The sequence below is a fragment of the Chelonoidis abingdonii genome, chromosome 14, assembly GCF_003597395.2.
Source record: "Chelonoidis abingdonii isolate Lonesome George chromosome 14, CheloAbing_2.0, whole genome shotgun sequence".
Classification (NCBI taxonomy): Eukaryota; Metazoa; Chordata; order Testudines; family Testudinidae; genus Chelonoidis; species Chelonoidis abingdonii.
This window is the reverse complement of record NC_133782.1, coordinates 41,018,230-41,160,260: the sequence shown is the minus strand read 5'-3', so window position 1 is coordinate 41,160,260 and position 142,031 is coordinate 41,018,230. Positions and strand designations below refer to the sequence as shown.

General features: G+C 48.7%; 9 protein-coding genes and 1 pseudogene across 9 annotated transcripts; 4 read left to right on the top strand and 6 right to left on the bottom strand.

The window, feature by feature from the left end:
• Nucleotides 1-870: 870 nt before the first annotated feature.
• Nucleotides 871-1,770, bottom strand: LOC116820462 (olfactory receptor 4D1-like; annotated as a pseudogene).
• Nucleotides 1,771-8,885: 7,115 nt separating this feature from the next.
• Nucleotides 8,886-9,830, top strand: LOC116820461 (olfactory receptor 5F1-like). The gene has a single exon (XM_032772934.2). It carries the CDS (start codon nt 8,886-8,888, stop codon nt 9,828-9,830), a length of 945 nt encoding a protein of 314 aa, XP_032628825.2.
• A 15,365-nt stretch (nt 9,831-25,195) lies between these two features.
• Nucleotides 25,196-26,152, top strand: LOC116820449 (olfactory receptor 14A16-like). Its single transcript, XM_032772922.1, has one exon. The coding sequence runs from the start codon at nt 25,196-25,198 to the stop codon at nt 26,150-26,152; it is 957 nt and encodes a 318-aa protein (XP_032628813.1).
• A 19,021-nt stretch (nt 26,153-45,173) lies between these two features.
• Nucleotides 45,174-46,103, top strand: LOC116820460 (olfactory receptor 14A16-like). Its single transcript, XM_032772933.1, has one exon. It carries the CDS (start codon nt 45,174-45,176, stop codon nt 46,101-46,103), a length of 930 nt encoding a protein of 309 aa, XP_032628824.1.
• Nucleotides 46,104-73,903: 27,800 nt separating this feature from the next.
• Nucleotides 73,904-74,842, top strand: LOC116820448 (olfactory receptor 4N2-like). Its single transcript, XM_032772921.1, has one exon. The coding sequence runs from the start codon at nt 73,904-73,906 to the stop codon at nt 74,840-74,842; it is 939 nt and encodes a 312-aa protein (XP_032628812.1).
• A 10,313-nt stretch (nt 74,843-85,155) lies between these two features.
• On the bottom strand, nt 85,156-86,127 carry LOC116820447 (olfactory receptor 6M1-like). Its single transcript, XM_032772920.2, has one exon. The coding sequence runs from the start codon at nt 86,125-86,127 to the stop codon at nt 85,156-85,158; it is 972 nt and encodes a 323-aa protein (XP_032628811.2).
• A 13,809-nt stretch (nt 86,128-99,936) lies between these two features.
• Nucleotides 99,937-100,894, bottom strand: LOC116819688 (olfactory receptor 5AR1-like). The gene has a single exon (XM_032771632.2). It carries the CDS (start codon nt 100,879-100,881, stop codon nt 99,937-99,939), a length of 945 nt encoding a protein of 314 aa, XP_032627523.2. The 5' UTR covers nt 100,882-100,894.
• A 6,284-nt stretch (nt 100,895-107,178) lies between these two features.
• On the bottom strand, nt 107,179-111,281 carry SLC39A2 (solute carrier family 39 member 2). Its single transcript, XM_032772912.2, has 4 exons — nt 110,674-111,281; nt 109,409-109,539; nt 109,125-109,187; nt 107,179-108,644 (listed from the first exon to the last, which is right to left on the bottom strand). The coding sequence occupies exons 1-4, from the start codon at nt 110,786-110,788 to the stop codon at nt 107,958-107,960; spliced, it is 996 nt and encodes a 331-aa protein (XP_032628803.1). The 5' UTR covers nt 110,789-111,281; the 3' UTR covers nt 107,179-107,957.
• A 3,281-nt stretch (nt 111,282-114,562) lies between these two features.
• METTL17 (methyltransferase like 17) lies at nt 114,563-123,778 on the bottom strand. The gene is made up of 13 exons (XM_075072118.1): nt 123,764-123,778; nt 120,919-121,533; nt 120,416-120,569; nt 119,986-120,135; nt 119,538-119,634; nt 118,852-118,933; nt 117,735-117,808; nt 117,557-117,651; nt 117,040-117,113; nt 116,528-116,635; nt 116,138-116,206; nt 115,359-115,409; nt 114,563-115,141 (listed from the first exon to the last, which is right to left on the bottom strand). Exons 2-13 carry the CDS (start codon nt 120,931-120,933, stop codon nt 114,563-114,565), a joined length of 1,548 nt encoding a protein of 515 aa, XP_074928219.1. The 5' UTR covers nt 120,934-121,533; nt 123,764-123,778.
• Nucleotides 123,779-129,269: 5,491 nt separating this feature from the next.
• Nucleotides 129,270-129,695, bottom strand: LOC116820445 (ribonuclease-like). Its single transcript, XM_032772917.2, has one exon. The coding sequence runs from the start codon at nt 129,693-129,695 to the stop codon at nt 129,270-129,272; it is 426 nt and encodes a 141-aa protein (XP_032628808.2).
• Between the last annotated feature and the right edge of the window lie 12,336 nt (nt 129,696-142,031).

Below are 142,031 nucleotides of genomic sequence, written 5' to 3'. Positions count from 1 at the left end.
TGTAGAAGAATAAAAAACAAAATATAGCTAGGAAAGAAACCTTTTTTCTTGAAAATAAAAAATCTGGAAAATATAAGAAACTATTTTTAAAAGTTATTTACATATTGTCAGTGAAAATGACATACTAAAAATATTTCAAGAAAAAAATGTTTCCCTTCCCTATTTATAACTACACTTTTAGATTGGAATTAGCAGAAAAAGCTAACGAAGATGAGTTAAGTTTAATTTGTGAATTTAAGGGGCAGAAATGGAAATATTATGTAACAAAAATTTAAACCAATTCCTTGTGATGATAAGATCTCAGCAGTATTCAACCACTCTGCTATGAAGTCATATGGGAAATGCAGATAAGTGGTATATATGTATAAGGGGGAAAAGAATGAGCCATAAAGCACAAAAAAGTCTGTATTCCGCTATTGGAACTATCTGTAGTGATTTCTTCGCCACAATCAGTACATTAGTTATAATACATAGTTTATTGAACAGATATTTTCTTGGAGACGATATTGATTTTCATTGATTCCTCATTACTTGAAATCATTCTTAGAAGAATTTCAGCTAGCAATTCTCAGTATCAAATTGATACCCCATCTGATGGAAGCCGGCTAGGGAAATGCCCCCATTTCCTCTAGCTGGGGATCTGTCCCATTTACCGGCATGGAGCTACGTCTTATTCACACCAACTGCTTTTTTAAACTAATATGGAGGTTCTGGGCCTCAGTCCATTATACATATGTGACAACAAATTCTCATGTGTGCGCACTCTTTGATCTCTTTTGACCTAAGACTCATTTTAAAGCCTCATATATCTGCTCTCTGATACATCACAGAGATCAGAGTTTTTAACACAAATCTACATTGTAAGACAAATTATGTCTCTATTCCCCTCCATGAGAACAGGATTCTGCTCATCAGTTTCCTTATGGCCTTCTTCGTCTCGGTGTTTCTCAGTATGTAGATCATTGGGTTCAGCATTGGGGTGATTACAGTGTAAATGACTGAGATCACCTTGTCCAGGGTGAACTGTCTGAAGGGCTGAGTGTAGATGAAGAAATTGGGTATGACTTGTAAACATAACACAATAATCTGGGTCCCACAGGTGGACAGAGCCTTGCACTTCCACTCTGTGACATTTTTACTGATCTTGACTAAGATGACAGAGTAGGAAATAGGCAGAATGATGACTAGTATTAGGATCACTACCCCATTACTGAAAATCATCTGCAGTTCGACCAGATCACTGTCAAGGCAGGTCAGTTTGATGACCTGTGGGACATCACAACAGAAACTGTCAATGAAAGAGTGGTCCACAGAGTGAGCAAATCCACCCAGCCATGCCAGCGCCACTAATCCCACACGCACACCTCGGTACATGATAGTTGAGTACCGCAGTGGTTTATAAGTGGCCATGTATCAATCAAGTGCAATGCTCAAAAGTATAATGACATTGCACTTCCAATGAAGTGGAAGAAGAAAATCTGGGGGATGCACTCATTGAAGGAGATGGTTTTATGCTGAGTGAGGAGACTTGAGAGCAATGTTGGAGTATTTACTGATGACTCACTTAAATCTAAGAAAGCCAGGTTGGCCAGCAGGAAGTACATGGTGGTGGTCGGTGATCATGGTGGTGATGATGGTGAAGTTTCCCAGCCAGGTTGTCCGGTAGACTATGAAGAAGATGATGAAGATGAATCGCTGCATCTTAGGACTTTGGGTGAGGTCCAAGAGGACAAATTCTGTCATAAGGGTGGTGGGGTTCTTTGTCTCCATTTATGAACCTCAAAATGCACCTGCAGAGGGAAGAGTATTGATAATTGTTATGATGTAATCCCAGTGAATTACTGATATTAAATGAACATTAACTCCACCTTTAAAAAATATGTTTGTCAATTTCCCTTGTTTGCTAAATTTCATGCTTTGTTCTCAGCCCTAACGGTGCGTAACTCTGCTCCAGCAGAATTTACGAGCTCCACTAGTGGTCATCTCTAACCCTGGGGTCCTTGGGAATGAAAAGGAGCAACCTACTCAGCCAGACAAGCCCTCTGCTAACCACTGTCTCCATTCACCTCCAAATAATGGCGGATGGGTAGGGGAAGTCCAAGCTCACAGCTGATCAATCTTCTCCCAACAGTATGGGGAAGGGGACCTGGTTCCAAAGAGGAGACATCCCTAGAAATCTTACCCTTATACCATATCAGCCCCACTCACTAAGACTGACGCTAACAACAAAGGCTCTCTGAAATTCCTTTGAGCTTAACAAAGAAGTTGCTATTTCAGAGCTTGGGGATGCCGTCACAAGGGAAGCATGTTGTGTCCCTCCCCTTACCCCGGTCTGCCCCACCCCCCAGGAGGTGCGGTTGGGAGCGGGACCACTGATTCTCTGTGTGACGATGGCAAGTCATCTCACTTCTCTTTGATTCAGTTCAATGATTGGCTTTGAAGATTAGGGAAAAGATGAGGGTGATGATCATTGGTTGCAGGGTAGTTTGTGTGGTGGAGGCGAACTGCTCTGTCTTCTGAGCTCTTTTGCCCACCACTAAGAACTCCAATTTCATTCAATGGCAGATGCACAAACTTAGCACTAGATCTGATCAAAGAAAAAAAAAGGTGTGAGGAAAAGTTTTCCTGTTGAAAAATACACGTTCATCAAAACTAATATTTTCCAGGGAAAAATGTCCTATTTTGGTTTTCCTACAGGAGTTAATTTCATTTTGAATCAATTTTTGAGGAGGGAAAGGACTAAAAGGTCTTTTTTTAAAAAATGAAAATAAAAAAAAGTATGCTGCATTTTCAATCAAAATGAAATTAAAATATTCACTTGGCTTTTAAATGTCAATTTTAAACAAGAATGTTCAGTTTAAATCAGTTTGAAAATTCTTGTGGGACAAATGAATTTGTTTTATTCAGAATTCCCGACCATCTCTATTGATCAATACTCAATATTTGTCTCCTATAGTTTGGGACTTGAGGGTACCACCATCAACAAAATTATGAGGCACTTCCCTGTGTCCCTTTCTCTGTTTCTCTCTCTCTCCTTTCATTGTGTTGTCTTTCTCCCTCTCCCTCTCTCTCTCCGCCCAGGTGAGCACTTCCTGCAGAGGTAACAATGAAGAACCAGAACACATCTGTGACCGAATTCATCCTCCTGGGATTCCCTAGCACCCACAGCTTACAAGGCCCCCTCTTCATAGACTTCTTTAGCTCCTATGTGGTAACCTTGATGGGCAACCTCCTCATCATGGCATTGGTCTGGGCTGACTATCACCTCTACATCTCTATGTACCTCTTCATTCCAACCTCTCCCTCCTGGACATCCTACTCACCAGTACAATCATGCCAAGATGTTGGCCAACATGGTAAGTGAGAGGAACACCATTTCCTTCACGAGCTGCATTGCCCAGGCCTACTTCTACTTCCTCGTGGGCTCTACAGAGTTTTTCTTCCTCGCTGTCATGTCCTTTGAGTGCTACTTGGCCATCTGCTACCCACTGCAATATGACACCCTCATCAGCACTCATGCCTGCGTATGGCTAGTGGCTGCCTCATGGATATGGGAGTTCCTGGCCTTGCTTCTTCCTACCATCTTGGTGACTCGACTGCCATATTGTTGCCCCAGTGTCATCAAAAGCTGCTTCTGGGACATGACGCTGCTGCTCAAGCTCTCCTGCTCTGACACATGGACCGTCAAGGTGATGAAAGTTGCTGTGACAACCTTGCTTCTGATGGTGATGTCCTACACCTTCATCATCACTACAGTGTTCAGGATCCCCTCTCCCAAAGGTCCCAAGAAGGCCTTCTCCACTTGCACCTCACACATTATTGTGGGGATGTTTCCCCCATAACTAGCTTTCAGAGCTGCGGGATTGTCTGAAGAGCTGAGCTGAATCAGACAAGCCGGGTAGGGCGTGGCTTCCTGGAGACAGTGGTTCTGAAGTTTCTGTGAGTGTCCCCTGGAAAAGGGGCTGGATACTGCAGGGGAACACTCCAGCGGGGCTCGAGTAATGGGGTGCACCTATTGCTAACCTGCCAGTCGGAGTGAGGGCTGGCAGAGCCGGAGGAGGTTGTTTGGGTGGCTTTGGGGAGCTGGCAGGTCTCCCTCTTATGGGAGGCAGGGGGAATTACCAGGAGACTCACAGCCTTAGGCACCCTGAGAACTGTCCCAGCCAGGGTAGCTATCTCCCTTTGCGAAGAGGAATGAGCTCCACCAGCATAAGGAACCTTCATACTGGGACAGGTGTCCCCAGTCTGAGTTTGTGGGATGCACACAGAGCAGATGTGAGGCTGGGTGCATCATGGGGCCCTGCTTGCCAGGTGTTTACCCTATAACTCTGCTGTGATGGATGGACAAACAAGCAGGAAGAGTGAGGGACAGTCCTGGGCAAACTCTAGAAGGCAGCAGAACCGAAGGACTGGAGGGCTTTCCAAAGGGACCCCCTACCAAACAACTGGTTTGGAGGACCCACACTGACACATGGGCACCTGCTGGGGGTATCTGAATAAGCCAGGCCTGCCTAGGTGCCCATCAAGGTATGGGAGGGATTTGGCTGAAACAGACTGTGGTTTTAAACACCTTTCTCAAAATGCTCTATTCCTACTGTTAAAATAAACCAGACTGGGCTAAGGAGGTTGCATATGAGTCACTGAATTCACTGATCCCCAACTCCATCAGGGAAGAGTAGCAGGCCCCAAACCCAAGCATGCTGGCTAAGCACAGTGAAATCATACCCCTAACAGACATTGTCACACCAGTGCAGAATCTGTATAGGGCCGAGAGACAGCAAGAGAAGTTGCTCAGTCTAGCTAGAGCAGGGCTGCTCAGAAACAATTTCTCCGTGCAAAGTTTTGCAAGGAAATGAACAAATTTGGAAAATTTTCACTCCCTGTCGCCCACAGCTCCCACTCCAAATTCAAAATGCCATTTTCTTCATTTAAAAAAAAACCAAACAGATATTGTCTTGTTTCCTTCAGAAAGACATTATTAGATTTGAAAAAATTCTTTTCAACTTTTTTCCGTCAAGTTAGAAAAAAAGAAAAAATGTGTAAAATGTTCTGACAGTAGCATTCACTCTCATTTTATTTGACATTTTTGCACTTTCAAAAAGTGAGAAAAAGTGAAGGAAACATAAAACAATTGTATTTTACTTTCTAATGTTTTCCCAATTGTTTTCAATGGGAAACAAATAGGTGAAAAAGATTTTATTTTCTTACTTTCTCCAAATTTTTACCTTTTACACTCTTATTTTCAAATAGTTTTTAATTGTCTGAATTTTCTTAATACTCGTGTTTTGAAACATCTTCAGAAAACTTTAAAAAAATCCCAAATAATCTTTTTAATGATTTTTTTCATTTTTGATGAACGCCCATATTTCAACAAAAATACATTTCCTTAAAAATAAATCAGTTTCTAGGAAAGAACATTTCTTTTCACTGGACAGGCCTTAAACAGCCCGGATGAGGTTTTTCAGAGCTACTGAGTGGCTTTAGCCACCCAGTTCCCCCTGGTTTGGGTGAAATGATCCTGATTCCCACCAGCGGACAGTTTGACCTTAGGAGTTGTGAACGGTCCTAGAGTGGGGCTAAGGCAGAGTCATTCCAGTGCTGCCTTGTGACCCTCTGCAGTGTGGAATGTGGCTAAACATCAACTTCTGAAATCTCAGTTCCCTCCAGCTGAGGATCTGCCTTTGTGAATTCGTTAGGGGCTGACATGAGCTCACTGCTAAACAGCTAATTTTTCTCAGTGCTCTAAAGTCCACATGCTGAATCATATTGCCTTGAAAATTGCCATGTTTCCTTTGTGTCTGAGCTACGGCAAGTGGGGCAAATTTGGAGTCACTTGTCCCAGAGGTTCCTGAGACAGAATGCCTGTAAACAGGGGGCCTGCGAGTGAAACACTGTGGTTCTCTCTGGCTTGGCTCTGGTTTGGTTTCAGATGGGCGTTGAACCTGTGTGTCTCTCCTCCATGGCCAAAGATGCCGGCTGTATGACACAAATTGGTCCACCCTGGGGATGGCCTGCAGTGACGTCTGTAAGGCACAAAGGATGATTCCCCAGGAGACGGCTCTGCATTATCTGCCAATCCCAGCGCACCCCAGCTGGGCTGTGCCTTTCACTGGGCACAGAGCGGGGGACGAGCTGTTGGTGGGAGAGGGGCAGGGAGGCGCTTGCTGCCCAAAGCTCTCATCAGGACAGGATGGCAGATGAGCTCTAGAGGGAGACTGTGAGGCAGGTGCCAGGTGACAAGAAGCCATTCCTGCAGCAGATGGGCTGAGGATTGCAAGCTCGTAGCTCAAAGCAATTTCCTGCTGTAGGAAGGCACGTACCAGGCTGGCTCATTGGCCCCTCTAACCTGGTATTCCTTGCCCTCCCCTATCACACTCCAAGGTCAATCAGGCCTCCTCTCCCCTCACATCAGACCTCTGGGTCATCCAGCCCACTCTCCCCGGCTAGTCCGGTAACCCTCAGCTCTCTGCTGCACCAGAACAGATCCGGGGTCCAGACACTGCAGCTACCCAGTGGGCGCCTGTCCCAGCTGGTTACACAATGTGTCCATGGAGCCAGTGTCACACCAGCTGCCAGGCCGAAGCAGCTGGGGCTGCCAGTCAGGACTGAGGGGCACCAGCAGAGCTGTGGGTGGGGGCAGCCCAGGGCTCATGGCTGGTGTTATTGCAGCCTCCCGTTCCATCCCGGTACAGCTCTTCCAGTGCCACTGAATCCTTGAAGACGAGTGAGGGAGCAACTGGTCATCGTCACACCTCCCCTCCCAGAGTGGAGAGAGAACCCAGGAGTCCTGGTTCCAATCCCCTCCCCACCCTGTATTAACCCACTAGACCCCACCCTGCTCCCCTCCCAGTATTGGGGATAGAACCTAGGAATTCTGGCTCCCAGACCCCCTGTTCTAACCACTAGAGCCCACCCCACTCCCCTCCCAGTATTGGGGATAGAACACAGGAGTTCTGGCTTCCACAACCACCCCCTAACCAATAGACTCCCCTTCCCCTCCCAGAGCTTCTCTGCATACCTCAAACTAAGACGGAGACTGCAAACCAAAAAGCTTTTGTGGATTTTTTTCCAATCTGGGGTTGCCAGCTGAGCAGCAACTCAATATTGGAGCCATAGCCAGGGCAACGAGAGGCGAAAGACCCAGGTACTGACGAGATATTTATGGGGAACGAGCAAATGGCAAAACAAAGGGAAACAACATTGGGACCATGAAGAATTGGCTTCTCTGCTGTGCCCAGTTATACCATAGCTAGCGTTCAGAGAGGAGTGGGGTCCAGTGGGATGCGGATCTAGCCCTGGCTCTGGGACAGGAGTGGGGTTTAGTGGTAGAGCAGGAGGGATGGGGAGCCAGGATGCTTGGGTTCTATCCCTGGCTCCAGGAGGGCAATGGGATCTCATAGATTAGAGTTGGGGGGCTGGGAATCAAGACCCCCAGGTTCCATCCCTAGACAAAGCAGAGACTTGTAGCCAGTTCTCCTCTGCCACAGGAAAGTGCCCAAACTCCCTGCCTGTTCTGGCATCTCCTTGTCACCCAAAACTCCTGCCCTGGAGCTGAAAATCCTTCCCAGTGACAGTTTTCACTGGAACCATTCCAATGCCAGGAAACAGTTTGGTTTGGACAAAATGACATTTATGTTCATAGAAAAAAGCTTTTCCAATTTTTTTTAACCAGTTCCAACTGAGCACAAGAGGCTTCCTTTATTACAGTGTTTCGGTGCCTGGTGAGAGTTTCTGGCACATCTAGGTGCCTAACACCCTCTGATTTCAAGGGTGTGGCATCTCGGTGGTTTGAAAATCCCCTTAGAAGCCCTAATGCCTTTGCAATCTGGCCTTTAAACATCCTTGCAGGTCTGGCCCTGAGTCACTGTGTGGCAGTCTCCTAAGGGCCCCACCAGCTCCCTGGCTGGTGAAACCTGTTGTGTGAATGTAGGTGGAGTAACTGGGTCAAGGTGCTAACAAAGCCCAGTCACCGTCCAGCACTAGCCAGCGTTAAATGAGGGACAGGGAAAGGGAGCCAGAGACCTCCCCCTGCTCAGTGCCATGGCAAAAGCCGTGAAACAGCCCTTAACCTTCTATTAATGCCACAGGAAAGGAGCAGGAAAAACCCAGACCTTTGAATGCTGAAGCATTAAATCCAGCAGTCATTTGAACAACACTTCTAATTCCCTTTCCCTGGAGCTGGGACAATCTGGGAAGGAACCCCCCCGCCGCCAGTCTCTGAGATGGTATATGAGCTGGTGATAACAAACCTCGGGGGGAGAGAAGTGAGCTGGGAAGGGATGGAGCTGCTGTTGTCAGAGCTGCTGCTGTTAAAGTCCATCCCGTTTCATCCTGGGTGGTGTTTGGGGTTCTCTGGAGCAGGGAGGGGCTGATGCTGTCATCTGGGTCCCTCTCTCTGGCTCGGGCTGGCCAGGACATGTCTCAGGATCAGAATGATGAAGACCCATGGTCCCAGGGATGGTGGGGGGCAGCCCTGATAGAGAATTTGACTCCAGTAGCCCCTATCTGCACTTCCTCATTTCCCACCAGTATCTCTGTCATGAAAGCCCCCAAAGGGAGTAGTGGGCGGAACAGGTGCTGCCCCACTGATTTGTCCCCCATTTAGGCTAGTTTCCAACACTCAGTTTTGGTTCACTGATTTTCGACCCCACATCTCTCTTGTTTCCCAGACTTGAGCTTGTCACAGGCCTTGAGGGACACCAGGAGGCCTTTTGTTGGAGCTGATTCAGTCTCCATTTCCTTTTCATACCTTTCCCATCCACCGCTGTTAGCGTAGGTTGCTGTGACAGTGCAGGGACTTTCCCTCACTCTTTACAGTTCAGCTTATAAGGAGGATAAATGTCTCAACCCAACTCACACCACTGACCTTTCTCTGCTTGTAGGGGATGGATCCCTTGGAGCCAATGGGGAGGGAGAATGAGACCTCAGTGACTGAATTCATCCTCCTCGGTCTCTCCAGCAACCCGGTGGAGCAGCTTGTACTCTTTGGGGTCTTCACAGCCATCTACCTGGTAGCCCTGATGGGCAATGTGCTCATCTTACTGCTGGTCAGCCTGGACTCCCGGCTCCACACGCCCATGTACTTCTTCCTGGGAAACCTCTCCATGGTGGACATCGGCTACACCAGCTCCACCATGCCCAAGATGCTGGCCAATTACCTGTCAGGGGACAAGTCTATCTCGTGGGCCGGTTGCCTCTCCCAGATGTTCTTCTTCATCTCCTTCGGGGGGATCGAATGCCTGATTCTGGGGGTCATGGCATATGACCGCTACGTGGCCATCTGTCACCCGCTACGCTATGGCATGTTCATGAGCCAGAGGGTGTGCACTCTGTTGGCTGCAGCTGCCTGGGCCATGGGCTTGACCAACTCGGCCGTGCACTCATCCCTGATGTCCATCCTGTCCTTCTGCCGGGGCAACGTCCTCCACCACTTCTTCTGCGACATCCCCCCGCTCTTCCAGCTCTCCTGCTCTGACACCTGGGCCAACCAGGCTGTCACTTTCACCTTGGGGGGTGCCGTGATCCTAGGCTCCTTCCTGGGGACCCTGGTGTCCTATGTGTACATCGCGCTGGCCATCCTTAGGATACACACGAGGGAAGGGCGTCTCAAGGCCTTCTCCACCTGCGCCTCCCACCTGACTGTGGTTAGTCTCTACTTTGGCACCATTATCTTCACCTACATCCGCCCCAACTCCACCTACTCACAGAAACAGGACCGGGCACTGCCCGTGTTCTATGGCATCATCACCCCCATGCTCAACCCCATCATCTATAGCCTGAGGAATAAAGATGTGAAAGGGGCGCTCCGAAATGCCCTGGCTAGGAGCTAGGTTGGTGAAGGGCAGATGCACTGGCTTGGGCGACAGGAATCCTGGCTTCTGTCTCTGATTCTGGGAGTCTAGCTGGGAGAGCAAGGGGGTGGGAGTCAGGACTCCTGGGTTCCACACCCAGTTGAAAGGAAAACTCATATCTGTGTGTGTGTGTGTGTGTGTGTGTGTGTGTGTAAGGGACTGTTTTTTCAGTTGCCAAATCAGAAAGTGTTTTTTCTAAGTTTGTCTGAATATTTTTCAGTTTTCAGCAATATTGTGTGTAACATTTTTGAGTTTGGGGCATAAAATTTTGTTTTTTTTCTTTGCTGAAAAATGTTAAAAAATGAAAAGAAGACCATTTTCAGTTTTTAGACAAATAGCCAACAGTTTCTGAGTCATTTTCCCATTAGGAGAAAGAATAGGTAACAGAGTTATGACAAACACTCCTGCTTCGCTTGCTTGAAATTTGGACCTGTGCAACATCAAATCAAGAGGCTTCCCAAGAACCCCACAGTGATATATCCATAGCTGATGTATGACATCTCTTGTTATGAAGCTGTTTTGTTAATTACAGAAATCTCAGAACAGGTTGAAAAATACCAATTATTTTCACATGAAATAAATAAAAGCTTTGTTTTGTAGAAAAAAAATTCCCACAAAAATCTTTTAGGGTTTTTTGTTTGGTTTGCTTTTTACAACAAAAATAAAACCCAAAAATATTTTTTCAAAAATAGTTATTTGTAATAATATTAAGTTATTAATTAAAACATCCAGGGTTTGATCAAAATCTTCAGTTTCAGAAAGCATTTTCGGTGAAATGTTTCAGTTTTTGGCAAAAGTGTCTACTGTTTGTTAAAAAGGTTCAGTTTCAAAAACTGCCCTGTGTCAAATGTTTCAGGGTTTGGTTAAAATGTTCAGTTTTTGGTAAAAATGATTGCTTTAAAAAACATTTATGCTAAAAAAAATATTGTTTTTGAAAACAGAGTTGTTTAAACAGGTATTTTTTCCAAAAATTGAAAAATGTTCAGCTTCTGCGTTTTCAATGGAAAACTGGAAATTGTCCACAAAAATGATATTTTCCTGAAAACATTCCTGATTTGGTCAAACACCCCTTTTGCTCCTTGGTAAAATGGTTGGGTGAAATAATTTTTGCTATCTCTATAGCTAGACCATCCAGAAAGGACTTAATGACCAATAATTATGAGTCGCTGATAATTGAGAATAGATTATTATCTCATCGTTAATTTGTAGCCCCAGTGACCAGAGTAATGGACCTGGAACCCCATTGTGCTGGGAGCTGCACAGACGGAATTAAAAGAAGGTTTCTGCCCCAAACAGCTGATTGTCTTTCCCGTCCAATGCCCGTAATGACTCTCTGGGTGGACCTACTGCAAAGTTCCTGTGACTGTAACTTTGGAGGGGTGGGTGGGGTGCCACTGGGTGAGGTGCCATTGTACATCAGTGACCCGTTAGGTGTGTGATGCGATCTCTGTGGTGATAGCAATATTCCATGGGGAGAATCCTGGCTGTGACTGCAGCATCAACTCACTTAAATGGGGTGTTTTACACCTTATGCTTGGATCCAGTACTTCTTCTCCTAGTTCCATCTCTTTGTCTCTGGTCCTTCCTTAATGTCAAACCCCGGAAATGAATGTTATTGTTTCAGCATGTGGAGCTGGGCTTAGTGCAGGAGCCAAGGGGAATGTTCTCTGACCTAGAATGTGCAGGAGGTCAGGCAACATGTGCCAGATGCTCCCTCCTGGCTTTGTAATCTATAGGCTAGACCCCAGCTGGTGGAAATAAGCCATAGCCCCTTTGGAATCAATGGGCCAGACCCCACCTGGTGTGAATCAGTCATAGCCTCATTGGGGTCAGATGTTTAGAACCAGTAGGTGGGAATTTGTTGTAGCTCCATTGAGGTCAATGGACCAATCAGTAGCTTGTGTGAATCAGCAATAGCTACACTGGAGTCAGTGGGCCAGATCCCCAGCTACTGTAAATTGGTACCACTTCATTGGATACAATGGGCCAGCATTAGGTCCCCAGGTCAATAGTGTTCCTAGCTCCTTCGTGCTCTGTTGAGACACCAAGATGTAACAAACCGCAATCATTCTCCATTTTATTCCAACTTTGTGTCGCCCGCTATGCCTGGCCAAATGGGTGCGTGCTGTCCCACATTTCAATTGTCCTCTCGATGGGAAACCTGGTGGTCAGGGACAACAGTTAGTCTTGTCTCACCAATGCCAGATTCATTTTTCTTCCCATGGTTGATGTTTTATATTGATATTCTTGTTGGTTTAATAAAACTCCAGTGACTCTTCTGGTCTATTCTTCAGGCAGCCAAGCCAGGGCAATCAGCACATGCAGACTGACTCCTGTGCCACCTGCCCTTTTTTCTCATCCCATTTGCACTTTGTAGTTTCAAGTTCATGTCAGACCCCAAGACCTGACATCCTGATGGCTCTTTCAGATGGGATAGAAAAGACAAAACCAAACAGGAGTCAAACATTAAATCCAGATTAGGAGTCACACAGCTCTGTTCCAGGACCTATGTAAACAGACTTGGAGCTTCATAGGTTTTATCGCCAGAGATGACCTATAGAGTCTCCTGTCTGACCTGTGTAGCACTGGCCATTAAATAGCCCCTGTTCCCCCTATATTGAGCCACATAACTTGTGTCTGTTTAAAACACCTTCCAAAAGCGCCTCCAGCCCAGACAGGCAGACACCAAGTGATGGAGATTTCCCTTGGGAATTGATTCCTGTGGTTAATCACCCTCAGTGTTATACAGTGATGCCTAATTTCTCACTTGACTGTCTGGCTTCAACTTCCAGCCTTTGGTTCTTGTTCTTCCAGTCTCTGCTCCATTCCAGATCCCTTTATTGTGCTGATGTTTTCACCCCAGGAAGGTGCTTTGACCCGGCATTCAAGTCACCTCTCAATCTTCTGTTTGATCCGTTGAACATCTGGAGCTCATTAAGTCTCTCCCTGGAGGCATTTTCTCCAGCCCTCTTATCTGGAGAAGGTGCAGAGAAGAGCCACGAGAATGATTACAGGATTAGAAAATATACCTTAGAGTGATAGATGCAGGAGCTCAATAAATTTATATTAAGAAAGAGAAGGGACAGGGGTGACTTGATCCCAGTCTGTAAATACTTACCTAGGGAAGCAATATTTAACAATGGGCTCCAATTAAACAGAGGGATGGGGAACAGGCTAGGTGGGACTGGCTATGATTTTGACCTAATGTTGGAATATTAGCTAACTCAAGGGGGCAAGGAATAGAATCTGGAGTCTTTCTCTTCAAGGGACTCTAGTCCAATGTTGTGTCTCTGACTCTGACCTGTACTTGCTGGATCTCTGTAGCACACACAAGGTGGGAAGAGGGGAGCACATCATGGCAGCCCCCATTAATGAGTGCCTCAATGTATAACAACACTGCAAGCCAAGCAGAGACATAGGGGCCAGGCCTGGAGGAGCTTCACTGTGGGAAAGGGAGGAGACTGAAGCCCCCACTGGGGTAATTTATGCACCAAGGGATGGACTCTGCTGTTGGGACCTGGCTGCAGCATCCATTGGATTTTCCACCTCTGGATCTGTCCCATACACACTGACACGCTGACCTCACCTGAGCTCTGCCCACTCCCACCACCTGGGGGTCTGGCCCCATTGACTCCTAAAGGACTGAGTCTCCAATATATAAATGCGGACACTGAGGTATAGAGAGCAGCAGTAACTGGTTAAAAAATAGAAAACAAAGGGTAAGAAAAAATGGTCAGTTTTCAGAATGGAGAGAGGTAAATAGCGGTGTCCACCAGGGGTCTGTACCAGAACCAGTCCTATTCAACATATTCATACACGATCTGGGGAAAGGGATAAACAGTGAGGTGTCAAAATTTGCAGATGATACAAAACAACTCAAGATATTCAAGTCCCGGGCAGACTGCGAAAACCTACAAAAGAATCTCACAAAACTCAGTGAGTGGACATCAAAATGGCAGATGAAATTCAATGTTGATAAATACGAAGTAATGCACATTGAAAAACATACAACTAGACATATAGAATGATGGGGTCTAAATGAGCTGTTACCACTCAAGAAAGAGATCTGGGAGTCATTGTTCTCTGAACACATCCACTCAATGTGCAGTGGCCATCAAAAATGCTAACAAGACATTGGGAATCATTAGGAAAGAAATAGATAATAAGATAGAAAATATGCTATTGCCTCTATATAAATCCATGGTATGCCCACACCTGGAATACGGCATGCAGATCTGGTCATCCCATTGCAAAATATGATATATTGGAATTGGAAAAATACAGAAAAGGGCAACAAAAACTATTAGGAGTATAGAACGGCTTCTGTACGAGGAGTGATCAATAAGACTGGAGCTTTTCAGTGTGGAAAAAAGATGATTAAGGGGGGATATGACAGAGGTCCAAACAGGGCTGGCGCTTCCATTATTGGGGGGTGGCATTTTGTCAGAGGGGGCGGCAGGTGGCTTCAGTGGACCTGCCGCAGTCATGCCTGCCGAGGATCCCCTGGTCCCGAGGCTCTAGTGGAGCTGCCACAGGCATTCCTGCGGATGGTCCGCTGCTCCCGCAGCTTCACTGGACCTCTCGCAGGCATGCCTGCGGCAGCTCCAATGGAGCCACGGACCAGCGGACCCTCCACAGGCACGACTGCGGCAGGTCCACCGGAGCCGCGGGACCAGTGCGCGGGGCAGCGAAATGGCTGTGCGCCTAGGGCGCTAAAAACACTAGCGCCGGTCCTGGGTCTATAAAATCACGACTGGTGTGGAGAAAGTAAATAAGTAAGTGTTATTTACTCCTTTTCATAACACAAGGACTAGGGGTCACCAAATGAAATTAATAGGCAGCAAGTTTTAAACAAACAAAAGGCTGTATTTCTTCGCACAATGCACAGTGGAACTCTTTGTCAGAGGATGTTGTGGAGCCGAAGTCTATAACAGGATTCAGAAAAGAGCTAACTTTATGGAGGATAGGTCCATCAATGGTTATTAGCCAGGATGGGGAGGGATGGTGTCCCTAGCCTGTGTTTGACAGAAGCTGGGAATGGGCTACAGGGGATGGAACACTTGATGTTTACCTGTTCTGTTCATTCCCTCTGGGGCCCCTGGCATTGGCCACTGCCAGAAGGCAGGATACTGGGCCAGATGGACCTTTGGTCTGACCCAATCTGGCCGTTTCTATGTTCTCATACTTCAGTGGTTTGCAGATGGCGACGTATCACGGATATGCCATGACAGAGAGTAAGGCAAGCTCAAATATCGCAAAGAAAACAAAGAGAAAGTCTTGGGCAATGCATCCAGAATAATACATTGATCTGCCGCTGGTTAGTAAGTTGGCCTTGGATTTGAGGACTATGACAGACATGTGGCAAAGGTCTATGAAGAACAAGCTGACCAGGAAAAAGCACATCAGAGAGTGAAGATGGTGTCCGTGGGCTACAACTGTGATGATAAGAAGATTCCCCACCAGGGCTGCCAGGTAAACAAAGTGCAAAATCTGAAGCTCCTGAACATCAGAGAATCCCCGGAGAAGGAAATCGGTCATGGGGGTTCAACTGGACCTTTTCTTCCTCAGTAACTTGTGTAATGCCTGTGGAGGGAAGGAGAAGGGTGAAGGTTGGTATTTGAGTAGCAGAGGGAATGGCCCTAGTGCAATGCTGCAGGCCCATTTTTACCCGGTTAATTCATATTGGTTGCCAATACAACAGAGAGATTGAATCAAAATGAAAGGCCGGATTCCAAGATGGTTCAAATCAGCATCATTCCCATGGGATCAACGGGTTAGATTCCCAGCTGGTGTGAATTGGCAGGGTGCTATGGAGCTGCCCTTTGACCTGAGCTGAATGTCTGTGAATCATAGAATCATACAAGTTTAGGGTTAGAAGAAACCTCAGGAGGTCATCTAGTCCAACTCCCTGCTCAAAGCAGGACCAATCCCCAACTAAATCATCCCAGCCAGGGCTTTGTCAAACCGGGTCTTAAAAAACTCTAAGGATGGAGATTCCACCACCACCATAGGTAATCCATTCCAGTGCTTCACCACTCTCCTAGTGAAATAGTTTCCTAATATCCAACCAGACCTCCCCCACTACAACTTGAGATCATTGCTCCTTGTTCTGACATCTGCCACCACTGAGAACAGCTGAGATCCATCTTCTTTCAGATACCCTTCCTTCAGATAGTTGAAGGCTGCTATCAAATCCACCCCCTCACTCTTCTCTTCTGCAGACTTAATAAGACCGGTTCCCTCAGCCTCTCCTCATAAGTCATATGCCCCAGCCCCCTAATCATTTTCATTGCCCTCTGAAGGACTCTCTCCAATTTGTCCACATCCTTTCTGTAGGGGCCCAAAACTGGACGCAATACTCCAGATGTGGCCTCAACAGTGCTGAATAGAGGGAAATGATCTTGTCCCTCGATCTGCTGGCAATGATCCAACAAATGCAGCCCACTATACCATTAGCCTTCTTGACAACAAGGGCACACTGTTGACTCTCATCCAGCTTCTCGTCCACTGTAATCCCCAGGTCCTTTTCTGCAGAACTGCAGCTTAACCAGTCGGTTCCCAGCCTGTAGCAGTGCATGAGATTCTTCCATACTAAGTGCAGGACTCTGCACTTGTCCTTGTTAAATTTCATCAGATTTCTTTTGGCCCAATCCTACGATTTGTCTAGGTCACTCTGAACCTATCTCTACCCTCCAGCATATCTACCTCTCCCGCCACCTTAGTGTCATCTGCGAACTTGCTGAGGGTGCAATTCATCCCATCATGCAGTTCATTAATAGAGATGTTGAACAAAACTGACCCCAGGACCAACCCCTTGGGCACTCCACCTGATACTGGCTGCCAACTTGACATGGAGCCATTGATCACTACCCATTGAGCCCGACAATCTACCAGCTTTCTATCCACCTTATAGTCCATACATCTAATCCATACTTTTTTAACTTGCTGGCAAGAATACTGTGAGAGACCATATCAAAAGCTTTGCTAAAGTCAAGATAAATCACGTCCACTGCTTCCCCTAAATCCACCGAACCAGCAGTCAGATTGGTCAGGCATGACTTGCCCTTGGTGAATCCATGTTGACTACTCCTGATCACCTTCCCTTCCTCTAAGTGCTTGAAAATCGTTTCCCTGAGGACCTGCTCCATGATTTCTCCAGGTACTGAGGTGAGGTTGATGGGTCTGTAGTTCCCTGGGTTCTCCTTTTTTCCTTTTTTAAAGATGGGCACTATATTTGCCTTTTTCCAATTATCTGAGACCTCTTCTGATCACCACGAGTTTTCAAAGAGAATGGCCAATGGCTCTGCGATCACATCAGCCAGCTCCCTCACACCCTCGAATGCATTAGATCTGGACTCATGGACTTGTGCATGTCCAGCTTCTGATGCCTTGTTGTATGTTTGTTCCTGTGTTGGGGCATCTCATTGCATAATCCCATCCTCCGATTTTCTTGCCCATGGAAGATTCTAGAGCTATGGTCCCTCTATCATCATTCCCAAATCCATGGCCAGCTCCTGCAGGTTGAGTTCTTATTCTGGATGGATTGCCCAAATCTTTCTCCTCTTCTTCAGCAGTATTTGCCTCACTAATTCTCACAATCAAATACAAATCTGTCTTTATGACAAAATGATATTATTGTTAAGTCAAATACTGGGTCTATCCTTTCTCAGATGTGACTAGACTAGTGATCGCCAAACTGGGGGCTTGCCCTTCTAAAGGGTGTGGAGGAACATTCAGGGGGGCACGGCAGGGCCTGGTCCAGCCCCATGGCGGGGAGAGGAGTGAGCACCACCCAACCCTTCTCTGGCCCCAGCCACAGCCCCCGCTTCCACTCCCAGCCCCAGCCTTGGCCCCTGGCCCCAGCTCCAGTCCCAGTCCCAGCACCACCTCCAGCCTCAGGACCTGGCCATGGCTCCACTCCCGGCCCCAGAATCACCTACAGCCCCTTCTCCTTTACGCCATCTGCCCCTCCGCCGAGCTGCAGCCCCATTCCCAGCCCCAGAATCGCCTCCAGCCCCTTCCCCTTTGCCCGTGTCTGCCCCCCTGCCGAGCTGCCTCCCCACTCCCGGCCCCAGCTCCCAGGGTTATGGGGGTGCATGTAATGGGCCTTTACCACCTACACCAAGGTTATTACTAGGCTTTGCAGCCATCAATTTTTGTTCTTTTATAACTGCGACAGATGATATCAGTGTTTATTTTTCAGCATTTTTTCCACTTTGTATCTATTTAAATGTTCACAGTTGTAGGTAGTTATGGGGAAGGGATCAGACAATAGCTACTTAATGACTGGAGAAGTTGAGATTCAACAAGCTGAAGTTTTATCATCATTGAAACACAAATTAGCAACCTCATATATCAAAAGGAAGTGGCTCTAAGGAGTGCTCAGGCAGTACTTTTCTTACTTTGCCTGTCTGCACATTTTGATTATTATTGATGGAAATATTTGTTGTAGGCTGGCGTGTGTGCGGTGCAACTCAAGTTTATTGATATTTAACCAACTAAAACATGATCCTTCCAAGCCCACCTATAATGCAATGACAGCAGATAAGTAACTTCCACCAATGTTTATATCACTACCGAGTTTAGCCCAGAGTCTCTGGGCCAGAAAATCATCAGCATTACACTGCTGATTGATGTGAATGGGGCTACTTTACATTGATGCTTGTCCAGCTGAGCTGAGAAATTGGACCCTCACACCTCTGCCCCACTCCAGGGGAACTTTGGCATTGTTAGGTTGATGTCGTTGGTGACTTATCACAGTGGAAACACCATTCTAGTGTAGACACTGACTGGCACTTACTAAATCGACACATGCTGCCTTGCTTACATCTGGGTGCACACACTCAGCTCATGGAAACTGGCATAGCCCTTTGCCAATTTATGCCAGCCAGGGATCAGGCCCCATTGATTCTGGTAAAATGACAGCCGATTTACACACCAGCTGGAGATCTGTCCCATTGACTGCAGCGACGTAATGGCTGATTTAGACGCCCTGGGGATCCAGCCCTTGCTATCCTTTCAATCTTTCTGACATACCCGCAACCAAAGGGAATTCAACATTTTAAAAAATAGCATGCAGCTTTGGATCTGCAGCCAAAGGAGCCTTTTATCTTAGTGTTTTCTGCAGAAAGAAAGAAAGTAAGTTGGGCCGTTCATCCCCATAGAAACTGAAGATCAGCTACAGAAAACTTCCAATACACTGAGGTTCTCCCAGTGGGAATGAATCGCTCTGTCTCCATTAGAAGTTATGCTGTAATTAATCCCCAAGGACTAAGAACTAGGAGAGAGCAGACGGGTTGGGAACTTTTGACTCCTCTTCGGTTCAGTTTCACAGGCAAAAAAAAAATATGGATTGGAACCAGTGTAATGGGCTAGATCCCCAGGTGGTGTAAATTGAGGTAGCTCCATGAATGTCAATGGGCCAAATTCCAGCTGGTGTAAATAGCCCTGGCTACTGAGAAGTCAATGGAATTGTATCAATTTACAGCAGCCCAGGACCTGGTTCTTAGTTTTCAGTTTTTGTCTCTGGGTACCTCTGAGTGATCATGTAGTGAGGCACCCTGGCTCCCAGCTGCGCCTGAGAGGGCCGAGCCCCTGCAGCCTCCAATGTGGGCGGAGCCATCGCCACACATTCCCGCCCCCCGGAAGTCAAGGGGCGGGACAGGAGGTATAAAGGCACAGCCCCTTCAGCCTCCAATGTGGGCGGAGCCACCACCACCCATTCCCGCCCCCCGGAAGTTAAGGAGCGGGGACAGAAAGTATAAAAGCACAGCCCCTGCAGCCTCCAACACAGGCGGAGCCACCGCTGCCCATTCCCACCCCCCGGAAGTCAAGGGGCAGGACAGGAAGTATAAAAGCACAGTCCTGGCGCTCACTTGGAGGCCGGCCACCGAAGAGACCAGACGCGGCTGGCCAAGCTCCCGCCCAGCCTCAGCTTCCCCATGGCTGGTATCCTGAGGATCTGCCTGAGCTTCCCTGTACCTGGTATCCTGAGGAACCCATAGTCTGGGACCCAATGGAAGACGCCAGTGAAACACAGGTACCCAGAGAGGGGGAGGTCGGAAGTGGCCCAGGGGCAGCCGACCCTGGTTTGGCTCCAGGAGAGCCTGAACCAATGTCAGTGTGTTGCAGCCAGGATCCCCACTGACAGCAGCAAGTCTTGGCCGCTGCTAGGGCCCCGGGCTGGAACGCAGACTCCACCTCTCGCTGGCCTGAGGAGGCCTTCTTTGTAAACTTACTGCCTGAACTGCTTAATGCCCCCCCGACCCAGGGCCTGGGCTTTATAGACTATTGGTTTGCTCAGCCCCCTGCTGAAGGAGCTGAGCTGTGAACTGCTAAGTGCCCCACCCTGCCCCAGGGCCTGGGCTTAGAGACTATTTCGCTGGCCCTACCCCTGCTGAGGGGTCTGAACGCTGACCTACTTTGCCATCTGTAGTGAGACGCCCTGGCTCCCAGCTGCGCCTGAGAGGGCTGAGCCCCAACGCCGGACGTTTACAGACCAACTTCAAGCAGTCCGAGCTGTGAATTCTTCTGGTGGCTGCATCCCAAAAGCTCGTGACACGATGCAGGAGAACAACATCTCTGTGCCCCTCTCCGCAGAGGTCATTAGGTGGCATTAACGAAGGAACAGGTGTTTCAGGAGACGTGAGGTTATGGAGGTTTATTTCTGCAACCTCCTTGGACTGCCTTTGAGCATCAGCCCTGCCTTGTTTTTAGCCAATTTAGCCATTTCAGGAATGCAGCCATTGTGTGAGATCCAGGGCAGGTGCTGCTCCCCAACTGGGGAGTTAGGGGTGGCTAGGGCAGGTTGTCAGGGTGTTTTGCTCAGAGGTGAGACCAAAGCTGAGCTCATGGTCCCAGATTCAGCTATGTAGCCCCAGAGCAGGGACGTCCTGAGCTATGTCCACTTCCTAAGCCTGCACAAGCCGGGATCAGCTCTAAAGTTGGGAGGGACGTCAGTCTCAGTTCATCCTTCACCTCTCAGCCAAGCCTGTCCGAGCAGGGAGCCCCTGTATGTGGAGTGGATCTCGGTCTGCTAGGAACTGCAGAGAGACCCGGCAACTCAGGACATAGAGCGATGGGCCAGGGCAATGGCAGCTGGATAATACAGTAATGGGTGCTAGCTACACAGACAGATACCATCCAAACAATTCTGATACTTGAGAATCGAATGCATTGCAAGCCGAGACAAATTGCACAAAGCCCAGCACAGTAAGTTTACTATTTCAGGTATAGATCTGGGGGGATTCATATACAGGGATATTGAAGAACATAAATGTGAAATTACAATCTCAACTCCTTTAGAGTTTTAGTGTCAATGTAATGAAGACATCTGCTGTTGGTCAGAATTGTTTTCTCTCTCTGGAATATTATGAATTTTAACCATAAACACTGAATGTGAGTTTTTTCCCCCCATAGTTTTTGGAGAATTCAGCTGAAAACTTGAAATTCTAAGCTGAAAACCAAGGATTTCTTTCTTTCCAAGAACAATTCAAATTTTCCAGGAAAGCAGACTGAGTCTTTGTTTAGCTGAACACCCAAATTTCCATCAAAAATAAACAAATTGACAGTTAGCTTAAGGAAGGGAAGGTACAGGGATGACTTGGCCACAGTCTATAAGTATCTACATGAAGAATATAAACAGCAGATCAGGTCTAAGTAAATGATTCCATGTGAATTATCTAGCCTCTCTCAGTAAGTAACCCCCATGTTACAAGTGGGAAAACGGAGGCACAGAGTTTTACGCATCTGGGCTTAGATCACAGGACCTCCAGTCTCTTGATCACCTGTCTAGCCCTTGTTGCCTGGCTGCACTTGTTTAGGAGGGGGTTCACAATGGAGCATAAGAGAGTTAGGAGCCCAAGATGTCTGTACCTTATAGAATCATAGACTTTAAGGTCAGAAGGGACCATTATGATCATCTAGTCCAACCTCCTGAACAACGCAGGCCACAGAATCTCACCCACCCACTCCTGTAACAAACCCCTAACCTATGTCTGAGTTATTGAAGTCCTCAAATCGTGGTTTAAAGACCTCAAGGTGCAGAGAAACATCCAGCAAGTGACCCGTGCCCCATGCTGCAGAGGAAGGCGAAAAACCTCCAGGGTATCTGCCAATCTGCCCTGGAGGAAAATTCCTTCCCGACCCCAAATATGGCGATCAGCTAAACCCTGAGCATGTGGGAAAGACTCACCAGCCAGCACCCAGGAAATAATACTCTGTAGTAACTCAGGTCCTACCCCACCTAACATCCCTCCACAGACCACTGGGCATATTTACCTGCTAATAATCAAAGATCAATTAATTGCCAAAATTAGGCTATCCCATCATATCATCCCCTCCATAAACTTATCAAGCTTAGTCTTGAAACCAGATATGTCTTTGCCCCCCATAATCCCTTTGGAAGGCTGTTCCAGAACTTCACTCCTCTAATGATTAGAAACCTTCATCTAATTTCAATTCTAAATTTCCTAATGGACAGTTTATATCCATTTGTTCTTGTGTCCACATTGGTACTAAGCTTAAATAATTCCTCTCCCTCCTTGCTATTTATCCTCTATATATTAAGAGCAGTGTCATATTCCCCTCAACCTGTTTCTTTGGTAGGCTAACAAGCCATGCTCCTTTGAGTTCCTTTCATAAGACAGGATTTTCCATTCCTGCGGGCATCCTATCAGCCCTTCTCTGTATCTCTTCCTTTGAATTGCTCCTTCTTAAACATCGAGCGAGGACACGAGACTGCCTACACAAGGCTTATTCCCGATGAGATCTCACCAGTGCCTTGCTCTTATCTAAATGTCACTAACACCTCCCTATCTTTACTGAAAATAGCTCGCCTGGATACATCTCAAGCGACCCATTAGCTCTTTTTCACAGCCATTATCCATTGTGGTTACAGTCAGTCTTGTGATAACCAATACTTCCCGAGATCCTTCTCCTCTGCTGTTGACTTGACAGACGGTAAGTGGGAATGCGCTGTCTCCCAATTTATACAAAAATTCTCATATTAATCCCTAAATGGCATGACCTTGCACTTTTCAGTTTATAATTATCCTATTCACTCCAGTTTACTAAGGTCATAACAGATCTTCCTGTATGATATCCTGGTTCCTTCTCTGTATGGGCAATAATCCCCACAGCTTTTGTGCATCTGCAAACCTTATTAGCAGCATTCCCACTTTGTGTGCCAAAGTCAGTTGAAAAAGGTTAAATAAGATTGTCCCTTCAGGAACTCCACTAGTACCTCTTTTCCAACGCTGACAGTTCACCTTTTCGGTATGACCTGTTGTAGTCTCCCCTTTACACCGTTCCTTATCCACTGTTCAATTTTCATAGTTGATCCCTTTTTTTCCCAATTTAACTAATAGTTCCCCATGTGAAACCATATAAATGCTTACTGAAATTGAGGTAAATTAGATCCTCCTGCATTTCCTTTGTCTAAAAAACTTGTCTTCAAAGAAGGAGACCAGATTGGTTTGGCATTCTACCTTTTGTAACCTGTGTATTTGTCCACATTAACCATTTGACCTCAATATCCTTAACTACTTTCTCCTTCAAATTTTTTTTCAAAATCTTGCATGTCAGACTAACAGGCTATAGTTACTTGGATCACTTTTTTTCCCTTTCTTAAATAGGACTATGTTAGCCTTCTCCAGTCATACGGTACAACCCTGGTTTCCTGATTCATAAAAATTCTTGCTAATTGGGCTTGCATTTCTTGTGCAGTTCCTTTAATCATTCTTCGATGAAGATTATCTGGGCCCCTGATTTAGTTTCCATTAAGCTGTTCGACTTTGGCTTCTACCTTGGATGTGTTTATCTACCTTCATTCTCATTCCTGTCTCATCCTACCATATTCCTTAAGCTCCTCATTAGCCTCATTAAGACTGAGACAAAGTATTTGTTAGATATGGGCCATGCCTAGATTATCCTTAACCTCCACTCCCTCCCCAGTTTGGTGGTATCATTCTTCTTTCTATTGTTTTCTTCTTCTTTTATCACGCTATAGAACCTTTTACTTTGGTTTTAATTCCCTTTGCAAAGTCCAATCTACATGGCTTTTGCCTGTCTCACTTTTATCCCTACGTGTTCTGACCTCACTAAGGTAGCTTTCTTTGCTATCCGCGCCTCTTCCACTCCTTGTGCTTTCTGTTTTTCTTAATCACCTTTCTGAGATTGCTTTGTCTCATCCAGGCTTGGTCCTACAACTCCGTCTATGATTTTTTCCCCTTTTGGGATGCAGGCTTCTGATAGTTTTTGCACTTTGACTGAGTATTCCAGCCTCCTCCACCTTTGATCCACAAGTTCTTCAGTCCAATCCCCTCCCTAACTAATTTCCTTAGTTCTTTAAAGTTAGCCCTTTTGAAATCAAGAACCCTAGTTCCAGATCTATTTTTGTTTATCCTTCCATCTAGTTTGAACTGAATTAGCTCATGATCACTAGAACCAAGGTTGTCTCCTACAACCATTTTTTCTCTGAGGTCTTCAGAGCAGACACATAGTCAAACTCCTCCCTAACCAAGACACAAGTATGGCTGTTGTTTGCCCCCCGCTGCTCCTACTGGGAGATTGACCCAGACCCTCCCTCCTCTGGTGGGGACAAACCTGCTTCCCACCTCCAGCCCAAATTGACTCCATGTCGGTTTATCCCCATTATCCTGGCCCAGTGTAACACAGATCTTCGGTGTGTGGGATTGAACCTGGGCCCTCTGAAGCTTAGTGCATGAGCCACTCCTGCATGAGCTAAAAGCTGTGTGCCTGTTAGCGAAGGCTGTAGAGCAGACTCAATAATCTCTCTCAAGTGGTCTCAGTGCCAATAGATGGGACAGAACACTCAACCCAGGAGCTGTGTGGTTTACACCAGCATTATCCTTTAGCATCAGTAGCCCTTCTCCCTGCCTGGTGTTTACCCCCCGATCTATGTGTAGGGAGAGATCACATCCCCTCTCTGCCAGCGTTTTGCTTGGCTAAACAGGCCAAATCCTCTCAGGTTCTGTCTACACTACAAGCTAGGGCTGCGGCTGACACTCATCTGAACATGGGGGGCTCCCCGGCTGTCCACTGGCACAATAGGGTGGCCACTGGTCCTAAGATTGTTGGGCTTTGGGTTGTAATTCATTCCATTTTTATGCTGCATTTTATCAAGCCACATCTCAGAGCAAATTGCCGGGTTAGTGGGAACAGACACCATCTGCTGACCACAAGGGAGGTTCGGCAATTGACACTGAGGGCACAATGCAGCTCACTAGTGTGTGATTGTCAGAGGTGACCTAACCCTTGTCTGTGTCCTTCTCCCCCACTTCCCCTCACGGCATTTAGCAGCCCAGGACATCTTAAGGAGGAAAATGTCCAACCGAACCAACATGACCGAGTTCCTTCTCCTGGGATTCTCTGAGGTTCGGGAGCTGCAGATTTTACACTTCCTGCTGTTTCTAGGGATTTACCTGGTTGCCCTGACAGGAAATCTCCTTGTTATCACCCTTGTAGTGCTTGACTCCCATCTTCACACCCCCATGTACTTCTTCCTGGTGAATCTGTCCATAATAGACCTCGGATCCATCTCCCTCACTGTCCCCAAGTCCATGGCCAATTCTCTATTGAACACCAGGTCGATTTCTTATGCTGGATGTGTCACCCAAGTCTTTCTCTTCATCTTCTTCACTGCGGTTGACTTTGGTTTTCTCACCATCATGGCCTATGACCGGTACATCGCCATCTGCAAGCCACTGCACTACGAGACTATAATGAACAGGAGAGCTTGTGTCCAAATGGCAGTCAGTGCCTGGATCACTGGGGTTCTCCTTTCTACACTGCACACTGGGAACACGTTTGCAATAACTTTCTGTGGCAGCAACACGGTGGGTCAGTTCTACTGTGAAATCCCCCAACTCCTCAAGCTCTCCTGCTCCGACCTGTACCTTGGTGAAGTTGGGGTTATATCCTTTAACGTATTCTTAGGCATAAGCTGCTTTGGTTTTATAATTGTGTCGTATATTCAGATCTTCAAAACGATGCTGAGAATCCCCTCTGGGCAGGGCCGGCAAAAAGCCTTCTCCACCTGCCTGCCTCACCTCACTGTGGTCTCCTTGTTACTTTGTACTTCTGTTTTTGCTTACATGAACCCTGCTTTCAGTTCTCCATCAGGGCAAGTTCTCGTGGTGGGTGTACTTTATTCCGTGGTGCCTCCAATGATGAATCCCATCATCTACGGTGTGAGGAACAAGGCAATCAAAGGTGCCTTGAAGAAACTGACTAGGTGGAGGTTATTCACCAAGAACACAATATCTGGCTTTCTCCCATGACAATGGTTTCATTCTGTGTTTCCTTAAAGATATAATCAAATGATGACATTGTTCTCTCCATGGGAAGGTGATGTGCAATCTTTGCTATACAACATGCTGTGTTTACTCTGGTAATAATCTAGGCTAAGATCACTGAAGTCAGTGGAGTTACTCTAGCTTTACACTTGTCATAAACAGATTTAAAAGTTTATTAGAAAATATTAAAGAAAGGTGATACAAAGAGTTTGATGTGTCAGTCATTGGTCATCGGGGGAAACATACAGAGAATGGGGGGACGCTGGCAATTGGTTATGGTTCAGCATATAACACATACAGCCTGTAATGTCCCCAATCGGGGTAGCCAGTGGGGGGTTCAAGATATAGTAGGGGGCAGTGAGGGTACATCGCTCATAAGTGGGCTACACACAGTCATGGTATGAGTAGCGGGGCGGGTAATGGGACAGGGTGACCCCACGGGTGGAATCCAGATTGGTAAGTTCAGGACTCAGGGGGTACGGTTAGTAGGGAGGGTTGTATAGGGTATCCCCCTCCCGTAAGAGTTCATAGAACAGAAGTACTTCATATATCTTTTGCTTGTAAGGGTTAGCAAGATCAGTGAGCCTGGCTGTCACCTGACCAGAGGACCAATCAGGGGACAGGATACTTCAATCTTGGAGGAGGGAAGTTTTTGTGTATGCTGTTAGAATTTGGTTGTTGTTCACTCTGGGGGTTCAGAGGGACCAGACGTGCAACCGGGTTTCTCTCCAATCTCTCCGGTACAGGCTCTTATAAGTACAAAATAATGAGTGTAGGTAGATAAGGAGAGCTAGACTTTTGTTTTGTTTTATTTTATTTGCAATGTGTATTTGGCTGGAAGGAGTTCAATTTCTATTTTGCTGAAAGGATTTACTTTGTACTTGTATACTTAGGGCTGGGAGGGTATCCCAGTGTCTATAGCTGTAAAGACCCTGTAACATATTCCATCTTAAATTTACAAGATATTTTTACTGTTTCTCTTTCTTTAATTAAAACTTTTCTTGTTTAAGGAACCTGATTGTTTTTTTTATTCTGGTGAGACCCAGGGGACTGGGTCTGGATCACCAGGGAATTGGGGGGAGAGAGAAAGGAGGGAAGGGGAGAGTAAGGTTAATGTTCTTTCTGTGTTAGGATTACTTTCTCCTTAGGGAGAGTCTTGGGGGGGAGAGAGAAGGAGGGGGGAAGTGATGATAAGGAAAAGAAGGAGGGGGGAAGTGAATTTTCCTCTCTGTTTTAAGATTCAAGGAGTTTGAATCACAGTGATCTCCAGGGTAACCAGGGAGGGGAAGTCTGGGAGATGCAACAGTGAGGGAAAGGTTTACTTCCTTGTGTAAGATCCAGAGGGACTGGGTCTTGGGTCCCCGGGGCAAGGTTTTGAGGGACCAGAGTGTACCAGGCCACGGATTCCCTGGTTGGTGGCAGCGCTACAAGTACTAAGCTGGTAATTGAGCTTAGAGGAATTCATGCTGGTACCCCATCTTTTGGACGCTAAGGTTCAGAGTGGGGGGTTATACCATGACAACACCACTGTAAATTAGGTAAGAATTGATCAATCAATCGATCTATAAATGATAAAAAAAAAATACCTTTGTTAACACAGAGTTAAGGTTGCCCAGTGATAGTTCAGAGCCTTCCAGAATATTGTGTTGTACAGCAAAACTTAAACTTTGGAAAGCCAAGAAATACAGAATGAAGATACATGCTCACACAATCTTAACTCTGCCCCCCTGGGAATTAGCTGCATTAAACTCAAGTTACATTTATTGTCTTAGCTGTTGCAGATTTGAAGGGTGGTCTGTTTATGAGATGAGGAGATCTGGGTCTGGGTCTCGGGATGGGGTGGTCAGGGGACAAGGAGCAGAGGGGTTGATGGGTTGTGGGTTCTGAGTGGGGGCAGTCAGGGGCAGGACATAGGTTGGAGTTGGATGGGTGTGTGGGGAGACAGGCACATGGGGCTTGTACTCACCATGCGGTTCCCTACCTGGTCTTTGGTGTCACTTCGGTGGCAGGTCCTTCACTCACTCTGGGTGAAGGACCCGCCGCCGAAAACCTGGAGCGAGTGAAAACCCCATCGCCACCGCCAAAGTGCCTCCAAGAACCCAGTAGGGAACCAGTTCAAAAGGAAGAGGTGCACATATCCCTTGAGAGTCCCGTCTAATCGTTTCAACATAGAACTGTGTAAATTGTGTCGGGGCAGGGCCCTGGGGATTGTCAATGGTGAGGGGGGGATATGAGAGCAGACTGTGGGTTTAATGCCGGGTGGGGGAAAGTAAAGGGTTAGGTGGTCTCCTGTGTGCTAGTGTGAAGGTGCTGGAAAAGCAGATAAATTGTACAAACGTGGTATTCTGTGCGGGGAGCAGACCCAGTGTTTGAGTGCAGGGAAAGCACAGGCAGCACCTCTCCAGCACAATGACAAGGCAGAGTCGGAGTGTGGGTGTTACCAGTGTTGAGGGGCAGCATACAACGAGGGCAGAGTTAAGGTTACTTGGACATTTACCTTTATTCTGTATGTCCTGGTTTTCAGAAGCTTGAGTTGTGCTCAATTGGACCTTCCAGATAGGTACTAGCCGTCAGGGGGCAATCTTCACACTATTTCAATGATGTTTTGGGCTATTTAATTCCCTAGTTATCTGAAGAGAAAGAAAAACTTTGAAAGGAGTCAGTGGCCCTTGTGACCGCTGTCGATAGGAGTGGGTATGGATGACAAGGGAAGTGAAAGGTTCTTTTCAGAACCACCATGGTTTTTTGGACAGGAGCTTTATTGTGTGCCCTGCTTGGCCAGTCTGGGCTCCCCTCACATCCATCCCCAAAACATCCCCGTAAGTGAAGAGCAAATCGGAGGCTCAGTGAAGTGGCCTGTTCATCAAAATGAGCTATTCTGAGCTGAGTACCAGCCGAGTGTTCAGAGTGTTGTCAGTGCCCACTCCCTATGTACCTCTTCTCACCCCGAGGGGCAGCACTTCCCCAGACCTCGCACATATTGGGGGAGAGTAGGAAGATGGACTTACATACTGAAACCCTCCTACCCTAGTCACTGAGTGTCTTCCTCCCTCTGCATCATACAGCCCAGACCCCCAAGCAACCCCTCCGCCACTAATCCCCTCCCTGCCTTATAACAACCCTCCACCCCACAGACCCTCTCAGTCCTTCTTAAAGCCCAGAGCCAATTCCTCACCCACAGTTCCGGACTCAGCCTCCTCAGAGATCCCTGCAGTGCCCTCCTTTGCTCAGCTCCACTTTCATGACATGGCCCCAGTTCCAGGGAACAGCGCCTCAACTAATTCCCATTCTCTCCTTCTCCCCATTGGCCAGCCCTGGTCCCCATTTCCTTCCTCCCCTCATCTTTCCTCTGCCTATCCCAGCTCCCCTCTTCTGAGCAGTGCCTCTGCTCAGCACTGCACTGTTAACATGTGGAACTCTCTGCCACAATGTATCGTTGTCACAAAGAGCCCAGCAGCGCAAGAAATTGGCATGCTGCATGAAAGCATCTGACAGATTGATGTCAGAACAGTCTTCTACTGGAAAATGCCAATTTCATTCAATTTAAATATTTTATGGGAATATATTGATTTTATTGACATTATCATGGGAAATTCTATGTACAACCTTGGGTAAAACATTTTCACTCATATCACATCAATAATTAGCTCTGTGCAAATAACAAAAAACAAACTGAAACAAGAAAAATATCTAGATTACTTTAGAAAAAGATGCTTATTTGGGTGAGGATTGCCTCTCCGCATCCCCTCTCTGAAATGACCCCCAATTTAGGGAATTGACCCCACTCAGCCCTCACCTGGGGCATGCCCGATCTCAAAGGGATCTGACCAAGCATGTCCATTTGAGAGGAATTAGAAAACAGAAGTTGTGACACAACCTAACCTATAAAAGCAGCAGAGAATTCTGTGGCACCTTATAGACTAACAGACGTTTTGGAGCGTGAGCTTTCGTGGGTGAATACCCACTTCGTCAGACGCAGGTAGTGGAAATTTCCAGGGGCAGGTATATATATACAGCAGCAAGCTAAGATGATAACCAGGTTAGTTCAGTCAGGAGGGTGAGAACCCTGTTCTAGCAGTAGAGGTGTGAAAACCAAGGGAGGAGAAAACTGGTTCTTAATTGGCAACCATTCAGTCTTTGTTTTAGTCCAGAGCTGATGGTTCAAAATTTGCAAATGAACTGAAGTCAGAAGTTTCTCTTGAAGTCTGGTCCCTGAAGTTTTTTTGCGCAGATGCCACCTAAGGTCTGCTATGGTGTGGCCAGGGAGGTTGAGTGCTCTCCTACAGGTTTTGTATAATGCCAAATCTGATATCTGATTTGTGTCCATTTATCCTTTTCCGTAGTGACTGTCCAGGTTGGCCGATGTACATAGCAGAGGGGCAATTGCTGGCATATGATGGCGTATTATTACATTGGTGACGTGCAGGTGAATGAACCAAGTTGGTAGCTGATCTGGTTCATGGTCCTATATGGTGTCGCGGTGTAGATAATGTTGGGCAGAAGTTGGCATCGAGTTGGTGCATGGATTGTTCTGAGCTAGAGTTACATGTACGGTGTGCAGTTGCCTGGTGAGAACGTTTCAGGTTGGCAGGTTGTCTGTGCAAGGAATGGCCTGCCACCCAAGACCCATGAAAAGTGTGGGATCATTGGTCCAGGATGGTTTGTAGATCCCTGATGATGCATTGGAGAGGTTTAGCTGGGCTGGGCTGTATGTGTGGCCGAGGGAGTCCTGTTGTTTCTTTCTTGGTTTGTCTTGCAGTAGGAGTCTTCTGGGTACAGTCCTGAGCTCTGTTGATCTGTTCCTAATTTCCTCGTGCGGGTATTGAGTTTGAGAATGCGGTGGAAGATTTTGTAGGTGTTGGTCTCTGCTGGGGGTTAGAGCAATGCGGTTGTACCTCATGCTTGCTGTAGACAATGGTCGTGTCATGTGCCCCTGGGAATGGAAGCTGAGGCATGAAGGTAGTGTAGGCGGTCGGTAGGTTTTCGATATAGAGTGGTTTTAATGTGATATAAACATCACTATTTGCACCGGTGGTGTGCTAGAGTGGATCTCCCGTGTAAGATTGGTCAGGCTGAGATTGATGGCTGGGGTGGAATTGTTGAATATCGTGGTGGAAATTTTCTAGACCTCCTTCCCATGGGTCCAGATGAATGAAGATTTCATCAATGTAGCGTAGGTAGAGAAGGGGGTGAGTGGACGAAAGCCTGAGGAAGCATTGTTTCCAAGGTAGCCATAAAATGTTGGCGTATGTGGGGCCATGCGGTGCCCAATAGCAGTGCCCTGATGCTGGAGGTATATATTGTCATCAAACTTGAAAATAGTTGTGTGTGAGTATAAGGCACAGAGCTCCAGCACCAGTTGTGCTGGGCATCATCAGGATAACGTTCCTAAACAGCTGTATTCATCTGTGGTGTGGGATGTTTGTGCAGAGAGCCTCTACACCCAAGTGGCTAGGAGATGTTTTCTGGGAGGGTGACCAAATGCGTGTAGTTTCCTGGAAATCATGGTGTCAGCGAGATACTGGGAGTACTGGTGGGAAGGGGATCTGAGTAGAGAGTCCACATATCCAGACAGTCCTTCAGTGAGAGTGCCAATGCCCGAGATGATGGGGCGTCCAGGATTTCCGGGTTTGTGGATAAACCTAACCTATAATGGTGCTGTGACACTATAAGCAGTGACCCCTCTGGGTGGTCAAGGGGGGTTGGGGTGCAGTCTTGGGTGGCTTGGCCCAGCTGTGGGGTGCAGGCAGGTGGAGTGTAGCATGACTGGAGTAATTAGGCAGAGCTGGGATGCAGAGAGTTGGAAACCACTGATAGGTGCTGGAAGGATGGTGTGCTTTGGGAGAGCTGTGGGGTATTGGGGATTGGGAGTGCAGGGGATCGCGGTACACTGCCAGATCTGAGGGGTGCTTCCTCACCTGAACCCCCACATCTCCCCCTTCTTCTACCATCCATCCATATTTATCCCCTGCCCATAACACCCTGCCATCCCAAACCCATCTCCCCCTGTTCCTCCACTCCTCTGCCCCCTAATTACCCCTAACCTCCCGGGAAGCATTCACATGTCTAATTTTTCACCCAAAGGCTTTGATTACTTCCCCCACAAAATATAACTCTTGCCAGGACTCACCAGTTGTAGCAAGTTCTTGCCACTTGGCTCAAAACTTCTCTTGTCTGAGAGTGCTGGCTTGTGGAAAACTCATTGTAATTATGTTAATTGAAAGCTGAGTTTACAGCCACTAATCATAGAATCAGAGAATCATAGGACTGGAAGAGACCTTGAGAGGTCATCTACTCCAGTGGTTCTCAAACTAGAGCTGCCGCTTGTTCAAGGAAAGCTCCGGGCCGTCCAGGCCAGTTTGTTTACCTGCCACGTCCGCAAGTTTGGCCGATCGTGGCTCCCACTGGCCGAGGTTTGCTGCTCCAGGCCAATGGGGGCTGTGGAAGTAGCACGGGCCAAGGGACACACTGGCCACCCTTCCCGCAGCCTCCATTGGCCTGAAGCAGCGAACAGCAGCCAGTGGGAACCATGATCGGCCGAACCTGCGGATGCGGCAGGTAAACAAACTGGCCCGGCCCGCCAGGGGTTTTCCTGGAGGAAGCAGTTTCTCTAGTTTGAGAACCACTGATCTAGTCCAGTCCCCTGCACTCATGGCAGGACTAAGTATTATCTAGACCATCCCTGACAGGTGTTTGTCTAATCAGATCTTAAAATTCTCCAAAGATGGAGATTCTACAACCTCCCTAGGCAATTTATTCCAGTGCTTAACCACTCTGACTGTTAGGAAGTTTTTACTAATGTTCAGCTTGAACTGCCCTTGCTGCAGTTCAAGCCCATTGCTTCTTGTCCTGTCCTCAAAGGTTAAGAAGGACAATTTTTCTCCCTGCTCCTTGTAACAACCTTTCATGTACTTGAAAACTGTTATGTCTCCCTTCAGTCTTCTCTTCTCCACACTAAACAAACCCAGTTTTTTCAATCTTCCCTCATAAGTCATGTTTTCTAGACCTTTAATCATTTTTGTTGCTATTCTCTGGACTTTCTCCAGTTTGTCCACATCTTTCCTGAAATGTGACGCCCAGAATTGGACAGAATTTTCCAGATGAGACCTAATCAGCGCGGAGTACAGAGGAAGAATTACTTCTCGTGTCTTGCTTACAACACTCCCGCTAATACATCCCAGAATGATGTTCAGTGAGGTCTGTGATGCATCCGATCCTCAGTATCTTTAAGCAATCCAAGACAGCAGAAGAAAATTGAATTTTTGGGGGGGCTTATACCTCCAGAAATCCTTGGTCAAATGTCCCCAAATTTGGATCACTAAAGCTATCTGAGGCCCGCACAAGGCCCTCCAAATTTCAAAGCAATTGGAGTAACCGTTCAGATTTTAGAGCTCTTACAAAAGTTGAACTTTAAAGCATATAAAATGGTGGGAATGAATCGCTCTGTTGCCATTAGAAGTTACACTTGTAATTAATCCCACAGGACAAAGAGCTAGGAAAGAGCAGACGGGTTGGGAACTTTTGACTCTTCCTTGGTTCAGTTTCACAGGCAAAAGAATGCGGATTGGAACCAGTGTAATGGGCTAGATTCCCAGCTGGTGTGAATTGAGGTAGCTTCAAGGATGTCAGAGCGGACAGGGAGCTGCAGACAGGGGAGTTTGAGAGGGAGTTTGACAGAGGGAGGCGTATGATGGGTAGGAAGACCTGCAACACTGGCGCAAGCACTTCTTCTGTCTCCTCCACCTGCACCTGTAGCCAGACTGAGCACCTGAGCATGGATGCTTCTACCCAGATCCTGGTGTGGTTTTGCAGGGACTGTAACTTGCAATTTCCACTTACTGATATCCAGGCTGGGGGGAGGAAGCATCCAATATGAAAGGTGCCTAGTGGTGGAATCTTTCAGGCAGCAGGTGGGAGAGCTATAGGAGGAGGTGGCTAGGTTGAGGAGCTTCCGAATCCACGAGCAATTCCTGGCCAGTGTCCATGTGGAGACAGCTGAGGTATCTGTCCCAGTAGACAAGACTGCTGACACACCACTGGTGGAGGAGGAGATGGCTTAGGGTGAACACTAGCAACTGGTTACTTCTGGCAGCAGGCAGTGCTCCACCCCTGCTCTGAACCCTCCCACCATGGTAATAGGTAAATGTTATGCTCTTCTTGATACAGAAGAGAAGGAATCACCCCCTACAGTAAAGGAGGAGAAGCCTCGTACCCCTAAGACTGGGAGTTCTGCTGCCACCATTGCGAATAGAAAAAAGTAGGGTAGTGGGGTGGTCAGAGACTCTCTACTGAGGGGGACGGAGGTGCCCATCTGTCGCCCTGACATTTCATCTTGGGAGGTATGCTGTCTGCCTGGGGCCTGTATCCGAAATGTTACAGAGGCATTGTCGAGGATTATCAGCTCTCTGACTACTACCCCATGCTACTCATCCATGTGGGCACAAAGGATACTGCGAGGTGTGACACTGAGCGGATCAAGAGTGACTACAGGGCTCTTGGAGTACGGGTGAAGGAGTTTGGAGCACAGGTGGTATTCTCTTTGATTCTTTCTGTCAAAGGTAGGGCCCAGGTAGAGACAAATGCATCATGGAGGTGAATGCCTGGCTGCGAAGATGGTGTCACCACGAGGGCTTTGGCTTCCTCGACATGGGATGCCATTCGAGGAAGGACTGTTAGGCAGAGATGGCGTTCACTTTCGAGGAGGGGAAAGACCCTAACTGCACGCAGACTGTCTAACCTAGTGAGGAGGGCTTTAAACTAGGTTTGACAGGGACAGGTGAGCAAAGCCCACAGGTAAGTGGGGAACATGGAGACCTGGGAGATGGATCGGAAACAAGATGGAGCGTGGGCTATAATGGCAGAAAGAAAGGAGGGTCAGGGCAAAACTGGAAGGCAAGATCAAATCAGGATCTTAGATGCCTATATACAATGCAAGAAGTATGGTAATAATTAGAAGAACTGGAAGTGCTAATAAAAAATACAACTATGACACTGTTGGCATCACTGAAACTTGGTGAAGCTTGATCGGAATGTTGGTGTGGATGGGTACAGCTTGCTCAGGAAGGATAGACGGGAAAAAGGAGGAGGTGTTGCCTTATATATTAAATGTACACACTTGGACTGAGGTGAAGATGGACATAGGAGACAGAAGTGTTAAGAGTCTCTGGGTTAGGCTAAAAGGGTAAAAAAACAAGGGTGATGTCGTGCTAGAAGTCTACTACAAGCCACCTAACCAGGTGGAAGAGATGGATGAGGCTTTTTTCAGACAACTAACAAAATCATCCAAAGCCCCAAGATTTGGTGGTGATGGGGGTCTTCAACTATCCAGATATATGTTGGGAAAATACACCCGCGGGCACAGACTATCCCATAAGTTCTTGGACTGCATTGCAGACAACTTTTTATTTCACAAGGTTGAAAAAGCTACTGGGGGGAAGCTGTTCTAGACTTGATTTTAACAAATAGGGAAGAACTCGTTGAGAATTTGAAAATATAAGGCAGCTTGGGTGAAAGTGATCATGAAATCATAGAATTCACAATTCTAAGGAAGGGTAGAAGGGAGTACAGCAAAATAGAGACAATGGATTTCAGGAAGGCGGATTTTGGTAAGCTCAGAGAGCTGACAGGTAAGGTCCCATGGGAATCAAGACTGAGGGAAAAAACAACTGAGAGAGCTGGCAGTTTTTCAAAGGGACACTATTAAGGGCCAAAAAGCAAGCTATTCCGCTGGGTAGGAAAGAGAAGAAAATGTGGCAAAAGACCAGCTTGGCTTAACCACAAGATCTTGCATGATCTAAAAATAAAAAGAGTCATATAAAAAATGGAAACTAGGTCAGATATAAAGGATGAATATAGGCAAACAACACAGGAATGCAGGGGCAAGATTAGAAAGACAAAGGCACAAAATGAGCTCAAACTGGCTATGGGAATAAAGGGAAACAAGAAGATTTTTATCAAGACGTTAGAAGTAAGAGGAAGACCAAGGACAGGGCCCACTGCTCATCTGAGCCTCTAGCTATTATCTTTGGGATACATAAAAAGAGCAAGTTAAACTTCAAATCATGGGAGATGGAGAGATTCCAGAAGACTGGAAAAAGGCAAATATATGCCATCTGTAAAAAGGAAATAAAAACAACCCAGGCGACTACAGACCAGTTAGTTTAACTTCTGTACACCAGGGAAGATAATGGAGCAAGTAATTAAGGAAATCATCTGCAAACACTTGGAAGGTGGTAAGGTGATAGGGAATAGCCAACTAGATTTGTAAAGAACAAATCGTGTCAAACCAATCCGATAGCTTTCTTTGATAGGATAACGAGTCTTGTGGATAAGGGAGAAGGGTGGATGTGGATACCTAGACATTAGTAAGGCATTTGATACAGGTCTTGCATGATATTCTTATTAATAAACTAGGCAAATACAACTTAGATGGGGCTACTATAAGGTGGGTGCATAACTGGCTTGATAACCACACTCAGAAAGTAGTTTAATGGTTCCCAATCCTGCTGGAAAGGTATAACGAGTAGGGTTCTGCAGGGTCGTTTTAGGACCGGCTCTGTTCAATATCTTCATCAACGACTTAGATATTGGCATAGAAAGTACACTTATCTAAGTTTGCAGATGAGACCAAACTGGGAGGGATTGCAACTGCTTTGGAGGACAGGGTCATAATTCAAAATGATCTGGACAAATTGGAGAAATGGTCTGAGGTAAACATGATGCAGTTTAACAAAGACAAATGCAAAGTACTCCACTTAGGAAGGAACAATCAGTTCACACATACAGAATGGGAAGAGACTGTCTAGGAAGGAGTAGCAGAAAGGATCTAGGGGTTATAGTGGACCACAAGCTAAATATGAGTCAACAGTGTGATGCTGTTGCAAAAAAAGCAAACATGGATTTAGGATGCATTAACAGGTGTACTGTGAGCAAGACACGAGAAGTCATTCTTCCGCTCAACTCTGCACTGGTTAGGCCTCAACTGGAGTATTGTGTCCAGTTCTGGGCACTGCATTTCAAGAAAGATGTGGAGAAATTGGAAAGGGTCCAGAGAAGAGCAACAAGAATGATGAAAGTTCTTGAGAACATGACCTATGAAGGAAGGCTGAAAGAATTGGGTTTGTTTAATTTGGAAAAGAGAAGACTGAGAGGGGACATGATAGCAGTTTTCAGGTATCTAAAAGGATGTCATCAGGAGGAGGGAGAAAACTTGTTCTTTTTAGCCTCTAAGGATAGAACAAGAAGCAATGGGCTAAAACTGCAGCAAGGGAGGTTTAGGTTGGACATGAGGAAAAAGTTCCTAACTGTCAAGGTGGTTAAACACTGGAATAAATTGCCTAGGGAGACTGTGGAATCTCCATCTCTGGAGATATTTAAGAGTAGGTTAGATAAATGTCTATCAGGGATTGTCTAGACAGTATTTGGTCCTGCAGGGGACTGGACTCGATGACCTCTCAAGGTCCCTTCCAGTCCTAGAGTCTATGAATCTATGAATCTATGTCAATGGGCCAAATCCTAGCTGGTGTAAATAGCCCTGGGTACTCAGAAGTCAGTGGAACTGTATCAATTTACAGCAGCCCAGGACTTGGCCCTTAGTTCTAAGTCTTTGCCTCTGGATACCTCTGAGTGACAAACTTCAAACACTCGGGGCAGGCTGAGCTGTGGGTTCCTCTGGTGGCTGCTTCCCAAGAGCTGCAGACACAATGCAGGAGAACAACATCTCTGACATCACCTCCCCTCCTCCCAGAGGTGATTAAGAGGCTTTATTGAAGGAACAGTCTGTTCCAGGAGACCTGAGGCTCTGGTGCCACTGGGCTTTTAGCAATTGTAGGACACATGTCTGTGCTATAAACATATATTTATTTCTGCCAGCCGCTGGTACCCCCTTTGAGCATCAGGCCTGCCTTGTTTTTAGCCATGGGTCCTTCTAGGAATGCAGCCATTGTTTGAGATCCAGGGCGGGTGCTGCTCCCCATCAGGGGGATTACAGGCGACTAGGGCAGGTTGTCAGGGTGCTTTGCTCAGAGCTGAAATCACAGCTGGGCTCACAGTCCTGGAGACCAGATTTAGCTATGTAGCCCCAGAACAGGGACATCCTGGACAGTGACTGGATCTGAAGCCTGCACAAGCGGCATCAGTTCTAGAGCTGGGAGGGGCGTCAGTCCTGGATGCCACTTAATCCTTTGCATCTCATCCAAGCAAGAGAGCAGTGAGCCCCTGTCTGTGGAGTGAATCCTGATCTGCTAGGAACTGCAGAAAGACCCAGCAACAGGACATCCAGCGACGGGACAGGGCAACAGCAGCTGGATAATACACTGATGGAGGCATGAGAGAGAAATAGCCAAACAATCCTGGAAGTGGGTGGGTAGATAGATAGATAGATAGATAACCAATGATTCCTAACACTAGAGGCCCAAATGCATCACAATCTGGGAAAAAATCCGCAAAGACCAACACAGTAAGTTTGCTATTTCAATTAAATATGTTGGAGTATTAATATACAGGACTAATTTAAGAACATAAATGGGAAATATGTTTGGAATTCTTTAAGACTTCTACTATCAATTCAATCAAACATTTAGAACCTATCAGAATTTTTTTAATCAGAAAAAATGGGTCGTAGAGCAGTTTTTAAACTAAGGGCTGGGGGGAAAGCTGACAGGTTTGGAGGAGCACTTGGTTCAGATAGAGACATCCCTTGGGGGGGATCTATTAATGGAGGTTCTCTATGTCCTAGTAAGGAGGAGAGGATGGAAGATGATAAAATACAGGTAGGATCTGGTGAGAAATAGTCAAATGAAAAAAAGTCCCATTCAATTACATCCTGTAATGTCAGATAGCTAAAAAGTGACAAGTTTTTAAAGTGCTATATACAAATGCTAGAAGTCTAAAGAATAAGATGAGTGAACTAGAGTGCCTTGTATTAAATGAAGGTATTGATATAATAAGCATCACAGAAATTTGGTGGAATGAGGATAATCAATAGGACACAGTAATATCAGAGTTCAAAATATACTGGAAGGAGAGAACAGGTGGTACTGATGGGGGAGTGGCACTATATGTGAAAGAAAGCATAGAATCAAATGAAGTAAAAATCTTAAATGAACCAAACTGTACCACAAAACATCTACGGATAGAAACTCCATGCTCTAATAATAAGACTATAGCAGTAGGGATATATTGCCGATCACCTGACCAGGATGCTGATAGTGACTAGGAAATGCTCAGAGATATTAGAGAGTCTGTAAAAATAAAAAACTCAATAATAATAATGGGGGATTTTAACTATCCCCGTATTGACCTCACGACGAGATGCAGAGATAAAGTTTCTTGACACCTTTAATGATGGCTTCTTGGAACAGTTAGGCCTGAAACCCAAAAGAAGAGAGACAATTCTTGATTTAGTCCTAAGTGGAGCACAGGATCTGGTCCAATAGGTAAATATAGCTGGACTGCTTGGTAACAGAGACCATAATATAATTAAATTTAATATTCCTGTGGTAGGGAAAACACCAGAGCAGGCCAACACTGTAGCATTTCATTTCAGAACGGAGAACTACACAAAAACGAGGAGGTTAGTTAAACAGAAATTAAAAGGTAGAGCGCCAAAGGTGACATCCCTGCAAGCTGCATGAAAACTTTTTAAAGACACCATAATAGAGACTTGGCTTAGATGTATACCCCAAATTAAAAAATACATGGTAAGAGAACCAAAAAAGTGCTACTATGACTAAACAACAAAGTAAAAGAAGCAATGAGAGGCAAAAAGGCATCCATTAAAAAGTGGAAGTTAAATGCTAGTGAGGAAAATAGAAAGGAGCATAAACTCTGACAAATGAAATGTAAAAATATAATTAGGAAAGCCAGAAAAGAATTTGAAGAACAGCTAGCCAAAGACTCAAAAAGTAATAGAAAAAATATTTTAAGTACATGAGAAGCAGGAAGACTGCTAAACAAGCAGTGGGGTACTGGACAATCGAGATGCTAAAGGGTGATAAGGCCATTGCAGCCAAACTAAATGTGTTCTTTTCATCTGTCTTCACAGCTGAGGATGGGAGAGAGATTCCCCAAGCTGAGCCATTCTTTTTAGGTGACAAATCTGAGGAACTGTCCCAGATTGAGGTGACATTAGAGGAGGTTTGGGAACAAATTGATAAACTAAACGTTAATAAGTCACCAGGACCAGCTGGTATTCACCCAAGAGTTCTGAAGGAACTTGAATGTGATTTTGCAGAACTACTATCTGTAGTCTGTAACTTATCATTTCAATCAGCTTCTGTACCAAATGACTGGAGGACAGCTAATGTGAGACAATTACAGGCTGGTAAGCCTGACTTCAGTACTGGGCAAACGGTTGAAACTATAGTAAAGAAAAGAATTGTCAGACACATAGACAATGTGTTGGGGAAGAGTCAACATGCTTTTGAGCAGGTCAACAAGCATATGGACAAGGGTGATCCAGTTAATATAGTGTACTTAGATTTTCACAAAGCCTTTGACAAGGTACCTCATCAAAGGCTTTTAAGCAAAATAAGCAGTCATGGGATAAGAGGGAAGGTCCTCATATGGGCTGGTAACTGGTTAAAGGATAGGAAACAAGGGTAGGAATAAATGGTCAGAATGGAGAGAGGTAAATAGTGGTGTCCACCAGGGATCTGTGCTGTGTAGCTTATAGGATTAACCTGCTTGCTTGTATGTGCATATATATCTTTTCTTATAGGTTAAGTATTTGGTTTATTGAAATAGGGTTTATAGATTTATAGTAAGTTTGGCTGTAATGCACGAGACCTACAGGCCATATCCTGTATGTTAAGCTAAGGCAAAGTTAGCATATCTATATTAAGACCTTTTATTCAGAAAGCAAAGTTGACCTTTATCAATAGATAAAGTACCCACGCCTATGTCTAAGACCAATAGACAATGAAGAATGGCATAGGGGATTTTTCAGTGTTGTACTGTCATAGCATACTTTCCTCAATCTGAACCTTAGAGTCCAAAAATGAGGTACTAGCATGAAATCCTCTAAGCTTAATTACCAGCTTAGATCTGATACACTGCCACCAATCAGAACTCTGAGTGTCTGATAAACTCTGGTCTCCCCAAAACCTTCCCTGGGGACCCCCAAGACCTAGACCCCCTGGATCTTAATACAAGGAAAGTAATCTCTTTCCCTCACTAGTGCCTCTCCTAGGCTTTCCCTCCCTGGGTTACCCTAGAAGATCACTTGGATTCAACTCCTTGAATCTTAAAACTGAGGCTTTCCACCTCACCCCTCCTCTCTCCCCTCCCCCAGAGGCAATACAGATTCAAGCTCCGTGAATCTACAACAAAGAGGAAATGTATCTTTCCCTTCTCCCCGCCAATTCCCTGGTGAGTACAGACTCAATTTCCTTGAGCCTCAACCAGGGAAAAAATCAAACAAGTCTTAAAAAGCACAACTTTTAATAAAAAAGAAAGAAAAAAAGTACAAGTTATCTCTGTAAACTAGATGGTAAATATTACAGGGTCTTTCAGCTTATAGACAATAGAGAGAAAGCTTTCTCCAGCAGAAATACAATTTAAAATACTTTCAACAAAATACACATTAAAACTCTACCAGCCAGATACACAGTTGCAAATACAGAAATAATCAAAAGACTATAACCGCCTTGTTACTCAATACTCACTATTCTGAATATATATGAGACTGTATCATGGAGATTGGCAAGAAACCTGGTTGCACCTCTAGTCCCCTTCCAGGACTCAGAGAGAACAAAGCAAAGCTCAAAAACCACAAACAAAGGCTTCCCGCCACGGAGATTTGAAAGCATCTTGTTTCCTGATTGGTCATCTGGTCAGGTGTTGTTTATTAACCCTTTCCAGGTGAAAGAGACATTAACCCTTAGCTATCTGTTTATGACATGTACCCACAGACTTAACAAGTACATCACCAGTGCGTACATACATGTCATCCATACACATATACATACAGCCTATGGGGTAAGTGTACCCTGACATTTCTGTAGGTGAGGAATGGAATTTGGACATAAGAGGAAGGATTTCCAGCACTTGCCCTATAGAGGTGACACACTTCGATAGAGTGCTCCATTCTCACTCCATCTCCATTTCTCACTTACTCCATTTCTGTTCTTACTTATTCTATTTCTACTCTATCTCTCTATCTAGTCTATCTATCTAGGATAACTGCTACTATTAGTAGGCTAAACTTGTTCTTCTTAAATTTTAATTTTCAAGAGAACTAGGCTAAGCTTGGTTTCCCTAAGTTTGATTCCTAGTTTGTTTATTAGGTTTTGATTTTAAGTTTAAGTTAGTCAGGTAAACCCTAGTCAGCTTTGATAGCTCTTAGCATTTTCTAAGCACTGCATCCCTCACTCAAGAATTGAGAAATCTGAACTGCAAGGCTGGCCCTGTGTCTCTTGCAGCCAGGTTATCAAGGAAGGGTGTGAGTATCTTAACCAAAGCTTTGTTGCATATGATACTATAGTAGCATATGTATCTTCTGAATAGCAGTAATGCAATTGTAACTTTGTAACTCTGGTTATGTTACCATTTAATTACTATTATTGATTTTAGTAAAAAGTCTTTAAGACTATATCTGTCTCAGTATGAGCTTCCTGTCATACCCCCGATGGTCCTTTGTAAATTCTGTGGAGCCTCATTCAGGACAAGAACTTTTATCTTCTGATCAAACAGATTGGTGAGCCTAAAACCCATACTAATTAATATTGATTATAATAATCATTGATAGTATTAATAAATTAAAATTAAATAAGAATTAAATTAATAAATTAAATTCCCATATTATCCAAATTAATATTATCAATACAACCTAAATCAGGCTACAACTAGCGGTGTTCAACATATTCATAAATTATCTGGAAAAAGAGGTAAACAGTGAGGTGGCAAAATTTGCAGATGATACAAAACTACTCAAAATAGTTCAGTCCAAAGCAGACTGTGAAGAGTTACAAAGAGATCTCACAAAACTGGGTGTCTGGGTAAGAGAGCAGCAGATGTAATTCAGTGTTGATAAATGCGAAGTAATGCACATTGTAAAACATCATCCCAACTCCACATAGAAACTGATGGGGTCTAAATTAGCTGTTACCACTCAAGTAAGAGATCTTGGAGTCATTGTAGATAGTTCCCTAAAAACATCCACTCTAAGTGCAGTGGCAGTTCAAAAAATCAAACAGAATATTGGGAATCATTTGCAAAGGGATAGGTAATAAGATAGAAAATATCATATGTCTTCTATATAAATCCATGGTATGCCCACATCTTCAATACTGCGTGCAGATGTGTTTGCCCCATCTCAAAGAAGATATATTGGAATTGGAAAAGGTTCAGAAAAGGTCAACAAAAATTATTAGGGTTATAGGATGGCTTCCATATGAGGAGAGAATAATAGGATTGGGAATGTTCAGCTTGGAAAAGAGATGACTAAGGGGGGATATGATTGAGGGCTATAAAATCATGACTGCTGTAGAGAAAGTAAATAAGGAAATGTTATTTACTCCTTCTCATAACACCAGAACTAGGAGTCACCAAATGAAATTAATAGGAAGCAGGTTTCAAACAAACAAAAGGAAGTATTTCTTCATATCACACACAGTCAACCTGAGTAACTCCTTGCCAGACGATGTGAAGGCCAAGACTATAGCAGGGTTCAAAAAGAAACTAGATAAGTTCTTGGAGGATAGATCCATCAATGGCTATTAGCCAGGATGAGCAGTAATGGTGTCACTAGCCTCTGTTTGCCAGAAGCTGGGAATGGATGACAGGGAATGGATCACTTGATGATTACCCGTTCTGTTCATTCCCTTTGGGGCACCTGGCATTGGCTGCTGTCAGAAGACAGGGTACTGGTTTAGATGGACCTTTGGTCTGACCCAGTACGGCCGTTCTTATGCTCTAAAACAAATGGCTTTTCACAGAAGTCCCCAAAATCCCCAATTGTCCATATTTTGGAATCTGGGAAACAAACATTTTCAGCTAAAAATTGCTGGAAACTGAAATTTTCCAGCCTAAATTCACCCCAAAAACATGGGTTTTCAGTTCAGATAGATAGACAGATTGAAATATATTTGAAGATAGCTGAGATTTTCTATGAAAATGTGTTTAATTGAATTTGCTTTGAAAACAATTAAAGCAAACAAATTCTGAGCACCCTTAGTTGGAAACTTGGCCTTAAGAAAGACTCGGGAAAGCTAATACTGACTAATAACAGAATTTGTTTTGTACAGACTAGTGACTTTAAATTCAGGGTGTGAGTGGAAACAAGCATCCAAAGCCTGTAGACCCTGGCATGGAGGACAGATGGACTTAGTGATGGTCAAGAGGGCCAGAACCCAGACCTCTTGTTCTAGTACCATATCCAGTGTGCATTATACTGATGCCAGATTCAGCAGACCTCCATGTTGTTCATAAAAAGAGACCATGGGCAGCGAAGGTGCTAGGCCAGGTTTATTATCAGCAAAGCACTGTCCTAGTGCCCTGTCAAACAGGTCACAGGGACACTAACATATAGAGTCCTGTGACAAGACTTAGTCAACATAGCAGGATGCTGTCCACTCAGCCGCTACAGAGGTGCTCCTCCTATGACTTTTCCTTTAATACATTGAGTATCACCCTCCAGATGTTGCTAATTACCAACCCTACACCTGGTCTGAACAAAATTTCCTCATCCATTATCCCGTCATCCCTTCCTTGTCTCTACAAGGGGTCAGTGTGTTCATTTTACAATCTCTTGGGAATTCATGTAATTACTCGAGAACTCTGGGTGTTCCTGTACCAGCCTCTCTGGTCAGGAATGTGATTACTTCGTTAGCCAATACCTGGTGTGTTACTATTCTGCCAAGGCAAGGCCTACTTTGGTTAGCAGCCTTTCATTCATACTGTTAGTGGTGCCTAGGGCTCCAGCAAGGCCTGCACTGATTGCAATGGACCCTGACCACTGACTTTCTCCTTCCACCCACAGAGAGCACACAATGAACTAAGAAAGAAAATGTCCAACCGCACTACGGTGACCGAGTTTCTTCTCCTTGGATTCTCTGACGTTCGGGTGTTGCAGGTTTTGCACTTTGTGGGGTTTCCAGTGATGTACCTGGTAGCACTAACTGGGAATCTCCTCATCATTACAGCTGTAGCCCTCAACCACCACCTTCACACCCCCATGTACTTCTTCCTGATGAATATGTCCCTCCTGGACCTTGGGTCCATCTCCACCATCGTCCCCAAGTCCATGGCCAACTCCCTCATGAGTACCAGGTCCATTTCGTATTATGGATGTGTTGCCCAAGTCTTTCTCTTCCTTTTCTTTGCTACAACTGAGCTCCCTTTACTGACCGTCATGGCCTATGACCGGTACATCGCCATCTGCCAACCACTGCACTACGAGACAGTGATGAACAGAAGAGTATGTGTGCGAATGGCAGCTGGCATCTGGATCAGTGGGGTTCTCAATTCTGCCCTGCACACTGGGAACACGTTTGCAATAATCTTCTGTGGAGACAATGAGATGGATCAGTTTTTCTGTGAAATCCCCCAGCTACTCAAGCTCGCCTGCTATGACTCCTATATCGGTGAAACTGGAGCTATTGTGGTTAGCGTGTGCTTTGCCTTAAACTGTTTTGTTTTAATAGTTGTATCATATGTTTTGATATTCAAAACGGTGCTGAGAATCCCCTCGGAGCAGGGCCGGCATAAAGCCTTCTCCACCTGCATCCCTCACCTCACTGTGATCTCTTTGTTTGTTTCCACTGCTAGTTTTGCCTACATTAAACCCACCTCTAGCTCAGTCTCAGGTCTGGATCTCCTGGTGGCTGTTCTCTATTCTGTGGTGCCGCCCATGATGAATCCCATCATCTATAGCATGAGGAACAGAGAGATCAAAGCTGCCCTGCAGAAAATGATTGGGTCAAGGCTATACTCCTAAAAATAAATTGGCCATTTTTTCTCCCATGACCATTGTCTCATTCCATGTTTCTTTATGAATGTAATCAACTGATGACATTATCATTTCCATGAGAACATAATGTACAATCTGTTTATGCACATTGAGGTATTTACACTGGTAAATATCTAGAAAAACTCGACTTAGGTCAATGGAGTTACTATAAATTTACACCTGTATAAATAAGATCAAAATCTACCTCCCTGTCCCCTTAAATATCTATCTATCTATCTACACCCCAATCTATCTATACACCCCTATATATCTTGCAGCCAGAGGGAACAGAGAATAGACCGGAAAATCTCACCATCGCCAGGAAAAGGCATGTCTACATAACTGGGGAGTCCTTACTGAGAAGAATAGACAGGCCTGTAACCAGAGCTGATCCAGAGAACAGAAGGGTGTGCTGTCTTCCAGGTGCTAAGATACGGGATGTGGACCTGAGGCTGAAGAGGATCCTAACCAGAGTGGGAAAAAATCCACTGATCGTCCTTCATGTGGGAACAAATGATACAGCTAGATTCTCACAGGAACATATCAAGGGAGACTATGCCAGGCTGGTGAAGACGCTTAAGGAAATCAAGGCTCAGGTAATCTTCAGTGAGATTCTGCCTTTTCCGAGAGAAGGGGAACAAAGGTGTGACAAGATTATGATGATCAAAGGATGGCTCAGGCAGTGGTGCTATAAGTAACGCTTTGGGGTGTATGGCCACTGGGAGGCATTCATGGACAGAAGACTGTTCTACCGGAATGGACTTCAGCTGAGTAATGAGGGAAATAGACTTCTATAAAGGAGGCTGGTACAACTGATTAAGAGAGCTTTAAACTAGGAATTGGGAGGAGATGGTTGGGAGATGTCCAGGATTTTAACACTGAGAGGGAAGAAAATGAAGCAAGAAAGAATACAGCCGTGGGTAGGAGAATGGACATACGGAGGAACGATAGTGTAGATACTAGTCTAATAGGTGACACTGACAGTAGAATATCTTGGCCTAATCGGGTAAAGAATGTGAGTGAAACCAAACAGCAAAAATTAAGATGTCTGTCCACCAATGCGAGGAGCCTAAGTAACAAAATGAAGGAACTAGAGTTACTAGTGCAGGAAGTAAAACCGGATATTATAGGGATAACAGAAACAAGGTGGAATAGTAGTCATGACTGGAGTACAGGTATTGAAGGGTATGTGCTGTTTAGGAAATACAGAAATAAAGGCAAAGCTGGTGTAGTAGCATTGTATAGTAATGATGAGGCTGACTGTAAAGAAATAAGTGATGGAATGGATAAGACAGAGTCTGTATGAGCAAAAATCACATTGGGAAAGAAAGCTACTAGATTCGCCCCTGGGATAGTGCTTGGGGTGTGCTATAGACTGCCGCGATCTGATTTGGATACGGAAAGAGACCTTTTTAATGTTTTTAATGAAATAAATACTAATGGGAATTGTGTGATCATGGGAGACTTCAACTACCCAGATATAGACTGGAGGACAAGTGCTAGTAATAATAACAGGACTCAGATTTTCCTAGATGCGATAGCTGATGGATTCCTTCAACAAGTAGTTGCTGAAGCAACAAGAGGGGATGCCGTTTTAGATTTGGTTTTGGTGAGTAGTGAGGACCTCATAGAAGAAATGGTTCTAGGACACAACCTTGGTTTGAGTAATCATGAGCTAATGCAGTTTAAACTAAATGGAAGGATAAACAAAAATAAATCTGTGACTAGGGTTTTTATTTAAAAAGGGTTAACTTTAAAAAATTAGTTAGGGAAGCCATATAAAGAAGAAGAAAACAAAGAAAGAAGACATGGGACTGCTAAACACTGCGGATAGAGTGGATGTTAAGGATAATCTAGGCATAGCCCAATATCTAAACAAATACTTTGCATCTGTCTTTAGTGAGGCTAATGAGGAGCTTAGGGATAATGGTAGGATGACAAATGAGAATGAGGATATGGAGGTAGATATTACCACATCTGAGGTAGAAGTCAAACCCGAACAGCTTAATGGGGCTAAATCGGGGGGCCCAGATAATCTTCATCTAAGAATATTAAAGGAACTAGCACATGAAATTGCAAGCCCATTAGCAAGAATTTTTAATGAATCTGTAAACTCTGAGGTTGTACTATAGGACTGAAGAATTGCTAACATAGTTCCTATTTTTAAGAAAGGGGAAAAAATGTGATTCGGGTAGCTACGGGCCTGTTAGTTTGACATCTGTAGTATGCAAGGTCTCAGAAAAAATTTTGAAGGAGAAAGTAGTTAAGGACATTGAGGTCAATGGTAATTGGGACAAAATACAACATGGTTTTACAAAAGATAGATCGTGCCAAACCAACCTGATCTCCTTCTTTGAGAACAGATTTTTTTAGACAAAGGAAATTCAGTTGTTCTAATTTACCTCGATTTCAGTAAGGCATTTAAATGAAAGGTGGATAATGAACTGGTTAAAGGGGAGACTACAACGGGTCGTACTGAAAGGTGAACTGTAAGGCTGGAGGGAGGTTATTAGTGGAGATCCTCAGCGATCGGTTTTGGGACCAATCTTATTTAATCTTTTTATTACTGACCTTGGCACAAAATGTGGGAATGTGCTGATAAAGTTTGCCAACAGAGAGGACCAGGATATCATACAGGAAGATCTGGATGACCTTGTAAACTGGAGTAATAGTAATAGGATTAAATTTAATAGTGAAAAGTGCAAGGTCATGTATTTAGGGATTAATAACAAGAATTTTTGTTATAAGATGGGGATGTATCAGTTAAAAGTAACAGAGGAGGAGAAGGACCTTGGAGTATTGGTTGATCACAAGAATACTATGAGCCACCAATGTGATATGGATGTGAAAAAAGCTAATGCGGTCTTGGGATGCATCAGGAGAGGTATTTCCAGCAAAGATAGGGAGGTGTTAGTACCGTTATACAAGGCACTGGTGAGGCATCATCTGGAATACTGTGTATAGTTCGGGTCTCCCATGTTTAAGAAGGATGAATTCAAACTGGAACAGGTTCAGAGAAGGGCTACTAGTATGATCCAAGGAATGGAAAACCTGTCTTATGAAAGCAGACTGAAAGAGCTTGGCTTGTTTAGCCTAACCAAAAGAAGGCTGAGGGGTGATATGATTGCCCTTTATAAATATATCAGAGGAATATATACCAAGAAGGGAGAGGAATTATTTAAGTTCAGTACCAATGTGGACATAAGAACAAATGGATATAAACTGGCAATCAAGAAGTTTACACTTGAAATTAGAGGAAAGTTTCTAACCATCAGAGGCGTGAAGTTCTGGAACAGTCGTCCAAGGGGAGTAGTGGAGGCAAAACACATATCTGGCTTCAAGACTAAGCTTGGAAAGTTTATGGAGGGGATGGTATGATGGGATAGCCTGATTTTGACAATTAATTGGTCTTTGACTATTAGCGATAAATATGCCCAATGGCCTGTGGTGGGATGTTAGATGGAGTGGGATCTGAGTTACTACAGAGACAGAGACTTCTTTCCTGGGTATCTGACTGGTGAGTCTTTCCCACATGCTCAGGGTTAAGCTGATCGCCATGTTTGGGGTCTGGAAGGAATTTTCCTTCAGGGTAGATTGGCAGAGACCCTCGGGGTTTTTCGCCTTCCTCTGCAGCATGGGGCATGGGTCGTTTGCTGGTGGATTCTCTGCACCTTGAAGTCCTTAAACCACAATTTGAGGACTTCAATAGCTCAGACACAGGTTAAGGGGTTGTTAGGAGTGGGTGAGATTCTGTGTGGCCTGCATTGTGCAGGTCAGACTAGACAATCATAATGGCTCCTTCAGACTTTAAAGTCTATGATTCTATCTGTCCCCATACACATCTTTGTGTCTATCAATCTATCTCTCTGTCCCCTTACACCCCTCTGAGTCTCTCTTTCTCTATCCTCATACCATCTATCTATCTATCTATCTATCTATCACCGAAAATAATCACAATTACAAGCAGGCAGCAGGGATAAGAGGGAAGATTGTAAGACAGACAGTAGGGGCACACAGAACTGAGCTCCAGACATCTAGCATCAATTCCTACCACTGCTGCTCCCCTGGTATGTTTCCTTAGGAAAGTCCTGCCCTGAAGCTGTATTTTCTGTCCCACTCTTTGCTTGTCTTGTCTATTTCTACTGTAAACTCCTTGGGACAGAGACTGTGTCTTACCTAATCCAATGGGCCTCCAATCTCAGGCGCAACTATCATAGATTTTATTTATTTAAAAGCTAAGGTGCAGGTGTCCTGCGATCTGCTCCCAGCCATTTCTCTGGTTTTGTTCAGTCACTTTATCGCTCCATTCCTCAGTTTATCATGTCAAATGGGGATAATTACACCTTGGAGGATAATACACAATGAGTAGAGATGCTCAAAAATATCTTCTTAGCCAAACAAATTTTTGATGGAAAATTGCTTGTTGTTGAATATAATTTTAGTGTTGAAAAAAAATCATTTTGGACTCCATTTTCTATGGGTTTTTTTTGAGAGGTGGGGGAATTGATTTTGGTTTTAGTTTTATGAATGCCTGGAAATGAGGTTGGGGTGGGGGGAGTTTTAAATATCAGAAATCTTTTTCCCAAACTAGAAAATATTTCCCATAAAGTGGCATTTTTCCAGGGAAGTTTATTAAAAAACAGACACTTTTCAGTCTCCAGTTTCATTCCCCCTCCCACTCCCCTCCCCCACACACACTTCAAAAACAATATTGCAAGATGTTTCTATGAAAACAGAACAATGGCACTTTGCACAAAAATATTATTTTTATTTTTAACCAACTTTAATAATGAGTAATTTAAATTAAATGCAGTTAACTTGAGCAGAGTATAACATTCATTGCAATTTTAGTTGACAGTATCTGCTTGTTATATATCATAGGCATTGTCTAACTGGCTCAGACCTTTAGATCATCCAATCCAGTCTCCTGTCCCTGACAGAGCCCAGTAATACCTGATTCAGAGGAAAGTCTAATATGCTCCATGGAGGACAATTCTTGAATAACCTGCCCATGACCGAGTCTCATCATCATCAGCTAGTGAATGGTCTGCCGTGAGGAAGATGAGTTTCTATCCCTCGTAGAGTTTTATCTAATCTGAAACAACTTCATGCTCCCATTATCCAGATAGGAATATTCAAAGGAAGCTACTGGATTTGTGTGCCTCAATCCCTTTGGCTTTTGACAACAGAGGAGTGCCCAGCTCTATTAATCCCCTTCAAAAATCACTCCTAGTTTATTATTAATTACGTATTTCATAGATTCGTAGATTCTCCTTCACTGACAAGTTTCTAATCAAGAGTGGATGTTTCTCTAAATAATCTGTGCTATGGATTATTGTGGGGCAGGTCTCTGGCCAGTGCTATACAGGAGGTCAGACTAGGTGGTCACAATGGTCCCTTCTGCACTTGAAATCTTTACATCTAATTTGAACTCCCCCAAAAATGGAAGCAAAATGTCTCCAAAAACCTCACAAAAATGGTAGATTTTTTTAAATGCTAAATTTCTATGAGTTATTTAAAGAAGATTGGAATTGTTTTAAGAGAGAGAGATGATTCTAATCCCCTCCCTAATTTTTTTACCAGCTCTAGTAAAATTAATTCAGGGAGATTTTAGCTGAAGTAGGCCACACCACAGAGTAACACGGCTTCACCTCTCTTATGGCAAAGTAGGCTATGGCTTCTTACATGTCATACTATCTCCTGGGGACAGATTCCTGTCCAGGACTCTGCAACAATCAAAGAAAAAACTAGTCCCTGGACAGTCCATCCCAGTTTGTGCTCATGGTGGGGCCAGTACGACCAGTGATGGGATTTTCAAGGTTGCCTGTGGATATTTGGCCACCAAATTCCAGTTACTTTTAATGGGGATGAGGCATCCCAGTACCCTAGATGAAAATCTCCACCCATAGCTGTAAGATCAAAACCTGTGATTCTTTTCTGGTGGCATTTTAAGGCCATTATTCAATATTTTCATCAATTTCTTGGATAAAGGGAGGGGAGAATATGCTTATAAAATTTGCAGATTACACCAAGCTCAGAGGGATTGGAGGATAGGATCAGAATGTAAAATGACCTTGACAAATTGGAGAATTGATCTGGTACCAACAAGAGGAAATGCAGTAAAGACAAATGTAAAGTAAAGACAAGATAATAAAGAAGATTGCCTGTTCTTTTCATTTCCTCTGAACTACCTGTCATTGGCCACTGTCAGAAGACAAGATACTAGGCTAAATGGACCTTGGTTTGACCCATCATGGCCATTCTTAGAGTATTTCACTTACCAAGTGAAAATCAAAGGCACAACTACAAAATGGGGAAGAACTGGCTAGGTGATGGCACTGCTGAAAAAGATCTCAAGGTTAGAGTGGATCACAAATTGAATATGAGTCAACAATGTGATGCAGTTGTGAAAAAGGCTAATATTATATAACAGGTGCGTGATATGTAAGACACCAGAGATAACTGCCCCATTCTACTTAGCACTTTAGGAAAGATGTGGACAAATTAGAGAAAGTTCAGTGAAGAGCAACAAAAATGATGAAAGGTTTAGGAAACCTGATCTATGAGAAACAGTTAAAAAAACTGGGTGAGCAGAGGAATGGGGTTTGATCTGGAAAAGAGGACCAGCAACCTCAGTATGTAGCACAATAACAAAAAAAATCTTTAAAATACAGTTTAAATTCCAGCCGAAGGCCTCTTTTCACTCTCTTGTTAGTTTGGTCCTTAACTGAGAGCCCCAGAGAATGAAATCCTGTTTTTCACCTATCCAGCAAGTGTACTTGTCGAAGACAGTGTGTCTGACAGCTAACCCTGGAGGCATCACATCTACGAGGAAGACAGGAGGTTAGTCTGGGACCAGGACTGAGATTTTCAAAGAGGCTGAGAGAGTTATGCACAAGTTCCCAAAGACTCCTTTCACTCCACTAGGGCCTGCTCCACAAGCGAGTCACAAGTTCCCTGTTGGACAATATAGCCACCACCATAAGCTGCAAGTGGGCCCCCAGGGTGCTGAACCCTGCCCACCACCATCACAAGCCACCCCATCATACAATCCCACTCAGACATTTGTCCAGCTCTCTCTGAAAACTACTTCAGTGATTTTCCTCCCAACACACAACTCCCCTTGGGAGGCTACCCCAGAATCACATCCCTCTGATGGTAATAAACCTCCCTGGAAATTAAAGGGAGTCTCTTCAGCTCCCACACTCCTAAATGTCCACATGACCCAGGATAACAGTGTGGATCCTTGCCCCTCTAAGGGCTAGACCATGTCTGGTGGTTTATAAGCCAATGGGCCCAGTCCCTAGCTGGTGTTAATGGACATTGCTTCATTGGAGGTAATTGGCCAGGTTCAGAGATGCTGCAGATTGCTTTGGCTCCACCAGAGTCAACGGATCTACATGGATGTATTGAGAATCTACCCCAGACGTCTTCTCCCACATACCCCAGTCTTACAGCAGTCTGACTCCTTTGGTTTCAATGAACCACTTCTGATTTATACAAAGCAAGAAATCTCCCCATCCTTGTTTTCAGCAGCCATGGAACAGGTACAAGTGACCAAGCAGTCTAATGGGTATTGTCTTGGCACAAAATCAAGGTCTGTTTACTCTCTCACACACACAATTAACACCAATTTAACTCCACAAACGTGTCAGATCTTCTGTTGATATAAATCAGCCCAGCTGCATTGACATCAGCAGAGTTAATCTGACAAAAGAAAGGAAGGAGAGCAGCAGAATATGGACCCTGTGCTTCAGAAAAGCAGACTGTGAGTCCCTCAGGAAACTGATGAGCAGGATCTCCTAGGAGGCTAATATGAGGGGGAAAGGAGTCCAGAAGAGCTGGCTGTATTATAAAGAAGTATTTTTGAGGGTGCAGGAAAAAAACATCCCAACATGCAGAAAGAATAGCAAATATGGAAGAGAAATCTTCGGTAAGCTTAAACACAAAAAGGACGTTTATAAGAAGTGGAAACTTAGACAGATGACTAGGTGGAAATATAAAAATATTGCTCTGACATGCAGGGGTGTAATCAGGAAGGCCAAAGCACAATTGGAGTTGCAGCTAGCAAGGATGTGAAGGGCAACAAGAAGGATTTCTACAATTATGTTAACAACAAGAAGAAGGTCAGGGAAAGTGTGGACCCCTTACTGAATGGGTGAGGCAACCTACTGACAAGTGATGTAGAAAAAATCTGAAGTACTCAATACTTTTTTTGCCTCAGTCTTCACAGACAAGGCCAGCTCCCAGACTGCTGCACTGGGCAGCACAGTATGGGCAGGAGGTGAGCAGCCCTCAGTGGGGAAAGAACTGGGTAAGGAATATTTAGAAAAGCTGGTGTCAGGGTTCCTTCCCCACTTTGAACTTTGGGATACAGATGTGGGGACCCACGTGAAAGACCCCCAAAGCTTATTTTTACCAGCTTAAGTTAAACCTTTTCCAAATCACAAATTCCACCTTCTCCTTGAACAGTATACTGCCACCACCAAGTGATTTAGACAAAGAATGAGAGAAAGGACCGTTTGGAGTCTTATTCTCCAAAATTATTCCCCCAAGCCCTACACCCCCTTTCCCGGGGAAGGCTTGAGAATAATACCCTCACCAATTGGTACAGGTGAACACAGACCCAAAGTCTTGGATCTTAAGAACAATGAAAAATCAATCAGGTTCTTAAAAGAAGAATTTATTTAAAGATAAAAGGATCACCTCTGTAAAATCAGGATGGAAGATAACTTTACAGGGTAACAAAAGATTCAAAACAGAGAGGATTTCCCTTCTATGCAAAACTTTAAAGTTACAAAAAAAAAAAAAAAGAACAGGAATAAACCTTCCTCTTCACATAGGGAAAATTCACAAGCTAAAACAAAAGATACTCTAACACACTAATGCATTTCCTTGCTATTATGTACTATTTCTGTAATATTAGATGTATCATTTCAGTGGGAGCTGGATTACTTGCTTGGGTCTCTCCCTTTGTCTCCGGAGAAAACATCCACACAGCACAAAACAAAGCTTTTCCCCTTACCTCAGGATCCAACCAGTTTATCTGAGCTTCTTAACCCTTTACAGGTAAGGAGGGATTTTATGCTACCCTTTGCTGCATGTTTATGACAGCTGGACATACACAAGTCCATAGGGCCTGACCTAATGCATCCGAGGGTGCTGAGGGAGTTGGCTGATGTGATTGCAGAGCCATTGACCATTATCTTTGAAAACTTGTGGTGATCAGGGGAGGTCCCAGATGATTGAAAAAAGGTAAATATAGTGTCCATCTTTAAAAAAGGGAAGAAGGAGAATATGGGAAACTACAGACCAGTCAGCCTCACCTCAATCTCTGGAAAAATCATGGAGCAGGTCCTCAAGGAATCCATTTGAAGCACTTGGAGGAGAGGAAGTCGATCAGGAACAGTCAATATGGATTCACCAAGGGCAAATCATGCCTGACAAACCTGATGCCTTCTATGATGAATAACTGGCTCTGTGGTATGGGAAAAGCGATGGACTTGACTTTTAGCAAACTTTTGATACAGTCTCCCACAGTATTCTTGCCAGCAAGTAAAGTACAGATTGGATGAATGGACTATAAGGGGGTTAGAAAAGCTGGCTAGATTGTTGGGCTCAATGGTAATGTCAATAGCTCCATGTCTAGTTGGGCAGCGCAGTATCAGCAGAGTGCCCCAGGGGTTGGTCTGGGGCCTGTTTTGTTCAACATCTTCATTAATGATCTTAATGATGGGATTGATTGCACCTTCAGCAAGGTCACAGATGATACTAAGCTACGGGGAGAGGTAGTTACGCTGGAGGGTAGGGATAGGGTCCAGAGTGACTAAGACAAATTGGAGGATTGGCCAAATGAAATCTGATGAGGTTGAACAAGGACAAGTGAAGAGTCCTGCACTTAGGATAGAAGAATCCCATGCAGTACTAACAACCTAGGGACTGACAGCTAAATGGCAGTTCTGCAGAAAAGGACCTGGGGATTACAGTGGACGAGAACGCTGGATAGAGTCAACAGTATGCCCTTGTTGCCAACAAGGCTAATGGCATATTGGGCTGCATTAGTAGGAACATTGCCAGCAGATCGAGGGAAGTGATTATTCCCCTCTATTCGGCACTGTTGAGGCCACATCTGGAGTATTGTGTCCAGTTTTGGGCCCCCCACTACAGAAAGGATGTGGAAAAATTGGATAGAATCCAGTGGAGGGCAACGAAAATGATTAGGGGGCTGGAGCACATGGTGTATGAGGAGAGGCTGAGGGAACTGGGCTTATTAGGTCTGCAGAAGAGAAGAGTGAAGGGGGGATTTGATAGCAGCCTTCAACTACCCAAGTGGGGTTCCAAAGAAAATGGAGCTTAGCTGTTCTCAGAGGTGGCAGATGACAGAAAAAGGAGCAATGGTCTCAAGTTGCAGTGGGAGAGGTCCAGGTTGGATATTAGGAAAAACTATTTCACTAGGAAGCAGTGAAGAACTGGAATGGGTTACCTAGGGAGGTGTTGGAATCTCCATCCTTAGAGGGTTTTAAGATCTGGCCTGAAAAAGCCCTGGTTGGGATGATTTAGTTGGTGTTGATCCTGCTTTGAGCAGGGGGTTGGACTAGATGACCTCCTGAGGTCTCTTCCAACCCTAATCTTCTGTGATTATGTGATTATATGAATTGCACTAGTGGACCTGAATCAGACCTATTTTTGTGAAAACTGTTTGGTCCTGGAAATACCTGACATCAATAAGCAGATACTAAGTGAACAAACTTTTATTAGAGGAATACAGAAAATTAACTCTTGATTAGTTACTTCCACCCAGTCAGTCGGCTCAGGGCAGCTCTGATCTCCTTGTTGCACAGGCTGTAGATAATTGGATTCATGATGGGTTGCAATAAGGAACAGAAAGCAGCCACCACAAAACCCGGACCTGATGGAGAGCTGGAGGTGGGTTTCAAGTAGGCAAAGACACGAGTGTAAACAACCAAGGAGACCACAATGAGGTGAGGCAGGCAGGTGTAGAAGGCTTTATACCAGCCCTGCACAGAGGGGATTCTCAGCACCGTAGTGAAGATCTGAATTTACATCACAATGATAAAAACAAAACAGCCTAAGATTAAACACACAGTAAAGGTAAGAACCCCAAATTCGCTCAGATAGGAATCAGCGCAGGCCCGCTTGAGCAGCTGGAGGATTTCACAGAAGAACTGATCCACCATGTTGCCGCCACAGAATGTTAATGCAAACGTGTTCTCAGTGTGTAGCATGGAGTAGAGAAGCCCGCTGATCCAGGCACCGACTGTCGTTCAGAGACAAGCTCCTTTGTTCATCACTCTCTCGCAGAGGAGCAGTTGGCAGATGGCAACATATCAGTTGTATGCCATGATGGTGAGAAGGCAAAAATCCTCTGGCTTCAAGAAGAGGAGGAAAAAGACTTGGGCAACGCATCCAGCTTAGGAAGTCGACTTGGTGTTTCTGAGGGAATTGGCCATGAATTTGGGGATGGAGGACAGAGATGGAGCCAAGGTCTAGGATGGCCAGATTCATTAGTACATGGGGGAGCGAAGGTGGTGGTCACAGGCTGTGGCCATGAAGATAAGAAGGTTCCCCATCAGGACTGCCAGGTAAAACACTAGAAACACCACAAAGTGCAAAATTTGCAGCTCCTAAACATCAGAGAATTCCTGAAGGAGCTCGGTCGCTGTGGTTCAGTTGGACATTTTTTTTCTCAGGACATCTTGTGATGGCTGCAGATCGGGGGACAAGAGCAAGAGGATTAGATCAGTAAAATAACTCTCCTCTTGTGAAAACCACCTTAACTCCCCTGAGTCAGACCCTGAGCTTGTGAAGATTGGTGTAACATGGGACTTGGGGGGAACACCGCACTGACTCCAATGGAGTTCCTCCTGGTTTACACTGGGGTGAAGAGGAGATCTACCCCCCCCCCCCACACACACACAATTATTTAAATTCATCATATTTTCTGACACACAAACAAGACTTTAAATAAAAAGACTGATCATGTTGTTTGCATGAAAAACCCTACACCAAAAATAAAATATGCAACTTTGAAAATTGGTGCTGAGATGAGGATTGAAATATTTGGTTAGCATGAAGGTACATGTACATTTTGCTATGTTGTTAATTGCTAGCTTTTGATCTGAAGCTACTTTTACATTAAAGTATAAACAAGAGATTGAAGGTTTTAATTTATGAGATTGCATTCCTCTGCCTTCTCTGGAGAAAGTTAGCCTATGAAACTACTTCATTTAAAAGGCAGGTTATTTTTAATAACTTACTAACCTGTGAGCAATATCGAGGTTTTGCACTGTAGTCCTCAAAGGATATTGTCAAGTTAAAAATCAAATATTTCTTAAGAACAAATATCCTTATTGATGTTTATAATAAATTACTAAATTTATTAGAAGAGAAAAAATCTTGATATTCACTGGCTGAATTTCTCATATCTCAGACAATGAAATTAAACTTGTCATCGTTTCATTTTTATTTATAGAAGTAGAGCTGGTCATGAATATTTTCAGTGGAAAATGCTGATTCACCAAAACCAAAACTTTTCATGGAAACATACTTGTTTCAACAAAACTCTCTCTCTGGCCTAAGTAATATTTAATTAGTCCTACAAAGTGGAACAGCTCCAGTAGGAGAACTGAGTAAGAGGAAGACTGATTATAAAATGCGGAGTAGAGCAGAGGAATTACTTCTTGTGTCTTGCTCACTGGTCTCCTCCTAAGCCACCCCAGAACGGTGTTTGTGTTTTTTGCAACAGTGTTACACGATTGACTATATTTAGCTTGTGACCCACTAGATCCCTTTGCCAGGATTCCTTCCTAGGCAGTCATTTCCCATTGTGTAGATGTGCAACTGATGGTTCCTTTCTGAATGAAGTGCTGTGTATTTCTCCTTATTGAATGTCATCCTAGTCACTTCAAACCATTTCTCCAGCTTGTCCAGATCATTTTCAATTTCAATCCTATCTTAGATAGATAGATAGATGTAACAAGAAACTAATAGAGAGAAACAAGAAAGCAAAACATAGATACAGAGAGTAAGAGAGAAACACAGAACTAACCTAACTAACAGGTAGATAGAAAAAAAAACTAATAGAGAGAGAAAAGTACAAACAAACAGATAAGACAAGCAGCAATAACAACAAATGACTGCATACACAGAGAAAAGTAACAATCAGCTGAAAGTGTTTGTCACAATTTTTGGACACTTTTCATTTACACTGCTGAATCCATTCTAAAACATGTGAACATCAATCTGGTAAATTCCTCCACTGCCCATAGGCGGGAACTGAGGCACAGGTATTCTGCCCTCTCTTTCCTAAGCTAAGTGCTTTGGACTGCCTCAGTTTCCCCTGCCCAAAGTGAGCTAAGAGTGAAACCTTGAAAAAATACATATCGTCATTTACAATTTTGTCCTGAAAGTCCCACTTTGTGACTTCCCAAATATATTTCACTGCAGGAGCAAAGTTATGGTGCTGGGCTGTGTGGAATCCTCCCAGAGTGAGATGTCTTTTCTCCTCCAGCTACAGACTGTGATTGGTTACCCCTCCCCGTCCAGCCCCAAACACAGCCCTCCATCTAGCTGTCTAATGCCCCTAGCAAAGCTGTCCAGAGGATTCAGGGGACCTGGGGTCTTGGGCAGCGGGGTGCCCCCGCTGCCAAATTGCTGCAGAAGACCTGGCACTTCGGCAGTGGGTCCCGGGGCAGAAGGACCCCCTGCCGCCGAATTGCCACTGAAGACTCAGAGTGGAAGAAGCTCCGGGGCCCCTGGAGCGAGTGAAGGACCCCACTCCAGGGGCCCCAAAAAACTCTCGTGGGGGCCCCGGCAAGGCTCAGGGCCTGGGGCAAATTGCCCCACTTGCCCCCCCCCGGGCAGCTCTGGCCCCTAGCACTATGTTAGAAGAGTCCGTTCCCCCTCCCAGGGAGGCTGGACTGCTGAAAATACGCTGAAATCTGTGCTCTCTGCAGATGAGCTGTGTGTCGGTGATTTACTCACGTCTGGTGGGACAAATTCCCTGGAGCCCTGCACAGCCCAAAGCAGCAGCCCAGCTGCAACAGTTCATTTCTCTTGCCCTCTACTTTCCTGCAGAGTTTCCAGAACATAAAAGAATCACAATTACAGTGAGGCAGCAGGGTCTAGAGGAAAGACTGTGAGTCAAACTCCAAATATAAATTCCTCCCACTGAGCACTTGTTCCCCTGGACTTTCTTCCCAGCAAACCCAGGGGAAATTCGACTCACTCCAACCTGAATGTGTATTTTGTAGCTATGAAGAAAACAAAAGCAACTGAAATTGTCAAACCCACTGACAGGCAGGGCTGGCGTTAAGCTGATTCACTCGATTCTCAGGAATCAGGCCCCGCACCGAAGAGGGCCCTGCGCCTGTGCCTAAGGGGGCCCCACTCCAGGGGTCTTCGGCGGCATTTTGGTGGCGGGGGGTCCTTCGGTGCTGCGGAAAACCCGGAGCAGATGCCCTGCTGCTGAGTATTCTAACCGGGCCCTGCAGGTCGTAAAGTGGGCCCTGCTGACGGGGGTTCAAGCACACACTTCTTATTCATTGTAGCCCAGGTCTCTTCTGGCACATCTACACTGCAAAGAAACCTGAGTCCCAGCGCCTGGGTCCTCTGATCCACGATCACCGAGCTCCAGCTGGGGTGGGGGGCTAGCAGTAGCTGGGTAGACATTCCTGAGACCTCCTCCTTCGCCAGATTTCCTATGACTCCACAGTCCAAGCCCTGGTCAGTTCACCCTGGCTCTGAGACTGGGAGCAGTGGGTTTCTCTTTGCAGTGTAGATGTATCTTTGAAAATGGCCGTCCACATGTGTTGATAGAGGAACTCTCAGAAATATGCCCTCCAAAGGAAGCCGCGCAATACTGGAACATCATGCAAAAAACAGGAGTGACACCGCACTAGCCAGGGCGAGTCAGAGTTGTCAGAGTTATCTTTATCCCAGACTTTTCAGGTTCGTTGTCTGACCGCAAGAGAGACAGGCAACCCAGCAAAGTCTGAAACCAAGCTCTTTATTGATGCATGCACACAAGCAACAAAGAACAAGCCTGTTCTCCACAGAGAAGCAGAACCAGCCCCCCCTACCCTTTCTTCAATACAGCACAAATTTATATAGGCAAGTTTACATCACAGTTAAAGCATTTAATTGCCTGCAGTTAATTAACGGCACCTGGTGAAGCATTTGAATTCAAAATCCATGGCCTTGAGCAGTTCCTGGCACACAAGCATCTTCCTTATCAGTACTGAGAATTTTTTTATCGGCACTTCCAAGCTTGAGTGCAAGGGGGGGTTTATCCACCCAGCTCCTGCTTGCTGACTTCATTCACCCACCTTCTTAGCCCCCCTTGTTCATTCATCAAGCGTGTGATCACCTGGTCAGCCTATCTTGTGGGCCTTCGGGCCCTCTTTAAAGCATCCTATCTATCAGTAACAGAAGTTCCCAATTTATAACTAAAATTATTGTTATTAATCCCTAAATGCATGACCTAGATGGGTACACTGAGGCATGGCAAACAGCAGAAGTGACTCAAAGGCAGTAATGACTAGAACCCCAGAGTCCTAATCACTAACCTCACAGAGTTAGAAATAGAACCCAGGAGTCCTAGCTTCCAGCCCCTGAAATGCTAACCATTAGACCCCACTCCACTCCACTCCCAAGCCTGGGGATAGAACCCAGGAGTCCTGGATCCCAGCCTCCCCTGCTCTAACCCCTAGATCCTATTCTCATTCCCAATCCTGATCCCAGTCCTGGAGCTGCTATAGAACCCAGGAGTCCTGGACTCCAGGCCCCTTTGTGCTAACAACTAGACCCCTCTGCCCTCCAAGAGCTGGGAAAGAAGCCAGGAATCCTCACTCAGGTCCCCTCTGTTTTCTAAGCACTAGTCCACGCTTGGCCTTCTAACCTGGTTCCCTTTCTTGGCAGTGCCCACCTTACTTTCTCACCAGGCTCAGACCCTTCTCTTTCAGGACAGGTTTTAACCAACTCATGAGGAAATTTGACCTTTGAACTCAGGGCCCCCTGATTATCTCTGGACACCTCATAACTCTGAAAGTAACAGAGGAGGAGAAAGACCTCGGAGTATTGGTTGATCACAGAATGACTATGAGCTGCCAATGTAATATGGCCGTGAAAAGCTAATGCAGTTTTAGGAATTTCCAGTAAAGATAAGGAGGTGTTAGTACTGTTATACAAGGCACTGGTGAGACCTCATCTGGAATACTGTGTGCAGCCCTGGTCTTACATGTTTAAGAAGGATCAATTCAAACTGGAACACGTACAGAGAAAGGCTACTAGGATGATTCAAGGAATGGAAAACCTGTCTCATGAAAGGAGACTCGAAGAGCTTGGCTTGTTTAGCCTAACCAAAAGAAGGCTGAGGGGAGATATGATTGCTCTCTATATTTATCAGATGGATAAATATTAGGGAGGGAGAAGAATTATTTAAGCTTAATACCAATGTGGACACAAGAACAAATGGATATAAACTGGACACTAGGAAGTTTAGAATTGAAATTAGATGAAGGTTTCTAACCATCAGAGGAGTGAAGTTCTGGAACAGCCTTCCAAGGGGAGTAGTGGGGGCAAAAGACATACCTGGCTTCAAGATTAAGCTTGATAAGTTTATTGAAGGGGAAGGTATGATGGGATAGACTAATTTTGGCAATTAATTTGCAATTGATCTTGATTATCAACAGGTAAGCATGCCCAGTGATCTGTGAGGGATGTTAGATGGGAGGGATCTGAGTTAACCACAGAGAACATTTTCCGGTGTGTGGCTGGTGAGTCGTGCCCACTGCAAAGGGTTAACTTAATTGGCCGATATTTGGGTCGAGAAGGAATTTCCTCCAGGGCAGATTGGCAGAGACCCTGGGTGTTTTTTGCCTTCTGCAGCTTGGGGCACAGGTCACGTGCTGGAGGATTCTCTGCAGCTTGAGGTCTTCAAACCACAATTTGAGGACTTCAGTAACTGAGACATAGGTTAGGGGTTTGTTCCTGGAGTGGGTGGGTGAGATTCTGTGGCCTGCATTGTGCAGGAGGTCAGACTAGATGATCATAATGGTCCTTTCTGACCTTAAAGTCCATGAGTCTATAAAATGGAGCTTATCAGACTCACCGCTTTTGCAGTCAATGGGGCCAGATCCCCAGCTGGAGGGAATGGGCAGAGCTCCATTGAGGTCAGTGTGTGGGGCAGATCCAGAGATGGAGAAGCCAGCGGAGACTGCAGCCAGGCCCCTGCAAGCGGAGTCCATCCCTTGGCTCAAAGTGTTGTTACACACTGAGATGCTCCTTAACGGTAGGTGCTGTACGACAGGGACCTGCACTGCCAGGAAGGAGCATGGGAGCCTCCTGAGGGCGACAGGGTTTGTGCTGGAGGGGCTATCTCAGACCCTCAAAGTCCAGCTAACCCTCTTATTTCTCTTCTCGCTCTCCTACATCATCATCCTCCCATCCAACTTCTTCACCATGTTGGGTGCCCCACCCAGGCTCCCTCATATATTATTTCCCAGACAACCTGGTCTTCTGCTACTGCTCCATCACCTGCCCAAAGAGGCTGGCCAGCTTCTTCTCCCACTGCAAGACCATCTCCTACCAGGCCTCAGGGTGACTAGATGTCCTGATTTTATAGGGATAGTCCTGAAATTCGGGGCTTTGTCATATATAGGCTTCTATTACCCCCCACCTCCTGTCCTGGTTTTTCACACTTGCTGTCTGGTCAGCCTACTGGCAGGGCCAGCTCCAGGGTTTTTGCCGCCCCAAGTGGCAGGGAAAAAAAAAAGCCGTGATCGCGATAGCTCTACCACGCCACTTTCTTCTTCGCCAGCACTTCAGTGGAAGGTCCTTCCCTCCAAGATGGACCGAGGGACCCGCCGTTGAATTGCCGCCGAAGATCCGGATGTGCCATCCCTTCCCCTTGGCTGCCTCAAGCACCTATTTTCTGCTCTGATGCCTGGAGCCGGCCCTGCCTACCAGGCCTGCATGGCCCAGCTCTTCCTTCTCCACAGCCTGGGGGCGGCCATGGCCATGGCTTATGGCTGGTACGCAGATCATCTGTGCTACACCACATCTGTGAGCAAAGGGCCCTGAGTTCAGATCCCATTGTTCCACGCACTGTGCAAACTCGTGGTAAAAGAACCCTATTATATATCCCTGACCCAAGGGTCTTACAATCTGCATAGGCAAGACAGACAGATAGTGACTGAAAGGAGGAACACTTGCCCTTGGGAAACTGTGGCCACAGAGATTAAGGCTGGAATGTTTAATGATGCCTAAAAGAGTTTCCTAACACCACTGAAAAGCCCTAGGTCAGGAGCCATGCTGGGATTTGAACCCAGGGGGTCTGAGACCTGGTCACAGGACCGCACTTCTTCTACAGTCAAGATTATACAGGCAACCCATACTCTTCTCGCTCTCTCTCCAGCATGTTCATGGAGCTGGGAAGCCACAGTCTGGACCCTGACAGTCATTGGTTTTATGTAGGGCTGTCAAGCGATTAAAAAAATTAATCACTATTAATCATGCTGTTAAACAAGTATAGAATACCATTTATGTGAATCGTTTGGATGTTTTCTACATTTTCAAATATATTGATTTCAGTTACAACACAGAATACAAAGTGTACAGTGCTCGCTTTCTATTTATTCTATTTATTTTTGTTACAAACATTTGCACCATAAAAAAGAAACTTCACTGCATTGAAGTCCTGTAGTGCAATCTCTTTATCATGAACACTGAAATTACAAATGTAGAATTATGTAAAAAAAGAATAACTGCACTTAACAATAAAACAATGTAAAACTGTAGAGCCTACAAGTCCACTCAGTTCTACTTCATGTTCTGCCAGTCTCTCAGACGTACAAGCATCCCGTGTTGGGGGAGCATAAGGGAGGGGGGAAGTAAGCAATGATTTGAGCAGGAGGAGGGCCTGGGAGGACATGGAGTGACAATGGGGAGGAGCAAGCAATGACTTGTGCAGGAGGAGGGTAAGGAGGTGTCTTGCTGCTGCTTGTGGAAGAGTTGTTTCTGGTACTGGGCTCGCCAGACTCATCTCCTTTTACTGAACTAGGAGGGTTCCCTTCAGCTGAGTGAGCCCTTGTGTGCAAGGAAGGGTGGATTTTACCTCAGGGACTCCTCATACTGCAGGGGAGGAGAGGTTGGTGCAGGGAAGCTGAGCTTGCCAGACTGTGTTCTCTATGGGGTGCCCCCAGAAGGAGGGGCCGGCTAGGGGCAATGGGCCACGATGCAGGGGGGTTGGTCCCGGAAGTGAGCGGCCTGCTGGGAACAATAGGGTCTGGGCTGGTGAGGGTGCTGGTATGTACCATTTTGGCCAGGACAGGCCCCTTTTTCAGCTCTGTCCTGGCCTCCCCTACTTCTTTGCCAAACCTGGGCATTTGTCCCGACTGCAAGACAGAGCAAAGAGAGGTGGCTGCTGTCTGGGGTCACCTGAAGGCAGCCCTGCCCCTGCCCGCCAGCAGGGAATTGAAGAAATTTGCTACTGGAAGGCAGTGCTGGCTTCAGAACTGACCCCTGGGCAGGGTGCACTGGAGGCAGGGGTTGGGGGTGGAGAATTGGCCTCAGCCAGGGTAGGCACGGAACTTGGGGAGATCAGCCCCTGAGTTCAGGATGGGGGCCAGTTCCAGCCTTGGGCGGCATGGGGCTTTGGGGCGGATGGGATCAGGCCCAGCCCTGGGTGGCACGGGGCTCAGGGAGGGAGGGGGAAGCCTCAGTCCCAGTCCAAGCTGCAGACAGCACAGGGCTTGGGCAGGGGGGTCAGCCCAAGCTGTGGGTGGCACAGGGCTTGATGGTGAGGCATCAGCCACTGAGCTCAGGAGAGGGGTCAGCCACAGATGCAGGCGCACAGGGCTGGGTGGGGGAGACCTCACTGTGGGCAGTGTGGAGCTGGGTGGGGGTCAGCCCCAGATGCAGGTGGCACAGGTGGGGGGGTCAGCCCCAGCCCCGGGAGGCATGAGGAGGGTGGCTCGGGCGAGCCCTACAAGGGGGGGGTCACTCTTTCAAGCCCCTGGCCACCCTGTTTTTACTTTAAAAACACAGGGATGAGAACTATCTTATTTCTGTACCCGAGGGGCAGCCGTGTTAGTCTGTAGCCACAAAAACGAGGAGTCCGGTGGCACCTTAAAGGCTAACAGATTTATTTGGGCATCAGCTTTCATGGGTAAAAAACCCGCTTCGTCAGATGTATGGAGAAGAAGTCCAGGCATCTGAAGAAGTGAGGTTTTTACTGGCGAAAGTTTATGCCTAAATCTCTTACTTCTGTAGCCTCGTCTCCTCCCGCCCTCTAGTGGCAGGTTGTGTTACTGCGTTTGACTAAACAGGTGTTTCGGAGCAACTCGGGCTGCCCTCCCGTCCAGAGGGTCTGCGATTAACAGGGGCGGCTCCAGGCCCCAGCAAGCCAAGCATGTGGTTGAGGCGGCAAGCCATGGGGGGTGCTCTGCCAGCGCCGTGAGGGCGTCAGGCAGGATGCCTCCGGCGGCATGCCTGCGGGGGGTCCGCTGGTCCTGCGGCTTCGGAGTACCTCCCGCAGGCAAACCGCCAGAGGCAGCCTGCTGCCGTGCTTGAGGCAGCAAAATCCCTAGAGCCGCCCCTGACGATTAACATGCATTAAAAAAATTAACGTGTGAATTGTGCTGTGCATTAATCCCAGGCGTTAACAGCAGTTAACTGACAGCCCTAGTTTTACGGGGGGGTTTCACCTTCTTTCTTTAAAAAATAAATAACAAAAAGCCTGGAAAATTGCACAATGATGTGTACATTAAACTTTTATGATTGAGCAAATCGAAGACAAGTTTGGGCAAACAGCCTTAACTCTTCCCTTTGTGCCTGCAGGATATTTTGTAAACTTTAATTGCATTACCACATGATATGTACTGCAGGGGCAGATATACATGTGATACACATTCTTGTACATTCCATGCTAGCATTTAGGGGCTGTGACTGAGATCAGGGCCTTGTTGTCCTGGGAGCTGCACAGACCCCGACCGAGACCGGGGCCCCATTGTGCTGGGTGCTGAATTGACCCCGACCGAGACCAGGGCCCCGTCGTGCCGGGTGCTGCACAGACCCCGACTGAGACCTGGGCCCCGTTGTGCTGGGTGCTGCATAGACCCTGACCGAGACCAGGGCCCCGTTGTTCCGGGTGCTGCATAGACCCCGACCGAGACCAGGGACTCATTGTGCTGGGTGCTGCATAGACCCCGACTGAGACCTGGGCCCCGTTGTGCTGGGTGCTGCATAGACCCCAACCGAGACCAGGGCCCCGTCGTGCCGGGTGCTGCACAGACCCCGACCGAGACCAGGGCCCCGTCGTGCAGAGTGCTGCATAGACCCCAACCGAGACCAGGGTCCCATTGTGCCAGGTGCTGCACAGACCCCGACTGAGATCAGGGACTCATTGTGCTGGGTGCTGCATAGACCCCGACTGAGACCTGGGCCCCGTTGTGCTGGGTGCTGCACAGACTCCAACTGAGACCAGGGACTCATCGTGCCGGGTGCTGCACAGACCCCGACTGAGACCTGGGCCCCGTTGTGCTGGGTGCTGCATAGTCCCTGACTGAGACCAGGACCCTGTTGTTCCGGGTGCTGCATAGACCCCGACCGAGACCAGGGACTCATTGTACTGGGTGCTGCATAGACCCCGACTGAGACCTGGGCCCCGTTGTGCCGGGCGCTGCACAGACCCTGACTGAGACCAGGACCCTGTTGTTCCGGGTGCTGCATAGACCCCGACCGAGACCAGGGACTCATTGTACTGGGTGCTGCATAGACCCCGACTGAGACTTGGGCCCCGTTGTGCCGGGCGCTGCACAGACCCTGACAGAGACCAGGGCCCCATTGTGCAGAGTGCTGCTCAGGCATAGAGCCGGTGGCAGTCCCTCCCACAAGTCTAAATAGAAACAGTGAAGTCAGGCTCTACGCTAACTTTTCAATGAGCCCCTGGGAGCTCAGAGCTGGGAGCCCAGATCTCTGGGAATCTCAGTAGCCGTGATCCCACCCCGACTGCCGGCTCTGCAGCAGATAGAGCCACAAGAGGGTCTCAGATGGTACAAAGGCAGAGGGAGCCGAGCAGCAAGAGGGAGACAAGATGTGACCTTTCTGAGCCCCACTTCCCCCTGCTCCATTGCTGACAACACATGGTGAGTGCTCAGTCCAAGGGGTTAGCCCAGCCGAGTGCACTGTGTGGAATTTAGTGCTTTGGACAGTTCGACTGAGGGGCACCAGCAGAGCTGGGGGGAGCCCAGGGTTGGGCTAGCAGGGGGCTGTGGGTCAGGAGTGAGGGGTACCGGTAGAACTGGGGAGGGAGACCAAGGCTGGGCTTGCAGAGGGCTGTGGGTCAGGAGTGAAGGGCACCAGAAGATCTGGGGGCATCCCAGGGCTGGGGTAGCAGGGGGCTGGGGGTCAGCTGCTTTGATTGCTGCTTTCAACTACCTGAAAGGGGGTTCCAAAGAGGATGGATCTAGACTGTTCTCAGTGGTATCAGAGGACAGAATGAGGAGTAAAGGTCTCAAGTTGCAGTGAGGGAGGTTTAGGCTGGATATTGGGAAAAACTTTTTCACTAGGAGAGTGGTGAAGCACTGGAATGGGTTATCTAGGGAGGTGGTGGAATCTTCTTCCTTAGAGGTTTTTAAGGTCAGGCTTGACAAAGCCCTGGCTGGGATGATTTAGATGGAAATTGGTCCTGGTTTGAGCAGGGGGTTGGACTAGATGACCTCCTGAGGTCCCTTCCAACCCTGATATTCTATAATTTTATGATTCTATGATTCAGGAGTGAGGGGCACAGCAGAGCTGGGGGGATCCTAGGGCTGGGCTAGCAGGATTGTTAGTCCTGGGGTCCCCCCCTGACCCCTGCACACACACACACACACACACACACACACAGATCTCTGCAGCTACCCTTCTATCCTGACCCACAGTCCATTTCTTCCTCCAGGGCAGCAGGGGAGAAACTGGACTGGATGGATAAGTTGCCTGGTCCAGCAGGAACCCAGCTGGTATCCATGGGCCTTTTCGGTGCCATAGTAGCGGGACCAAGGATGGGAGGGACTATTGGACTGAGCTGGCTGGGCAGTGAGGTTGGACACAGGTCTGCAGATACCAATGACTCAGGGATGCTGGGGTCACAGGTTCGCTGGAGTATCCGACCGATCCGGGGAGGTGGGGAAGGCAGGGGACAAGGTTGGAAGGGCAGATGGAAAAAGAGACGTGTTGGGCTGGAAGGGACCTTGAGACAGCATCAAGTCCAGCCCCTGGCGCTGAGGCAGGGCCAAGCAAACCTAGACCAGCCCTGGCAGGCGTTTATCCAACACTTTCTTAACTCCCCAATGACAGGGATTCCACACCTCCCTGGGTTAGTCATTTTTTCCTAATCTCTAACCAACCTCTCCCTGCCTGCAGATTAAACCCATTACTTCTGGTCCTGTCCTCACTGGACATGGAGAACCATTGGTCCCCAGCCTCCATATAACAGCCTTTGACATACTTGAATTCTGTTCTCAGGCCCACCCTCAGGCTTCTTTTCCCCAGACAAAATCCGTCCAGTGCTTTTAACCCTTCCTCACAGGTCAGGTTTGCTAAACATTTTATCCTTTTTGCTGCTCTCCTCTGGACTCTCTCCACTTTCTCCACCTCTTTCCCAAAGTGCGGCACCCAGGACTGGACCCAGGTGGGGCCCCACCAATGCCGAGCAGAGCAGGACAATTCCCTCCTGTGTCTTACATCCCACACTCCCGTTAATACGCCCCAGAATGGTATTGGCCTTTATTGCAAGTGCAACACATTGATGACTCATATTCAATCTGTGATCCACTCTAACCCTAGATCCTTTTCCGCAGTGCCACCTTCTAGCCTGTCATTCCCCATCTTGTCACTGAGTATTTCATTTGTCCTTCCTAAATGAAGTACTTCATATTGAATTTCCGCTTGTTGGTATCAGACCAATTCTCCAGTGAATCTGAGAGTCCTGGTGCTGCCTTGAGGGGGATAGCAGCTGGATGGGTCTCTTCTGATCTGGGGTGGAAGGGAAGCGGGAAGGATTCATTTTGCAGTAAAAGGATAATGGGTAACATGGTCATGCAGGCGGGATGGCTGATGGGAATGCAGGCATAGAAATGGAAATTATCATAAGGTGGAAGCAAAACTTAACGAGCTCAATGGACTCAAACTGAGGAACCAGATGATCTCCCGCACACACACACACACCCTGAATACTGAATGAACTGACACAGGAGACTGCAAGCCCAGTGGCAAGGATTTTAACACACCTATCCATCTAGAGGTGGCACCATAGGACTGGAGAAGAGCTAATGGGCTGTGCTGAAAGGGGAATGATTGGAGTGGAGGGAGGCTACTGGTGGAACTCATCAAGGATCGGTCTTGGGACCAGTCTGAGTTAATATTTTTAGTAATGACCTCGGCACAAAAGGCAGGAGTGCGCTGATGAAGTTGGCCTACGATACAGAGTTGGGAGGTGGCGTCAGTACAAAGGATAACTAGGAGCCACCAATGTTGCGTGGCTGTGAGAAAGGCTAATGTGCTCTTGGATGTATTAGGAGAGATATTTCCAGTGGAGGCAGAGAAATATTAGTGCCATTGGACAAGGCACCAGGGAGCCCTCCTCTGCAATCCTGTGAGCAATTCTGGTCACCTGGGTTTAAGAAAGATGAAGGCAAACTGAGCAGGAGCCAAGAGGGGCTCCCAAGACAAGCAAGGTCGATCATATGAGATGGGACCGGAAGAGGTTGGCTTGCTCGGCTGAGAGGGGATGTGGCAAATCCCAGGGAGCGTGAAGAGCTACTGACACTAAAGGACAACGCTGGCACAGGAACAAGTGGGGATCGACTGGCCATAGACAAAGTCAGGTTGGAAATGAGAGGAAGTTTTCTACCCATCATAGATAGTCCTGGCTGAGATGAGATCCTGGAGGGGGTGGGCCAGCATCTGAAGTGGCATCGGCCCTTCTCTCTCCCACTCCCATGCTCAGGGTCAAACCAACCCCAGATTTGGCATGGGGAAGGCATTTACTCCAGGTCGGATTGGTAGGGACCTTCCTGTGCAGGGTGCCTGCTGAGATCAACTGGACCTATCTCAGCTGGTCAATTTCCTGCCATTGCAGGGATTTCAGATATTGGTGGCGTAGAGATCATTCGCCATTTGGTCCATTCCCACGTGGCCACAAGGGCTTGATGGGTCGGGAGTCCAAGGTTGGAACACATGTGATGAACCCATGTAATTCGGGTCCGCCTCCACTCCTTGGTTGGTGGAATTTTATCCCAGATCTTACAAGCCACCCCGAGAACAGCATTCGCTGGAAGATCTTGTGGCATTCTAGTTAGTACTGCCATGAGTGCAGGGGACTGGGCTAGATGACCTCTTGAGGTCCCTTCCAGTCCTATGATTCTGTGATTCTGGTGACATGTCTGAAAAGTGTCAGATGCCGGCTGTGGACAGCGGCCCCAGTAGTCTGTAGACCGGAATAAAAGCAAACATCTGCATCACGAATCAAGTCATTCCACTTTTTGCCCAATATGCAACTTTGACATTTTGTGTGGAAAGCCTCCAGCTTTGCCCAGTTTGTCCTCGCTTACAGACAGCTCTCCAACCTAAAACAAATACTCACCAGACAAAACAACAACATAACAAAAATACCAACCCAGGAACCAAACCCTGCAACAAACCTCGATTCCAACTGTGTTCACGTATCTATTCAAGGGACACCACCATAGGACCCAACCACATCAGCCACACCATCCGGGGCTCATTCACCTGCACATCTACCAATGCGATATATCCCATCCTGTGCCAGCAATGCCCCTCTGCCATGTACTTTGGCCAAACTGGACAGTCTCTACGCAAAAGAATGAATGGACACAAATCTGACAGCAGGAATCATAACAGTCAAAAACCAGTAGGAGAACATTTCAGTCTCCCTGGTCACTCAAAAGCAGACCTGAAAGTGGCAATTCTTCAATGAAAAAAATTCAAAAACAGACTCCAACATGAAACTGCAGAACTGGAATTAATTTACAAACTGGACACCATCAGATTAGGCCTGAATAAAGACTGAGAGTGGTTGGGTCATTACAAAACGTAAATCTAATTTCCCCAATACTAATTTCCCCCTACTGTTACTCACACCTTCTTGTCAACTGTCTGAAATGGGCTACTCTCATTACCACTTCAAAAGTTATTTTTCCTCCCTTGATATCCTGCTGTCAATTGAATTGTCTCATTAGACTGATCTCACACTTGGTAAGGCAAATCACATCTTTTCCTGTATTTATACCTGCTCCTGTATTTTCCACTCCATGCAGCTGATGAAGTGGGTTCTAACCCATGAAAGCTTATGCCCAAATAAATGTGTTAGTCTCTAAAGTGCCACAAGAAGTCCTCGTTGTTTAGACTAGATCTGTTAGAAAAAACACCCAGTCTTAATTTAAAACTTGTCAGTGATGGAGAATCCACAATGACCCTTGGTAAACTGCTTCAATGTTTAATTACCCTCATCTTTCAAATTTTACACCTTTGTCCAGCTTCCACTTCCAGTCGTTGGATCGTGTTACACTCTACCTGCTAGATTGAAAACCCTATGATCAAATATTTGTTCCCCATGCAGGTACCTATAGACTGTGCTCCAGTTGCCCCTTAACCATCTCTTTGTTAATCTAAATAGATCAAGCTCCTTGAGACTATCACTCCATGTTGGGTTTTCTAAGCCTTTAATCATTCTTGTGGCTCTTCTCTGACCCTTCTCCAATTTATCAACCTCCTTCTTGAACTGTGGGCAACAAAACTGGACACAGGATTCCAGCAGCAGTCACACCAGCGCCAAGCACAGAGGTGAAAACCCCTCTACTTCTGCTTGAGATTCCTGTTTACTCATCCCAGAATCACATTAGCCCAATTAAACCACCGTGTTTTCAGCTCATTATCCACCATGACCCCAAAAATCATTTTCAGCATCGTTGCTTTTTGTGACCTCTGCAGACTTTATCAGTGATGATTTTATGTTTTCTTCCAGGTTATTAAATAGTTAAATTGACCAACACCAAGAAGCAATCCCTGTGGGACCCCCTTGTGCAAACAAGTCTGCTCAGTGATGTCTCCCTGTTTACAATTACAATTTGAGATCTATCAGTTAGCCAGTTTAAAATCCATTTCATGTGTGCCGTGCTAATGTTATTTCTTTCTAGTTTTTTAATCAGAATACTGTGCAGTACCAAGTCAAATGCCTTACAGAAGTCTAAGTGTATTACATCAACATGATTACATTTATCAACCAAACTTGTAATCTCATCAAACAAGATGTTAAGTTAGTTTGATAGGATCTATTATCTATGTTTCCTTGTGTCCCTTGGCTTCCCTTATTGATTTTCTACAGTTCCTAATATCTGAATTATATTCATTACTATCAACTTCTACTCTCTTCCATTTGATATATCTGTTGAATAATTCCATAGCATCTATTGATTAATTCCAAGCATTTCATAATATCTATGGAGTAACTCTGTAGCATCTGTTTGCTAACTCTTGGGTAACTCTAGAGTCTGAACTAGTGTAACTAAAAGTCAAAATTGTCTCCAAGCATTTTATTAATTTCTACAGAGACTTCTCTCTCTCTATTGCCCTTGGAAACAAAAAAAATGATCTGAACATTGTTAATAAAAAATGTTTTTTCCATTTTTCGACCAGTTGTAATATCGAGTCACCATATCCTTTCTCATTCTCTATGTGTGTGCAAGACAGGGATCCACATAGATGGGATGGAGAAGGAGAACTGCACGGAGTCGACAGAGTTCATACTGCTGGGACTATCCCAGACGCAGGAGGTTCAGCTGCTCCTCTTTTTCTTCTTCCTGCTCTTCTACATCATCATCCTCCCAGGGAATTTCCTCATTATCTTCACCATCCAGAGTGACCCCTGCCTGAGCTCCCCAATGTATTTTTTCCTGGCTAACCTGGCCTTCTTGGACATCTGCTACTGCTCAGTCACCCCTCCGAAGATGCTGGCTGACTTCTTCTCCCTCTGCAAGACCATCTCCTATGGGGGCTGCATGGCCCAGCTTTTCTTCCTCCACTTCCTGGGAGGCACTGAGGCCTTCCTACTCATGGCCATGGCCTATGACCGTTACGTGGCCATCTGCAAACCTCTGCGCTATGCCACGCTCGTGAACAGAGAGATCTGCTGCACCCTCGTGGGAGCAGCATGGGCAGGGGGCTTCATTCATGGCATCATCCTCTTTGGTCTGTCCATCCAGCTGCCCTTCTGTGGCCCCAACATCCTGGACAACTTCTTCTGTGATGTTCATCAGCTGGTGAAGCTGGCTTGCACTGACACCTATACGGTGGAGATGATCATGTTCCTCAACAATGGTGTGGTCATCATGATGTGCTTCATCCTCCTCCTCATCTCCTATGCTGCCCTGCTGCTCCGGCTGCGGACTCACTCCCCCAGGTGGGAGAGCAAAGTGGCCTCCACCTGCATCTCACACATCATTGTGGTCTTCGTGATGTGCAGCCCGGCCATCTACATCTATGCCCTGCCCTTCCAGGCTGCCCCCTTGGAGAAGGTGGTGGCTGTGTTCCACACTGTGGTCTTCCCGCTCACCAACCCCATGATCTACACCCTGAGGAACAAGGAGATCAAAAGCTCCATGAGGAAGTTAATCAACAAGTACATATCCTGGCAGGTGAAAAGTTAAAGCACTATTGCAAAGTGAAGAAATTTGAGTATTTGTACTGAATTTGTGTTTTAATTGTAATGTGCAAGGCCAATTTTTGGCCTCAGTTATTCCAGAATAACTGTGCAGTACCTATTAATTAAACCTAAAGTATCTGTTGAATAACTTTCTAGTATCTATGGAACAATGCTGTAGTTGTATGGACGAACTCAAAGGAATCTATGGAATAACTCTCTTGTATATGTAACCCTTCTGCCTCTCTGAGTTGGCAGCAACAAGGGTCAGGTTCAGTATCTAGGGTTTCCGTTTCAATAACACAATGCAAAACCGGCTCGAGCTCCCACCCAGTGACCTGAGATAGTTACATTACCACCCCCCAGGAGCCTCTAGGCGGCAATACTTCCCCTCTCACAAGCACAGAGTCTGAGTGTAGCAAAATCCTTTTAATAAAGAAGGGAAACGATGTGGCATTACGTTGGGGAAACACCACAAAAACGATTCATAACACAAACCATGAGCAAAAGACCCACCTCCAAGTAAGTTGAGCGGTATCCTTTTCCCCTCAGAGTCTTAAGTCCAACCACCCAAAAGATCACCCCAAAGTCCCAAAAGTCTCTTGAGTCCAGCAACCCAAAAATCATCCAAAAGTCCAACAACTCAAAAGTCTCTGTCCCTGGTCAGTGCAGCCCCAGAGTTCAAAAGTTTATCTGTAGAGTTTTACCCTCCCCGCAAGCTGGGTGGAAATGGGGGGGAGGGGAAAGGGGGCATGCGGGGTGTTAAGGGGCACCTTACGTGGTCCGAGGTCGACTGCCCCGTCTCTCCGTGGGGTTCTGCTGCAGCCATCACCATGAACTGCTCCGCTCTACCAGCTGCTCCACTTCTCCAGCTGTCCCATGAGCCGCTCCAGCTGTGCCCACAAACTGCTCAGCTCTGCTCCGCTCACTGTTCCGTGGGCTGCTCCAACCGTCCCACAACTTGCTTCGCTCTGCCAGCCACTTAGCAATTCATCATCAGGCTCCACCCCTAGTTAACACAGCACTCAGTGATCTCAACTCAAGAATTTTAGCTCTTTAGTGTTTTCAGCTCTTAGTGATTTCTGCTTGTAGTAGGAAAGCCCCAGTGCTGGTGCACCACTGGCCTAAAATAAATTCAGTACAGCAACCTATAACTAGACTCCTAATAGAATCAAAATTAGCCCTGCTATTCAACAATGAAGAGAAAAGTTACCTCAATTAGTATTTCAAGCTCTCAAAAGAAGCCATATCATCAGATACACCTGCCTATCCCCAACTTTTCTCAGTCCACTGGGTTTTGGAACCCATGTCCCTGTCTAGCAAGTGCTACTTAGTTGATGGTGAGATCCTCTGTCATAAAACAGTTTCATTGTGCTTGTTTCACATAATCTGGATAACAATACTTTATTCCTCCTGCCCTAATAACAGAGAAACTGGAAATCCCACAGCTGCCAAAGTGACCATTTGGGGGTACTGTGGGCTCATGCTAGGCGGGATGGGTGTGCCTATGCAAATAAGATCAGCCCCTGAAGTTCTTTTCCACACTTGCCACAATTCGCCACCAGATGTCAGAGTAGAGCTCATCCTGACTCTGCTTACTTCTATATGAAGCATCTCTATAGCACTTTGGAGTAGCTCTGTAATAATTCTGAAGGATCCATTGAGGAAATCTTTAGCATCTGTGATATACCTTTGTAGTAATTCCCCAGTACCTGTTGAGTAACAGTGCATTATCTGTGGCAAGCTATGCTGCAACTCTCTAGTATGTAAGAAGTAACTCTGTGTAGTATTATGGAACAACACTGCCAAACTTCTGTAGTGTGGGTTGAGTAAATTTGTTGTTTCTGTTGAGTAACTCCTTACTGTCCACAAAATAACATTAATAATTGCTGGTATTATCAATCTTCTGCGAAGTAATTGTCTAGTATCTATGGAATAGCTCTGTGGTACAACTGAGTAACTCTGGAGTAATTTTGTAGCATCTGTTGAATAATTCCATAGCATCTATTGAATAACTCCAATCATTTCACAATATCTATGGAGTAACTCTATAGCATCTCTTTGCTAACCCCAGAGTCTGCACTGGGATTACTGAGAACCGAAATTGTCTCCAAGTATTTTACTAATTTCTTCACAGCCAGCAAATAATTAAAGGCAGGAAAGACGTTGACAGTTTATTGTAGTTCTGTTAAAACACCAAAGGAAATACAGAACCAGATCCTCAGTCCCTGAAAATCAGCAATGTACCATTGACGCCAGTGAAGCTTGCAGATTTATCTCAGTTGAAGAAATATAAATACTTGGGCTTCAAGTCATAAACCTGTTGAGGGGCTAGAATAAACTTTCCCAATGGGCAGTTTATCCCAAAACTGCTGGGTTTCTTGCACAATCTCTGAATCAGCTGGCATGGGCCAAGATCAGAGACATGATACTGGACTAGCATCCCTTGAGGGGAAAGACTCTAGAGTCTATTCCTTGCTGGCCTGTGCCAGTCAGTACCCAGACATTGGGGCCAAATTGGAGACAGTCCCCCCTAGAGGGGAACAATCGCCTAGCCTTGTTCCCCATCCCTCTGATCCAACCAGTCCAAGACCCTGGGGCCAGATCAGAGCTGCCCCCCCTAAATGGGAAAGGTCCCATGTCCCATTCCCTATGGCTCCTAAGGTTCGGTGGCGGGCCTGCATGAAACCCCACTAGTGTGCATAGTCTCTGCGTCCACGGATCATCGCACGCATCCATGACTCATTGCATGAGGGCCAACATTTTCACAAGTGATCCGAGATTTTAGATACACCTCTACCCCGATATAACAAGGTCCTCGGGAGCCAAAAATCCTTACCGTGTTATAGGTGAAACCCCGTTATATCAGAGTAGCGGAGGCAGGGATCCAGTGGTAATTTAAAGAGCTCCAGGCTCTGACCGCTGTGGGGAGCCCAGGCCCTTTAAATCACCACCTGAGCCCCACTGCCACAGCCCTGGGGTAACGGTGGCAGGGTTCCAGTGGTGATTTATAGTGCCCGGGGCTCCTTGCAGCAGCCAGAACCCTGGGGTAGCGGCAGCAGGGCTCCAGCAGTGATTTAAAAAGGCCCTGGGCTCTGGCCGCTGTGGGGAGCCTGGGCCCTTTAAATCGCCACCTAAGCCCCACTGCCACAGCCCTGGGGTAGCGGCAGCAGGGCTCCAGCAGTGATTTAAAAAGCCCTGGGCTCTGGCTGCTGCGGGGAGCCTGGGCCCTTTAAATCGCCAGCTGATCCCCGCTGCCACAGCTCCAGGGTAGCGGCAGCAGGGCTCCAGTGATGATTTATAGGGCTCAGGGCTCCCTGCAGCAGCCAGAGCCCAGGGCTCTTTAAAGCACCGCCCAAGCCCCGCTGCCAGAGCCCCGGGGTTACCACGCTGTATGCGAACCTGTGATATATCGGGTCACATTATATCAGGGTAGAGGTGTATCTCAAATTTTCAGCAACCAATTTGAGGCCAGCATGGTAGCACTTCACAATGTGGGCTCAGCTCCCCTCCTCTCTTATGGAAAAACAAAAAAAAAACCTTGGGAAATGACACAGGGACACGAGTTTTCTCCAGAGCTCTTCCCCATGGAAATCAGGCTTCCCCAACCTCCAGTCCTGTCCCCAGGGGTGGATGGCGGTTTGGCCTCTGAACTCAGGGTTCCTCTGATTACCTGTGGGCATCTCAGAGGCTTTGCTGAAGGAGTATCCCTGAACAGATCCAGGCTGCCTCAAGCTTGACACCCAATACCAGCAACTGCTTTGGAAACTTCATGCCCAAAGTCCTGGGAAGACCCTTATATATAGACACCAAGACTCAGGAGTGACACTTAGCTTTATGGACTACACCTGCGGCCCCACAACCGGGGCTGGACTCCTTGGCTGAGTCTTTCACCCTTGCTAGAATTTTAAGTCCACAGCTCCCATGAATTTAAAAGTGGCTTGGGTGTTCAAATCCACTAGGTGGCCTGGGAATCCTTAGCCCTCCTAAAGTTACAATATGGCTTGATTTTACCAGGACAGTCCCAGTTTCTCATACAATGTCCCAGTATCATCCCAGTTTGTCTCATGATGTCCCAGGGTCTCCAGTTTGTTGGTTTGTTTCAGGACAGCAGAAAAATGCTGGTTTTTCCTTTCATCCATCAACCGATTTGGGTTAAGATTTGCAAAACCGCGTAAAAAATGTGTGTACTCGCTTCCCATTACAATCATTTCAATTACTGGCCATCTGTATCCCCCAGTGTCTCAGCTCTGCTGGGTGTTTCTAGGGCTACAAAATGTTTGTTCAAGACGTGTTTTTTTACCAAGTAGAATTTGCCCTGTGGTTAGCAGGAGCTATCAAAATGGAACAAGTCCAGAGTTTTTTAAATGAGTGAAGAATGAAGAGAAAATCGATCACAGAAATAATGAAGGTTCTTCTTTTACCCCCATGAATGTTAGCACTTAATGTTGACTGGAAAATAGAATTTCCCATCTATGGGAAACTCTGATAGGTCAACATTTCTTTTCATGTTGAATCAGGACAAAAAGTCAAAATAACAAATAAATTGATGCAATGAAAAGTTCAGAAAAATGGGATATGAAAATGTCAAACAGAAAAATGTCGACACTCTTGGTCAAAAAGAAAAGTTTTGAGATTACAAAAAGCAATTTTTCATTTGGAAATACTGTTTTGAAACAAACAAAACCCATTTTAAAATGTTGACCAAAGGTTAAAGACTATTTCTGTCTTGAAATAATGAGTCAAACTTTAATTTTTGTTTAGATTCTCCTGATAGGAATTTTTAAAAAAACAACCAGAATTGACATATTATCTTGGAAAATGTCAATGAAACCACATTTTTCAATGGGAAAATTTAGGAGACGACACATTTCAAGCAGCTCGATTACAGACACTTGTCCATTGCTGCTTTATAATTTCATTCTGCCACTAAGGCTGGGGATTTTCAAAGGAGTCTAAGGAGTTTGGCTAAAAATAAGGCAGGGCTGAGGCACAAAGGGTGCCCCAGGCGTTTGCAGAAATAAAGATGTATTTGTGACCTACAATAGTTACAGCCACCCACCAGAACCTCAGCTGGTCTGGAATGGCCTATTCCCTCATTAACGCCACACAATTATCTCCCGGGGGGCAGCAATGTTTTTTTCTTGGATTGCATCAGCAGCTTTTGGGATGCAGCCACCAGAGGAACCCACCACTCAAGCTGCCCTCGGTGCTTGAAGTTGGTCACTAAAAGATACCCAGAGGCAAAGATTGAAAACTAAGGGCCAAGTCCTGAGCTGGTGTAAATTGATGCAGTTTTGTTGACTTCAGCCAACCCACTTATGTCCATGGAACTACATTGATTTACACCAGCTGGGGATCTCGTCCGTTACACAGGTTCCAATCCGTATTCTTTGCTTATGAAACTGAATTAAAGATGAGTTTAAAATTCCCCACCTGTCTGCTCTTTCCTAGCTCTTAGTCCTGTGGGATTAATTACAAGTGTAACTTCTAATGGTGATAGAGCAATTCATTCCCACTGGGGATAGAACTTGGGAGAAATTCACCATCGCTAAGAGCTTGAGCTCCCATGAATGGCCCAACTTTTCTATCTTTCTTCCTTTCATTCTCAGCAATTTTTTTTCTGACTGAGACAACAGGAACACAAAAGGCTCCTTTGGCTGCAGATCCATTGCAGAATGTTTTTAACATGATACATTCACTTTGGTTGCAAGCCTGTCAGAGAAACTGAAGAGCTACAAAGGGCCAAAGTTCCAAATAGTGTAAACTGGTGTCATTCTATTGAAGGCAATGGACCAGACCCCCAGCTAGTGTCACTCAGCCGTAGCTCCACTGGAGTCAAAGGCGCCAGATCCCCAGATGATGCAAAGCAACATAGGCAATGGAGCTACACTTGTTTACATTAGCTGAGAATCTATCTTCAGTGTGCTGGGAGCCAGCGAGCGAGGACCCTGCAGATTCATTGCTTGGCTCCCTGGGGCCCCCACACAGAGACAGGAAATCCATCACCGAGCAAGCTGGCTTGGAACCATTCTGCTGAGAGCCCTGGAGGTGGGCCAGAGAGCCTTCCTGCCATATTCTCCACTGTGATGCAATTCAGCCTGCGGGGACAGTGAGCCAAAGGCCATCACCCTTCTGTGCTGGATTCTCCGGCCTGTGCTGTCGAGGAGGGCAGACAAGATGATCCTGTGATGGGGTTCGGTCACAGAGACCCTCCTTGGGACTGTCATCTGATGTGCTGAGACTACCTGTGAGTCCATTTTCTCTGCCATCTTGGGACTTCAGAACCCTGCTTTGTTAAGCCAGATATGCCAGTCTGCTCCAACACAGACCCAGGGTCTGACCCATGTCCCCAAAGCTGCAGACTTAACTGAAAACAGCTTGGCAAGTGCTCCTGTCTCCAGCACCCAGACACCCAGCTCCCAATGGGATCCAAACCCCAAATAAATTTGTGTTACTCTGTATAAAGCTTATACAGAGTAAATTCATAAATTGTCCACCCTCTATAACACTCATAGAGAGAGATGCACAGCTGTTTGCTCCCCCAGGTATTAATCACTTACTCTGAGTTAATTAATAAATAAAAGTGAGTTTATTAAGTATAGAAAGTAGGATTTAAGTGCTTTCAAGTAATAACAGACAGAACAAAGTAAGTTACCAAGCAAAACAAGCAAACAAAAAACCCACGCAAATCTAAGCCTAATACATTAAGGAACTGATTACAGATGAAATCTCAGAGATGTTCCACTGAGCTTCTTTCATAGACTGGACTCCTTCCTAGTCAGGGCTCAGTCCTTTCCCCTGGTAAAATCCTTGTTAGTTCCAGCTCAGATGATATCTAGAGGATTTCTTCTTGACTGGCAGCTTCTTTGTTCTGTTCCATCCCCTTATACATCTGTGGTACAAGGCAGGAATCCTTTGTCTCTCTCTGGGTTCCCACCCCTCCTTCTCAATAGAAAAGCACCAAGTTAAAGATGCATTCCAGTTTAAGTGACACAATCACATGTCACTGTAAGACTTTGTTACCCACTAGCTGGCACACAAGTATACAGGAAGACTTACAAGTAAACAACCATTTACAACTAATTGTCCTGGTTAATGGGAGCCAACAAGATTCCAAACCACCATGAATGGCCCACACTTTGCATAATTACAATAGGCCCGCAGAGTTATATTTCATATTTCTAGTTTCAGCTACAAGAATGATACATTCATACAACTAGGATGATCACATTCAGTAGATTATAACCTTTGTAATGATACCTTACAAGAGACCTTTTGCATAAAGCATATTCCAGTTACATTATATTCACACTTATAAACACGTTTTTATAAAGCTTTATGTAGTGCAGCGTCACAGATCCCATCTGGCCTCGGAATCACTGAATCTCCCTCTCCAGGAGTCTGCAGTGAGAGCTGAGCCAAGGGAACCTTGGCGTATCTCCGTGTGCTCGTCTTGTAGGCTCTGGGGGGGGGGGGGAGAGGGTGCTGGCTAAGGAGGGCCTATCATGCCCTAGCCTGGATTTATACAGCCAGAAGTGGCTAGAGAACTCATCACTGCACAGAGAAACCAGCGTTTTCCTTTTGCATCAATGCAAAAGGCTTGAGCTGCTTTGTGAGGCAGCATTGCCCAGTGGATAGAGCACTGGGCCTTGGGAGCCCTGGTTCTATCCCCAACTCTGCCACTGGCCCACTGGGTGCCTCTTTTTCCCCATCTGTAATATGGGCACAATGATACTGACCTCCTTTGTAAAGCACTGTAAGATCTACTGGTGCAAAGTGCTAGTAAAGAGCTAGGTTTAATATAACTGAGCTTGTGGTGAAAGCAGATGTGTGGAAGGCCCAGTATTCAAGCCCTGGCTTCCCATGTATGTGAGAATGTGCATAGGCCAGGGCCTAAGGGAATTAGGCACCCAAACATAATTGAAATTCAGTGGAGCCCCTAATTGTTTCACAGTCCTTTCAATATTCCAGCCAGCGCTGGTACAGCCCAGATCCAGGGAAACACGTTCAGTGGCTCAGACCCTGCACCTACTGTTCTGTTCCACCATGCTCAACCCCTGCTCTGGCTATCGCAGTGTCAGCTCATAGGCACAGCTCAGCTGTGCCCTGCTGGGTGAATGAGAAGGGAGGCCAGCCTATCCCCTCAGCCTCCGTCATGTCACTGGGTCCCTTGACTCAGCAGCAGCTGTGGGATGGGACCTTTGGGAGTGGCTCAGACATGAAAAAAGAGCTCCCTTCATCAATTTATTTCTGTGATGGTTGCAAGGACCAACTCCAGCTGATGATCCCGGGCGTATCGTGCTAGATGGTGGACAAACAGGTGGTAGCCTTTTATTTTATTTAGACTAGCTGAAGTGAGGTTATCTTTCATCACCGTGGGGCCGGCTATGGGGGCTAAGTTTGGAGCTTCACAGAGTGAAAATCACCTCTGTTCCTTGTCTCTGATCTAGTGACGGTAGGAACACGAGAAGACCAAGGACAGTGGCCACACATGCATTCACAAGCACAAAGCCTGGTCTGTATGGTACATTGTATGAGTGTAACAAGTAAGGTTATGATTAGCCAGGCAGATATAATGCTTTTGAATGCCCACGCACAAGTTAGAAATGAAGTCATAACCCCCAGCCTCAGAGATATTCTGGTGCATTTCTCACCATTTGATCATCAGCGGGGGTGTAGTTCCTGCTTGGGTTCTTCCCCACGTTTTCCCACCTTTTCCCAACCAGGGAACACTGTTTATATCGTAATTCTCACTCCATCTAACTCCCATGTATGTGCATGAAGGTGTCAACCCTTTTCTCCTTATCCGTATGTCCCCACCCCATGAATATTGGGGTGCCCCATTTTTCATAGCCCCTAATTAACATTTACACACCCTGCAGTCAGGACAGGCATTTAAAGATGTCACACTAAGGTCCTGAACAATACATTGGGGTCAATTTTCTGCAGCATCACCCATTGGCACATTTTTGCAGTAGCCTTGTGAGCTTTACTGGCCTAGGGTTATTCTTTGGTCACCTACATATGCCAAGCACTCTTAAGCCTCTGGTCTGGTATGAATAAGCTGAAATCTTACAGGTCTCAGCCCATAGACCTTGCATTTCAGCCCTGCTTTACTTATATACCTAATGCATATTCATTACTCCTAAATATATATCAGTTGTATTCTTCTCTAATCCTAAAATTTAAATCTATTTAGCACACAACGATTACATACGACATCTCATATAAATTGTTCAGAACATCACACCATGCACTAAACAATGAATGATAAAATGAACAAACTAGCTACCAGGTAACAGAGAAGGATAGGGCCGGGATTATCAAAGGACTGGGATTTCAGTGTTTAACCCCCTTAGGCCTCTTTAAAAATCCCACTATGGTGTTGGAGAGGACTGAGTGGGCAGATGAGAGAGGATCGGGTGGCAAGTTGAGGGGGCCACATCATAACCAAGAGAACTTAGAAGAGAAAGAAATGTCAGCCAGGCTTTGGCTTAGCCCGTGTCAGACGGGGGGGATAGGGGGCATCACGACAGAGGTGGGTTTTCAGAAGGGATTTCGGTTGCAAGCCTATTTCCCATACAAAAACATAAGTAAAATAATAGCAGAGATGCAGAATCACCTTAATCATCATGGCTGATGTCAAGGGAAAGAGCCAGGAATAGTGACATACTGAATGACAGTGTCTTCTCCCTCTTACATTCCCCGTGGCTCAGAGCCTGGGAATGGAACAAGGAGAGTCTTTATTTGATCTTCACTTGCTAGGTGTGAGGAGGAGCTGGGGTACGGTCCTGGGTAAATGGACCTGGGACTGAGATGTGGAGCCATATAAAGCTAAATTGTGGCCTTCTACAAGCCACCAGCTAGTCTCCAAAGCTGGAATATTTCCAAGGGAGCCTAAGGGAGTTCAGTGACCAATTTCCATTGACTTTCAAAGGAAGTTAGGTGTCTAACTGCTCCAAGCATCTAAGGCTCCCAATTCCCATTGTCTTTCAATGGGATTTGAGCACCCAACTGCCTTAGAGTCCCATGAAAACTCCCAGTCCCCCGAAAACTCCCAGTCCCCCTAGATCTAGTCCACTAGAGGACTAGACAGCTCTCTCTTCTCTTCCTAATGTTTTTTTCTCTCTGCTTTCCCATGGCAAAACTGTACGTCTCAAGGAAGGCCCACATCCTCCTTCTCAATGTTCTTGCATTCTCAGCCAACTCTCATAATGTCTTCTGGTTTCCTCTCCACTCTCAGTCCCGTGTATCTCTGCATGAGGGATCCTGGGAACGAGTCCATCCCAGTGCACTGAGTGGTGGGGAACCTGGCTTTCAAGCACTCTTTGGGAGAGCCATGCCCATCCGGCCCATCCCATCCCTCAGCACTTCCTTCACTGCCTTGTTCCTGAAGCTGTAGATGACAGGGTTGAGCAGGGGCGTCACCACCGTGTTTAGCACCGTGGCTGCCTTGTTGAAGCCCGCAGAGGAGTTGTCAGTCGGGTTGACGTAGATGAAGATGGAGCTGCCATAGTAGAGTGAGGCCACCATGATGTGGGAGGTGCAAGTGCTGAAGGCCTTTTGCCTGCCCTGGACTGAGGGCATCCTCATCACCGTGGTGACAATGCAGAGATAGGACGCCGTTGTCACAGAGATGGAGCTGAGGAGGAGGAAGGATGAGATGGCCAAGTCCAGGGCCCAGAGGAGGTTAGTGTCTGCGCAGATCAGCTGCAGCAAGGGGCCACTGTCACAGAAGAAGTGGTCGATGGCGTTGGGCCCGCAGAAGGGTAGCCTGGCCTTGAGCACCATGGAAGTCGAGATAAAGAGGAAGCTGCTCATCCAGCAGGACAACACCAGGCTGAGGCAGACCCGGCCACTCATGATGGCCGTGTAGCGCAGTGGGTTGCAGATGGCCACGTAGCGGTCCACAGACATGGCGGCCAGCAGAAGAACTTCAGCTGAGCCTGCCAGGAAGTAGACGTAGCCCTGGAGGGCACAGGCCAAGAAGGAGATGGTCTTGCGCTGGGAGAGGAGGAGAAGGAGCATCGTGGGCGTGACAGTGGTGGTGATGAGCAGCTCCAGCAGTGAGAGGTGGCTGAGGAAGTAGTACATGGGTGTGTGGAGGCGGCAGTCCAGCCTGATCATGATGATAACCAAAGCATTCCCCAGCAGTGTTAGCACGTACATCACGAGGAAGAGGAGGAAGAGGGGCAGCCGCAGCTGGCCGAGGCTGGAGAAACCAAGAAGGACAACCTCGGTGATTGCCACTGAAGACTGATTCACGGGAGTCCTCCGAGCAGGATCCATTGGGCCTGCGAGTGAGAAGGAAAGGATTGGAAGTTACCCCCATGAGATAAATCGACAAAGTGAATGGGAGTCCACACATGTAGCGGGGTGGTTACCTGCTCCTGCCCTTCGGGGTGGAAAACAGCCCAGGAGAGGGCTGTGGCTGGGGCAAGAAGCCTGGGCTGATTAGGGAAGGTAGGCTCAGCTGTGGCCAAGTCCCAATCAGATCCACCTGTCCCTTATAAGAGGCAGTGAGCCAGAAGCCCAATAGGTCTCTCTCTGGCTGTAGAGGGAGAAGGGCCTGGCTGCAGGGAGCTAGAGACAGGGTCCCTGACTGGAGCAGGGCTGAGGAAAGGCAGAGGAGCTGGGGAGCTCCAACCTGGAAAGCCCTAGGCTGCGGCCTAGCATTGGGCTAACAGGTACTGGAGGTTGCAGAGGGCAGCACAAGGGTAGGCCAAGGCAGCAGGTCCAAACCCAACCTTGCCAGTGATGAGTGGATTATACTGCAGTCTGCCCAGGGCATGGGGGCTAGATGATGACAGGCAGTAGCCATATACTGAGGTGAGGTGGGGATAATGGGTGGGGGTTTCCCAGGGAGGGGGGACCCAAAGAGAAAGGTGTACTGCCAGGGGGCAGCAACTCAGATAAAGGGCACCGGATCCTAGAAGGGACATGGGGGCCAAGAGGCAGCAGATCACCGGCCTGCAGAGGACGCTTTTGGCTGGAAAATGAGCAAATTCCCTGAGAGACCAGCAGGATGCGCCACAGGGGTGAGTCTATGTCTCTACAACGCACAACACAGATCCTGAGTGGAGGGCTCGAATCCACAAGACGGATCCGGGGGGGAACTAATAACTTTCCAAAACTAAAAACTTCTTTTTTTCCCCATGGTTTCTGGTTTTTAGTTAAAAGCAGAAATTCCAGAATTTCAGTTCTCTCTCCCCCTTGCCCTTTTTTCCCCCCATACGATGTGATAGAATAAACGATATGTACATTTCTGATTTGACTTTCTAAGTTTTCTTTCCTCAATAGGTATTTTTCTCTTTGGCTGTAATTTTTGCAGAAGGTCAGTGGAACAGGAGCAATCCCATAGCTTAGGCAATCACTCTAACCTCCAGACTATCCTTCCTCTCATGGGGTCCTTCTGCCCCAATGCTAATTTACCCTGTGACCTTGGATGGGTCACTTCTTTATTATCACGTTGGAGCTGTGGCAGGCTGCCTCTGATTAAGGCCCTGACTCAATTTAAGTGTATGTCTAAAGGCCAGACAATTAAAGAGATTAAGTGGGATTTTCAACGAGTGTTGAAGCTAAAGGACAGTGTTGGCACCAGAACAGGTGAGGATAAACTGCCCATGGATCAATTGAGACTGGTATGAGAAGGTTTCTAACCACCAGCAGAGGGAGGTTTGGAAACAGCCTCCAATAAGCGCAGCTGTGGGAGAAACAACCTAACTAGCTTGAAGATGGAGCTTGATAAATTTATGAACGGGATAATATGCTGGGGTTACCACTGATATCAGGGGGCTGGCTGCCAGGACCCAGGGGAGCCCTTCTAATCCTATGTCTTATGATCCTACTTAAGCTGAAACCTACAGGAGCAAGAAATTCATAGCAAGATGGCACTTCATTCCTTTAATCTCTATCTCTGGGGATGGGGGTTCCAGTCCTGCAGTGTTGACATCAGAGGACCAAGTTTTGGCTTTGAATGAGCTGGTGAAAAATTTGTATCCAGAATTGGCCTTTCTTCTTTTGTTTTTTTAAAGGAAATTTTTGCAATAACATTTTGGTTTTGTTTTCTGTTTGTTTCCTTGGAAGGGGAGTTGATTGGTGGTTTGCCTTCTTTCTTTTCCTTTTTCTCCCATATATTTTGGTGATAAAACAAACTAAAATGGTTTAGCTTTAATATGAATTTTTGTTTATCCTTTGTCATTTTCACTGATCAAGAAGAACCAAAGGCTGGAAGTTAAAGCCAGACAAATTCATACTGGTAATAAGGCACAAATTTTTCACCGTGTGCATGATTCACCATGAGAACAAACTCCAAAGAGAAATGATGGATTCTCCATCTCTTGATGTCCAGTCAGATTTAGTGCACTTCTGGAAGGTGATTTAGCCAAACACAAGTTATTTGGCTAAATACAGGAGTTACTGGGTGAAATGTAAAGGACTGTGGTATACAGAAGACCAGGCTACATGTACCCTTAACTCTGCCCCACTTCAAGCCCAGCATCACGATTACAGTTGGTCAAAGATTTCCACAATTTCATTTTAGCAACAACAAAAATCTGAATTTCCACCCCAAATTTTTTAAAACGCAGTGGACAATCCTCGCTCCTGGTTTGGTGTTTTGTTTTGACCAGCTGTAACAAAACCACTAAGCTATGTAATGAATGGTTGTGTCACCGCGTGTCATAAAATTCATAGGAGCTCTAGGCACACATTTCTTCCTTCCCTAACACATCGTACCCTAACATAATCTCATGAACACTACTGAATGGCAGACAGAGGTGAGCTAGAGATGGATCCACCATAACTAACTATTATACCTTATTCTAACCAGCATTTTTCATGCATTGTGAAATGCTAGCCTGGGTTGGCATAGTACATCCATCCAGATCTCCTCTTGGATGGTCACCGTAGTGATGAATAATGTTGTGTGATCAGTTCTAGTGCTGTGGCCAGCAATGCTGTGTCATTAATAAAGCAAAATCCCTATGGACATAAACATGTCCACCCATAGACATGTCCCATAGACATTTTTCTTTAGAAGTAAAGAACCAGAACATTTGTCCTACCCAACTAGTCTGTTCTTTGAGCAGGTGTTCCAAAGATATTCTAGTCTAGTCTAGTCTATTTAGGTTCTTCTACTGCTCTCATCACTGTAGTATCAGGCATGGGTACCAGTGACATTTGAACTACAGGAGACTCTTCATTAGCTTGGCAGTACAGTACCTATGACATACACCTGAGAACACTTCTAAAAGTCTGGGATTTCTTGTAAGTTTAACCTTAACACTGAGCTTCTTGGCTTTGTAATTTTTAGTTGTTTTGTGAGGGGGCTGAGAGATTTGGGGACATCTTTCTTTCTTTCTTTCAATACAAGTATTCTAAGAATTTTGGCTTGGTTTTCCACGTGAACTTAAGGGAGTTATGCACCTAAATCACATGGAAATTCAATGGTAGTTGGGACTTTAATTCTCTTAGTCTCCCTTGAAAATCCCACCCAAAATTCTGCAAGAGAAGCCATTAGTGTCTGAGCTTTTCTTATCTGCCAGATTATCTTTTGGTTCAAAAACTGAAGGTTATAATCAGAGATGATTGAAAGTATTCTATTAACATATTTGTTGATGGAAAATTGATTTTCAACTAAATGGAAATTTGGGGTGGAAAAATCTGTTTTCAGTAAATTTTGAGGGGTGTTTTAAAAGAAAAACAAATGTTGATTAAAAACTGAAAATTTTCAAAGAATAAAACTTTCACAAAACAGGAAAAAAATGTCAAAATGTTTGGTTTATTCTCAAGAAACAGCTAAATTCATTTTATTATGTTTTTGTCTATGAAATCTGTACATTTTCCTTGACATATTTAGACCAAATGAAAGAAAAAAACAAATGGTCAATTTTTGGGGGGGATAGTCATCAAAAAACTGATGAAAACCTGAAATCCTTCACAAAAATATTTTGACAAAACGGAATACATATATATTTGTCAAAACTTTTCATGGAGAAAATTATTTCTCTAGCAGCTCTGAAAATGACAGCATGAAACAAATTTAAAATTACTTTCATCATAGCTATCCCAGTGTATAAACTTTGAGATCATTTGAATTACCTACAAAATAAACTCAGCTCTCTCCTATTCATAGATTCTTAGATAGCAGAATCCAAACACACTATTGTGACCACCCAGTCTGACCTCCTGTCGAACCCAGGCCAGAGAAGGTCCCCCAGATAATTCTCAGAGTAGAGCTCTTAGAAAAACATCCCATGTTGACTTAAAAATTGTCAGCGATGGAGAATCCACCATGACCCTCGCTAAGTTGTTCCTGGGGTGAATTACTCTCACCATTAAACCGTACAACGTATTTCCAGTCTGAATGTGTCTAGCTTCAATTTCCAGTCATTGGACCATGTGAGACCTTTCTCTACTGGATTGAAGAGTGTATTATTAACTATTTGTTCCCTATGAAGGAATTTACAGACTGTGATCCACTCACCTCTTAAATACATTGAGCTCCTTGAGTCTATCACGATAAGGCAAGTTTTCTAACTCTTTAATCATTCTCGTGGCTCTTCTCTGAACCCTTTGCAATTTATCAACCTCCTTCTTGAATTGGGGACCCCAGAACTGGACACAGGATTCCAGCAGTGGTCACACCAGTGCCAGATATGGAGATAAAATTACCTCTCTGCTCCTCCTCAAGCTTCCCCTGTTTATAAGCCAAGGATGTCATTAGCCTTTTTGGCTGCAGCATCTCACATCCTCACAGTCTGATCAGTTATTTGACTGGGAATTTCTTTTCTAGCACTTTCAGTTTGATCTCATTGAAAATAAGACACCCGGGCTTGAGTTTGCAGCCACTAGGAGCACAGAAATCTTGCGGAAGCCAAATGGGGTTCAACACAACCACTGTGTCTTAAGCATGTGTGCAGCCCAGCCAGGACTGAGGAGTGGGACCGAACATTGTAATGCAGGGCTTACTTACACCACGGCAGCTCAGCAGGATAAAGAAGAAACCCAGAGGCAGAAAACAGCTCCCACAATCTTCCAGAGAAACAGCAAGTGCTGGGCACAAATGGGACAATCAGCTGCTACCTGTGCACATGTTGGATCTATCGTTGATGCGCCCATGACTTCAGCATCCATTGTCAGCCTCCATGTCCCTGAGCCATGTTATTTTCTGAGTTGACGGGTCTCTGTTGGTTCCAAGGGTCTGGGATCTGCAGCACGAATGACTGGCTAGGTGGGGTGGTGTGCGTGGTGAGAATCTGAACAGATGGATCCGGGCTCCACAGCTTTGCCCTGAGAGCCTGCACTAGCTGCACCCAACCCCACAGGTGGTGAGCAGGAGCTACTGAGATTGGTACAGCATAACAGTACATGGGAATGGGGCAACACAGAGAGAGATGGGACAGTATGGAGGTGATAGATAGATAGATAGACAGATAGCACTACTGAAAGGATCCTTGCCTAAATCAGGCAGGATTGGAGTATAAGATTTCTGTTCTAAAACATACAGATTAAACAGAGATTAATTGTAGCACATCTGCGTGGCTAAGAGCTGAGCGGCACTCGAATGACTCCAGACTCAGCCTCCAAGACTCAAACCCTTCCTTTAATCAGCCCCAAGAATTAATGCTGCGTGCTTTTTGAACAGAGCTAGCAGCTTCAGGGAGCTAGCCCCTAGAGGAATGGTGCTCATGCCGCAACTTCAACTCTTATTAGAAAAACCTTCCCCACCAAACCAATACAGCGAAGTCCCACAGCTGCCACACAGAGAGGGATGGATGAAAAACGAGATTCTACTTCACACCACAAGAGAGAGACGTTGGGTCCTATTAAGAGTCCACTGAGACCTTTTGAAGTCCTCCATGAAAATCAAGGACCCATATTAGGATTGCCCACAAGTCTTGTGGCCAGGACTCTGACCTAGGACATGAAAAACCCGAGTCCCATTTCCTGCTATGCCTAATTTGGGTGCCCTGCATTCAGTCTCTCCAGCCTCATGGGTAGTGAATTAATTACACAACATGGGACTGCTCCGGATGGAGAGATTTACTTCACAGGCTGGTGGTGACGATACTCACATGGCATGTGGAAGACCCATATTCCAGGCCTTTGTCACACTGGCATGTGCCAATAAAAGAATATTTTGTAAAATTCTCAAACCAGTGTACTAGGGGATTTGAATACCCAATCACTTTCATCCAGTGGTACCAGGGGATTTGAATACTCATTCACTTTCATCCAGTGGTACCAGGGGATTTGAATACATATTCACTTCCATCCAAATCCCTTTGAACCTCTTAGACATTTGGTGGGTTTCAAAGAAGACAAAGAGAGTTGGTTTCCAACTTCCATTGAAAGTGAGTGGAAGTTGGTTACCTAACTTCCTTAGGCCCATTTGAAAATCTCAACTCTTGTCTCTGAGCTGATTTTCCATGAATTCTTTCCCTGCTCCGTGGGAAGGTTTGGAACAATCTGACACTCTCAGCTTCTCCTGCTGCATTTGTAGGTAACAAGTCCAGTGTTTTAAGCTCAGGGTCTCAGGATACTGATAACATCTATTGTCTCTATTGCCTAGTGGATTGTATTCATAGAATTCCTTGACTGGCAGCAGAGGGAGCAGCTAGGACCGGGGCCGAAGGTAAAATAGGATTGTTTTCGCTGAAATAAAGAACTGAAAAAGAATTCATTTGGGGCTGAATGAAGGGATTTGTTCAACTTGAAATGAAACTTTTCTTCCATTTAGTTACATTTGGATGGTGGTTGTTCCTATTTATATTTTTAAAAACAAATCTAGCTAAATTTCAAAATGAATTGTCATTTAGATAAAAGAAATCGAAAGATTGAATTTAAAAAATGTCTAAACGAACCGTTTCCATTTTTTTTTCTATTTGACAAAAATTATTCATCAAATTCATCCCGAAAACACAAAATTGTTTCAGTTGACCCAAAGTGCATTTTTCAGTGAATGAACTATTCAAGAGAAAACTTCCTCCCAGCTCTAATTACTACCATATATTCATAGAATCATAGACTTTAAGGTCAGAAGGGACCATCATGATCATCTAGTCTGATCTTCTGCACAATGCAGGCTAAAGATACTTACCCATCCACTCCTGTATCAAACCTGTGTCTGAGTCATTGAAGTTCTCAAATCATGGTTTAAAGACTTCAAGGTGCAGAGAACCTTCCAGCAAGTGACCCATGCCCCACTCTGCAGAGGAAGGGGAAAAACCTCCAGGACTTTCTGCTCTGGAGGAAAATTCCTTCCCAACCCCAAATATGGTGATCAGCTAAACCCTGACCATGTGGGAAAGACTCATCAGCGCAGACACCAGTAGAAGTTGTACAGACAAAACTACAGGATCTTTGCAGGGGCCAAGACAAAGATGCCACATTTATTATGATAATCTGATTTATGATCAATAACTAATATCTTATCTTATACACACACATATACCTAATACCTACACACACACACACACACACACACACCATCCATCAGATGTCCTGCAGCTGCTGCATAGTTCCAGTCCTGAACATAGCTTGAGTTCTGGCTTGAGTTTGCAGCTTGGGTTCGTAGCTTGTGCGGTAAGGCCAGGAAAGCTGGCACAAGGAGGGGCTGGTCTCTGTTGGGCCTGTGCCATGCCCTTCCATGTTGCAGCAGAATGGTACCCTCCAAGTCTCCATCTCACCATCCTTTTGTAGGCTGTAGTTGAATCCAGAGTCTATAGGTCTTGCTGTGTCAGGCGCCTCTGGGTTCAGTGATTGATCACCCATCAATTGCAGGCTGTGACTTTCAGCCTTGGACCTGGCTTTGATCTTCCTTCTATTGCACCTTTTCTTTTATGGTGGATGCTTCTTACTTTTTTTTAGGGTTCTTGTCTGCATCTTCAGCCAGTGGGGTTTGAACTCTATTTCATCAGGACGGCTGGGGCTGGAGGTTGATTCATGATTCATACATGCCTCATTCACACATCTAAACTAAACTAATAAGATTACAGCAGGTTTGCAAAATGAAGGTTGGAGGAAGTTTACAAAGTAGAGTGAGTGTTTTAAAATGGGTTTGAACTACAATATGGCAAAACAGAGAACAGAAGTTACGGTATAGACAAGTGTAGTGGATGGTAAAGAGTGAACAGAAGTTACAATGTAGGCAAGTGTAGTGAAAGGTGACAGAAGTTAAATTAATAAAGTGACAATTAAAAACATTTCATTTATCAGTTCTACAAAAAGAGTCTCTGTAATAACTTGATCCACCCCATCTAACATCCCATCACAAGCCATTGGCATATTTACCACTAATAGTCAAAGATGAATTAATTGCCAAAATAGGCTATCCATCATACCATCCCTTCCATAAACTTATCAAGCTTAGTTTGAAGCCAGATAAGTCTGTTGCCCCCATACCCCCTTGGAAGGCTTTTCCAAACTTCACTCCTCTGATGGTTAGAAACTTCATCTAATTTCAAGTGAAACTTCCTGATAGCCAGTTTATATCCATTTGTTCTTGTGTCCACATTGGTACTAGTTTAAATAATTCCTCTCCTCTCTGGTATTTATTCCTCTGATATTTTATAGCGAGCAATCATATCTCCCTCAGCCTTCTTTGGTTAGGCTAAACAGCCAAGCTCTTTGAGTCTCCCTTTCATGAGTCAGATTTTCCATTTCTCGGATCATCCTAGTAGCCCGTCTCTGTACCTGTTCCAGTTTGAATTCATCCTTCTAAGCATGGGAGACCAGAACTGCACCACAGTATTCCAGATGAGGTCTCACCAGTGCCTTGTATAAGTGGTACAAGCAGCTCCTTATCTCTATTGGAAATACCTCGTCTGATGCATCCGAAGACCGCATTAGCTTTTTTTCATAGCTATATCAAATTGGTAGCTCATAGTATCTCTCAGTCGATCAACGCAAGTACCGTCCAAGGTCCTTTCCACTGCTATTCTTCCAACTGATTTGTGCGTCCCATTCATAACTTCAAAATTCTTTGTTATTCAATCCCTAATATTGCAATGACTCTTGGTGCTTTTTCACTATTAATTTCTATCTATTACTGTTTACTTTACCAGTTTACAAGGTTTATCCAGACCTTCCTGTATGATATCCCGGTCCTTCTCTGTGTTAGCAATACCTCCCAGCTTTGTGTCACCCGCAAACTTTATTAGCACATTCCCACTTTTTGTGCCAAGGTCAGTAATAAAAAGATTAAATAAAATTGGTCCCAAAACTGATCCCTGAGGAACTCCACTAGTAACCTCCCTCCAGCCTGGCAGTTCACCTTTCAGTACAACCCATTGTAGTCTCCCTTTTAACCTGTTTCTTATCCACCCTTCAATTTTCATACTGATCCCCATCTTTTCCCCATGTGAAACCGTATCAAATGCCTTACTGAAATTGAGGTAAATTAGATCCACTGTGTTTCCTTTGTCTAAAATAAAATATTATTGTAAAATAATTCTAACTTATTACAAACTTGTATTCACCTCCTGTGAATGTTAGTTAACACTTGCAGTTCTGTTCATGCCCATGATGCTTAGAGACCATAATATCTCATAAATGTATCTGGTTTTGGATGCCAATGTTGTGAAATAAAGTGAAGTACAGCAGTGAAAGGAATTCCTAGGTAATTTCTGCTTGTGCCAACACATGCCAGGAACCCAAATTGGGAAGCTGGAATACAGTAGGCACCAGGTGTGGTTTGTCTTCTTGGCATGTCAATAAAGCACAAACGAGCTAGAAACCCAAAATGTCCAAGAAAATTCCACGTGCTCCGAAATAAATGCAAATTTGCAAAGAGGAGCTATAAAAGAAATTCATATATTCATAGATTCCAAAGCCAGAAGAAACAACTGTGACCATCTAGTCTGACCCCCTGTAGAACACCGGCCAGAGAACTGCCCCCCAAATAATTCCTAGAGCAGAGCTTTCAGAAAAAAAATCTCATCTTGATTTAAAAATGATCAGTGATGGATAATCAACTTTGACCCTTGGTTAATTGATCCAGTGGTTAATTACTCTCACCATTAACAATGTATGCTTTATTTCCAGTCTGAATTTTTCTAGCTTCACCTTCTAGCCATTGGATCATGTTAGACCTTGATCTGCAAGATTGGAGCCCATTATTAATATTTTTTCCCCAGTACTTATAGACTGGGATCAAGTCACCCCTTACCCTTCGCTTTCTCACTGTCAAGCTAAATACATTGAGCTCCTTGAGTCTATCACTATGAGGAACAATTTCTAACCCTCTGATCACTGTCGTGGCTCTTCTCTGCACCAGCTCCATATCTGAGGGCTGTAGAAAATGTCTCCAGATGTCAATCCAGAAGATTGAGAGGTGACTTGATTGCAGGGTAAAAGCACCTTCCTGGAGAGAAAAACATCAGGCAGTAAAGGGATCTGGAATGGAGCAGAGACTGGAAGAACAAGAGTCAAATGCTGGAAGTTGAAGCCAGACAGTCAAATGAGAAATTAGGCATCACTGTATAACACTGAGGGTGATTAACCCTGGGAATCAATTCCCAAGGGAATTCTCTGTTGCTTGGTGTCTGCCCGTCCAGGCTGCAGACCCTTTTGGAAGAATTTTAATGAAACACAAGTTATGTAGCTCAATAAAGGGGGAACAGGAGCCATTTAATGGCCAGTGCTACACAAGTCAGACAGGAGGCTTTATAGGTCCTCTCTGGCCATAAAATCTATGAAGCTCCAAATCTGTTCACACAGGTCCTGGAATGTAGCTGTATGACTCCTAATCTGGATTTAATGTTTGACTCCTGTTTGGTTTTGTCTTTTCCATCCCACGTGAAAGAGCCGTCAGGACATCAGGTCTTGGGATCTGTGTGATGTGGATTATCTAACAAGAGCTGGATACTACAAAGTGTAAGTGGGATGAGAAGAAAGGCAGGTTGCACAGGAGTCAATCTGCTTGTTCTGATTGTCCTGGCTTGGCTGCCTAAAGAACAGACCAGAAGATTCACTGGAGTTTTATTAATCCAACCAGAATATGAAGGTAAAAGAGGAACTACAGGAAGAAAAACAAATCTGGCATCTGTGAGACAAGACTAAGTATCGTCTCTGACCACCGAGTTGGCCACCAAGAGAGCAATTGGAATGTGGGACAGGACACACCCATTTGGCCAGATGCAGCTGGTGACACAAAGCTGGAATACAATGGGGTCCGGCTGTGGTTTGTTGTGGCTTCTTGGCATGTCAATAAAGCACAAAGGAGCTAGGAACACCAAGCAACGCGGGGACCTAATTCTCGTCCATTGACTTGGGTGAAGTCATGCCGATTTTCAGCAGCTGGGGCTCTGTCCCATTGACACCAGAATGGCAACAGCTGATTCACACAAACTACTGATTGAGTCCATTGACTCCAACAGAGCTATGGCTAATTCACAGTAGCTGGAGGTCTCTCCCATTGACTCCAGTGGAGCTACGGCTCACTCCCACTAGTTGTACATTGGGTCCATTGACCCCAATGGAGCTACAGCCAATTCCTGCCAAATGAGGGTCTGGCCCACTGACCCCAGTAGCACTACGGCTGATTTCCACCAGCTAGGGTCTGGCCCATTGATCCCAATGGGGCTATGGCTGATTTCTACCAGCTGGGGTCTGGCCCATAGACTGTAAGGCCAGGAGGGAGCATCCGGAACATGCTGCCTGACCTCTGGCACATCCTAAGCCAGAGAATCTTCCCCTTGGCTCCTGCACTGAGCTCAGCTCCACATGCTGAAACAATAATATTCGTTTCTGGGATTTGACATTAAGGAAGGACCAGACACAAAGAGACGAAACTAGGAGAAGAAGTACTGGATCCAACCATAAGCTGTAAAACACCCCAGCTATGTGAGTCATTGCTGCAGTCACAGCCAGGATTCTCCCCCTGGAATACTGCTATTGCCACAGAGATTGCGTCACACACCTAATGGGTCAGTGATCTACAAGTGCCCAATGCCACCCCCACCCACCCCCCAAAGTTACAGTCACAGGAACCTCGCAATAGGTCCACCCAGAGAGTCGTTACAGGGATTGGACGGGACAGACAATCAGCTGTTTGGGGCAGAAACCTTCTTTCAATTCTGTCTGTGCAGCACGTGGCACAATGGGGTTCCGAGTCCATGACTGAGTCACAGAGGCTACAGCCATACCAATAACAAATAATTAATGGTGAAATAATAATCGATTCTCAATGATCAGCTGTCCGTATTTATTAGTCGTTAAGTCCTCTATGGACTTTCAGCCACAGAGATGGAAAAAAATATTTCACCCATTTTTCCAAGGAGCAAGAGGGTTTTGACCAAAACAGGAATGTTTGCAGGAAAATGTTATTTTTGCTGATAATTTCCAGAATTAAACGCAGAAAACGCAGAAACTGAACATTATTCAGTTTCTGGAAAACATGCCCATTTAAACAATTCTGTTTTCTAAAGCTGGTTTGTTTGTTTTTTTACCATGAAAGGTTTTTAAAACTGATCATTTTATCATTTTACTGGACATTTTTACCAAAACCAGAAACATATTACCCAAAACAATTTTTGAGGTTGAACATTTTTATCAAAACTGGATGTTTTATCAAAAACAAGATCTCTACAAAAAAACTGTTTTTGAAAAACAATTTATGTGGGGCAGGGGGTTGTTTTTTTGTTGAAAAAAAAAAACAATTAACCAACCAACCAACCCAAGAAATAAAAGATTTGTGTGGCATATTGTTTTTTACAGAACAAACTTCTTTTTAATTATAAAAAGAACAGATTGTGGCACCTTAAAGACTAACAAATTTATTTGAGCATAAGCTTTCGTGGGCTACAGCCAATGGCGTAGCCAGGTTTTCAGTGTAGGGGGAGCAAACATAAAAAAGGCCCCCTCCCTTGGCTCCTCCTCTGGCCACGCCCCCCAACTGGACAGACACCGCCCCCAGCCCCACTCACCTTCCCTCCTGCGCGGCTGCCTGTCCCCGGCCTGCTACCAGCCCTCAGCACGCTCCGCACAGGGCTCGCCAGCCAGGCAGCCTTAAAGGCACAGGGGCCCTTTCACCTCCCCCCGCCCGTCACATTAGAAAGGGGCGGGGGGGGGCGGGGGAGCGCTTGGCCACTTAGCCCTGAGCTGAGGAGCTGGCCCCCTCACTCCTCCAGCCGTGTCTGCTGTCCCTCACATGGCTTCTCCAGCTGTGCTGCTGTCAGAGCCGGCCGGCAGGCGCCGCTTCTGCGCCAGCCTGCCGCTGCTGCCCCATAGCTCCTCCAGCCGTGCTGTTGGCAGCACCAGCAGGCAGGTGGCACTTCCGTGCCTGCCGCCCTGAGGGGAAGCAGCTGCTTCCACTGAACCCCACTAGCTACGCTACTGGCTACAGCCCACTTCTTTCCATGCATCCGATGAAGTGGGCTGTAGCCCACGAAAAGTTATGCTCAAATAAATTTGTTAGTCTCTAAGGTTCCACAAGTACTCCTGTTCTTTTTGCAGATACAGACTAACACGGCTGCTACTCTGGAACCTTTTTAATTATGTTTTCTTATTTCCTATGGAAACAAATGGCATTTTCAACCATGTCTGAGGTTAGCAAAGTAGTTGTACAACATGAGATGACATCCATAAACTATGGATGAAGCATGCTCCTTTGCGAATATCTTGGATTGAGGTTTCCCCACCTATAAATTACAGCAGCTGATGCAGGAACAAGAAGTGTATGTCATTAATATGAGTTATCCATTCCTCCTCCCAGTGGGAAAATGACTCCTCAGAAACTGTTGACTTTTTGTCAAAAAATTGAAAATTGACATTTTTTATTTTTAGAGGTTTTCAGAAAAGACAAACCAAACTATTTTGTCCCAAATCCAAAAGTGTTACACCCAATACTGCCGAAAACTGAAAAATGTTCAGACAAAAGAAAAAACTTTCACTTTTGCCAGATAGAATCAAAATCCCTTGTGTACGCACACCCAGAGTCCTTCCCTCAACTGGGCATGGAACCCAGGAGTCCTGATTCCCAATACCCATTGCAAATGCTACCCACTAGATGCCACTCCTCTCCCACAGCTGGGGATGAAACCAGGAGTCCAGACTCCCAAACCTGTGCACTGTCCAGTAGAAGACAATACCTGCCTAGCATCTACCCAGAGCTTTTTGGAGTGCCCCTTTCACATCCTTGTTCCTCAGGCTGTAGATGATGGGGTTGAGCATGGGGATGATGATCCCATAGAGTACGGGCAGTGCCCGGTCCTGCTCCTGTGAGTAGGTGGAGTTGGGGCGGAGGTAGGTGAAGAGGATAGTGCCAAAGTAAAGGCTGACCACGGTCAGGTGGGAGGTACAGGTGGAAAAGGTCTTGAGGCGCCCTTCCCTCGTGCGGATCCTGAGGACGGCCATAGCGATGTGCACATAGGACACCAGGGTCCCCAGCAACGAGCTGAAGACGATAGCACCTCCCACAACAATGGTGACAGCCTGGTTGGCCCGAGTGTCAGAGCAGGAGAGCTGGAAGAGCGGGGGGATGTCGCAGAAGAAGTGGTGGAGGACGTTGCCCCGGCAGAAGGACAGGATGGACATCAGGGATGAGTGCACGGCCGAGTTGGTCAAGCCCATGGCCCAGGCAGCTGCAGCCAACAGAGTGCACACCCTCTGGCTCATGAACATGCCATAGCGTAGCGGGTGACAGATGGCCACGTAGCGGTCATATGCCATGACCCCCAGAATCAGGCATTCGATCCCCCCAAAGGAGATGAAGAAGAACATCTGGGAGAGGCAACCGGCCCATGAGATGGACTTGTCCCCTGACAGGTAATTGGCCAGCATCTTGGGCACGGTGGAGCTGGTGTAGCCGATGTCCACCATGGAGAGGTTTCCCAGGAAGAAGTACATGGGAGTGTGGAGCCGGGAGTCCAGGCTGACCAGCAGTAAGATAAGCACATTGCCCATCAGGGCTACCAGGTAGATGGCTGTGAAGACCCCAAAGAGGACGAGCTCCTCCGCTGGTTTGCTGGAGAGACCGAGGAGGATGAATTCAGTCACTGAGGTGTTGTTCTCCTTCCCCATCCACTCCAGAGGGTCCATCCCCTGCAGGCAAAGGAAGGTCAATGATGCGAGAGTTGAGTCGAGACTTTTACCCTCCTTGTGAGCAGAACTGTAAAGAGTGAGGGAAAGTCCCTGCGCCTGCAACCTACACTAACAGCGGTGGGTGGGAAAGCTACGAAAGGGAGACAGAGATGGAATTAGCTCCAACAAAAGGCCTCCTAGTGTTCCTCAAGGCCTGTGACAAGCTCAAGTCTGGGAAACAAGACAGATGTGGGGCCGGAAATCAGTGAACCAAAACTGAGTATTGGAAACTAGGCCTAAGACTGGGGGACAAATCAGTGGGAGATGGCCCATTCTTCCCACTACTCTCTTTGGTGCCTTTCACGACAGAGATGCTGGGGGGAAATGAGGAAGTGCAGATGGGGGCTACTGGAGTCAAATCACTATCAGGGCTGCCCCCCACCGTCCCTGGGACCCCAGGTCTTCGTCATCCTGATCCTGAGACATGTCCTGGCCAGCTCGGGCTACAGAGAGGGACCCAGATGACATCATCAACCCCTCCCTGCTCTGGAGAACCCCAAACACCACCCAGGATGAAACGAGATGGACTTTAACAGCAGCTCCAGCCTGCCCCAGCTCACTTCTTTTCCCCGCCCATGTGAGATTCATTATCACCATCTCGGATACCGTCTCAGAGACTGCCAAATGCAGCGGGGTTCCTTCCCAGACTGTCCTGTGCCAAGGAAAGGGAATTAGGGGTTTTGTGCAAATGACAGCTGGATTTAATGCTTCAAAGTTCAAAGGCTCCTCTCAGTAATATCTAAAAACCCTCCTGAATTCAGTGGGGATGTGTTGCTGTAACTATGAGGGAGAAGCTGGCTTCTCATGTGCATACTCCCTTGCCATGTAGCTGAAATACAGTCCCCAATTCTCCTTACTATTGCTGCCACCAAATTGCTGGATTATTTTAATAACAGAGTTCTAGCTATACCCCTCCTTTCCTGTGGCATTAATAGAAGGTTAAGGGCTGCTTAGCGGGGTTTGCCATGGCACTGAGTGGGGGGAGGTCTCTGGGTCCCATTCCCTGCCCCTCATTTAACACTGGCTAGTGCTGGATGGTGACTGGGCTTTATTAGCACCTTGGCCCATTTACTCCACTTACATTCACACAACAGCGATCACCAGCCAGGGAGCTGGCGGGGCCCTTAGAAGACTCAACCTGCGTTCCTGGCACTGCCACACAGTGACTCAGGGCCAGACCTGCAAGGATGTTTAAAGGCCAGATTGCAAAGGCATTAGGGCTTCTAGGGGGATTTTTGAACCACCTAGATGCCTGCACCATTGAAAGCAGAGGGAGTTAGGCACCTAGATGCATTTGAAAATCTTACCAGGCACCGAAACACTATAACAAACCTGGCCTCCTGTGCCCAGTTAGGACTGGTTAAAAAAAAATTGGCAAAGCTTTTTTCTGTGAACATAAATGTCATTTTGTCCAAACCAAACAGATTCCTGGCCCTGGAATGGTTCCAACAGAAACTGTCACTGGGAATGTTTCTCCACTCCCTTATTAATACTAGTCATAATTTGAGTCAGTAAAACTGCATCCTAAGTAGGGGACATGTTATTCAAAACCATCTGGTTCAGTGTCTCAGTACCAGTATTAAATCCCGACACAGCAATATTTCATAAATTGGTTGCCATGCATTCAGCAGGTTATCTGGAAAACACCATCTATAAGGAACAACTGGATCTATGTCAGCTACTGGTGTATCACAGAGCAATGCAACCAATGGAGCAGAGAAGCTATCCGCTCCTGTGTCCTGCCCAGCGAAGCTTACTCCAGAGGCAGACAACCAGCAGCCAAGATAACCTATGACATGGGTGGAAGGTACTATATAGTAACTAATCACAAGAAATGTATATACAAAGGCCTCATTTCTAATGTCACTACCCCAAATTTCTGTTTTACTTCTCATATACTCAGCACTGTGGGACACACTGTTCTAATGCCTATCCCAGTATTTCAAACACTCAGCCTACTCCTAAAGATGATACAGGTGATAATTGTAATTGCCTGGTAGGAGTGTGTTGCTATCTGCATCACCAAAGTAAAAGGGCCGGACTAAAACACCAGATTGGAAAAATAATTTATGCTTGGATATAAGATGGTGTCATATGTACACCTACATACTATGCATACATACTCATATGTACAACACATCAGAACAGCCATAACACTTTCTTATTTACTTTCCCCACACTAGTCATGATTTTATAGACCTCTATCATATCCCCCTTTAGTCGTCTCTTTTCCACACTGAAAAGTCCTAGTCTTATTAAACTCTCCTCATATGGAAGCTGTATTTATATACATATATATCATATCCATATTATCCATATATTTATTCATTATCTGGGTGCCCCCAAGGCTCACTCATAAAACCCCATTCCTCAATCATGATCTGGGGACCTAACATTCCATAAGAATGTTAAAAACAATTGAAAAATATTATCTGTCCATCAGTCATAAAAGGAATTGTAAAAACTAAGGGACAGATGGAGCTTAAATGTATAGATGGTAAAGTAAGGTAACCACATAACAGTGTTTACCTTACAGCAAGCACAGAAACAGAATAAAACATTGGAAACAGCTGAAAACATCTGCAAAAAAGACACTTGCCATCCCGTTAGAAATATTAGTGGTCACTGGCAGGCTTCTGGTAGCTCCCCTGTGCCTGAAGAATGGGGACAGAATGGAAAAAGGTGGCCCTAGCAAAATTAAAAAATGAAACAGGGGCCACTGCAGTGCAACCACAACCGTACGAAAAAACAGGTCCTGGTTAAACTTAAACCGAGACCTAGACTGGGGCCTGTCAGAACGGGACAAGTAAGTGCCCGGCAGGGAGAAGTAGCAAACAATACAGTCACTGGATTGGGAACTCAGATGAAGGAAAAATGAAACAGTTCACAGAGCACATTAGGAGACAGAAGCTGTGACTCTATCTCAGGGGAGTGAATGAAAAAGAATCTCAAAGTGAAAACCCCAAATGGAGTGGGTTAATACCAAGAATTGATGCATTGATGCCTGGAGGTGCCCCCAAACAGTTAACTGCAGCATGTGCGGGCACTCCCGCAATCCACTTGGCATGCAGACAAAAGCAATAAACACTAGGGGAACAAATTCAGGTAATGACCCCCACTCTCCTCTCCAAGCCAGGATAAAAACCAGGGGTGCGAGTTTCCAACTGCTTTAACCTATGGAGCCACATACTCCTGGCTCACGGATCAAAAAAGAACGTTCTTTCTCAAATATTTTTACCTACCATTTAAGTTTTCTTTTATATCCTTTCTCAGTTTGCTAAACTGGCTGCTGCTGCCGGTACTTTAAGATACCTTGATAGAGTTAATCTCTCTTGGCTCAGCTCTGCCTACCTTCCTAGGTTGCTCTTCACCCCCGCCCCTCTTTCTCCCGCCTCTCTGCTCTCTCCCTCTCGTTCTGTTTTAAAAGTTAAAAGTTATAGTTTTTACAGTGGGTTGGGTCACCAGGGTTGTCAGTTGTTGGCTCCATGTATATGTTTTTCCTGCGTGCTGCACTGCTCACAAACCCCACAAAACTTAGGTTAGTAGCGAAAGCACCTGGTCTGTTTTATTGTCGACGAAGCATGGTAATAGCACCTGGCAGACTCTATGAAGATACTAAGACATGTAGCCTCTGACAATAGATGCAGCTCAGTGAGCGGTGGGACTTTTCATTGTCCCCTAGGCTGGCCAAAGACATTGCTTGTGAGACCCCTCGTTATTCATCGACACAAACGAGTTACATATTGCCTGACATAGCTAGTTACTGCCTCTTTGATGTGATTAGTTACCACCTTTTACCTTGAACATGGTGGGTGGATCAAAACATTTGTATTCATTATGCTTCCATCCTGCCCTTATCGCTAAGAGGGGGTCAGTGTACTCTTGGATAAGTGTTTGTACCCACACTTGGTACCAGGGTGTGCTGCTATCACTCTTCTGACTGCGCTTGCGTGAGTGTCCTGTGCCTAGCACTTCTCAGGAATGTGTGTGTTTCTGCAATACCAGCCCTGCTCTTGCCAGGTCCCGTGAGCCTGTGTAACCCACACACCTCCTGGGTGTGGTGTTCTCTCCCATCTAGTGACACTGAGTCCACTTAGAGAGATAGAAAATGAGTCTGCTCTCCAGAACCGGCTCTAGGCATCAGCAAAGCAAGCACGTGCTTGAGGCAGCACAATTCCAGGAGCAGCATTCCGGCCAATCTTTTTTTTTGCTTGGGCAATTGGGCTCCCGGAGCTTGGGGCTGCAAACCACCTAGAGCCTGCCCTGCTGCTCTCCAGCCTTAGCTAACAACCAGGTTTGACCCACTACTTTAGTTCAGGCCTCATGCAGGGCCTTTGATACAAAGTCTCATGTTTCAGGCTTGCTTTCTGCTACACCTGGGATGCTTGATTCCCACCCTCCCTACTCTAACCTACAAAATCCCATTCCCCTCCTACAGCTATGGGGAGAACCCAAGAGTCCTGGTTCTTATTCCCACCTCCCATCCCCTGCTCTAACCCATTAGCATCTAGTGATTAGAGCAAGGGGTCTGGGAGCCAGGACTCCTGGGTTCTCTCTCGGCTCTGGAAGGGGAGGGGAGACAAGGACCAGTCGCTACCTCCCTCCTCCTTGAGGATTCAGTGGCACTGGAAGAGCTGTACCAGGACGGAGCCTGAGGCTGGAATAACACCGGCCATGACCCCTGGGCTGCCCCCACCCCCAGCTCTGCTGGTGCCCCTCAGTCCTGACTGGCAGCTGATGTGAAATTGGCTCCATGGACACATTGTGTAACCAACTGGGTGTCTGCAGTGTCTGGATCCCAGGTCTGTTCTGGTGCAGCAGAGAGCTGGGAGTTACCGGACTAGCCGGGGTGAGTGGGCTGGATGACCCAGGGGTCTGATGTGAGCGGAGGCGGGGGAGATGAGGCCTGATTGACCTTGGGGTATGATTGGGGGGGCAGGGAATACCGGGTTAGAGGGGCCGATAAGCCAGCCTGGTACGTACCTTCCTACAGCAGGAAATCGCTTTGAGCTACAAGCTTGTAATCCTCAGCCCATCTGCTGCAGGAATGGCCTTCTTGTCACCTGGCACCTGCTCGCTGTCTCTCTCCAGAGCTCTTCTGCCATCCTGTCCTGATGAGAGCTTTGGCAGCAAGTGCCTCCCTGCCCCTCTCCCACCAACAGCTCAGCCCCCGCTCTGTGCCCAGTGAAAGGCACAGCCCAGCTGGGGTGCGCTGAGATTGGCAGATATTGCAGAGCCGTCTCCTGGAGAATCATCCTTTGTCACCGTGGGCCAGCCCAGGGGGATCAATTTGCCTCGTACAACCGGCATCTTTGGCCGAGGAGGAGAGACACAGGATCAACACCCGTCTGAAACCAAACCAGAGCCAAGCCACAGAGAACCGCAGGATTTCACTCTCAGGGCCTCAGTTTACCGGCGTTGTGTCTCAGGAACCCCTGGGCCAAGTGACTCCAAATTTGCCCCCCTTACCTTAGCACAGACATCAAGGAGACATGGCACATTTCAAAACAACGTGATAGAGCGTGTGGATTTTAGAGCGCCTAGAAAATGCAGCCTAATAGGCTACATCTACATTAGCACTTTTGTTGGCAACACTTTTGTTGGTCAGAGATGTGAAAAACACACACACACACACCCCTGACCAACATAAGTTTCACGGACTAAAGCACCAGTTTGGACAGCACTATGTGGGTGGAAGAGTTCTCTGGAGCGATGGGCAAACATCTCCGCTCCGGCAGCAGACCGATTGGTCACCTTTACTGGATGTGAACCATCGGGCCATATTTCCAGTACACGGAGAGAATGCCTTGACCAGCAGCAGGCTGTATGTGACACAACACCGTTCACACCTGGTGTGGCACTGGCTTGCCTTGCAGATCATTGCTCGCAGAACCAGGGCGCGGGATGATTTTTGTGGCTAGTGATTTGGGGCACTGCAGTTGCTGGGTGTCCACACTGAGCCAGGTTAAAGAGGTCTGGTTTTGCAAGTGCGGGGGCTCGGCCCTTTATGTAAGCCAGAGCTCTTAAAGGGGTGCATGCCGGGCCCACAAAATCCCTCGTCTGTTTTGAAAATGGCAGGCCTTTCTGGGTTCTACACTCTGTTGGATTGGCTTTAAAACCCAGCCCAGGCTTTCCCAGCACTCAACAGCACCGAGTCTGGCCGCATCCTCAAAACCCACTCAGTGGGGGATGCTTGGTGCTTGGACGTTGTCCCGCTGAAAGGGGCCCGAAGGAACCACAAGCAGATATGCACACAAAACACACATGCTTTATTTCAGTGGCAACATCTATTGAACGAACGGGCTCAAAGAACAGACATCCATGAGCTTGGCGCTCAGAGGGCCACCAAGCTGCAGTCCGACCTGTCTAGTCCAGGCTGCTAAATTCCACCCAGCTCCCCCAGCAATGGGTATTTGGCTAAAGTATCTTTCCAAAAGGCCCCGGGGAGTTTGTTCCATGGGTCAATCGCAGCCTTAGCAGCCTCAGCCCTAGAGGAAGGGGTAAGCTGAGGGGTTGGTGCTGTACTGCCCATGGGCTGTAGCCCTGGAGAGTGGGAGGGAGTTCAGCTCTGTAACACCATGTCGTGGGATGGGTAACCGGCAGCAGGGAATTAAACTCACCACCCCTGATGCGAAGCCCATGAGTCTGTAATGGCTCAGCTAAAGGCCCCCAGAAGGGGAAAGGCCCCGTGTCCCCAGACGTCCGAGGCAGCCAGTCCTCACCCTGGGGTGGGATGGGAGCCAGCACTCCCTAGAGGGGAAAGCCCCATGTCCCCAGACCTCCGAGACAGCCAGTCCCCATCCTGGGGCCGGATGGGAGCCAACACCCCCTAGAGGGGAAAGCCCCATGTCCCCAGCCCTCCGAGACAGCCCTAGATGGGAGAGGCCCAATGTCCTATAACCCACTCCCCTGATCCAGCCAGTCCCTGCCCTGGGGCCGGATGGGAGCTGATGCCTCCTAGAGGGGACAGACCGTTTGGGGTCAGTCTCTACAGGGCATGGCCCCTGGAGCCCCCACCCAACCCTGCCTCCCCCTCAGGCCCAGACAGCAATGGTGGCCATGACGGTGAAGCCCAGGGCAATGAAGGAGAACTTGGCCAGGGGTGGCTCGTGGGAGCTCAGCTCGTGGGGCAGGATCTCCAGGAAGGTGATGTACAGGAAGGTGCCAGCTGCCACCCCCTCCACCAGGGCCATGGCCAGCCCGCCGGCTGCCCCGCCTGAAAGCGAGAGCCCAATGCCAATGGCCATGCCACAGGGGGACATGAGGGCGAAGATGCCCAGGTAGAGCAGCCTCCAGCGGGGCCGGGTGCCACTCTGCACCAGCTGCAGCCCCAGGCTGAAGGCGATCACACCCTTGTGGGCCAGCACAGCCAGGCAGAGCTGGAGGGCCCCAGCCTCACCCTGCTGCACTCCCACCGCTAGCCCCTCGAAGAGTGAGTGCAGCGAAAGCGTGATGAAGAGCACCAGGGCCCGGAAAGAGCCAGGTGAGGGGCCGCCGGGCACCGGGACCCCATGGGAATGCGGGACGGAGGGGACGCTGGGCACTGTGGCCCCGTGGGAGTGCGGGACAGAGGGGACACTGGGGGCTGAGCAAGCAGGGTCCTTGCCCGGGGCCCCGTGGGATGGTGGAGCCACATGGCAGCAGTGCAGCACCAGGCTCTCAGTGAGGAAGACAAGGAAGAAGCCGAGAGAGATGACGAGCTCTGCAAAGGGGTAATCCAGCTGTAGGGAAAGGGATGGGGAGGTGGAGGGAGAGACATGGTTTGTTTCAGAGGGACTCGCACGCATCCACCCAGCCCGACTTTCCCCATCTCCACCTGCAGCCTAAGAAGCGGGTCCCAAAGGGAGGGCTATGTAGGAGGACGGAGTCTAGTGGTTAGAGCGGAGGGGGAGGGCTCGGAGCCAGGACCCCTGGGATCTCTTCCGGGCCATAGGAGGGGAGTGGGGTCTAGTGGGTTAGAGGGGGGGGGGGTTCTCTCCCCAACTCTAAGAGGGGAGTGGGGTCTAGTGCATGAGAGCGGGGGTGGGACTGGGAGTCAGGAGTCCTGACTTCTCTTCCCGTATCTGGAAGTGGAGATTTGACAAGAGCCAGTTGCTCCCCCTGCCCTTAGCTCTGCTCTCACAGCTCTTTCCCCATAGCAGCCCTCTTCCTGCCTCTCCGCAGTGGGGTACTTCCAGCAGAGAGGTGTTGGAGACACTCACCTCAGCCACACAGGCACTGGCCCTAGACGAGTCGTTCTGAGTCCCAGTCAGGTTTTGCCCAGCCTGTGGGGAAACAGGGGGAGTCAGATACTGCGCTGGGGGGCAAGAGGTGCACTGACCCCATATACACCTGGAGGGGTGTCCCTGCACCCCCAGCTGGAGGGGACAGGCCCTGTTCCGTGTGTGTGTGTCCCTGCACCGCCCTGCTGGAGGGGACAGGCCCTGCTCTGTGTGCACCACCCTGCTGGAGCAAGGGGGTCCCGTGCGTCCCTGCGCCATCTCACCTGCTGCAGCCGCTTGCCCAGCTCCCCCTGGATGTCTGTCAGTGCATCGGCGGCTGTGTGCATGAGGCAAGCACCCAGGAAGACCCCTGCTGCGAAGCAGCCGATGAAGCTCAGAATGCGCCGGTGCCGCCCTGTGGGAGGAAAGGGACGGGTGAGGCCAAGGCCATGGGGCAGGGCAGAGCAAGGGGATCCCAGCCTGGGAGGTGAGTCTCAAAATGGGGAAGCGCACAGCCTGGGGCAGTGAGAGAGCCAGAGCCAGGGACAGCAGGCACAGAGCCCTGGACTGGCACCAGGAACACCTCGGTTCCAATTCTGGCTCAGGATGTTGGGTGAGCTTGGTAAGTCACTTGGCCTCTCTGTGCCTCAGTTTCCCCATCTGTACAATGGGGCTAATGAGACTGACCTCCTTAGCAAAGTGTTTTAAGATCTGCTAACAGAACAAGGGTGACTAAAGAACTGGCAAGAGGGTGGAGTGAAAGCCACACAGCTCCCCAGGAAGGAAGAGCTGGGCACAGATAGGAAGAACAAGGGTGAAATAATGGCTAAGAAAGAAAATGGGACAGAGCTGGACAGACACAGCCTCAGTTTCCCTCAGGAGGTCCAGAGCCCCAAGTGTGGCTGTTTCTTTTGCCTCATCGGGAGGCAGTGATGGGGCTGGGGCAGGGTGGAGGTATCATTCATGCCTGCAGCAGTCCCATTGCCTTATATTCTAAGCAGTTTTCCCTGCCCCTGGAGCCAGAAGCCTGCAGGGGGTAGTGGAGGGGAAGCACTAGACAGGCAGATACACGGACAGAGAACAAGAGTGAGGAGCAGCAAGAAACAGACAGACAGATAGATAGATGGGTGTGTATGGGGATAGGTAGATGGATGAGCAGAGGGGTGTCTGGGGATAGATGACAGAGGAGCAGAGGGGTGTCTATGGGAATATGTAGGTAGATGGATGAGCAGAGGGGTGTCTATGGGGATAGATGATAGAGAAGCAGAGGGGTGTCTATGGGGATAGATAGGTGGATGAACAGAGGGGTGTCTATGGAGATAGATAATAGAGGAGCAGAGGGGTGTCTATGGGGATAGGTAGGTAGATGAATGAACAGAGGGGTGTCTATGGGAATAGATAATAGAGGAGCAGAGGGGTGTCTATGGGGATAGGTAGGTAAATGGATGAACAGAGGGGTGTCTATGGGGATAGATGATAGAGGAGCAGAAGGGTGCGTATGTGGATGCGAAGCCACTGTCCCACTCCTCACCCCTCAGCCCCTCTTCACCTTTAGCCGCTTTGATTTGGAACCACTTGACCTGGGCCGGGATGAGGCCACAGACAAGGGTGATGAACAGCAGAGCCACCAGGCAGCCGATCTTCACCGTCAGGAGCGGCTCCATCCGCGCAGGCGCCAGGAGGGCCGGGCCGGGCGATACAGCTGGGCCTTACCCTGGGCTCACACCCTACAGCCCCTCCTCCACAATGCCCTGCTAGCTCGTCTTCTCCTGTCCCCTCTCGCCTAACCCGTCCCAGGCTAGGGAGACTCCCACCACGGATGACCCTAACCCTAATCCTAGGCAGCCCAAGCTGGCGTCGAGCCCTCAGCCGAACCCAGGCCTGGCCGGGGAGACCCTTCCAAGCCCCAGGAATCAGTGGGAGATGCTGTGCCGCACAGGCTGTGTCAGGCCGTCCCCAGATCCCTGGCCATCCTCCTCTCCTTCCTTCCCATCTCTACCTCATTCCATCTGCTCCTCTGCCTTCCACTTCTCCTTCCTTCCCTCCTTCTCCCTCCCCTTCACTGCATCTCTGCTGCTACTCGCTCCCTCTCCTGCTCTGCTCCTGACACCTTCCCCAGTGCCTCCCAGCTCCGGAGTGAATAACCTCCCAGGAGCCAGGAGAAGGGAGCCACCCCCTTCTTCCCCCCGCCCCTCCTTCAGTCTTAATTGCACCACCATTAAATAATTTATTGGGTAAACATTTCCCAAGAGCACTTTTCCCCACCACTTGCCCAGTCACCTGCTGCATTCCTAGCAGCTTAGGTACGCTCGTATGGAGCACCCATCTCTCCCTAATACCCAGTGGGCCCTGGCCCGGGAGGATTTTCCAGCTGTCAAGGGGTTTGGTGCCAGGCTGGATGGTGCCAGATCAGCATCTCCCAGGCCCCAAGCGGGGTGAGGATGGAGAGACCTCAAACTTACAGCCCGCCTAGGCCTGGTCAGCCCTCCACCTCAGCCAGCTGCTGGCTTGAATTCACAGGAGTGCCAGCTGCGTCTCTGACTGCTCCCCCTTTTCATGTGCCGGGTGCTAGGCCCTCAAGGACAGCCGGTCAGATCCAGAACCCATTTCTCCCCCTGGCTGCCCAGTAGGCCCTCGGGAGAGCCACCACCAGGGACCTGCAGTGGCAAAGGCCAGCCTGGCAAACTAAGCCACCGCCTCTTACTCACCCGCAGCCTGGGCTGAAAGGGCCTAAAGTCAGTGTTACCTGAGAGGCGCTGGCTGCCTTGCTGCTCCCAACCCAGCCTCCCCATCTCTGCCCCAGCCCTGGGCAGCCAGAGCCTTAGATTCCAGCTGGCTCCCACTTCCCAGCCCCATGCCCGGTAGCTGCCCAGCAGGCTCCACAGGGTCTCTGCTGCTGAGGTCCTTTGTCCTCCGGTAACATGGGGACAGTTCTAGGAAGTGCATTGCTGTCTGTGTGACGCTTTTCCCCTCCTCCTTCCAGGAGAAATTCATCCCTTCACACACAGTCTCCACGGTGAGTGGGGAAACCGAGTCATGCGCACCCCAGACTAATATCACCATGTTGCTTCCACTGCTGCAGGACACCTCGAGCTTTGTTACTGGCCAGGCAATGCTGGAAGGTTTGGTCACAAACGGGGCCAGATGAGAATCTCCTAGAAGGAAGAGGTTGAATGCCCTGTTCCCAGCCCCTGACTCCCGCACTGGGGGCAGACAGGAGCCAGCGTCCCAGCCCCATCTTCCATTCCCCACCCCACTAAGCCAGCTGGTCCCCACACCCTGTGAATGGGTCCCAGCCAGTGTTCCCTAGTGGGGATTAGCTAAGCTCCTCTGATGGTATCAGCACCTCGCTGCAGCTTGGCTCCTGAAACACACCCCAGGCCTTCTCCTGCTATTTACTCTCCATGGAGCATTTCCCAACACCACCACCAGCAGCTCATGGGCCACGGCCCTGATGCAGTCTAACCCTCAGTGTCCCCTGGCAGCCAGCGCTGGCCCCATGGTCCCAGTATGGCACTAGGTAGGGGGCACTGCGGTGCAAGGAGTGGGATGGGGACTCAGTAGGGGGTGCTCTTCCCTAGCAGGCAATGCTGGCAGGGAGCAGAGTGGGAGCCCACAGGGGTGCTGTCCCGCAGGGAGCAGGGTAGGGCCCTGCAGGAGAGACTGTCCCAAAAGGAACAGGATGGGGGGCCCACAGCAGGTGCTATCCCTCGAAGCGGGGGGGGAGTGGGGATGAGTGTGCAGGAAGCAGGGTGCAGGGCCACAGGCAGCGCTGTCCCACAGGGAGCTGGGCCCACACAGAGCCCAGCCTCCCCGCCCCCAACCCCCTTTCAGCCCTGTGGTCGCATGCCAAGCCTACGCACACAGCTGGGTCATGCCCAGGGGCTCCCTGGAACTAGCTGAGCCCGTTTCCCAGCCCAAGCTATTGCAATGGCAGCAAGCAGTAACTCCCCCGAGCCTAGCATACGCAGGGCCTGCTCGCTCCCCACAAGAGGAAACCGAGACCCACAAGGGGAAAGGACACAGTGACGGAACAGAACCAGGAGTCCTGGCTCCCAGCCCCCACTGCTTTAACCACCAGCCCCCACTCCCCTCCCAGAGCTGGGGAGAGAACCCAGGAGTCCTGGCTCCCAGCCCCCTGGCTCTAGACCACCAGCCCCCACTCCCCTCCCAGAGCTGGGGAGAGAACCCAGGAGTCCTGACTCCCAGACTGTTGCCAGTCGAACCCTGCGCAGTAACGGATGCCGAAGCTCGTGGACTGTTTCAGACTCTCTTTATTGGACCCAACCTGGGTGCCGAGAAGCCACCAGCTGCAGAAAGGAACCCAGGAGTCCTGCTGCTCCCCCATGCTCATTGGGAACAGCATCTGCAGTGCTGCAGGCGACGGGGGCCATCAGAAGACCCCACACACACACCAGTGCCAATCCACTAGGGCGCTTCCTGCCGCCATCCACATGTCAGTGCCCAGGAGGGAGGGTCGGGCGACAGATTCGGCAGCGAACTTTCGGAGCTCACAAATGTTCCTGGGATGGACTGGAGGTTTACTCCCCCCCGGAACGGCCTCCCCGAGGGGCATCGTCAACAGGCACCATCCCACCAATCTCCTCCAGGACTCAGCCGGCCCAGCGATACAGATCTCTGTGGGAGAGGCATGGTGAGGTTCCGCCCTCCCAAGCCAGCAAAGTTCCAGCTCCGGATGGGAGCCGGCAACCCTCTAGAGGGACAGGCCTTGTACCCATTCCCCACCATCCTGAGCCAGCCAGTCCCCGACCTAGGGCCAGATGGGGCTGGTACCTCCCTAGAGGGACAGGCCCTTACCCATATCCTCACCCCATAAGCCAGCCAGTCCAACCTGGGACCAGCAGAAAGGGAGCCGGTGCCCTTTAGAGGGAAATGCCCCATATCCCACTCCCTGCCCCCTGAGCCAGCCAGGCCCCAGGCCCCATCCCCGTACCCCCCCCCCTCCCCCAGCCAGCAGGCCCCATCCCCGGTGCGTTGGCAAAAGTGGATACTGCCGTGACGGCCGCGCAGGTGATTCACGCGTGCTGCAGGCTCCCGTCAGCACAGCATAGTGGCAGTGGACATGGCCGGGCAACGCCCAGACCAGCCTGGGTTGATTGCGGGCCAGGGCTCCTCGCTCGTCCCCGTCCCCGGCGTCAGGATCAGAAGAGAACCAACTCCTCTTCAGCTCGATTCTGCAAAGACAACGGGCAGGAGATACGGGTGGGGACGGGCGCGCGAGTGCGAGGTTATTGGTGGGGGTGTGGGTGACACTATAACGCGAGCGTTATAACCCCCACACCTAAGTTACCGCCCCTCTCCAGCGTTATAACCCCCAGTACACACAAAGGCCAGGGGGTCCCTGCAAAGCTCCAACAGTCCGACTCCCCAGCCCCTCCACCCTAGCCTCTGGCCCCACCCTGTCCCCATCCTTGCAGTCAGCAGTCCCCCACCTTGGGGCCATCCACCGAAGCTTCCATATATCTGCTTCTGTTGGAGGGGCACAGTTCCCCAAAAGCCCAGCTGGCCCGCCGTGCAGGGGAGCACAGCTTCCCCATATCAACGTCCCCCACGCCCCAGGGGGGGGGGGGAGGAGGCACAGCTCCCCATATGCCCCGCTGCCCGGTGGGAAGGGGGCACAGCTTCCCATACGCTCTGCTGTCCGTTGGGAGGGGCACAGTTCCCCAAACGCCCCACTGCCCACTGGCGGGGGGGCACAGCTCCCCATACGCCCCGCTGCCTGGTGGGAGGGGCACAGCTCCCCATACGCCCTGCTGCCCAGTGAGAGCGGGGCACAGCTCCCCATATGCCCTGCTGCCCGGTGGGAGGGGGGCACAGCTCCTCAAATGCCCTGCTGCCTGGCAGGGGGGAGGAGGGAGGATAGCTCCCCATATACCCTGCTGCCCGGTGGGAGGGGCACTCACCCAGCGGAAGGGGAGGGGTTGGTAGGCCTGGAGGTAATTGCAGGGCAAGGGCCGCTCGGGGTTCAGCCGTGGGCAGGGCAGGTGGTGCGGGCACTAGGGGACAGAGACCAATGTTAGAGCATCCCGCGTCCCCCACTAGCCCACCCTCTGGGCATCTGGCTGGCCTCAATCCACCCACCCCAAACTCCACCCACCGAACCTCGACCCCGGCCCCCTTCCCCCACCCCGCAAACTCCTCCACATGGCCTCAGCCTGTCCGGCCAACCCCCTCCAGGCCTTAGTCCACTCCTTCCACCCCACCAATACTCACTGGGGCGAAGACGTGAGCCTCCCGTGGATCATGCACCACCTTGTCTCCCCCCTGTTGGCCAACGGGAGAGGAGTTACAGCCCAAAGGGAACCAGCTACATACACCTCCTGTTCCCTCTGCACTGCCGGCCTGGATGCCTGGGTCCTGTTCCATCCCAGACTCTCCCTCTGGGATCCCTGGGGGCAGAGCTGTGCACTGCCGGCACGGACACTGGGGTCCCGTTCCATCCTGGACCCTCCCCCTGGGGTACCTGGGGGGCACAGCTCTGCACTGCCGGCCTGGACGCCTGGGTCCCGTTCCATCCCAGACCCTCCCCCTGGGGTACCCGGGGGGGCAAAGCTCTGCACTGCTGGCCTGGACGCCTGGGTCCCGTTCCATCCCAGACCCTCCCCCTGTGATCCCTGGGTGCAGAGCTCTGCACTGCCGGCCCCGACGCCTGGGTCCCATTCCATTCCAGACCCTCCCCCTGGAGGGCACAGCTCTGCACTCCCGGCCCGGACGCCTGGGGCCTGTTCCATCCCAGACCCTCCCACGGGGGTACCTGGACGGGAGAGCTCTGCACTGCCAGCCCAGATGCCTGGGTCCCATTTCCCCTCCCAATCCTTTCCCAAGGGGCCCCCCAGCACTTTGTGTTATTGTCCCAGGCACCTGGGTCCCATTGTCTACCTGTTCTCCCCTCCCCCAGGGGCTGGGTGCCTGCCAAAGCTGCTGGGGGTGGGGAAAGGGGATTGTAGTGGGGCTCCCACCATGGCCCCAGGGAAGGAGCAGGGTCCCCTCACCCCCAGAACGATCTCTCGTGCCTCCATGAGCATCTGGTGACCCTCTTTGGTCCCGTTCTCCACCAGCACCTGGAGAGGTTTGGATGTTAGAGAGGCTGATCTTAGGGGGAGGAGAATAGACTAGGCATGGGGGGGACGAGCTGGGGGACAGAGAGGGGGAGCCCAGGTGGGGGGGGGGCAAGGAGTTGGGGGTGGTTTATTTCTCCTTGTTTTAAGACCCAAGTGGTTTGGGTCTTGGGTTCCCNAGGGGACTACAGGCTGGGGGAGGGGAGTGGGGGTAGAGGGACCAACCTGGGGGAAGGGAGGGAGAAGCTGGGGGGCAGGGAGGCAGATCCGGGGCAGGGGAGGGGGACTCTGGGTAGGGGGGCAGAGAGGCAAGGGATCACTCACCAGGAAGCTGTCCGTTTTCCTCCACAGCGTCCGTATGGTTTCCCTGCGCTCGGCCAGGCTGGGCAGCTCGTTCAGGGAGAAGGCTGAGACCACAAGGTCAAACTTCACCTGCAAGTGCCCCAGGAGGGAGACATGGGATGTGGACGGGTGGAGGAGATCAGACAATGGCCCCCAGAGCGACTGGATGCTGGGGCAGATCCCCAGAGATCTCCCTCCCCCACTGGAGAATGCCCCAGCATCCAGTCGCTCTCACCCACACCCTCTTCTTCATGCTGCTGCTGTCCCCTCACCCCAGAGCCAGTCGCATTCTGGTGCTGCCTCCCCAACAGAACCGCAGAGCAATGTGGGATGGCAGCGGGTGAGCAGCCGTGGCAAGCCAGAATCTAACAACACTGGTGCCCCCACTCCCAGGCTTCCCTGCAAAGCACTGGAGCCCCCACAGCGCTCCCCTCTAGACCCAATTGCCCCTTCATCCCCCACTCTCTGCCATCCCTACAGGCAGGGCCCTTTACCTTGGGCGAGACGGGGAGGAACTGCCGGAAATAGACGCCTGGAAAGAGTGGGGCCTGCGGGGACTCAGAGCCACCTGGAGCAGGGAGGGACAGACAAACAGACATCAGGGCAGGGGTCACAGAGAGGGAAACAGACAGGACAGAAGACAATGGAATGAGTGATGAAAGAAGGGCCTGGCAGCCCGGACTCCTGGGTTCTCTCCCCAGCTCTCGAGTGGCAGAGGGGTGGAGTGGTGTGTTGGGGTGCTGGGAGCCAGGACTCCTGGGTTTTTTCCCAGCTCTGGGGTGGCAGAGGGGTGGAGTGGAGTGTGTGTGTGGGGTGCTAGGAGCCAGGACTCCTGGGTTCTCTCACTGGCTCTGGGAGGGGAGCGGAGTCTAGTGGTTGGGGGGGGCAAGGGTTGGGAGCCCAGACTCCTGGGTTCTTTCCCAGCTCTGGGATGGCAGAGGGGTCTTGCTGTTAGAAGTGGAGCCCTACCAATGCTGGCTGGGCACTCAACAGTGCCCCTGGAGGCCTCACCTTGTAGCAGCCGCTCTGCGAGGGCCAGCATGGGGGCGGAGCTGTCGACACACAGGTACTCACGCAGGGTCTGGCCCCAGGCACCATGCGCTGCCCTGCACAGAGAGGTGGGAGCATGAGACACCAGCAGCGATATCAGCACCACAGGAAACGTCCCCCCCACAGGGCAGAGACTCACCAGCTGACGGAGCCCGTACCAGAGCCGAAATCCAGAAGGGTGCGAGGGGCAAAGTCCGGAACTCGCTTCTGGATCTAGGGGGCAGAGCAAAGAGAAACCGCATGAGCCTCAGCACAGCTCCGCATAGACGACAGGCGGAGAATCGCACTACTTCCTTTCGGAGAGTGGAGGCTAGTGGTTAGAGCGAGGGGGCTGGGAGCCAGGACTCCTGCACAGTGTTCCCTCTAGTTTTTTAACATCCATGTGTGGAATGAATTTTATGTACACCAGTATGGCGCTGAGGTGTGACACACCACCTTCATATTGGTGCACATAACATAATTCATTGGCAGGAGAGGGGCCGAGGGGTTCGAAGTGTGAGAAGGAGAAGAGGGTTGGAAGGTGAGGGCTCTGGCTGGGGCTGCTGGCTCTGGGATGGGGCTGAGGGGTGCAGGATGATGGAGGGGGTTCAGGGCTGGGGCAGAGGGATGAGGTGCGGGCTCTGGGGTAGGGCCGGGGATGAGGGGTGCAGGGTGCCGGAGTGGGCTCAGAGCTGGGGAAGAGGGTTGGGGTGCGGGCTCTGGGGTGGGGCCAGGGATGAGGGGTGCTGGGTGCCGGAGGGGGCTCAGAGCTGTGGAAGAGGGTTGGGGTGCTGGCTCTGGGATGGGGCCGGGGATGAGGGGTGCCGGAGGGGGCTCAAGGCTGGGGAGGAGTGTTGGGGTGCGGACTCTGGGGTGGGGCCAGGGATGAGGGGTTTGGGATGCCGGCTGCCCCTTGGGCTACGGCAGGGAGAGAGGACTCTCTCCAGCCTTCTCTCGCTGCAGCAGGTTGAGGCCGGGGAAGAGGCGCTTCTTCTCAGCTGTGGCAGCTCCGGCGGGGCTGGACTGGGCTGGGCCAAGGGAGAGGCTCCTCTCTCCCGTCCGGGAAAGGTCCATGCCATGGCCAGCAGAGAGGGATGCCTGTCCCATGGTAGGTCCACGCTGGGGGAGAAGTACCTCTCCCCACCATAGCCCTGAGCCCCTGCGCGGGGCTTAATAGGCAGCTGTGCTGCCATGCAGCTTAGAGGAAATTTAGCTCCTGGGTTCTCTCCCCAGTTCTGGGAGGGGAGTGGGGTCTAATGCTTAGCACTGTGTCTCACCTCATGGAAGGCTCTGGACACAGCCGCAAACCCCCCATCCAGTCGAGCTGCCATGTACACAAGACTCAGCTCGTCTGTATACCTGAGATGGAAAGAACACATACAGCATGTCAGTTGGGGGCTGACCCCCCACACACACCCCAGAGCCAGTGCTGAGCTCCTTTACTGCCTGCCAGAAACTGGGGCTGGTAAACAGATCTCATGCCCCACCCCAGAACTGGCTGCACCTTAGCTCTAGTGAGTCATCCCCATGTGGCGTCGTCGTGTGGTTATTTCCCAACTGCCCCACCCCAGAGCTGGCTGCACCTTAGCTCTGGTGAGTCATCCCCATGTGGCGTCGCCGTGCGGCTATTTCCCAGCTGCTCCACCTCAGAGCTGGCTGCATCTTCGTGCTGGGAGAGGCATTCCTGTGTGACCTCCTTCCCTGCCTGCCAAAATTTGGGGTTAGTAAACAGATGCTCCACCCCACCCCAGAACTGGCTGCATCTCAGGAGTGAGCGAGATGTCCCTGTGTGGCATTGCTGTGTATCTATTCCCTGCCCCACCCCAAAGCTCGCTGCATCTCAGTATCGGCTGAGCCGTCCCTATGTGGCACTGATGTGCAGCTGTTCCCCAGTTGCCCCACACAAGAACTGGCTGCATCTCAGCACTGCCGGTGACCCATTGCAACCCCGAGAGAGTGTCACCTCAGTGCCTCCCAGTGATAGGTGGTTTTTCGAAGCCTGTTTAGCACCCTCCTCTGCAGCTTCTCCTCCTCAGCGTCAGTCAGGGGGCTGGATGAGTCTGACAAAGAGAGAGAGGGTTAAGCACAGAGACGGCTGGGGGAGACCAAACAGAGAGAGAACACTGAGTGAGGAGAACACCCCCAACCAGGCCGTACCACCCTGCAGCACTGTGGGGTACTGAAGCCAGCACTGACTGCATGGGAAGAGCAGGCAGTCAAGGTTGGAACGGACATCATGAGGTCACCTAGTCCAACCCCCTGCTCAAAGCAGGACCAATCCCCAGACAGAATTTTACCCCAGTTCCCTAAGTGGTCCCCTCAAGGATTGAACTTACACCCCTGGGTTTAGCAGGCCAATGCTCAAAGCACTGAGCTATCCCTTCCCATCCTGCCCCCCAGTCCGTGCTCACCTGCTGTGCAGGACTGGACTTTTTCCCTCAGCTGCTGCTCCAGCTGCTGCCTTCTCCTCTGCAGCTCGTTGGCCTCCAGGGGACGCTTCCGACTCCAGAGGTAGTTGGTCAGGGCCACCACCTGGTCCTTCAACCCATGTACGGTGGACTCTGGAGGGGGATGAATGAGATATAATGGGCCTAGTGAGAAGCTCGTCACGCTGAACAGAGCAGGGATCACCTGGTGTTGAGATGTACCCAGCTCTGGAGTCTGGCAGCTGGGTAAGAGCCGCACACAACACCACATGGGGACGGCTCGCCCGGCACAGAGATGCAGCCAGCTCTGGGGCAGGGCAGCTGAGTAACAATAGAGCAAGGAGGGAGCACTCATACTGAGCCCCTCACTCTGCTTCTTGAGCACCAAGTCCCCTCATGTCCAGCAGTTACTTACGCTCCACCAGCAGCTGGGCAGCCTTCACCAGTTCAGCCGGGAGTCGGACACTCCTGAGATGCAGCACCCCTGGGTGCCGGCGGTGGGGGACATTGCCCAGAAAGTTGGAGGAGTTGTCCACCTGGGAAACCCTTGGGATGATGGTGGCGAAGGCCTGAGCGGGGAGAGAGCCATCAGAAGAGCAGGGCAGCAAGGATCAGTCCATGCATCCCTATATGGCCTGCATGGGAAGGTCATATGGGGCTGTATGGCTCAGCCAGTGGGCATGAGTGTAGCAGGGCCATATGGGGGATATTGCCCAGAAGGATGCACAGCAGCAAGCTCTATATGATTATAGCCTGGTAGGCTAGTCAATGTAGGGTTATATAGCCCAAGTAGGACCATGGCCCCAGGCTCCAATAGGTCTGGGTTAGTGGCAATGTCAGAAATGGGTGTATATGGTTTTACATAGCAATACAGTCACATTTAGACTAGGGAGCTGAAGGAGGAAGGCTGGTCATTACCTGGTCATATGGCATGGGGCAAGATGGGACATACGGAGTTACGTGGTGGGGGTGGAAAAGGGGGAGAGAACTCTCTCATGCGTTAGCTCCACTGGCCCGTCACCCTGCACTGACCACACTGCATCACGTTTGAGGATTGGTTTGGGTACTCCGGAGGAACCAATCCCTGTCCAGCACGCGCTGTCCATGCACGACTTACTCTCCACCTCAGCTTACAACCCAGGCTTATCTTATCCGCTGTAAACGGCTCCCTGGGCGTTCCCCTTATCTCAGCCAGCACCGAGATTCTGCTCCCAGACCGCCTGACCTCCCTAATCCTGCCTCCAAATGGGGCCAACGTCCAACATCATCCACATCCCATTACTCACGTCAGGCCAGGCCGACGCTGCACCCCTTTTGTTTGCCTTTCCCCCATTAGCTTACGTTTCACTGGCACCGCGTCCCCATCCTCCTGCACCTTCCTTTTGAAGGTCTCTGCTCAGCAACGTGTTCCCAAGTCCACAGTCGCTCTAATCATTTCCACCGCCATTAACCCCAGGCTCAAAGTACGAGGCAGGGGCTGCCCGCTCACCTCCTTGGGTCCAGCCCCGAACCCACACTGTACGCTTGCTCTGCCTGTGAACCATCCTGCTGTAATTTCACCTGGGCTTTTCTTTTAATCACCCCATGACAAACTGCTCCAAAACAGCACAATCTTTTGATCTATCACCACTGGACATTTCAACGTGAACCAAAGCACAGGTCAAAGAAAATAACATTCTCTGGCTCCATTCCAGGAGCGGCCCTCAACAGCCAATCCACAATACTTGTTATCACCGGCATGGGCAGTTCCCACTTCACTAATGTCCCAATGTGGAGCCTGCTCCCCCAAAGTGAACCTGCACCCGAGCAATTCCATCTGCTATTCCAAGCAAGGCCAGGGCCAGCATGCATCAATTCAAGATGGCAAGTTTCCCTGCTCCATACCACTTAAGGACGCTTTTACTTTGCAAGCCATGCATTCTTTATACACTTCTCGGGGTATTTTTATTAGAACACACTGAGTTACTGTCTTGTCTATCTGAATACAATTACAACATCATTAATGAGCCCTTGGTTTTGCTTAATACATCGATACGGTACTTTTGCTTCATTTTTTTGTTAAACTGTTTGGTTATACAAGGTATGCAAGGTATTACATGGTTTGGGGAGCGGGAGCTGCTCCACAGAGGGTTAATATAGCCCAAAGAAGAAGAATCTTGTCCATTGTGGATAGTTCTCTGAAAACATCCACTCGATGAACAGCGGCAGTCAAAAGAGCTAACAGAATGATGGGAATCATTAAGAAAGGGATAGAAAATAAAACAGAAAATATCATATTGCCTCTATATAAATCCATGGTACATCCACATCTTGAATACTGCGTGCAGATGTGGTCACCCTATCTCAAAAAAGATATACTGGAAATGGAAAAGATTCAGAAAAGGACAACAAAAATTATTAGGAGTATGGAACGGTTTCCGTATGAGAAGAGATTAATAAAACTGGGACTTTTCAGCTTGGAAAAGAGACGACTAAGGGGGGATATGATTGAGGTCTATAAATTCATGGAGGATAGGTCCATCAATGGCTATTAGCCAGGATGGGCAGCAATGTGTCCCTAGCTTCTGTTTGCCGGCGGCTGGGAATGGGTGACTGGGGATGGATCACTTGATGATTATCTGTTCTGTTCATTCCCTCTGGGGCACCTGGCATTGGCCACTGTCAGAAAACAGGATACTGGGCTAGATAGACCTTTGGTCTGAGCCAGTATGACCATTCTTGTGTTCTTATATGGTGTAATATAACTGGAGAGAGACTGGTCCACATGGGGTTATTTGGTCAGGGAGCTGGTCCCTACAAAGCTTTAAGGTGCATGTGGAGTGGTACAATTACCGACGTATTTCAGAAATAAGGAACTGTTTTCTTAGCACCCTACCCCTTCGCTCAATATTATTTTTATAGTTATTATTATTAATAATTCTACTAAGCAGGATTTACCTACCTTTGCCAGGGGTATCTTTTGCAGCACTCAGGAACATCTAATCTTGTACAAAATAAGGGGCATCCCTTGTAATAAGGGACTGTTGGCAACCCTAGTGGGGGCTATATGGTGGGGAGGGGAGCTGGTCCATACATGGTTATATTGCCGCGAGAACAAAAGACCCATAAGAACACAAGACCCATACTGGGTCAGACCAATGGCCCCTCTAGCCCTGTAGCCTGTCTTCCGACAGTGGCCAATGCCAGGTGCGTCAGAAAGAATGAACAGAGCAGGGCAATCCATCACGTCATGCAACTCCCACCTTCTGGCAATCATGGGGAGTTATATGGCCTAAAGGGGTTTGATCCAGACAGTGTTATATGGCTGGGAGGAGTCTGGTCCATATGGGGTTATATGGCCATGGGTCTCTGGCCTGTACAGGGTTATATGGTTGGAAGAGAGTATAAGGCCTGAGGGGCTGGTCCATAGAAGGCTGTATGGCCTGCAGTGGGAGGTTGGCTCTAGGATGCAGTCCTGATAGGGTCATAGGGGTCTGGTCCACACAGGGTTATACAGCCTGAGGGGAGGGATGGTCTATATGGAGCTATATGGCCCAGGAGGTTGTAGAGCGTGTAGCTAGTTGTAGGGGGAAGGGTCAGATCTCCTCGGAGGCCATAGGGCGGAGCTATATGTCCAGGGGGCGTGGCTCCTTCGGGGGCGGGAGTGCGCTGAGCTGGTCACGTGCTCTGCTTCCCCTCACCCGCCGCAGAGAGACTGCGCGCGCCCCTTATGCAAATCCCCTCACGACTATTCACGACGTCCCGGGCGCGGGAGATCACTCACCCGGAGCGGGGAGGGGCCGCCGCGAGATCCCCAAAACCTCCGTACCCGCCTGGCCGCTGCGGGAGCTGCCATCTTGAAACACCCACGGCCCCGCCTCCAACTCACGGCCGCCGAACCGACTAGCCAATCGGAAAGCGAGAGGGCGGGCCGCGCCCGGGGACCAATCGCGGGCGGCTATGCAAATGAGGAAGCGGAACGCCTCGGAGGGAGCGGCGATTGGGCCAGCCCGCTACGAGTGGGCGGGGACTACTCGGCGGGTGTGGGCGGCCCGTGTCTTGGGGGCGAGACGCGCGGACGCCATCTTCCGCCAGCGTCTCTCTTGTGGCTGATTGGTCCAGTCTCCGCTCTTCCCTTCTTCTTCCTTCCCTCCCTTTGCGTTCCACGCCGTGTTTGCATATTCTCCCGCCATTGGCCACCCCGCTGCTCGCTCACTTCTCCCCTGGGGAGGGGCTGCTTCGGAATCCAGCCCTGTGCCAGGGGGAGCTGCCTGGGCCGGTTAATCCAGATTAGGGTGGTTGTTTGGGACGGTTAATCTGGATTAAAGTGGGGAACATCAGTGAGGGGCTGCGTTTGGTTTTGTTCGGGACCTTGATTGGAGCCATCAGCTCTTGGCTTTGCAGCCATTTAGCCAGGGCAGATGGGGGGGGGGAGCCAATTTAACTGGAAATTTTCTTTGCAAAGTGCGGAGTAGCGTGGGAGGGGAGCTAATGTAAGTGAACATTCTGTTTGCAAAGAGAGAAGGGCAGAGGCAGTTTCTCTGAGTTCTTGTCCAAGGGGCAGGGGCTAGCTGGACCGGTTTACAATGTGCATTTATTATTTGCCAACTGAAGGGGTGGGGGAGGGGAGTTGCTGCCTCAAATAATTTACGGGGACATTTTCTCTGCAAAAGGGAGAGACTGAGGCAATTTAGTGCCTTGGAAATGTGCTTTCAAACTGGGTGTGGGGGGGGGGGGGCCGCGCCACTTTACCTGGAAATATTCTTTGTAAATGGGGAGGGGTCTGAAACCAGGGTTTAGAAAAACTTGGGGGTGGAGAAAAATTCCATCAGCGTAGAGGCCATTAGGTGTGGGATTGTACTGTATTCTGCAGCAACTGGAAGGGGGCTGTAGGCCTGGGGGGAACTGCCTCCCTTGGCACCTAGCCGATGAGTCTCTGCAGTTTAACTGGAGATTCTCTTTCCAGACTGGGTTTGAGTGATTTAATGGGGGGCGGGGTTTAAATGGGAACAGATGTTGGTCTTGATCTAAGCAGTGTGAACTGATTTGCAGCCTGGATTGGAGGGAATTAATTGGGAGATTTGTCTCTGCAGTTCCCCCTGCCCTGCATTTGGGGGTATTGGGTCTGAGTCCACTTTGCCACCCCATTTTATTGTCTTTCCCCAGCTGCTTTGAGCTGTAAAATCCAAGAGATTCCTTGCCGGGGGTGGAGTGGGGGGGCATAGCCTACACATTTTGCAGTGCTTCTGGGCTTCCCTGCTGTGCCATCTGTGACCATGAAGGTTGGAGGAAGGGGGACCCCGGCTCCTCAGCCCATGGACGTGGGGACCCAACAGGGTGACCCCACAGAGCATCCTTGGGGCCTTCAGAGTGAAACAGACACAGGGCCAACACCCTCAGTGGGCGTAGGACACCGTAGCTCCACAGCAGAGCCTGACATCAGCTTCACACCCGCTGAGCATCCAGTTGCTGGTGTTGGAATTTCCAAAGGAAGCCAGACTCAAACTGGGCACCTAATTCCCTTAGGTCCCTTAGAAAAATCACCAGATAAATTGCTTTATAGTGGGGCCCCCCTGAAATGGGGGAGGAGGGGATCTCTGGGCTTCATTGCATAGAGAGGTGAGAATGTCACAGGGTCTTGTGGTGACCCTTACCCAAGCTTCATAGCCGAATACAGAAAGGTGAGGGGCCAATGTCTCTGCTGATGCAAATTCAGAGCAGCCTAGAAACTCTTGCGCTATAAAGAACGTGACAAGGAAATGGCAGGAACTTAGAGGATTGAGATTTCCCCAGGCTAAGGCAGTCAGTTGCTCCAAACCCCATTTAAAATTAGTGGGACTTCAGTGTCCAAATCCCCTAGGAGACACTGGGACTCTCAGCTAGATCTTCCATTCATTTTAGTGGCAGACATGCACTTAAATCCCCTAGATGGCATCGAGGCTCTCAACCTGGATCTTCCAGTGAGGTTGCTTGCAACTAGACCATGTCGCTTTGTGTTGACGGAGCTCGGCTGGGGAAAGTCTCTCTGTCTTTTGTTTCCTTAGATCGTAGCTAGCGAGAGAGGGGGTATTACCTCTGAGGGCAAGGAGGAGAGCTGCTACCAAGTGCATTACAAGATGCTTTTCAGTGCATTGGGCTTTTCTCTGATTGGGATGCAAGGCTGACTGCCAGTCTGAATTTGTCTAGCTTCAACTTATGGCCACTGGATATTTTTAATCAGAATGTCATGCCAGGTCAAACACCTTGCAGAATTTGCAGTGTGTTATGTCAGCACTTTTACCTTTATCAATCAAACGTGTAATCTCTTTACAAAAATATCAAATTAGTTTGACAGGATCTAGTTTCCATAAATCCATGTTGATTTGCATTAATTATAGTAGTCTTCATTAGTTATTTATTAATCAGGTCCCATATCAGCTGCTCCCTGGTCTTGCCCAGGATCAATGTCTGGCTGACAGGCCTCTAATTACCAAGGTCATTTCTTTTACCCTTTTTAAAAATTGGCAGACAATTAGTTTTCTTCTGGAATTTCCCCAGTGCTCCACGAGTGATCAAAAATCTTCATTAATGGTCTCCTCAGCCGGCTCTTTTAAACTCTTGGATGCAAGTTCTCTAGACCCGCTGATTTCAAAATTTCCTCTCTTTTCCTCCCACCTGAAGAGGTTTACTAAGTAGCTGCAGAGGGGAAATGCAGCTGCTGGTGGGCTGGAACCCACCTGCTAACAGTGCGCAGCAATGCTAAACATTTCCAGAGAGGAAGCGAAGGGGAAGCCTGCATCCAAACAAATCTATAGGGGGAATTTTAGGGGTTAAGAACAACAGAAATGTCAGGCTGGAAGGGACTGTGTGAAGTCATTGAGTCCAGTCCACTGCGCTGAGACAGGACCAGGCTAGACCAGCCCTGACAGGTGTGTGTCCAACCTGTTCTGAAACATCTCCAGTGATGGAGTTGGAGATGGACAAATCGGTGCTCTTGGTTTATGTTTCTGACTCAGGGTCATTGGTTCTGAGGTGGTGGTGGAGTAGCAAGGCCCAGGGTCTGATTGGGCTTGGCACATGGGGGCAGGAGTGACTCTGCACTCCATAATGTTTTATGGAAATACATTATGTTCACACTCATAAGCATAACTGGAATATGCTTTATGCAAAAGGTCTCGTAAGGTATCATTACAAAGATTATAATTTACTGAGTGTGTACATCCTATTTGCATGTATTATTTCTATGTCTGGAGATAGAAGAATAAGATATAAACTTGTATTACGGATGTAAAGACACTAAGTGGAAGCCATTATGGGTGCTTCAGAATCAATGAACTGCAAATGGGTTAGTTTACCTGTGTAAGTGTCGGCCAGCTCCTAGGTAATGAAGAAGGAGGTCTTATGCTGACATGTGGTCATGTGACCTAAACTGGAATCCATCTTAAACCTGGTGCTTTTCCATTTAGAAAAAGGGGTGAGGACCCAGAGAGACAAAAGATTCCCACCTTGTGCAAAAGCTATAAAAGGAGGTGAAACAGAACAAAGGGGGTCTCTGTCATGAGAGAGCCCCTGCTTTTCACCTAAGATGCCAAGGACTGTACCAGGGGAAGGGATTGGGCCCAGACTAGGAAGGAGTCTAGTCTGTGAAAAAAGCTTATTGGAACATCTATGAGGGTGAGATTTACCTGTAAACAGTTTCATAATGTATTAGGCTTAGACTTGCGTGTTTTTGCTTTATTTTGCTTGGTAACTTACTTTGTTCTGTCTGTTATTACATGAAACCACTTAAATCCTACTTGTTATTCTTAATAAAATCACTTTTGTTTATTATTGAACCCAGAGTAAGTGATTAATACCTGGGAGGGCAAACATCTGTGCATCTCTTTGTCAGTATTCTAGAGGGTGGACAGTTTATGAGTTTACTCTGTGTAACCTTTTATACAGAGTAAAACAGATTTATTTGGGGTTTGGATCCCATTGGAAACTGGGTGTCTGGGTGCTGGAGGCAGGTGACCTGCTGAGCAGTTTTTGGTTAAAGTCTGCAGCTTTGGGGGCGTGGACATGTGGACCAGAGCTGGGTCTGTGTTGCGGCAGGCTAGCGTGTCTGGCTCGACAAGGCAGGGTTCTGGAGTCCCAAGCTGGCAGGGGAAACTGGCTCAGAGGTAATTCCAGCACGTCAGGTGAAGGTCCCAAGGGGTCTCTGTAACCGAACCTGTCACAGCAGGGATATCAGTTTAGCTGGGCCCAGGGGTTGCATCAAGCAAGGCAGAGCGTGAGGGGAGCCTGCACACTGGCAGGGTCATGGTGCCCAACTCACTCCCTGTAGAAGTGCGTTTCTGGGAATAGGAATCTCTCATCATTTCCTGTACAGAGGCAGAGGAACTTTCCAAGGGGCTAGCTCAGGGGCCAGAACCACCCAGGGCTTTGTGTTTCAAAGGACAGAGCTAATGCACCTTTGAAAAATCCTTGTGGCACCAAGCGATCATTTGCCTTGCTTTTAAGGGCTAGAAGATTTAGTCCTCTGACCTCCGTGAAACAAATATGCTACCCAGGCACCAGCTGTGTCCTGAGGTTTACAGAGCCAATGTCCTCGCCACAGAGTGAGGGAGGGCAGGCGCTGGTACATTCAGAAACTTTCATTCTCTCCCAACTTCCGCCGCCCCGCTCACTGGGCTATAGGGCAGTCTCTGGCTGTCCTTGTGCTGGGCTACTGGGCTCCCTGCCCCACTCACCACAGCCTAGCGCCCCAGAGCACTGCTGTGGGGCCAGCCTTGCCTGTTAGAGGAAAGCGCCCCGTGCTCACCGCTGCCCCGCTCCCTGCAGCACAGCACCCCCCGCTGAGCCCCCACCCCACTCCACACTGCACAGCACCCCCTAGCAATGCACAGGGGCATTGGGTAGCACTGACTGCCAGGGGAGCGCACACCCCTGACTGAGCCACGCTCCCTGCAGCACAGTGTCCCCAAGTGGCACAGAGCATTGGAGCCAGCACTGACTGCCAAGGGAGAGTGCCCTCTACTGAGCCCCCTGTCCCACTTCTTGCACCATAGCACCCCCTAGCATTACCCTGGGGTATTGGGGTCAGCAATGACTGCCAGGGGAGAGCACCTCCTACTGAACACCCTCACCCCACTCCCTACCCCACAGTGCCCTCTCCAGACCTTCACACGCACTCGCAGCCATGTTTGTTCCAGTAAATGTGTTTTATTCCTGGCAGTGAAGGGCAAACTCAGCTCAACGCAGCCTAGGGCCCTTCCTGCCTCCAGGCCTGGGGCAGCTCCGCCCAGCACTTCCCTGGGCTCTGGCTTGGCTCATGCTTTCTCGTTGTACTGCACCGGCCACAGGCCGTGGACACAGCCAATGACAATGTACCTGGAGGCCGCATGGCTGCGGTAGATGCACCGGGTGCCCTGCGTCCGCCTCAGCTCGCAGGTGGTGACAGCCAGCGGCCTATTGCTGCGGCGCATGCCCTGGTAGGGCGTGCCTCCATCCCTGCACACACTCTGGATCTGGGCCCGGGAGGCGTGGATGAAGGTGTTGATGTCTTTGCAGGGCCGAGTCATGCCCCGGCGCTGCATCATGGCCCAGCAGTAATCCCGCCCAGCGTTGGTCCGTGGGTTGTCATGGTGCTCCCACAGGAACTTCTGATAACGCAGGCCATGAGTTGAGGCACAAAGGAGCAGGCAGGCCACCAGCAGTGCCAGAAAGAGAGGGCCGGTACCCTTCAGAGCGCCCATCGCCACCTGCAACATCACGCAGGGCCATCTGGCTCGGTACGTGCCCCCCGCCATGGCAGCGAGGGAGAAGACCCCTGGGCTGACCCCGCGAGTGTGGGACATAGCTGTGGGGCCATGGTACATGTGGGAAACTGAGGCACTGAGACATTGAGCCTGAGGTTTCTAATGCTTCCCTCCGTGGGCATCAGCTGCGCAAATTGCTTAAGCAGTTTTGGAAAATCTCAGACTAAGTGACTGTCTGGAGTCACACATGCCCTGCAGGACCTAGCAACAGAACTCAGGAGTCCTGAGGCCCAGCCCCCTGCCCCTCCCTCCAACGATTAGACCCCACTCCTGGTTTCCAGCCCTCCCAGCTATGACCTTAGACCTACTCCCCTCCCAGAGCCAGTGGTAGAACCCAGAAGTCCTGGCTCCCAGTCCCCTTGCTCTAACCACTAGCCCCCACTCCCGTCTCAGTGCTGGGATAGAACCCAGAAGTCCTCGCTCCCAGTCCACCTGCTCTAACCACTGACCCCCACAGACAGTGGTAGAGCCCAGGAGTCCTGACTCCCAGCACCCTGCTCTAACCACTAGCTCCCTCTCCCCTCCCAGAGCTAGGGATAGAACCCAGGAGTCCTGACTTCAAGCCCCTCACTGCCTGGCCTCACTGGATCAATTTGCATTTATGTGTCTCTCTCTGGGTTTTGTCCGTCTGGCTCTTCATTTGTGTCGCGTGCTGAGGTCTTTGGCTTTCACCGCTCGGTGTTTCTGCCTGTCTGTGTTAACAAGTGTGAAAAGTTGGGACATTTTTTTTTAAGGGGCTGAGGGTATATTTGTCTATATAAGACAAAGCCCCTAATATTGAGACATCTGGTCACCCCACTCTATGCCCTGCCTGGGGTGTGCGGACCTGCCTAGGTGAACATCTTTCTGAAAGCTCTGGGTGTCTGTCCCTCTGGGGCAGTCTCTCTGTCCAGTCTCTCTGTCCATTTCTCTCCAGCTGGTCTCAGGGGGCCGGGGAAGGTCCGGAGCTCTGTTCCTCTTAGCTAGATCCCTCGCTGACCTGGTCACCTTCTCAGCCTGTCCTCTGGCTGAGCTGGGTACCCCACCCCCAGCCCTGCTCTCCACCCTGGGTTTAATCCAGTCTGTGCCTTACCTGGTGGCTTCACTCCTGCTGGAGCACAGAGTCTAAAGCTGAGCGTCTGAGTCTCCAGCCTGGCATGTGACCCTTATATACAGCCCGGCTGGCCAGAGAGGGCTCTCTCGAGCCAGTTTCACCTGCCCAGGCCCGGAGATGTCGGGTGGGGCAGGAAGTCAGCTAGTTGTTTGAGCCAGCTCCTTCCAGCACTAGGGAGCCTGGCGACCTCCGAAGCCAGGAGCAGGGTTGGCTGGGGTGGAACCATAGGGTCTTGCTCGGTGACCCCTAGGGGAAGGCATGGTGGGCAGAGCTGGGTTTACAATGGCGCCAGCGGCGTTATGGAGCCGGGCCCATGCTCAGAAGGGGCCCTGTACTGCTCTGCTTGTACTGTGCCCTGAGATCTCGCCAGCCCACTGGCTCCCCCCCCCCGCTGCCCACTAATTGCTCCTTTCAGCTGCCCGCTGGTTGGCCAAGGGCTCCTCTCCACCTCCTGGCCTCATCCTCCAGCTTCTCTCTGCCCCCTGGCCGAACCCCAGTGCAACTCTGGCTCCAGGCAGTCTCTGGTTCCCACCACTTGTGGGGCCCCACCTGTCTCCCTGGAGCTGAGCCACCTGGGACTGGTGCAGAAGCCTGGCCAGGCTCAATCAGTTTGCGGGCAGGGGCCGTGTGGGGGATTTGGCTGGGCCCCTCCAGGTCCAGGCAAGTGGGTCTTGAGGCAGCCTGGCCAGGGCAGGCACTGGCCTGGCGGATCACAACACTCTCGAGGGGCTGGGGCGATTCCTCATCCTGGAACCACCCTTGGCTGCGCTGCTGGCTCAGCCCAGCAGACAGTTGCCTCCCAGAAGGCTGGTGAGTGCAGACCTTGGGGGAGTGGGTATCTGGGGGGCCTGGGGGGTAGGGTGCTGGGCTGTGAGGGAGCAGGGAAGATCTCTGTGTGTTGGGGCACTGGGGAGTGGAGGGTTCTGTGTGGGATGCTGGGCAGTTAATCCTGCCCTGGTGGTGGGCTCCATGTACCAGGCTACAAACCTCTTGATGGCAAAGGAGGCTGCTGAGGCATTGGCCTGGAGGTGGGAGACCTGGGTCATGGTCCCAGCCTTTGGTCAAGTCCCTTGGCATCCCCATGTCTCAGTTGCCCCACAAGGGCAGGTAATCATCTTCCTTTCTCCCACTGTGTCTCTGCAGCCTCAGACTGCTTTGAAAACCCTAGCCTTGCACTGCGAGCAAATTGAGACAAGGCCTGTCTATTACTGCGGGTGTGTACAGAACCCAGCACTATGGGGCCCTGAGCTATGTTGGAGTCTGGGCAGCGCCCGGCACAACGCGGGCTCTGCAGGCGGGAGCTGTGGTAGGTTGGCATCATTTTCCAGATGGAGAAACTGAGGCACCGAGCTTTTATTTAAAAAAAACAAAGAGTGAGACTTTCCAAGTCACGGAGGGATTTGGGCCCCTTTCCCCCACTGATTTCTACTGTAAAGCCAAAGGGGATGGGGAAAATCTGCCCCCTAAGTCACACAGGGAGCAAAACTGAACTCAAGTGTCTCCACTTCCAGTCCAGGGACTTACCCTTGGGCCCATATGGCTGGAGAGCTGCTTACTGCTGAAGGGCCAACTTCTCGGGACCGTCCCGTCGGGTCAGAGCCGGGGAGTGTCAGGAGCCCCAGTCGCTTCCCCCCAAGTGAAGTCTGGTGTCTCAGGGCAGAACCTGACCTGCCGGGAGGGCCTGGCCGAGGTAGGCGTGGCAGTAAGCAGGTTTCCTGTCCAAGGACCAGCACTCTGGAGACAGGGTGCCACAGCGCCAGCCCAAGGGCTGATCCGGCTTGGCAAGGACTCCGTGGGGCAGGTGACCCCCAGGGGACGATTTAGTGGAGTTGCCTGAGGCCAGCCCCATTGTTTTGGCTCCACACTGAACACACAGGTCACTGGCCCATTGTCCTTCTCCAGGTGCCGGAACCGGCTGCCACATCGCCTGTTGGGGCAGCCCCACGTCCCACCTCTGGTTCCTGGCAGCTGCACCAGGGGGGAGGAGTGAGCAGGCTCAGGAACGGCTGGAGGTGGGGGGGGGAGGCCAAGGCCACACATGTCAGACGGCCTGAGGAGGAGGGGCATTGTGACCAGCACATCCTTCAGAAAGGTACCGGCCAGGGACTGACAGGCTGGGAAGCCGGAGAATATGAAAGGAGACATAGTCCATTACCCGCCCCCCCTGTGCCATCCCTGGCGCTGGAGCGGAGCCATCGCCCCCTAGAGGGGAAAGGCCCCATGTCCCATTTACCACCCCCCTGAGCCAGCCAGTCCCTGCCCAGGGGGCAGATGGAAGCCGGTGCCCCCTAGAGGGGAAAAGCCCCATGCCCCATTCCCCAACCCTCAGAGCCAGCCAGTCCCTGCCCTAGGTCCAGATGGGAGCCGGCGCCCCCTAGAGGGGAAAGGCCCATGTCCCATTCCCCACCCCCTGGGCCAGTCAGTCCCCTGTCCTGGGGCTCAATCGGCATCGTAGAAAGCTTGACTCCACTGAAGCTATGTTGAATTACACTGGGCGGATCTGGCCCCACGGCCCTGGTGGGGCGACCCAGGTGTACAGCAGGGGCGGATGTAGCCCTGAGGAACCGGGGGGGTTCTAGGCCAAGGAGAAGGAAGAGAGACAGCACTGGGGACACACAAGCCCAGCTCCTTTGCAGAATGGAGCCTTTATTGAGTCAGGAGCGGAGCAAGGACAGGACATCTGAACATAGCCAGATGCACCTGCCTCGCTGCCTGCACTGCACTCACCCCGCCCCCCAAACCCAGCTCCATACACAGACAGACCCCCACCCCCACCTTTTGCAGCACGTCTGGTGTCCAGGCCACCTGGAGACACACACAGCAGGGTGAACGACTAGGCAGCCTGCGTGGCCTGGGCAGTCCTGGGCTTGTGTCCAGAGCAAACCTCACCAGACAGGAGCTGCATGGCTTTGAAGCACTGCTCCCTGGGTGTCAATGTTAATGGAGAGATGCTGATTGACACCACTGGGGGACTGGCCCCCTGATCCCCATAGAGCTACGGTCCTTTCACACCAGCTGAGGGGCTGGCGCCACTGACCCCCAGGAGCTAGAGTCCATTCACACCAGCTGGGGGTCTGGCCCATTCAACACAACGTGTGGTCGAGGGCTCAGTTCCATGCCGAGGCGGGGCAGGGCGTGGTGCTCAGCCCTGTCACATGATGTGGCTCTCATTGAATTGCATGGGCCAGCCTGCCGGGTCGCAGGTGACGACGAGGAATCTGTGGTTGGCGTGGCCCAGGTAGTTGCACCGGCCCCACGGGGGGCCCTTCAGTGAACAGGTGGTGACAGGGAACTGAGTCTGGCTGCGCCGCCTGCCCCAGTACTCGATGCTCCCGGAGCCACAGACAGCCTGGATCTGGGCCTTGGGGGCATGGATGAAGGTGTTGATGTCTTTGTGGGGTCAGGCCATCCCCCGGCGCTGCATCATGGCCCCGCAGTAATCCCGCCCAGCGTTGGTCCGTAGGTTGTCATGGTGCTGCCGCAGGAACTTCTCATAGCACGGGCCCTGGCAGCGGGCAGGTGGGGCCAGGCACCAGGCCAGCACCAGGAACGAGAGCAGGCTGAGCCCATCCCGAGAGAGACCCATTGCAGAAGCAGGGTAGGCCTGCAAGAACAAGACACTGTAATGCACGGTGGAGCTGTGTCCTCTAACAGGCACTAGGGGCAGCAGAGGGTGGGATGGGGAGGGGCAGCTATACTGTCTAATGGACACTAGGGCGGCAGTATAGGGTGTGGGGCAGGGAAGGGCCAATTGATCTCACACAGCCTGCTTATCAACCCTTGCCCCGCCCCCCACCCACCACATTGACTCTCCAGTCCAGTTACCGCTCCCGCTCGTCCCCTTGCCTGGCCCGGCCCGGCCCTGCTCTCTCTTTCCCCAGTGTGCAGCTGGAGAAGTTCCTGTGGATTCTCTCCAGAGTTAGGTCACTGAGAACAGACTTTGGAAGTTTGTGGCAGTGCTAGGAACCCAAGAGTCTTGGCTCCCACCTCCCCTTCCTCTCCACACCAGGCTGGTGTATGCTGGGGACATACATCGGCATAGCTCTGTCTGTCAGGGGAAATCCAACCCTCCCCCAGTGCCGTAGTTGTACCATCCTGACCCCCACTGCAGGCAGTGCTAGGTCGGGCCCCTAGGGGCGGTGGATTGCAGACACTGGTGGGCAAGCCCCTCTGTGTTTACACCCAGGGAGTCCAGCGGTGCAGGTGCAGCATTTCATGTGTAAACAGCCTCTCTCTGCACTCTGAGGGCCGGCGATAGACCCAGGACTCTGTACAGCCTACCCCCGTCTGCAATGGGGTCAGGGCCGGATTCTGCTCCCCGCCCCAAGGCAATCTGCATTCTCCCCTGGCTAAAATCTGTTCTCAGCTCACCTGAGTCCTGCGACTCCTGTCAGAGATGGATCCAGCTACCAGCAGAGCTGAGTGTCCCTGAGCTTCCTTCCCCTCCAGCCCTGTTATATACAGCCCAGCTGGGCAGGGGGTGGGGAAGCTCCTCCCACTGAGGGGCCCAGGGATTCTGGGTGGGGTAGGGAGCTCTGGCCAGTAGCTTGAGACACTGTACACCCTACAGTGCCCCTCAGCCCAGCACTACCCCACAGCCAGGACTGGAACCCAGGAGTCCTGACCCCTGTCCCAACTCACTAGTGCCCCTCTCCTGTCCCCAGCTGGGGAAAATAGATTCCCAGTCCCCCCAACCTGTGCTACCTCACTAGGCCCCACTCCTCTCCCAGAGCTGGGGATAGAACCCAGGTGTCCTGGCTCCCAGCCCCCCACTCTAACCCCTAGACCCTACTCTCTTCCTAGAGCTAGGGAGAGAACCCAGGCATCCTGGCTCCCAGCCCCCTGCTCTAATCCCTAGACCTCACTCTCCTTCCGGAGCTGGGGACAGAACCCAGGTGTTCTGGCTCCGTGTCCTGTATTTTAGTTATAGCCACACACACACACACCTCTCCCAGGGTTGTTTGCCAAGGGATCTCCCGATGAAAAGCAGCCAGCTCCCTGCTGGCTGTTATCTAGGAATGCCTGGGAGCAGACAGCACAGACCCCACACAGCACCCCTTCCCCTTCACCCACACCCCTCTCCCCCTAATCACATTGGCCTTGCGCTGCTCTCACATGCAGACATGGGGCCTAAGACGGCTGCATGCTCAGGTCCCATTCAAATCAAATGAGGAGATTTTGGTGGAGGGGGGGCCAGGCTGGACACCAGGACACCTGGGTTCCCTCCTGGGTCTCTGGAAGGGGAGTGAGGCCTGGTGATTAGAGCGGAGGGAGGAGTCTGGGATCCAGGATTCCTGGGTTCTCTCCTGGCTCTGGGTGGGCAGTGGGATCTAATGGTTAGAGAAGGGGGTGCTGGGATCCACGACTCCTGGGTTACTTCCGGCGGCTCCTGGTCACTGGCATAGACAGGGTGCAGAGGCAGCTTCCCGCCTGTCCTGGTACCACGGACTGCACTGCACCCCGGAAGCGGCCAGCAGCAGGTTCGGCTCCTAGACGGAGGCATGCAAGCGGCTTGGCGCGATTCTCACCCGCAGGCACCGTCTGCCCCCCAAGTTCCCGTTGGCCAGCGTCCAGCCAATGGGAGTGAGGAGCTGGTGCTTGGGGCAGGAGGAGAAGCCTAGAAGCCAGACCGCAGCTGGCCACTTCTGGGGCACAGCGCGATGTCGGAAAGGTAGGCACTAACCTGCCTTAGCTGGGCAGCACCACCTATAGGACTTTCAACGGCCCAGTCAGCGGTGCTGACCAGAGCAAGGCAACGCAGTGCCTGATATGCCTGGGCGCGACCCACAGTTTGAAAAACACTGATATAGTGCGTTAGTGGAAGGGGGCTGGGAGCCAGGACTCCTGGGTTCAGTCTCTGGCTCTGGGAGGGGGAGGAGGAGCTAAAAGATTAAGCAGAGGGTACAAGAGATCAGGACTGCTGTGTTCTACCCCTGGACCTCAGAAGACACTGGGGTGCAGTGGCTGGAGTATGGAGGTCTGGGAGGCCAGCTCGCTGACAGTGTCCTGGCTGTGGCCACACCCGTGCTGGAGTTTTGTGCCTCAGTTTCCCCACCTTCAGCACAGGGAGAGCAATCCTGGGCTGCCAAGTGCCAGGAAGCTGCCAAGGGGAATGGGCATGAGGAGCCTCAGCCACAGGCCACTCTGACCCCGGGGGGGCCCCTCCCAGTGTCATGTGGTGCACAGCAAAGATCCTCAGGGCTGGTTCCTGGAGCCATGATAAGCAGGTGCCAGGACAAACCCAGTGTTTGCTTGTGGCTCATCAGCAGCTATTATTGGTCCCCGTGACCCCGTTGCACAAGGGCACTGGGAAGGGGAAGTTGCGGGGAAACCCCGACCGGCCCTGGAAGCAAGAATGTCCACACAGATATGGCTTGGGGATTGCCCTGGAGACCCCGACTCAGTAAACAGCACAGGGGTCACCGGCCGCTGGGATGCAGGCGCATGGAGCAGCTGCCCAGACTCCTGGGTTCTACCCCAGCTCTGGGGAGGGGAGTGGGTCCTGACTGGTTAGAGAAGGAAGGCTGGGAGTCAGGACTCTTGGGTTCTCTCCCCAGTTCTGAGAGGGGAAGGAGGGGTCTAGTGTGTCACAGCAGCGGGCGCTGGGAGTCAGGACTCCTGGGTTCTCTCCCCAGTTCTGGGAGAGGAGGGGGAGTCTAGTGGGTCCGAGCAGTGGGGGTTGGGGTCCAGCACTCCTGGATTCTGTGCTGACTTGTGGGTAAGGGGAGGAGGGGCGTAAGAGCCAGTGGGTTACAAAAGCAGAAAACTCTGTCTCTCATTCCCAGCTCCCTGAACCTGCACTGAACAGGCCCCAGAGAGGAAAGTCTCCCTGCTGCAGCCAACCAGCTTTTCTGCCCTGGGGCCGGTTGGGAACCACCCCCTGGCGTGGAAAGGACCCGTCTCCCTTTGCAGCAGCTGGTGCCCATGAGCTAGGACTGGCTAGAACAAGCCCTCCAGGGGTCAACAGCTGCCTAGCTCATCCCAGCAGCATACACAGTCCCTGCCCAAGTGCATCCGCTTCCATGTTGTGCCCCCAGAGGGCAAAAATCACCCATAGTCCTTTGCTGGGATCCACAACACCAGCAGGGATGAAATTACCTTCTTGGTATACATCACTAGCAGGCTCTCTCCTGGGAGAGACAGAAGGGGTCACGGGGGCAGATAATCCCATGTCTCAGGGCACCTGGTTTCCTTTCCCATCGCTATGTGGCCTTGGCAATTAATTTTGCTCCTTTGCCTGTGGGAAAGGTGATGTCGTGGGGTGAGGGGTGGATTGAACTTGCAGATCTAAAGCTAAAGACTAGGCCAACGGAAAAAACTCTGGCTGCCAGACGGAGCTAGAGCCCCATGCTGTGCAGTCCTGGGTCACACGCTTTAAAAGACTTCCCAGATTCCAAGCCAGATGGGGCCCTTGTGACCATCTCGTCTGACGCCCTGGAAAGGCCAAAATTTAATCGATAAATGTCAATTTCACCACGCACACCTGTGAAAAACTCTTTCTGTTGCTGATACTCTACAGGCATGGGTCAGCGAAGTCACACCCACGCAGCCAGAGAACTTCTTCGCGTTCAAAGGACTTCGACTTTGTATATTTTGACACATTGACTTTGAGAAGTGGGGTTGTGATGGTTTATTGAGCATTAACTTTTTTGTATCTCACTGTCTACGGACGCCCTATCATTTCCCACAACTGTGACATTTGACATCGATACAAGTCGGAAAAGAAATGCTTAACACCCAGAATTTTCACCAACGAGGAATATCGAACTTGATAAAAATAGAAAAAAAACACTTTAAAAATTGCTATATTCTATTGAAATTACAAACAAAAATCAAAATCAACTTTTGCCAAGCTTATGTCTAGCCCAGACCAGAGCCCTTCCCCTAAATCATTCCTTGAGCAGATCTTTAGAAAAACAGCCACTATTGATTTAAAAATTCTCCCTGAGGGAGTATCCACCACGACCCTCGGTAAATTGTTCTGATGGTTAATTACACTGGTCTATTAAAAACTTACACACCTTACTGCTCGGCTGAATTTTTCTCCTTTCAACTTCCAGCCATTGCATTGTGTTAGACCTTTTTTTGCTAGATAGAAGAGCCCATTAATAATATTTGTCCCCCAGGGAAGTACTTACAGATTGTGATTAAATGACTCCTCCCATCCACACAGCTCAGCGCTCTATCAATAGAAGCATGTTACAGGGCAGTATCCTAGGCTCTATGTAATTTTTGTGTTAGATAACCTGGGCTCAAATCCCATGACCCCTCCGTCCCCAGAGCTGATGACCCGTCCAATTCGACTGAGAATCAACTGATGATATTTGATCCTTTTTTCAAGCCCTGGCACCTGACGCCACAGGAATGTGTAAGATGCTCAGCATCCCTATCTCATACAGGATCCCCCTCCGTAGCATCTGAGCATCACGCTGTCTTTACTGCAGGCATCCGTGTCACATCCCAGGGGAGATAGGGATGCAATACTGTTATTCGCCTATTACAAATGGGAAACTGAGGCACAAAGTAGCTAAGATCCTCCAAGATATTTAGGCACCTTACTCCCACTGAAATGCACGGGCTTCGGGCAGCCCAGCGCTATCCCTGTGTCCGTGCTGGCTGTGGTGATTGTGAGCCCTGTCTTGCCCCTAGCACTGAGCACAAGGGGACCATGCACGTCAGCAGTTGTCTTGAAGCGCAAGAGGACGCTCAGTATCGTCACTGCAAATGCACAGCCAGGAGTAAACACCTGTATCCCATCGACACTAAATCCACAGGGCGAACGCTAACCACGCTGAAGGGGGCACACGTATTTCCCTTTCTCTACTTCGTGCCAATCAACCCCATGCGGGCATGACCCTTGGACCCCAATTAAACACCTCTGGCTTGCACTAGCTGGGGGCCTGGCCATACGTGTCTGTCATGACGGGGGGGGGCAGGGTGTGAATCTGACCAGCCGTCCCTCCCCAGAGTCCCACGGTGTTGTGAGCATCTTCAACCTGGCTGGGCTTGGTATCCCCACCCTTGTGCCGTGCCTGCCGTTCGGATAGTGACGGTTCGCAGGCATTCAGCTGCCCCGGCGGGGCACTGGAAACAGCCAGACCACGGATGGGTCCCGACTGGCTGCCAGCTGCGATAGTGGCTGGCCTGGCCCATGGGTTCCTCGCATGGCTGTTCCCCGAGTGCCGCTAGGCATTACAATGGCTGCGGGAGTTCGATGAGGCCTGCCCCAGCAACAGCACTGGGGACAGGATCCAGGGGTGTGGGTGTGTGGGTATGTCCCTGTACCCCCTGCTGGAGAGGATGGGCCCTGCTGTGTGTGTGTGTGTGTGTGTCCTTGCACGCCCCTGTTGGAGGGGATGGGCCCTGCTCTGTGTGTGTGTGTGTTGTGTGTGTGTGTGTGTCCCTAGCGCCCCTGCTGGAGGGGATGGGCCCTGCTCTGGCGTGTGTGTCCTGGCCTCCTGCTAGAGAGGGATGGGCCCTGCTCTGTGTGTGTGTGTGTGTGTCCCTGCACCCCCTGCTGGAGGGATGGGCCCTGCTCTGTGTGTGTGTGCATGTGTGTGTGTTGTGTGTGTCCTTCTGCGCCCCCTGCTGGGGGGATGGACCTGCCTCTGTGTTGTATGCTGTGTGTGGTGGTCCCTGTGCCCCCGCTGGAGAGGGACAAGCCCCTGCTCTGTGTGTGTGTGTGTGGTATGTGTGTGTGTGCTGGAGGGGGATGGGCCCTGCTCGGTGCGTGTGCGTGTGTGTGTGTGTGTGTGCACGTAGAGGGGATGGGTCCTGCTGTGTGTGTGTGTGTCCCTGCTCCCCCTCCTAGAGGACTAATCCAAACCCCAGGACCATCCAGGCCGTGTTACTAAAGCATGCCTGTGTGTTGTCTCATAAGGGAAAACCTCTGCTCTTCATGCTTGGTTCTGCACGACCCATTTCTAACAGGAGTTGCACAGCCCCCTCTAGTGGCCACTCCACACATAGGCCAACAGCTTGCTACTACTGCCAGCCGGGATATTTATTTTTAACATTTCCCTCCTAATAATTTCCAGTTAAAAAGATAAATGAAAACTCAGCCCTGCTTTTGCGCAGTTGATGGGATTGGTGCTCGGGGAAGCTGGTCTCTGGGACCTGAAAATGATGAGATGGAAAAGAAACCAGCTAAAGGAAAAAAGAATACATGGTAGGTGTATATTGTTTGTTTAATTTCTCTGTGTGTGTCTGTGTCAGTGCATCTGTGTGTGTGCTTACCTCTTTTATGACACCTGATTTATCAGGAGAGGGTGTAATTTTTCTCCAGTGTCTCTGAGAACTGATTGGAAAATTGGGGAGATTTTTTTTTCTGATGGAAAATGCCCATTTTGTTGAAACAGAAAAATTCCACAAAACTGGGTCAGTTTTAACATTTCATTTGGAAAAATATAGAAAAAAAAGTATGTAGAAAGTTGTGTGCTGTGTTGTTGTGGTCCCAGGCTATTAGAAAGATGAGGTGGACATCTAATATCTTTTAGAAGCTGGTCCAGTTAAATATATTACCTCACCCTCCTTGTCTCTCTGTTTAGAAAAGTGATGTTTTTGGTACAGTACGTTTCAGTTTTTTATTTCAAAATGACCGTTCATCCCATACTAACTTTGCTTTTCATAAGAAAAGTGTTCAAAGGGAAAAGTAAAAGCTTGGAATCAAAAAGAAACTGCAAATTTATTGAAAGAAAATGTTTCAATTGATTCAAAAATTATTTCTTTAAAGTTAATTTCATGAACAATTTCAAAATGTTGGTGTTTGGTGCTGAAATAGAAGGCACCAAAATGTCCAAATCTTGGAAATTTTTCATTGGCCAGAATGTCCATTTTCTGCTCAGTTTTACTCTCTGAAACCAGTAATTTTTAGCTCCTATAAAACAACTTTGTTTTCACCATGCAACGTTCTGATCTGTGGTACAGAAGACCCAGCAGTGCCTCTGAAATTGAGCATCATGGATCATGCTTGATTTAAAGCAGGGATGGCAGTCATGCATGATGCATTTATGTGGCCCACATGATATAGTCCAATTGTGTGGCATCTCTGCTGTCATTTGAAAACTACAAGGTTCTTTCTAGCCCTCATGGCTGCAGAAAAAACTTTCCAAACCTGAATGCAGTGTGTCTGATTCAGCCACACCTGCCTGAGTTTGCAGAGTGCCTGAAACAATTACTGC

Coding starts and splice junctions, on each gene's coding strand:
- LOC116820448 (XM_032772921.1), top strand. CDS start 73,904: ATGGAGAAGGAGAACTGCACGGAGTCGACAGAGTTCATACTGCTGGGA.
- SLC39A2 (XM_032772912.2), bottom strand. CDS start 110,788: ATGGAGCCGCTCCTGACGGTGAAGATCGGCTGCCTGGTGGCTCTGCTG. Junction 109,540..110,673: donor CCAAATCAAAGCGGCTAAAG/GTGAAGAGGGGC, acceptor TTCCTCCCACAG/GGCGGCACCGGCGCATTCTG. Junction 108,645..109,124: donor CCAGTGCCTGTGTGGCTGAG/GTGAGTGTCTCC, acceptor CTTTCCCTACAG/CTGGATTACCCCTTTGCAGA.
- LOC116820460 (XM_032772933.1), top strand. CDS start 45,174: ATGTCCAACCGCACTACGGTGACCGAGTTTCTTCTCCTTGGATTCTCT.
- LOC116820449 (XM_032772922.1), top strand. CDS start 25,196: ATGTCCAACCGAACCAACATGACCGAGTTCCTTCTCCTGGGATTCTCT.
- LOC116820447 (XM_032772920.2), bottom strand. CDS start 86,127: ATGGATCCTGCTCGGAGGACTCCCGTGAATCAGTCTTCAGTGGCAATC.
- LOC116820461 (XM_032772934.2), top strand. CDS start 8,886: ATGGATCCCTTGGAGCCAATGGGGAGGGAGAATGAGACCTCAGTGACT.
- METTL17 (XM_075072118.1), bottom strand. Junction 116,207..116,527: donor GGAAAACGGACAGCTTCCTG/GTGAGTGATCCC, acceptor AAACCTCTCCAG/GTGCTGGTGGAGAACGGGAC. Junction 115,142..115,358: donor AGGCTCACGTCTTCGCCCCA/GTGAGTATTGGT, acceptor TCTGTCCCCTAG/TGCCCGCACCACCTGCCCTG.
- LOC116820445 (XM_032772917.2), bottom strand. CDS start 129,695: ATGGGCGCTCTGAAGGGTACCGGCCCTCTCTTTCTGGCACTGCTGGTG.
- LOC116819688 (XM_032771632.2), bottom strand. CDS start 100,881: ATGGACCCTCTGGAGTGGATGGGGAAGGAGAACAACACCTCAGTGACT.